General features: G+C 41.5%; 3 protein-coding genes across 5 annotated transcripts in view; 1 reads left to right on the forward strand and 2 right to left on the reverse strand.

Moving 5' to 3' along the window:
* Positions 1-30,499: 30,499 nt before the first annotated feature.
* On the forward strand, positions 30,500-32,345 carry foxe1 (forkhead box E1). Its single transcript, XM_039758212.1, has one exon. The coding sequence runs from the start codon at positions 30,603-30,605 to the stop codon at positions 31,878-31,880; it is 1,278 nt and encodes a 425-aa protein (XP_039614146.1). The 5' UTR covers positions 30,500-30,602; the 3' UTR covers positions 31,881-32,345.
* A 21,005-nt stretch (positions 32,346-53,350) lies between these two features.
* Positions 53,351-106,849, reverse strand: trmt10b (tRNA methyltransferase 10B). Of its 2 annotated transcripts, none has more exons than XM_039758214.1 (10): positions 106,817-106,849; positions 92,952-93,125; positions 90,827-90,935; positions 90,442-90,566; positions 88,876-89,028; positions 88,652-88,730; positions 86,480-86,547; positions 82,209-82,332; positions 74,077-74,437; positions 53,351-54,104 (listed from the first exon to the last, which is right to left on the reverse strand). In XM_039758214.1, exons 2-9 carry the CDS (start codon positions 93,117-93,119, stop codon positions 74,319-74,321), a joined length of 945 nt encoding a protein of 314 aa, XP_039614148.1. In that variant the 5' UTR covers positions 93,120-93,125; positions 106,817-106,849; the 3' UTR covers positions 53,351-54,104; positions 74,077-74,318. The 2 variants fall into 2 exon arrangements, with proteins under 2 accessions (XP_039614148.1, XP_039614147.1); XM_039758213.1 differs by lacking the exon at positions 106,817-106,849 and adding an exon at positions 102,030-102,097.
* A 33,545-nt stretch (positions 106,850-140,394) lies between these two features.
* Positions 140,395-144,179, reverse strand: part of LOC120532316 (glycoprotein-N-acetylgalactosamine 3-beta-galactosyltransferase 1-B-like) — a 4,774-nt gene continuing 989 nt past the window's right edge. For both annotated transcript variants that reach the window (XM_039758216.1, XM_039758215.1), the window contains exons 2-3: positions 144,170-144,179; positions 140,395-142,443 (exon numbers count right to left, since the gene is read on the reverse strand). The exon at positions 144,170-144,179 is cut by the window's right edge. In XM_039758216.1, the coding sequence (XP_039614150.1) occupies positions 142,282-142,443; positions 144,170-144,179 (172 nt within the window). In that variant the 3' untranslated portion in view covers positions 140,395-142,281. The remainder of the gene's footprint in view (positions 142,444-144,169) is intronic.

Here is a 144,179-nt window from a genome sequence, read left to right on the forward strand (position 1 = left end):
AGTCCTGACCTGAATCCAATTGAGATGCTATGGCATGACCGTAAAAAGGCGGTTCATGCTAGAAAACCCTGAAATAAAGCTGAATTACAACAATTCTGCAAAGATGAGTGGGCCAAAATTCCTCCAGAGCACAGTAAAAGACTCCTTGCAAGTTATCGCAAACGCTTGATTGCAGTTATTGCTGCTAAGGGTGGCCCAACCAGTTATTAGGTTCAGGGGGCAATTACTTTTTCACACAGGGCCATGTAGGTTTGGATTTTTTTCTCCTAAATAATAAAACCATCATTTAAAAACTGCATTTTGTGTTTACTTGTGTTATATTTGACTAATGGTTAAATGTGTTTGATGATCAGAAACATTTTGTGTGACAAACATGCAAAAGAATAAGAAATCAGGAAGGGGGCAAATAGTTTTTCACACCACTGTAAATACCCACGAGGACAGACAAATATTCAATAATATATATGTGCACACAAACCACCACTATCCCAATGACACCCCTGAATAATTATTAATTATACGAAAACACAAATACACAATATTTACAAGAAACCTTCCCTTGCCCCCAAATAATAAACGAATAAACAGGAAACACAAGTGAATGATAAACAGCAATTGAAATGAAAGTGATAAACGAGTCCAATAGCTAAAGAAGTCCTGTAATAGTTGAATATTGGCTGATGTGGTGTTTTGCCTCCTCCCGACAATACAAAAAATTACCTCACTGTAAGTGTCCTCAGCAATGGTTCATAAGTATCCAAACCCCAGGGTTTCTCAGTGCTGGCAGTCGTGATAATGATCCGGATCCGTCAGTAGCAAGTAATGGACTTGAACAGAAAGGAGGTGGAATATGAATGTGTAAATGATTCTTATTCTTCTCTCTGTCTCTTTCCTCTCCTTCCCCTTCCTCGCTTTTGCCTTTCACTCCTCTTGTTTAAATACAAATGTAACTGGTGGATTCAACAGGTGATTTCCCTCTTGGGGTTGCAGTCTCCCTTCATCATCCTTCCCCTTTTCACTTACGGGGACAACATATACTGATACACGCATATAGCACAGCAAACGGAACAATGAAAACAAAACGCACTCAGCACAGACAACAAAAAACAAATACTTATTATTACGAAGCCCCGCTACAATGTTGTGGCTCGGTGGTCAGCGTCAACCCGTGACTTGTTTATTTTGAGTCAAAGTATCTTTGGCAGACATGACGGTGCTGTACGTGATGGCTGACTTGTTGGCGAGGTAGCTGTCTGAACCCTCAGTGTTTTCATATGGGCTGTGCCATTCATTATAACAGCAATCATGTCATTCCATGTGCTAGTGGCTATCTGCTTACACCGTTTCTGGACCCCCAGAACAAAGAGCAAAGGCGCTATAATGCCATACATGATTTTGTGCTCTTCATTGCGGTGCAGATGATTGGGGCCAAAGAATTTCTGCAGCATCACGACTGCATATTGGTGACCCCATATAACTGGAAGCAATGCACCCTGATGCAATATTTAATAATCTGTGGAGACGCAAGTACAGAATAGAACTGAGAACAAGATGGCCGGTTACCATTTATGTAGCCACTCAGCAGGAAGGAGTAAGTCCAGGAGGAAGTGAGGTCAGAGGTTGAGTAGCTGTCAGTCTTGCATTCTGCGGAGGGAGGAAAAAAGAGGGCATTACACCAAAGTGCCAACCCCTGGTTTTGGCAGGTAATTACAATACAATACAATTTATTTTTGTTCAGCCCAAAGTCACACAGGAAGTGCCGCAATGGGCTTTAACAGGCCCTGCCTCTTGACAGCCCCCCCAGCCTTGACTCTCTAGGAAGACAAGAAAAAACTCCAAAAAAAATCCTTGTAGGGAAAAAATGGAAGAAACTTTGGGAAAGGCAGTTCAAAGAGAGACCCCTTTCCAGGTAGGTTGGGCGTGCAGTGGGTGTCAAAAAGAAGGGAGTCAATACAATACAATACACAGAACAGATCACAAGTACTCCTCAATACAGTATTAGAATAAAAATATTACAAGTACGAAGCAGAAGTTAACAGTAGATGATATCCCATAATATGATTTGGATTTGGTTAAAGACCTAGAGCTGTACACTGCTAAGTCAGCACTGGGCTAGCCAATCCGATGAAAGGACCCCTCTACCCCACGATTCCTGCGATCCTCCATCAGAGATGACTTTACCTCAGGCAGACAAAACAACTTGGCAGGTGGGCCGTGGCACCAAGTGCCACCTTTGAGAACCGAGAAGAGAAACAGAATAGGTGAGGGTTAGTAATACATTCTAACTATCATGTTACTGATGTTTTAGTGCTAATGACTAACAACAGAGATGCAGTCTGTACAGTTAATCAGCAGCTCTAGTCAGGGTGTGCTAAACTGAAGTAGTGAGTCTTCAGCCGGGATTTGAAAGCTGAGACTGAAGGGGCATCTCTTATAGTAGCAGGCAGACCACTCCACAGTTTAGGGGCCCTGTAACTAAAAGTTTGACCTCCTACTGTTATTTTATTAATCCTTGGAATCATAAGCAGACCGGCATCTTGAGATCTTAATGTGCACTCTTGTAAGTCATGATAAGTTCAAACAAGTAAGCCAGGCCTTGGCCATTTAAGGCATTATATGTTAAAAGGAGGATACTGAAATCTGCCCTAAACTTAACCGGAAGCCAGTGTAAGGACATGAGGACAGGGGTTATGTGTTTGTATCTTCTTGTTCTTGTAATAATTCTTGCAGCAGCATTTTGGATTAATTGGAGGCTGTATAAAGATCAATTTGAACATCCAGTGAACACCGCATTGCAGTAGTCAATCCTGCTAGAAATAAAGGCAGGAATTAATTACCACCACCAGAACCCTTAAGTTGTCACCCACGTTGATTAGCATGTTTCATAATTGGATGTTTCAGGATGGCGTTCAAGGCACATTCACGCATGCATATTTACAAACGCAAAGTTTTATAAATGAGACTGCTGCTCTGCTGTGGAGCTCCTCATAAAAGATGTGCTCTCACATCTGTTATCCTCATTGGACCCGGGTGCAAATGTGCAGTGGGCCCAAGCAGTCTATGTAAGCTGAGACAGGAGCTTCCACAACATTCTAAAGGAAGGGTTCAGCTTTTATCAAAGAGAAAGAAAGAGGCCATCAGCCCACCCTTAATAAAGCTGTAATAAAGCTCCTTATTTTCTAGTGGTTCACTGCACGCCAGCTCCCAGCAGATGGCACTGTTCTGCAGAAATTCAATCAGTAGGAACCTCAGCTCAGAGACTTCACATATTCTTAAACTGCTTATAGTATAGTCATGACCAAAAGTTTTGAGAATGACCCAAGTGTTGGCTTTCACAAAGTATGCTGCTTTGGTGTTTTTAGATCTTTTTGTCAGATGTTTCTCTGGTATACTGAAGTAGAATTACAAGCATTTCAGAAGTTACAAAGGCTTTTATTGACAATGACATAAGGTTTATGCAAAGAGTCAATATTTGCAGTGTTGGCCCTTCTTCCTTTTTCAAGACCTCTGCAATTCGTCCTGGCATGCTGTCTGGCAACTTCTGGGCCAAATCAGAATTGGTGGGTTTTTGATTGTCCATCCACCTCTTGAGGATTGACCACAAGTTCTCAATGATGAGTTTACGCGCCATGGACCCCAAATTTCAATGTTTTGTTCCCTGAGCCACTTGGTTCTCACTTTTGCCTTATAGCCCGGTGCTCCGTCATGCATTGTTGGTCACCAAACTGTTTTGGAGGGTTGGCAGAAGTTGCTCTCAGCAGATGTTTTGGTCCCATTCTTTATTCATGGCTGTGTTCTTAGGGCAAATGGTGAGTGAGCCCTGCACTCCCTTGGTTGAGAAGCAACCCCACATGACATGAATGGTCTCAGGATGCTTTACTGTTGGCCTGACCCAGGACTGATGGTAGTGCCGCTCACCTTTTCTTTTATCTGGATGCCCCAAGCAATTGGAAAGAGGATTCATCAGAGAAAATAACTTGACCCCAGAAGTCCTCAAGAGTCCAATCCCAGAATATCAGTCTGTTCCTGATGTTTTGCTTGGCTTCTTTGCTGCCCTTCTTGATGCCCACCAGGCCACCTTCCAAAAGTGTTTGCCTCCCTCACACCTGCCTACTGCCATTCCTGAGCAATCTCTGCACTGGTGGTGCCCCCCCGATCCCGAGCCATGAATCAACTTTAGGAGATGGTACTGGCGCTTGCTGGACTTTCTTGGGCGCCCTGAAACCTTCTTCACCTCTCTATTGGATCTGCCCGGTCACCCTTTTTATACAACAGGATCTTATTCGCCATTTTCCAGTCCTTCAGAATCTCTCCAGTGCGCAGTGACTTCCTAAAAATATGTGTCAAGGGTTTATATGTGTACTCACTAGTCTCCTTAAGAATACGAGGATAAATATTATCTGGTCCTGATGATTTGTTTGAATTTGTCATATTTAATCTGAGCAGCTCTTCTCCCTCTACAATTTCCAAATCCCTCAGTACCTCCTTAGTAGTCCCTGTTACCACTCGGCGGTTATCCACTTGCTCACATGTGAACACCTCAGAAAAATGTAAGTTTAGGGCATCCGCTATTTCATTGTCTGTATCTTTTAATTCCCCTTTACTATTCCTGATGCACTTCACCTCCTCCTTGACTGATCTTTAACTATTAAAATACTGAAAGAATCTCTTAGGGTCGTCTCTCTCCTTTTCTGCTCTGTTCCTCTCCAACTGTCTTTAAGCCTCCCTGATATCCTCCTTAATGGTTGCCCTCATGTTCTCATATGCTCTGCGATTCACTTTGCAGTCATTAGTCTTATATGCCTTATAAAGCAGTTTTTTCCTTTGCAACTTCTTTTTTAAATCTTTATTAATCCACTGTGGAGTTTTTTTTAGTTCCCTATTAATTCCAAATTTAGGTCTGTATCTGTCCGGCATTACATGTAACACATTTTTAAACCTGTTCCACTGCTCCTCGACTGTCTCCACATTTAAAAGCTTATCCCAGTCTATCCTACTTAGACTTTGATCAGAGAGAGAGATTGGGAGCACTTGCTAATTACAGTATGTCGCCACACCCACCACACAATGAACCACCTGGATTGGGACCCGGGTGCAGTGGGTGACACCTCAGCGCCACACTGGAACAGTGTGAGTTTTTTTTTGTTTTTTTTTTTTTACAGTGCCAATTCTGCCACCAAACCCCCATGTTTTCCTTGTAAGCTGGAGGACCTGCTTGCAGGGCTGGATGCAGATTAACATCAACCCCAGGAGGAAGCAATTACAAATTAAGAGTCTTGCTCAAGGGCATTTCTGGCGTTTACAGGATTCGAACTGGCAACCTTCTGATTGATTGCCAGTGCAGATCCCTATTCTCAGAGCCACCACACCACTCCGCTCTTACGGTGGATGAGATTGGAGAAAATGTGCAGGCTACAACAGCTGGCTGGGGGCTTTGCTAGTCACAGCTTTCTTGAGAAGTGTGCTTGGAAAATGTGACCTTGGTCTGATGACACCAAAATTGGGATTTTTTTGGCCATCAGATTAAACACTACGTTTGAACACTGCACAGAATCAGAAACACATCATCCTCTCCATGAAGCAGGGTGGAGACAGTAACAGGCTGTGGGGCAGCTTCTCTGCAGCAGGCCCTGAAAGGCATGTGAGGGGTAAAGAAACACAGCAAAACATGGCCAAATCCTGGAGGAGAACCTGGTTGGGTCTGCAAGACACCTAAACCTTGGGAGAAGACCACCAAGGTTACAATCCCAAGCAAAAAGCCAAAGCTACGCAGGACAAGATTCAAAACAGCAGGGCCATCTTAAAGTATGGGCACAGTGGGCACTGGCCAAGGGCCCACGATGTTTCTGACACCTATGTATGTTTCCAGCACACTACTTACCCCGGTGGCCTATGATGCTGTTAAGATGGCCCTGTATGAAGGTCCTGGAGTGGCCGACTCAGAGTCCAGATCTTGGCCATCCGACCAAATGCCAGGTGAGAAGCGTTTTAGAAAGAAGAAGAAGATGGGTGTGGGGGGACATGGCAGTGCTGAGAGAGAGAGAGAGGGCTAAGCAAACAGACACAAGGCTGTCATGACTGCCATCTTCTAAATACTGGGAATACTGTGAATACTTTTGCACTTAAGTATTTATAATTCATTAAGACAATTATGCAAAGATCTGCTTTCATTTTGACATTAAAGAGTCGTTTTCTGTTGATCAGTGTGTCAAAAAAGCCAAACTGAATCCACTGGTATTCAATGTTGTAGGAACAGGAAAGTCTAAAGCAGAGGTAGCCAACACGGTGCCCGCGGGCACCTGATTGCCCACAGGGACCATGTGAGTTGCCCACAGGGCATGTTCTAAAAATGGCACTAGACGCTATGGAGTTCTGTCTAAAAATTGTATTTAATTATGATGCTGTTCTTTTTGAATCAATGACACTTGCATTGATGGAGATTGGGGGGTAATCTGCAGTCAGAGTTCAATATCATGTGCAAGACAACCAAACGGATGCAGCTACGATGGGGAGCTAGATGCAGTTTTTACCCCCTAAAAATAAAGAAAAACATGGCAGAGAAGCTAAGGAAAATTTCCAATATATTAATAATATCATTAAAGGTGAACCGTGCAACTTTTTGTTATTCAGGAAGTTTGTATCAAACAAGTAGCCCTTAGCACTGCTCAGTAACCTTGAAGAAGCTCTCAGTTACAAAAAGGTTGCTGATCCCTGGTCTAAAGTGTAAGCCATCCTAATTATAAGAAATATTATAATTTACTTCATGATGTTGAAGTGCATAATAAACAAGAATAGTTGCGTTACATATTTAAAATATTAAAATGTGTGCTTCGACTTAAATGTTTAAACTTGTCACACATGTGTGAGTAGGAGGCAGCTAAAGGACTTGAGTAATTGTAATTCTACATCAGACCAGGGGGTGGCAGGGGTGTGCTAACTGTCTCTCTCAGTTCCTAGCAGACCATGCTTAGGAAATCCCAACGGGTTCCGGCACCTCCGATGATGTCACTTCCTGTTCCGACACCTCTGAAGATGTCACTTCTGGTCCCGGCACTTATGATTATATCACTCCCGAAAGAAACTCACTTCCGGTTCTGGCATCAATGATGTCACTTCCTCCACCGACCTTTAAAGCCACCATCTTACTTCCTCATATTCAGTTCTGTCTTGGACTCAGTATTGCGAACAACTCTTGAAACTTTAACCTTTTGCAGTCAGCGCATATGATACAGGTGGCTGCCCCAAAGTCTAAATATTCTCGATTGTAATTGAAGTTTGCCATGTGTCATCCTCTTAATGGAGGTTCACAGAGGGTTAGTAAAGGGTCAAAAATCAAAAATAACCTCAGAATCGTAATCCCTGACCTTGGAATAGTCTAAAATGATACCCCATATGCTTATGTTTGAAAATGTCATTTTACATTTCTGGGTGTGGGTCTTAGGGGGCTAGGACCACCGGTAAAGAATCAGAGATCAGAAATATGAAATATTCATGATCTGCAACTTCAAAATGACATAAAATGACACTCCACATGTCACTTTTATCGATCCCGGTTTTTCACAATTTTGTGACAAGGAATAACTTTTGATCCTTCGTAACCCATTGGGGGGAGAACCTCTGGGGTCGGCTGATGTGGTCTGCACAACTTCAACTCCTTGTGATCATTTTTGCTGAACACATCTACTGGTTTACTCTTTAACATAAAGAGTTAATTTCCTGCACAAAATATGGTCCAAAAATGTCCTAGAATTGAGGGTATTTTGGGGGCTATAGGGTCAAAAATAGAAGGGGGTTCCAAAAAGCTCAATGTCATGAATAACTAGACATCAAGACAACTCGAATGGTGCATCATAAGTGGGGGTTTTATTGTACCGGCAAGTCAGAAACTGCCAAACAAACAAACTGAAGCTATTTAAAAGCATTTCTAAGTAACACAATAAAAGATGAAAACTTCCATGGGGGGAATACGTTTTTAGTCACTGGGCACACAGAGAGAGCACAACTGCGAGGCCATCCCCATTCAGACTTCCAAATTGTGCTGTCCTGGTGGGCTAAGTAAGCCTCACGTCCAGCTCAGGCTCCCCTCTTTAGTCCCCCAGGACTCCCACGTCTGCCTCATGGCTGCACACGCTCTACTTATTATATAATTATTGTTTTTAACCCAGGGTGTTTATTTACTGTTCACATCCTCTGTTATCAGGTTGACTAATTCTCAGTCCAGCAGCAGTGATTTCACTGACTCCAGGGCATGCCTGCTAATCCCCTGAATTGTGTGTCTCCTGGAATCCCAACTAACTAGTTTGTCACCTGTAAATCTAAATCTTTAGATAAATTAAGAAAAGACACGCTCCAGCTAAATTAGCAAACACAGTATCACACAACTCTTCTCATTTTTGCCCGAGGACTGGTTACACCTTTTTCATTTTGGATTCAGTAGGACAGAATTTTATGTTCTTTATATGCCCGGGCAGCCGCCTGGAATGCCTTTCCATGGATCTTTGTAGGCATCCATTTATCTCAGCTTTGAATCCATAGTGAAGTGTGGAGTCTGTGTGAGGATCTGAGCTCTGAGTTCTACTTTGATAGGTCCTGGGAAGGTTCTCTCTGTGTGTGTTTCTTCCTAAATGTCTACTGGATCTATCTATCATTCATACATATAGCATCTTTCATATCTATCTATTTATCTATCTATTATACAGTGCCTTTCATATCTATCTATCTATTATATAGTGCCTTTCATATCTATCTATCTATCTATCTATGTATTATATAGTGCCTTTCATATCTATCTATCTATTATATAGTGCCTTTCATATCTATCTATCTATCTATGTATTATATAGTGCCTTTCATATCTATATATCTTTTATATGGCACCTTTCATATCTATTTATCTATCTATGTATTATATAGTGCCTATCTATCTATCTATCTATCTATCTATCTATCTATTATAAAGTGCCTTTCATATCTAAATATTGATTATATAGTGCCATTCACTCTATCTGTCCATCTATCTATCTATTGTAGAAGTTCAGCCCCCAAACACAGACAGACAGACACCAGATGTCCAAAAACACATATACGTTTATTACTCTTCTGTAATGTACACCACACAAATACCCTTCTCTCTCTCTCTCTCTCTCCTCCACCCACCTACATACACACAAACACACACACACAAGCTCTGTCCTCTTCCACCTGACTCCGGCTTGACTAATGGAGTCAGGCAGCCTCTTTTATACTGCACCAGATGTGCTCCAGGTGCTCCATAATGCTCTTCCAGCAGCACTTCCTGTTCCCCAGCTGTCCACCACACTATCTATCATATAGTGCCTTTCACATCTAAATATTAATTATATAGTGCATTTCTATCTATCTATCTACTCAAGTTTGAAAGACTGACTGATTTTAAATGTTTCTTGGATTTTAAATAAACCTGAACTCTTAATGAATAGAAAATCTTTCATGTTTGATTTGTCATTGTTAGACATACTGTAAAGGAATGATGTTATTATTATTATTATTATTATTATTATTATTATTATAAAGAAAAATGTGTTAGTGCTACAGACATCTTTTAATTAATAAAGTGGCACATTTGTTTTACTGCTAAAAGTACTTAGTGTTCTTTCATTGATATAATAGACATATGAAAGGCACTATAGATAGATAGATAGATAGATAGATAGATAGATAGATAGATAGATAGATAGATAGATAGATAGATAGATACTTCACAACCAGTTGCAAAAAAAATCAACTTCAATGGCGTCAGAGGCTTTCCAGTGAATTATGTGCTCATATCGACTTTCCATTTAAACTTTTATTGGTTATACTTTTTTATGGTGGATATATAAATGTGCAACTAAGTATTTTTCTCGTTAATTTGCTTTATCTTCACACTGCTTCTACGGGAAATTCAAATTTTTTAAATAAAATTGTAATTTAAATGCGTGAGTATAAATTTAGATAATCTAAAGTTTTGCAAGCAACACCTTTACCGTTGCGTTTTAATGTACAGTATAATAAAACATAACATTTTGTATTATTTTACTGTCTGCTTTAAACAGATAGTCGTCCTAAATTAAGTAAATAAATTAAGGGGATATAAGCAGACATAACGTATGTAATTTTTTTCCCTCAGAATTGTTTGTTACGCCTGCCGTGTCCCCGGCAGTACCGCTAGATTAACTCACTGTTTCTTACACGTCTTCGGCTTTTTTTAAAAGTTTGTTTTGATTTTCGGTTTTGTAATTAAAATATATAAAATATGTTATATTAAATTAAAATTAATAACGGCCACAAAACCTAATGTTAAATATCCGGCCGATCGGTGTCTCATTCGGCTGACTCGTTTACAGATTTAATAACCGACGCGGCTTACAGCAAAGATCGCGTTTCCTGAAGCCTGAATTGCATTCCTACCTTGTTGGTTATTAATTTAAGCGTTCAATCCGGAATTAAAATAATGGTTTTGTTAATTCACCCTAACTCCACTCCATCATTTTCCACTTTTGAAATTGCCCTCAGGGTTCGGCTCGGCTCGGCGCTTGTCGTTCCTCCCACAGTCCTAAACTACAGACACGTTAGAAGGAGTGACGATTTTAGGACTTCGTCCCGCATTTCACCCACGGCTTCCGGAACAGACTTCACCCCTGTGACCTGGAATGGAATTATGCGGGATTGTTATTTATTTATTTATATTTTTGATGTAGTGAGAAGTTAAGCAAAATGAAACATTTTATTGGCTAACTAGAAAGATTGCAATATGCAAGCTTTGGAGGCAACTCAGGCCCCTTCTTCAGGCGAGACTACATCCATAATGGCTAACACGGTACAATACCCTTGTACTTTATATTCTTCAGAAAACGGAAAGTTGAAGCTTCCATCAGTTTGATTTTTGCGTTGAGGTCGGTTATGTCACTTTTGAGATGAGATGCGACAAGTCTGTCTGTTATGAAATGTCGGCTGTGGAACTGCGAAGTTACCGAGGCAGAAACTGTCTAATAAAGCGAGTGTTTTAATTCTTTTAAGGAGAGACGTTTATGGGCCGTTGCTGTTCACATTTTCTAATGAAAAGTGTAACAGTTCGCGCTTATCGTGTATATACAGTAAGTGTCTGCGGTTCAGACACGAGTTGTTATAGCTCTTTAAACAGGCCTTTATGGTCCTTATAGATATTTTAGTAGATCTTCTTTTGTTTATTCTTTAGCAGATTTGACGGGCATGAACTGATCTGTTTATGTAGGAATGGCGAACCCCGACAAGAGTGCAATCGCGGGCAACAAATGTATAAATGAGGCAGAGGCTGTCCGCGACTGTTTTTCTTTCTTTTTTTTATTTATTACAGTTAACATGTTACTGTATATGTAACTGTAGTTTATTACTCCCTGTGGTTAATTCGTTGTGATTTTTTTTATGTTTGTTTATAAACGATCTCTCTTTACAGGCGGCAACTGCTGATCCAGTTGTTAATGAGGCGCTCCGTAAAAACAACCCGAAGCTCCAGTTTGTTCTTCACTGAAATTAAATCACATTGTCGGCAAATCTTTTGAATGTCGCTGTGGACGTCGATTTTTTTTCTAGCATCTTCTAGCCCTTTGTCCAGACGTGACGAGTTGTTGATGGGGTTCTGCGAGCTTATAATCACTGAAAGACAAAATTCTTATTAAATTAATAATAAAATACTTAAGAACTACAAACAGAATTATGTTTCCTACTCCATACGATTCTTTTAAAAAGAGGGGTTTAAATGCAGAAACAAGTGGATCAATCCAAATATTGTCAACTTTTTATAGATCATTTTGTGAGAATTAAATATGATTGTAATAATTATAATGCGAAGAAGAAAAAAAGGACATTCTTGCCTGTCCTTGAATATTAGACATGTGTGCCAAAACACCGCGGCCGACTTCATTTGATTTGGAAAAACGCAACCCGACGAAAAGCTGATGATAGACTTGGATTGTTAAAACATGAAATAAATAAACGAATACGATTTCCCAAACGTGGGATGTCACAAAAATATCAGCACAGATATAGTAAGGTAACGAATATATACCGTTAATATGTTTAAAAAATATGAATTCGAATCCCGAGCCTGATAGCCATTGTGTGGAGATCGCACATTCCACATTTTCCCCCTGCCGGGCTCTTTGACAAGTACGGGAGTGTTCGGTTGTTTGCCGATTTACAGGCCATTTGATCGCGGAGACTTCAGGCGTCCAGTCCGGAGTTGCTTCCCGACCTGCTCTCGATCGAATTAAGCAGGTTTGAGAATATCAGGCTATACGATGTTAATAATACAACAACAACGACTCTACTACTACTACTACTACCAATGATAATAATAACAACAATACTACTACTACTGGGGCTGTGACGCCCTGGTAGCGCTGCTGCCTCGCAGTTAGTGGATCTGGGTTCGCTTTCCGGGTCCTCCCTGCCTGGCGTTTGCATGTTCTCCCTGTGTCTGCGTGGGTTTAATAATACTAATAATAACAATACTACAATGATAATAATAATAACAATACTACTACTAATAATAATAACAATACTACTACTAATGATAATAATAATAATAAAATACTACTACTACTACTAATAATAATAATAATGATAATGATGATGATAATAATAATAACAATACTAATACTACTACTAATGATAATAATAATAACAATAATAATAACAATAACAATACTACTAATAATAATACTAATAATAACAATAACAATACTACTACTACTAATAATAATAATAATAATAACAACAATACTACTACTACTACTACTAATGATAATACTACTACTACTAATAATAATAATAATAATAATAATAATAATAATAACAATACTACTACTAATAATAATAATAACAATACTACTAATGATAATAATAATTATTATTATTATATTTGCCTGATGCCTTTATCCAAGATGATTTAAAACACCTGAGACACAATCAGTTACATTTCTTTTGTTGTTCCAATTGGAGCCCAGGCATGTGAAGTGACCTGCTCAGGGTCCCACAGTGTCAGTGGTGAGATTTGAACCCACAACCTCAGGGTTTGAAGTCCAAAGACTTAACTACTACAGGCCTTTATCACTACTGATGTTGTCGTTGTTGTTAACTATCCTGTCATAAATTGTTATTAATGTACTCCACTCAGAACTAATATGTTTATATGTTGTGGAAGATGCAGAGGTAGGCAGGAGTGCAATCAATCAATATTAGTTTATTAAGAGATTAATAAAAAAGTGAGTAGCATGGAGCTTTCTGCTTGCAAGTCAGAAAAACTCTAACTTCCTCATCTTCAGCCTGCTTATATTGTTTATTACCGCTCTGTGCCCTTCTTCACAATACTCTTACACTTGTTTCAGCATTTCCTCTTTTACAACCTTTTTGTATGTCATCACATTTTCATTCTTATTCATAGAACATTCTTTTGCTAATGGTTGTTTTTATGTGATTAAAAAACATTCTTTGATTAACAGTTGCTGTCACCCTGCTTTAAATATTCTTGCTTACGCACACACTTAATTAGTCAATTGCTTATATCAGCATATCAATACCGGTATATTAGTAATACATATATTTTAGCATCCACAATGTTACCCTGTGTGATTTGTAATAATGATTAATCTCACGTTTTTATGGAGAGCGAAGATGAAAAAAGGTTTATAACAGAATACAGGCCACTGGTAACCAATGCTGTAGAAAAGCAAACGCTGGGAAAAATGCCCATGGAAAAAAAAATATCTCAACTTACTCTTGACACACAATCCACATGTCAGTTATTCGGTCATTAGCTCACAATATGATAAACATCACTTTTTTGCCTAAATAATGTTAACTACGTGTCTCAGGAAATATTATTGTACGTTAAAAATAGGAAACGCAAGTCAAACAGAAATAAGATTTGACTTTAAGTTCCGCCTCACCTCCCCCATTCATTGGTTAAGTATCCTGTCATCAATTCAAAAAGTCAGTATCATGTGACTTGCATTTCCTATTTATGATGTGTGCTGAATTCTGGGAAGTATTTATTTAATAAATTGTTATCAAAATTAATTTTGAAAGTTGTCAGCAAATGACCGGAAAACTCGCACGTGGCGAGTAACGGGAGATTTTTTTTTTTTAATGGATGCTTTTCATGTCCTTTGTCATTCTTTCAGCATTGGTCTCCATCGTCACTTGTTCTATCATAAAACTTCATCTCCGTTTTACATGAAAAAATCAGCTCTATAATTCTTCTCAGTCATCAGTAAAAACACAGGGGGTAAGTAACATAAACTTATCATTTTGGGTTTGCAGGACATTGTGATCCTCTACAGTTCTTAATAACACTTTTTTAGCCTTTACTTTCTTTTTGTCACTTTTTTTTACCGATTACTAGCACTTTGAGCTACTTTCATTTGAACATGTGCTACAATAATTCAACCTTGCTGTTGTTAATTATAATAATAATGAAAGGTGGCACGGTGGCACAGTGGGTAGCGCTGATGCCTCGCAGTGAGGAGACCTGGGTTCGCTTCCCGGTTCCTCCCTGCGTGAAGTTTGCATGTTCTCCCCGTGTCTGCGTGGGTTTCCTCCCACAGTCCAAAGACATGCAGGTGAGGTGCATTGGTGATCCTAAATTGTCCCCAGTGTGTGCTGGTGTGTGGGTGTCCTATGGTGGGCTGGTGCCCTGCCCAGGATTTGTTTCCTGCATTTCACGCTGTGTTGGCTGGGATTGGCTCCAGCAGACCCCCATGACCCTGTGTTTGGATTCAGCGGGTTGGAAAATGGATGGATGGCTAATAATAATAACAATAATGAAGGTATAAATTGAGAAAACAGGAAGTCGTTGTGATTTGATGAGGAGCCAGAGTGTGGAATACACATTTCACAAAATGACCACACATGTGAATTCTTTTAGGAAGGAATGGTGTGTTAATGAGGCAATTTGCAAACTTGAGGATAATGAATTGATTTTATCTTATTTGAAATTTGATTAGGTATTGATTTTTCTATGGGGTGGTTGTGCTTTCTTTGTTTCTTTACTTATAATGTGCACTACTAGTCAACGTTTTAGAACACCCCCATTTTCTAGTTTATACTGATATTCGAGCTGTTCAAGTGTAGTGATTAATCTGTAATGATACAAAGGGACATAGTAAACTGCCAGAGGTCGGATACCAAAAACTGAAAAAAGAACTTCATTTTTCAGAGTTAAAAAAATAAAACAGTTTTATGTTTCCAGGGGTTTCACACAAACTGCTGACTTTCAGAAGTGTGTCCTCTAATTCTGGTGTGGCTTCTGTGTCTTCCACCCTGCTTCTTTCAGATTTTCCTTCACTTCCTTTTGATGGTGTATAGGAAACGATACTCACAGACATCCTGGCTTTATTTGCAATTTCTCCAAAGGAAAGACCTTCACCTTTGGGGGTTATGATGGTCCACCTGTCTTCCTTTGTTAATTTTCCTTTTTTCTCACCACTTTGATGCCAGTTTAGAGTGCAGTGTTGTTCAAATAACGCTTCAGAGAGTGCGTAACAACACAACAGACAGAGGGTTTTAAGTAATCGACCAAAGTTAGAACACCTGCAGGAATTGTTAGCATTAACTTTCAAGGCTAATTTATGTCCATTGCTGCATAAAGACCATTTTGTGTAACTCTAAAATGTTTTGGTAAATTTGACTTACGTTTCCTTTTTGGTAAATTAAACTACTTTTTTACTTATTTTTGTAGCATTGAAGGTTATTCTCTAGACTAGAACTGCTTAACTTTTAATAAATGCTGGAAAAATTTGAGTTTTCTAAAACATCTGACCAAACTCAAACTCTTTTTTTCTTTCTTTCTTTCTTTTTCTTTCTTTCTTTCTTTCTTTCTCTAACACTTTGGGCATCCTTGGATTTAATTCCTAAAGTGAAGCCATCTTTCTTCACTTCCTGATATATAGCTCTAATGGCAATGCTAAAATGCTTATACATACAGTGTAGTGCAAACCTAGAAGGGTCTTTCTTTCTTTCTTTCTTTCTTTCTTTCTTTCTTTCTTATTCAATTGACCTGTGTTTGGTAAATTTATGGAAAAGCTGTCCATAAATTTGCATAGTTTGTCAATTTTTCTTTCTTTCTTTCTTTCTTTCTTTAACATTTATCCGCTCTATTAATGGCTTTATCTAATAAGAAGTTAAACCATTTATTTACTAACTTAACCAACTAAACCATCCAATGCCCTGCCATTATTGTCCCAAAATGTTCTTTGAATTGAAAAGTTGTTTGAGATGTTTTTTAATCCCATTTGAGGTATTTTGTGTTTATATATAAATTATAAACTTTATATTAAGTATGCTGTTGAGCCATCTACAGCAATTACATAATACCTTAATACAACAGACCGATTTTTATTTCGATATTGAAGCTAAAAGTGACTTACGACATTGGAGAGTCGATTGATTACATTTCCTTTGTTTTACTAATTGGAAACCATGGGTCACGTGACTAGCTCAGGGTCACACCACGGTGTCAGTAGCGCGATCTGAACCTACCACCTCTGGGTTTGAAGTCCGAAGCCTTAACCACTAAACCGCAGCTCATCATTTCCTGGTTATTTATTAGTACTATTAAACCATCCATCCATTCATCCATTATCCAACCCGCTATATCCTAACTACAGGGTCACGGTGGTCTGCAGGAGCCAATCCCAGCCAACACAGGGCGCAAGGCAGGAAACAAACCCCGGGCTGGGCGCCAGCCCACCGCAGATTGTTAAACCTCTTAATAAATAAAGACTCTTCCTGGAACCCTCATGTGGATGGTGCCTTTGGCCATAAAAAAAATGGATCGTATGTATTTATAGAAGTGTACAGTACTGCACCTTTTTTGGGTTTTTGCCGTTCCCTTTAGATGCATGCCCATTAATTAATTTTGCACGAATGCTTTATACTTGTAGGGAACTTGTAGAGAAACCTTACTTAAACGTAAATAAATCAATTAATACATATTTGAAACAAATTGAATTAAATAAATAAATAGATGCATTGTTAATAGAAATAAATAAATATTTGCAATAAATAAATAAATAAATATATGGAAGATAATGATCCGCTATGACAAACCCCTAATGGGAGTAGCCGAAAGAAGAAGACGATTTCTAATCATTCGTTATATTTGCTATCTGCTTTTATTCACGCCAAGGATGTATTGATTTATTGATTTATTTCCAGAAAGACGTCTATCCTTTTGCTCTCATAACTGAAATGTGCTCTTAATTTTTAAATATATATATATATATATATATATATATATATATATATATATATATATATATATATATATATATATATATATATATATTTTTTTTTAAGAAAATTACATTGCATACAACCAAGTCGAATTTCTACAACAAATGACTAAACTTAAAAAGGAAAGAAAAAAAGATCAGAAAGTTTAACAAAAAAACAAGAACAAAAAAAAAAAGACGAAAACTAACCGAACAGAATTCAACCCCCAAGTGTTCCTATATAACCCTTCATCTTTCTTTCTTTGTTTCTTTCGATCTGCAGATATGCCAGGCGTGGTTATCGCCGATCTTGCAAACTGCGCTGTCACCTCCTTTGTATTCTGGGGATCAACATGTCAGTAACTGTAAACGGATTAAAACCATGTCAGTAAGAATATTCAGCTCATAACACATTTAATATTTGTGTTTGTATTGCGCAAGCAGCTGCAATGTAAACACATCTGCGCACAACTGAGTGCGGACGAGGCGTTCATGTCTTGCGCTTCTCGAGGACTGCGCGAGTCTAATGGCGTTATTGTCAGTCGTGAAGCTTCGTCTTAGGCTTTGTATAGCGTCCGTCACATTGAATTGATTCACAGTGTGTGTGTGGCGCAGCGGTTAAGGCTTCAAACCCTGAGATTCTGGGCTCAAATCTCGCCACTCACATGGTGTGACCCTGAGCAGGTCACTTCACCCACCTGTGCTCCAATTGGAAAAATAATGGAAATTTAACCAATTGTATCATAAATGCTGTAAGTCGCTTTAGATAACGGCGTCGGCCAAATAAAGAAACTATAATGTAAATGTCTCGGTCGTATAGAATCAAAGAGGAGCATTTCATTATGTATGGCCACAACCGAAATCTTTAATGTAGGCGGCCTAGCAGGACCTAATAGATCAAGAAAACGGGAATTTTGCCTGAGTTACTGTTCAAATGCAGCGAGAGTCGTTTCAGAACCGGGAACACATTGACATTTCACTAATCTGTTATCATCTATTCATTGTTATTTATGGGACCAATGGATCTAAAGAAAAGGTTCTTTCATGTGGACCGTTCATTTGGGAATCAAAAACAGTTCCCTATAAGGCATCGCTGAAATACCAGCTTGGCATTTATTTAAAAAGGTTGATAGATAGATAGATAGATAGATAGATAGATAGATAGATAGATAGATAATAATAATAATAATAATAATAATAATAATAATAATAATAATAATAATAATAATAATAATAATACATTTTATTTATATACCGCCATTCCCATGCTCAAGGCACTTACAGGATATAAGAAAGAACGGCAGAGTATACAGTGCATTGTACAAACCAGATAAATAAATGAAGATTACGAGAGTGATAGATAGATAGATAGATAGATAGATAGATAGATAGATAGATAGATAGATAGATAGATAAAATGAAAGGCACTATATAGATAGCCAGATAGAACTTTATTTGTTCCCATGAGGACATTTGGTATCTTACATTGCATGTTCTCCCCATGTCTTTGTGGGTTTCCTCCTGTTACCTCCCATAGTCTAAACATACGCAAGTTTGGTGCGTTGGCACAGCTTGTTTGGCCCATGTGTAGCTGACGTGTGTGCTTGTATTCGCCCAGCGATCGACCGACGTCCTGTCCAGGGTTTGTTCTTGCCTTGCGCCCTATGCTTGCTGGGATAGGCTACGGCACCAATTACCCATGACCACTCCCTCTGCCATCCTCCGCCTACCCAAACCATACCCTCTCTCCCCAAACCGAGACCATGTTCATTAGGCTAGAAAATGTACTGACTAATATCTGTAGGGTGCCGCACCGTGTTAACCATTATGAATGTATAAGAAGTCAAGCAAAATGGCACCTTTTATTGGCTAACTAAAAAGATTACCATATGCAAGCTTTCGAGGCAATTCGTGCCCTTGGCTGCCTGATGATTCCATCTTGCCTGAAGAAGGGGCCTGAGTTGCCTCGAAAGCTTGCATATTGTAATCTTTCTAGTTAGCCAATGAAAGGGGTCGTTTTGCTTAACGTCTGATTAATATCTAATAGACAATTTTGAAAATTGTGATTTCTCTACAATAAAAAAATACAGCATATATATGTACAACGAATCACTTCATGAATTTTCCAGATCGATTGTTCCTGTGACGATCGCAAACAATTTAATACACTTAATAAATGTATATAGGCCTATCTCGAATATGTAGAAACGTTCGTTTTAATAATCGAAACTTTTTCCCTGATGCCCTGAATGTTAGGAATATACGAGTATCGTTTCTGTCACTGTAACACTTTCATGAATTACTCAATTGAACAGGCAGCGGTGTGGTGGTTACGTTTTTGGACCTCAGTCCCTGAGATCCTGGGTTCGAGTCCCGCTACTGACTCAGTGTGATTCCTGATCAAGTGACTTCACCTTCCTGTGTTTCAGCTGGAAAAACAAAACAAGTGTTTCTCAAATGATGTAATTCGTTTTGGATAAATGCGTCAGAGAAATAATTAATCAAAATAAATGGATTCAATTCATTGACATGCCGGGGGCTGCCCTGTGTGAATGCAGGTGGGTCGCGAAGTGGGTACTGGCACTCTGTCCATGCAGGACCGTTTCTGCTTTTCGCCAAATAATAACAAGGAGGGTTCGACCCACCCGAAGAGGATTAAGAAGTTTTGAAATATGTTATGACATATGACTAACGTATTCTCTCTTATCTCTGCAAAGTGTGTTCATACTACACTTATTGTATGCCATTTAGTAGTCTGCAAGAAGGTATCGATCACAAAAAAAGTAAGAATACCGACATTAACTTCAGTCCTATAGTGTCGTTTTACTTGTGCCTCTGTAGTCCGCACACCACACTCTCTGTCACCCGACATCTAAGGCAGTTGTGTGGTTCTCACGAACTCGCATGCATGTCGTAAGGCTAAGGGCTTTAAAATCTTAATCTGTATATGAAGAAAGCATTAAAATTAATTAGCAAACAGACTTGAGGCATTTCTTTAGAAATTCGGACAAACCGCCTCCACCGGTTTGTCTCAGTGCGCTGATACCGAAGATAACTGAGGACGAGGCTTCCCAAAGGATTTACGGAGCAGTCTCGGCGTTCTTTCTGAGGGCTTACATTAGAAAAAGTATTCGAAGACACACGGGACACATACAGGATTATAACTGAAATCGCGAGGCCCGATAATTAAACAAACTACGCGAAGACAACGATCGCTTCCCGAATTCTTACTGTGGAGTGACTGCTGCTTGAAAAAAAGAAATAACGTAAAGAAAACGAAAGAGCCGAGGCCGCGAAAACACTAAAAACAACAGCGAACTGACTCCCGGGCGTCCATTCAAGGGGCACGAAGCCGGCTGGTGATGATAGGCGTATTCCATGCGATCGTTAGAAAAGATAAAAATAACACACGAGGAGGCAGCAAAACAAACTTCGGTAATCCAAATTGTTTTTAAGACCCATTCCTACACGCCGAGCTCTTGATGTTCTCATCTTTAATGTTTTGCGTGCCTTAACTCTGGGAATCCTACCCTTTCACGTTTTTTTAACTATTTCCTTTTTTGAAGCGTTTGTATATAACTAGGATGCTTTTAGCTTTGCACTCCTGCATAAAGTTTCATAAAATAATGAAGAATGGATTGAACTCTCACAAAAGAATATAATGAATATTCTGAGAATATGCTGATCTGAGATGACAGACGTAAAGGTCCGCTAAAGGCGATTTCGAGTTGAATCTTAAAGCATAAAAACCTTCTTCTTCTTCTAATTTGTATTAGTAGTAGTAATATAGTAGTTCTAATTATTATTATTATTATTATTATTATTATTATTATTATTATTATTATTATTATTATTATTATTATTATTATTATTATACTAATAATTCTAAAGAGTTTGCATGTTCTCTACGTGTGTGCGTGGGTTTCCTTCCACAGTCCAAAGACATGCAAGTTAGGTGAACTGGCGACGCTAAATTGGCCCGAGTGTGTCTGTGAGTTGGCCCTGTGATGGACTGAAGCCCAGGGTTTGTTCCTGCATTTACACCCAATGCTAGCTGGGATAGTCTCCAGCAGACCCCTGTGACCCTGGTCCAGATTAAGCTGATTAGAAAATGACATGATGTTATTCATAATAATAATAATAACTAGCAGTAGTAGTAGTCGCATCGGGACAATGTCTTCTTGATTTGAAGAATTAACCTAGCTTCTGGTGACATTACACTGAACACTTTTAATAAAATAATTGGATAAATGGCTGCTATTACTACTACTACTACTACTACTACTACTGCTAATAATAATAATAATACAAATAATTAGTAATAGAAGAGTAGTACTAAATGCTGGCATCACGACATTGTCTTCTTGATCTGAAAAACACAGCCCAGCTTCTTGTGCACTGAATTAGCACTTTTAATAAAATTATAGGATAAATGCCAGGAGTGCCTGTTTAGGGATCCATCTCTTCTGGTCTAAGAACATCTAGGAGATGGTCACAAGCTTCTTCTTCTTACTTATATTATTATTATTATTATTATTATTATTATCCTATCATTTTATTAAAAGTGCTAATGCAGTGCACAAGAAGCTTGGCTCTGTTCTTCAAGTCAAGAAGACATTGTCCAGATGTCAGCATTTAGTACTACTCTTCTACTACTAATTATTATTATTATTATTAGTGTTGTTGTTGATGTTGTTATTATTATTTATTGTTATTATTATCATTACCCATCACTCTAATTGTTTTATTAAAAGTGTTCAGTGCAATGTCACCAATAGCTGGGCTCTATTCTTCAAGTCAAGAAGACATTATTGGAATGCCAGTATATACAACTACTACTGCTGTTATTACTACTACTAATAATAATAATAAGAAGAAGAAGAAGAAGAAGAAGAAGAAGAAGCTTGTGACCATCTCCTAGATGTCCTTGTACCAGAAGAGATGGATCCCTAAACAGGCACTCCTGGCCTGATATGAAAGACACTATATAATACACAGATAGATAGATAGATAGATAGATAGATAGATAGATAGATAGATAGATAGATAGATAGATAGATAGATAGATAGATAGATAGATAGGAAAGACACTATATGATAGATAGATAGATAGATAGATAGATAGATAGAGATAGATAGATAGGAAAGACACTATATGATAGATAGATAGATAGATAGATAGATAGATAGATAGATAGATAGATAGATAGATAGATACATAGATACATAGATAGATAGATATAAAAGGCACTATATAGTACATAGATAGATAGATAAATAGGAAAGGCACTATATGATAGATAGATAGATAGATAGATAGATAGATAGATAGATAGGAAAGACACTATATGATAGATACAGTGGTGTGAAAAACTATTTGCCCCCTTCCTGATTTCTTATTCTTTTGCATGTTTGTCACACAAAATGTTTCTGATCATCAAACACATTTAACCATTAGTCAAATATAACACAAGTAAACACAAAATGCAGTTTTTCAATGATGGTTTTTATTATTTAGGGAGAAAAAAATCCAAACCTACATGGCCCTGTGTGAAAAAGTAATTGCCCCCTTGTTAAAAAATCACCTAACTGTGGTGTATCACACCTGAGTTCAATTTCCGTAGCCACCCCCAGGCCTGATTACTGCCACACCTGTTTCAATCAAGAATTCACTTCAATAGGAGCTGCCTGACACAGAGAAGTAGACCAAAAGCACCTCAAAAGCTAGACATCATGCCAAGATCCAAAGAAATTCAGGAACAAATGAGAACAGAAGTAATTGAGATCTATCAGTCTGGTAAAGGTTATAAAGCCATTTCTAAAGCTTTGGGACTCCAGAGAACCACAGTGAGAGCCATTATCCACAAATGGCAAAACATGGAACAGTGGTGAACCTTCCCAGGAGTGGCCGGCCGACCAAAATTACCCCAAGAGCGCAGAGATGACTCATCCGAGAGGTCACAAAAGACCCCAGGACAACATCTAAAGAACTGCAGGCCTCACTTGCCTCAATTAAGGTCAGTGTTCACGACTCCACCATAAGAAAGAGACTGGGCAAAAACGGCCTGCATGGCAGATTTCCAAGATGCAAACCACTGTTAAGCAAAAAGAACATTAGGGCTCATCTCAATTTTGTTAAGAAACATCTCAATGATTGCCAAGACTTTTGGGAAAATACCTTGTGGACTGATGAGACAAAAGTTGAACTTTTTGGAAGGCAAATGTCCCGTTACATCTGGCGTAAAAGGAACACAGCATTTCAGTAAAAGAACATCATACCAACAGTAAAATATGGTGGTGGTAGTGTGATAGTCTGGGGTTGTTTTGCTGCTTCAGGACCTGGAAGGCTTGCTGTGATAGATGGAACCATGAATTCTATTGTCTACCAAAAAATCCTGAAGGAGAATGTTCGGCCATCTGTTCGTCAACTCAAGCTGAAGCGATCTTGGGTGCTGCACCAGGACAATGACCCAAAACACACCAGCAAATCCACCTCTGAATGGCTGAAGAAAAATAAAATGAAGACTTTGGAGTGGCCTAATCAAAGTCCTGACCTGAATCCAATTGAGATGCTATGGCATGACCTTAAAAAGGCGGTTCATGCTAGAAAACCCTCAAATAAAGCTAAATTACAACAATTCTGCAAAGATGAGTGGGCCAAAATTCCTCCAGAGCGCTGTAAAAGACTCATTGCAAGTTATCGCAAACGCTTGATTGCAGTTATTGCTGCTAAGGGTGGCCCAACCAGTTATTAGGTTCAGGGGGCAGTTACTTTTTCACACAGGGCCATGTAGGTTTGGATTTTTTCTCCTAAATAATAAAACCATCATTTAAAACTGCATTTTGTGTTTACTTGTGTTATATTTGACTAATGGTTAAATGTGTTTGATGATCAGAAACATTTTGTGTGACAAACATGCAAAAGAATAAGAAATCAGGAAGGGGGCAAATAGTTTTCACACCACTGTAGATAGATAGATAGATAGATAGATAGATAGATAGATATGAAAGGCACTATATGATAGATAGATAGATAGATAGATAGATAGATAGATAGATAGATAGATAGATAGATAGATAGGAAAGGCACTATATGATAGATAGATAGATAGATAGATAGATAGATAGATAGATAGATAGATAGATAGATAGATATGAAAGGCACTATATAATACTGTAGGAATTCTAGTAGGACCAAATGATCTTCTACAGCGTTGTGTTCTTCAGCACAGTGAATGAAGATGACTGCTGTGTTTACTTCTCTGATCCACCAGAATGTTGTGGAGAGGGTGACTGTTATTGTCAAGGTTGGCCTGTACCTTCTTCCCCGCACAACTTCCACCACAATTCCCACAGTCCTGCCCAGCACTGAGGCAGCCTTCTTCACCAGCTTATCCAGCCCCATCGTGTTCTTATCTGTCACACTGCCTCCCAAACAAATGGAAGCAAAGAAGAGGACCCTGACAACGACAGTCTGACAGGACACAGAGAGAATTTTCCTATATATGTGGAATTGTCAGAGTCTTCTGAGTTTAAACAGGCTGTCCTGTCCTGTAGAGGACATCTGTGTTCACTGACCAGTCCAGTCTGTCATCAAGGTGGACACCTAGATATTCAGAAGTCAGTCTGCACCACCTCAATGTCCTCCCCTCGGATGTTAACAGGCTGGGGGTTGAGGAGCTTGGACATGCAAAAATCCACAATCATCTCCTTGCTCTTTGTTGTGTTCAGTTCTTGCTGCTCCAGTCAATGAAAGCCCCCATCAGATCCTTGTATTCTCCTTCCTATCCATTCCTCATACACTACAATAGCTGCATCATCTCTGAATGCAGCAAAAGTCTGCCTTCAATTTAAACTCTGCTGTGTATCAAGTGAATGGGGTCAGGACAGTCCCTTGTGGGGGTGGATTGTCACTGTTGTTCACTATGGTCCCAAAGACTCAGCTCCCCCATTTGACAAACTGCACTGTCCAGTCAGGTAGTTATGACCCCAGGATGTGAAGGTGGAATCCACACCCATCCTCTCCAGTTTATCTTTAAGAATGGAGGGTTGGATGGTGTTGAATGCACTTGAAAACGATTTTTATTATTATTTATTTATGCTTTGATTGGATTTGTCATGTTTCAGCCAACATTTCTCCCCTGGCTGGGGTTCAAGTTTGTGTGTTTTGTCTGATTTTGTATAATTTATTTGTATTAATGCTTCTTTTCTTTATTATGTACAGTATTGTTTGTGTTTATTTCATTGTGTCCCATGTGTTTTGTGGGTGGTTCCCCGAGGGGCGGGGCCACCTGCCAATCATCGGCCAGAATCGCCCTCTACCCTATATATGGGAGGGCCTTCCACACGTCCTGGTGGTTCATTTTGAGTGCGCTAGAGAGTGGAGTGTTGCTTGTGATTACCTCCGCCTTTCTGCTTTTGTTCTTGTTTTTTACAATTTCTGGAGTTTTGAACCTTAGTGCTTGTTTTTTGCCTCAACAGGCAAATCCTTTTTGTGCTTGTGGGAGCTTTTTTCGACTTTAGAGATTCTTTTTTTTTTTTGGTTTAAATAAACCTTTTCTTATTAAGACCCCTTTTTGTAGCTAGTCGGGGTTTAGAAAGTATATCTCCCCCTAGAGGGCAACTTTTGAAAGTGCTTTTGGGACTCCTGAGTCAGGACAGGTTTACTTTTTTCCCCCCATGTCTTGAACGTGGGAAAGCCGCTATATAAAGAAAATATATTATTATTGTTAGTATTAGTATTTATAAATAAATTCAGGAAAACATGTTTATTCGCAGTGTTATCTGTCTTATGGGAGACGTAATAAATATTATACAAATGAAATGAAATTTTGCTGTTGTTGGTGAATTAGTTGCAAAGAATGTTCTTTGATCGCTATTGTTCCATTATGGTTCAACGTTCATCAATAACGTTATAAGAACTCCGAGAAAACTTTATGCCGCAACTTTCTATTGAAATTAAAGGTTACCGTTATTGTAATAGAAACAAAGCCCTCACAGAACGTTATTACAACGTTCACTTGTTAACTGGGACCCTGTGATGGACCCGCGTCCTGTCCAGGGATTGTTCCTGTCTTGTGCACGAAGCTTACTGGCATAGGCTCCGGCTTCCTCCGCGACTCTGCTCTGGATAAACGAAATAATAAAAAAATAATAATAATTATTATTATTATCATTACCTTCCACTCTTGATGTATCATTTGCTCTTCTCTTGCTTTGTATTTTTCCTTTGCCATTTACTTCCTTACTCTCCCTTAGGAATTTTGGCTGCAAAAATCCATTAAAATAATTCCTGGAAAAGTCAACAGGCAGTCTCGTTGAAGCTCTCAGCTGCCCAAATGATCAGATCGGCATCCAGGACTAATGCTAGCAAATGCAAATGATTCTGGCCCGGGTCTCGGGTGGCATTCTCTGCTGATCGAAGACTGAGGACGATCCGGCTTTGCTGTCTCTTCTGTTCTCAACCAGCATTGACGCGTTCGTACGGAAGGCTATATGAGGACATGAGTGGGCGCCTAGCTGTTACTGCATCTGTCTGTTTATGGGGGTCGTATCCTTTACTTAAGTATTTGATCGCAAAATAGATTGTGACGACCTGTCGAATAAGACTCCGGGGGAGTCTTCAAAATGCCAGCTGGCTTTTTAATTTGATGTGCCCCGATATAAACGGTACCCTAGTACCGCTGTTCTCTGAGTCACGGGGACACCTCCAAAATAATAATAATAATTAAAAACCACAAAGTGCATTCCCCCAAGACTCCACCCTCGACCCTGTTTCCGTTGCCCACAGCCCAGGCAGTAGCGAGACGCGTAATCATGTTTTATTTTCAATGGTAAAAACAGCAACCACAAAATGAGGAGAAAAATACCACGCGAGCATGAAATGGATTGAGTTGGCTTGTTGAGAAAGATAAGAAGATCTGTTACGCCATGCTCCTTAATTGGAGACAGTGTATTAGATAACGTTATGTGTTATTGTTATTATAATAATTTGTTTATCGTGGAAATGTTGATGTGGGCGGACTCCGTGTCGTGTGCCGACCAGACCTAAAGTGCCCTTTGCTGACGAGGCGAGCGGTTCTCGGCAGTGCCGCCTCATCTTCTGCTCTTGTTGGGCTGTGAGGTGTCCTAGCAGTTCCTGCATTCTTGTCGAATCCTTTCTTGATATTATTATTATTATTATTATTATTATTGACATGAATTTCGTTTATCAAAATGCACAACGTAATTTAATTAATTTAATAATTTAAAATAATTACCAATTTACAGATAGATAGATAGATAGATAGATAGATAGATAGATAGATAGATAGATAGATAGATAGATAGATAGATTTATTTGTTTCAATGGGGAGAAATATCAGAAGCTTTTTGGATAAATACATCCATCCATCCATTATCCAACCCGCTATATCCTAACTACAGGGTCACGGGGGTCTGCTGTAGCTAATATAAATGCATAAATAAGTAAATAAATAACATTCATAACAGAATGACAATAAAGCAAGAAACTTAAAAAAGAAAGAAAATTGCTGACTTGGTAGTCTCCGTTCTAGTGAGGCGCTATACTGGTGTATTGCTTTTGGTGTAAAGGAGTCACGGCACTCAGTTTTGTTTTCATTCTCTTCTTCACTGGGACTGTGACTGCCAAGTCAGAAGTTTTTTTTTTCCCCCTTTTTAGACATTCTGATGTATGTTTAGATCACAGTGCATATGTATATATACTGTATATGTATGTATATACATAAATAGCCAAATTTCCCACTGGGGACAAATAAAATTATATCTATTATATAGCACCTTTCACTCTGTCTATCTATCTATCATATAGCGCCTTTCATATCTATCTGTCTATCTATAGTGCCTTTCACTCTTTATCTATCTATCTCTTCAATATAAAGTACAATTGTTGAAACAGCTAAATTCAAACATTTACTCAATGCTCTTGTTTTATTGATTCAAAACTGGCATATTTTTGTGAACATAAGCGTAATTTAAATAACATCGGCCTATTAGTTTATTATATCAATACTGAATCTTGTTGTATCATATATATTAGCATTACTTATTAGGATGGTAAAATAGTTTATTTATAGCCAACATCAATATTTTTCTTTCTTTCTTTGGTAAAGGTACGTTTTATTTACACATTGCAAAATACAATTCCATCACCCCATACAACAAAAACAGTCTTGTTAAGGAACTGTCATCTTCCTTTTTAATTTCTTAGCCAAAGACCGAAATATTGGACCAAACATCCATACTCGTCACATATGTTTTAGATTTAAAATCAATTCCCATTAAAGTGCTCTGTGTCCACGAGCCATTCCATCTCTCCATAGCTACTGTGAACCCCCACTTCTCAATATTCCTCTTAATTTTCTGTTCTAGCTGTTTTTTGCACTGCACATCTCTGGTCACAAACATCTTTATAAAGGATACACCTGGCATCCTATATGTATTTCTTAGCCAGGCTAATAAGAAGTCATATTAAAAAGGCTTCCCTTGAACGTCTGCCATTTCCAGCTAAGCCCTCACCTTTAACAATTAAACCATATGACAAAAGTACTAAATCTTCTACCATTATCAATAATCCTTCCATATTCCTCCACACTTCTTGTGTTCAACTGCACTCCCGAAACGTCTCCACCTGCACACAGTGTGATCATCACGTCCTTGTCGGTGTCAAACTTCACCCTCACTCTTAAATCTTCCCCACACCGCCATCCAGTTCGGGTCCTTTAAAATATTTTCCTGCCCTTCTGGATGACCCACTGTCCATACCCTCGTTATTTATTTATTTTGACTTTCCTTACTGAATGATTCTAACATGTACGATTCAGTTGTATAGGGAGCAAAGTAAGATGTGTTTTTAATGTGGGGTGGACAACAAATTTGTATAGAAATGTGTCAGTAGTGACACAAAACCCACGGCATTTGGGAAAAAAGCAATTTACTAAAAGTCTTTTAAGTTTCTTTCCATCTGTACAAAGGCGTGGAGAAGCCTTGGCCCACAATGCAACACAAGGGGGCGGACCTTTATACAAATACAAGACAGTCACGTACATAATACTTGTTTATTTAAAATTAAATCAATTTAATTCAACAGCGTATATTAAAATGGGCATGCCATGCTTTGGGTATTAAAGAAGACTTCATGTTAAGTAAGATTAGCATAAAACAGGTGATTAAAAGACAACAATCCTCGAGGGAGTTTACGCTTCTGTTAAAAGAAAATGATTTATTGTTTTCATTGTGTCAATATATCCAAGTGAATTTTGTCAAAATTACCAGAAAAAGCTATAGAACATAAACAAACATGATTATTTTAAGTTATATTAACTTAATTTAGATCAATAAAGTAAAGAACCGCGTTGGTTTACTTTTTAGAGTGCTGCTGCCTCGTACTGAGTCCGGGTTTGCGTGCTGGATGCTCCCTGCATGGCGTTTGCGCTTCAGTTCGCTGCGGTTTCTTTCCACCGACACAAGACGTGCGGGTAAGTGGGTTAGGTGAAGTGGCGATAAATCGTCTAAGTTGTGTGTATGTTTGCGATCATCCTGCGATTGGCGTCCAGCGGCTGCTCCTGCCTTGCGCCCGATGCTTGCTGGGATTGGTTCCAGCTGCCGCGCGACCAGTTGCCGGTCGAAGTCTATATGGAGCCCAATTGGCGCACTCCTTGACTTACCAAAACAGCGCCCCTCGTTGTCCATAGCACCAACTGGAGGACGAAGGAGTCTTAAAGATCCAGAGCACGTACCCCTTTAATTACCAAAGCTGCCCCACCCCCTTGTCCATAGCAAGGCGTGGGGGTTCCAAGAGCAGGCACCGCTTTACTTTCATAAATTCGGTTGACGACGCCCTTATCTGGATTGACTGGCAGTGCCCGCGATCCCGCTCGACATTTTATATTTAATATAACGATTTACATTGACTCGTACGTTCCAAACGATTACTTTAACAAGCTTAAGGCGAGACTTAACGCAGGCGAGTCCTACGCGTGTCTCTTTCTTCTTCTTCTTCTTCTTCTTCTTCTTCTTCTTCTTCTTCTTCTTCTTCAACAGCGAACTTTTTCCCGGCATTCTTGGTGTCTTTGTCTTCTATAGGCCGAGGATCGCCTCCTCAGGAATTCCAGTCGCACACCTTTGTCTGTCACTTTAATTCGTGTGGGTGTGACTTATCGCCCATCAGGTAAGCAGCACCTCAGGTTACTCCAGTCAGTCCCTTTCAGTCTCAATAGACCGCAAAAAGGTAGGGAAGGAGCTGTCATGCACAAGCCGAGCGCGCCGTGATCGTCTCAGGTGTTTCTTTCAGCGTTTTGCGTCTCGCTACGTATGCTTTGGGATTTTAGGTTGAATTTCCCCCTCTTCAGTGGACTGTTTTGCTCTTTTGACCCTCTTTATAACCATTTTGGTGAAAGGACTAGGGGCAGCCAGCTGTGCCTGCATGTGCCTGACTCGCCGGACGCCCTCCTGGACCTCTGTGACCTGCCAGTGCCGCCGGCTCCCATGACAGCAGAAAGGCAGCAGCCTCCGTCCCAGACATCAGTGCACTCCGCAATCAACATGCCAGTCGTCAAAGTGGAGAAGGAGTGCCCGTCGGACAGCCACGGAGACGGAGAAGAACCCCCGAAGGGCAGGCGGAGGAAGCGACCCCTCCAGAGAGGCAAGCCCCCCTATAGTTACATCGCCCTCATCTCCATGGCTATCGCCAATTCGGCGGAGAGGAGGCTTACGCTCGGGGGTATCTACAAGTTTATTATGGAACGGTTCCCATTTTACCGGGACAACTCGAAAAAGTGGCAGAACTCCATTCGACATAACCTGACTCTCAACGACTGTTTCATCAAGATTCCACGAGAGCCCGGGCGCCCCGGAAAGGGCAACTACTGGGCACTGGACCCCAATGCAGAGGACATGTTCGAGAGTGGGAGCTTTCTCAGGCGAAGGAAAAGGTTCAAGCGGTGCGATCTGACAACGTACCCGAACTACAGCCACGATTCTCCCGTCTTCGCGCCTATGCAAGTCGCCAGGTCGCCATATGCCAACTCCATGTACACGAACATGACTGGGGGCGCTCCTTATGGTCAACAGGTGGCTCCGCACTCATCTGTCTACTACCCATCGACTTCCCCAAATTTTACCTCCAGTCAGTCCCGAATGTTCAGTATTAACAACCTCATAGGGCACCACGGTGGACTGGCTGCCGGGACGGATCTCATGCAGCAGCCCACCCGCAATCACAGCCCGGACATGTGCGCGACGACCACCTCCTGTACCCTGGCGGCCGCATCCTTTCAGGCCCAGTCCTGTGGGGGCAGCATGCTGTCCAGAGCCACCAATCAGATGTCCTACCCGTACACGGTGACAAACGGAGCCCTGACTGTGAGCCAGCCGTCCTATTCACAGGGCAGCAACGCCATGTACGGGGCGCCGGGGCGCCTGGCAATGCCAGCCGCCCCCACTGTGGGTACAGACGGCGTGGATCTCTATGGACGAGTATCGCCAGGTCAGTACACGGCGTTGGCGCAGTACAGCAATAATGGAGCGAATGCTTACCTGAGACACACGCCCTATTCGGGCAACATGGACAGGTTTGTACCGGCCATTTAGAGGGAGACCCCTCAGCAGGGCAGAACTGGGACCCTTAATGCTACCAAGGCGTTGGACAGCCGACCTCAAAGACAAAGTGTCACGTTTACAGCAGCAGGACCCGCTTTGTTCTTGCCTGTCTCCTTTTTTAAGTTGGTATTTATTTATTCGATGCGCATTTAGCAGCACTTGTCACCAAGTCCACGGAGTCCAACGGTGAGCAGAGGGGACATCGCCATTAAAAAACAAAAAATAAAGCTGCGTTTGTGCAGGACAAGCAGTCGGCGAAATGGACAGGAAAGCTGGACTTTGTGCCTAATCAGTGGCCTTCGCTTTATAGTGACACTCGCCGATTTAATTCCGTAAGCAATGCTCTTTCTTGACATCTTGATATAGTGCCTTTATTGGTGGTCCCAGAATGATTCTATAATGCAAAGCTATAGAGCTTTCTTTCTTTCTTATATATTAAAAATTGATTTTATTGAAAATCTGCAATGAATTTGCATTCTTCTTTCTTTCTTTCTTTCTTTCTTTCTTTCTTTCTTTCTTTCTTGTTCCTGTTGTTGGTAAATTTATTGAAATCTAGCCACGGATTTACTTGGCTTGTCCATTTTTTCCTTTTGCTTTTTGTTTTCTTTCTTTCTTTCTTTCGTTCTTTCTTTCTTATTCAGGTGGCCTGTTGTTAAATTTATTGAAAATCTAGCATTGGATTTGCTTGGCTTTTCCATTTTTTATTTTTTCTTTCTTTCTTTCTTTCTTTCTTTCTTTCTTATTCTGGTGGCATGTTGTTAAATTTATCGAAAATCTAGCAATGGATTTGGATTGTTTGTCAATTTGTTTCTTTTGCTTTTCTTTCTTTCTTTCTTTCTTTCTTTCTTTCTTTCTTTCTTTCTTTCTTTCTTTCTTTCTTTCTTGTTCTGGTGGCATGTTGTTAAATTTATCAAAAATCTAGCAATAGATTTGCATTGTTTGTCAATTTTTTCTTTTGCTTTTCTTTCTTTCTTTCTTTCTTTCTTTCTTTCTTTCTATTCATCTGGCCTGATGTTGGTTAATTAATTGAAAATCTGCACGATTTGTCAATTTCTTTCTTTCCTGTGCATCCCTTCACTTTGTTTTCAAACCCTTAAGAAGTAAAACATTTTATTTCAAGCAATTTGCAGCCTGACTAACTTAAGCAGCTAAATCTACGACTGCCTGCCACTCATCGCCTTATCACTCTTAAAACTAACGGTTCCTTGATGGCTTTTACTGGGTTGTGTCTCTCTTTGTAGAACCACTGCTTTTAACCTTTTAAATCTGGGGAGAGTGCTGTGCACTTGAATTTGGTTATTTGGGCTTTAAGAAAGACTCCTAAGTTGTCAGCGAAATAGAAATCTTAAAAGTCCCGAAGACGACCAGACAGAATCTAACAGATCAAGAAATCCTGAACCTATCCTCTGATATTGTATACAGCAAGAGGCCATGTAGACTCAGGAGTCCATTGGTGTTTCTCAAATCTGGCATCATTTATTCAATAATACAATATGTGTTATAATTCTAAATAAAAAACGTTTTTTTTTTTTTTTTTTTTTTGGAACCTTCATCCAGACATTGGGAGCCGTAAACACAGCATTGGTCTGAAGTATCACTTTGGCACCTTTATTTTTAAGAGTGAAGATAACTAAATGGTTTCTTTGACAAGCTGTAGTTCATTTCCTAACACACAGCTAATACTTTAGGATCCTTACACAGTGTGGCAATGACTTGACGATGTTTTTGTCATTTTTTATTTGGTTTGATTTTCATGATATTACATAAAACTTTCCCTTTCTTTCTTTCTTTTTAATTTTCTAATATCTGGCTTTTGAAGCCTTCCAGTTTGACTGGGATCATTTTTTTTTTTTTTTTTGCATTTTATTTTCTTTGCCAAACCAAAAATTATATAAATTTGTACTGTGTACTTCTTCAATAAACAAAAATGTCAAATACATACACTCATGTACAGTATTAGTGGAATTATGGTCATGTACTGCTATGTAAAAAAAAATAATAATTTGAATGAAATTATCATTTTGCATTACATTCTTGATAAATATTAAATGAACTTCAACCATATATATATGTATATGTATATATGTAGATATATGTGCGGTTATTTCAGGTTATTTTTTCGCCATGACCTTGGATTGCATTAATGGCTTTGACAAAATATGACTTCTATCTAACCGTTATATAGTGCCATTCATATCTATGTATCTATCTATCTATTATATAGTGCCTATCTATCTATCTATCTATCTATCTATCTATCTATCTATCTATCTATCTATCTCTTATATAGTGCCTTCCAAATCTACCTATCTATCCATCTATTATATAGCGTCTTTCATATCTATCTACAGTGCTTTTAAAAACTGTCCACACTCTTGGATGTTTTCACATGTTACTTTTATACAACATAACTATAGAAAAAGCAGAGAAATAATAATTAAACTACACATCATTTACATACATATACATATTAAAAAGCACTAACACTGTAAAATGAGCACATTGCACTTTGATTAACGTGAACAAATTATGACATTACAAGTCCATTGACGTGCTTTTTGGAAAATTGTTGGTTTTTACCATACAATGTATTGAAGAGACGGTTCCTAAAAAAATATTCACCTGCTTGAAATTTTTCGTGTTTTTTCTATTATACAAATTTGAATCACAGCGGATTAAATTTGGCTTTTTTGACACTGATTGATAAATTGAAAAAAGTCTCTTTAATGTCGAAGTGAAAAGGCATTTCTGCAGAGATATCTAGCAATGTATTGTTTAGTACTTTTTACACTTATCTGTCTATCTATAACGGCCGTTGCTGCTTGTTAACTTCGCAGTGTGCAGCTCAGGACGGGCTCAGCGAGGGGACATCTAATAACATTCAAGCCCCGTGTTATCGTCAAACGTACACAAGAATAAACAGCACAGTAGTGTCCCAGTTAATGTACAGCCCAAAGCCTGTCATTTCTCTGATTTACACCTAAATAAATCAATCAGTCAATTCAATTTAATTAAATAATTTAAAGTAAATTTGTAACACATTGAGTTGTTTTAGTCTTTAGCCACACACGAGTTTTGATTGACAGGAGCAGGCAATGGACACTCGCGCGGTGACGTCACCGTTAGAACAGCTGATAAAGTTTGAACAGCAAACTTCGTACCAATCGGTCATCAAAGGTCAAAGCTTCCTCTTTCTTTTCACTCATTCAGGTGTATGTAGATTGATTTATTGAGCTTCTATAAAAGGTAAAATTTACCCCTGGAGACAATTAATGTTCTACCTATCTAGTGCCTGTCACTCTGTATCTCTATGTATCTATTATGTAGCGCCTTTCATATCTATCTATCTATCTATCTATCTATCTATCTATTATATAGTGCCTTCCTATCTATCTATCTATCTATCTATCTATCTATCTATCTATCTATCTATCTACCTATCATATAGTGCCTTCCTATCTATCTATCTATCTATCTATCTATCTATCTATCTATCTATCTATCTATCTATCTATCTATCTATCTATCTATTATATAGTGCCTTTCATATCTAATCTATCTATCTATTATATAGTGCCTTTCATATCGATCTATTTATCAATCTATTTAACGCAATTCGATTTTAAGTAATGTATTTTTATTTAGTGTTGTTCCCGGAGTTCTGCATCAAGGCACTGCAGCAATTTCGTAAAAAGCAACTGCAAACTTTACAAATGCTTTAGTCACGATATTAATATACACAATGAGTAAGATTTGTTTAAAGGCAGTAAAACAAAGTAGTTTCGAAACACATTCACATAAGTGAAACCTAGCAATGTTTGTCAATTACGTTTTATGAGTTATTAATTATTTATTGTTGAACTATCAATCTCATATCGTACCTATCGATCTATCTCGCTATCTCTCTGTAGGGCCAGCTCTACCATACTGGAGAAGCCTTCTGTCGCGTTTGTTAAGCATCACAGAGCCGACTTTACAAACACTCGGACTGAATACAACACAAAGGCAAACCCAAAGCCGTCTTATACTAAAGGCGAGTAGGAGACGTGGAGAAGTGACCCGGCCGTGAAGAGCCGCAGTCCCGTCAAGTGACATTAATTCAAACACCGACAAGAGAATCACGTGAAGCAACAGGATGCCATTTGACTGTCAAATCAGCCTGCTGCTCTCCTCGTGTTTGCCTTTGTGTGTCACTGTCTGTGTATTTGTGCGCCTCAGGCTTTGTTCCATGGGCTGTGCGTGTGGATTTACGGGATTGGGTTTGTGTTTCGGGTGTTGCGCCCTATGTAGAGCAGACAAAAGCGGGGTCTTCAATGGAAATGCACGAGTTGTTTTGGCACAGGTCCTTACTTTGATTTATGGTCGGTCAATCTATTGCATATATATATACATGGGGGTGGTCGACCCTGACCTCTTATATGGTCGCAGGTATATTCCAACATGGTCAAAACTCTGGTTCTGAGATTTATTTAGTTATAGCAACCGCTAAACTATTGGAAGTTGTCGTCTGTGTAAGATGAATGATAATCTACTTGCCGAAGTGTCGCCCGTGTCTAACTTAATGCGCGGAAGGAAGACGACTTTTCCTGCATGATCACCGGCGCTGATTTTGCTGGCAACTGATTGTTTATACAGTTTTACAATTTGTAAGCGTGTGCCATCATTTTGAGTTTATTTGTCGATGGCTGACACACAACTGAACTACTGCTGTTGTTAGCGGAGCCGATGTATAAGGTATTGTGTTTGACGTCTGCGCGTTCAACTGGTTGTATTGTCATGCGAGTATTCTAATGAAGACAAAAAAATGATTTCTAGAAGTACACTGTGTGACGTACGGCTTTGAAGAAAAATGAGTGTTATATGAAAACTCTGCACCTTTTCGCTAATCTTTTTAAATAACAGCCTGGACACATCCATCTTGTTTTTCATAGAAAAATTTTTAATGTATTATTCAATATTTGACCTTTTTGACTATTTTCGGCAGCCATTCTTGTAGTGTCAGCTCTCTTAGTTTATTCTTAATTGGTCTCATATTAATGTGAAATGGTTATTAGAGAAACCTTTATCACAGATATACAGTATATATAAGTCCTAAGCCTAAAAGTGCAACGATTTTATGTCACGTTTTAAATCTGGCTTATTTTAAAACCTACATATATATGTTTGATATCATTCCGTTCAGAATTTATCGAACTTTAATGTGATGATGCTAGATTTTCAGATTGTTATTCCGTTTTTAAATTATAAACTAAAATATGAATGCATATATCGAGCATTGTGGATCTCAGTTTAACGGGAATTCTCCAATTAGTAAGAGAGTAAATATTTTATTCTCATTTTCTCTCTCGAAAATCTCATTTCGAGATTTTTATCCGTTAAAAAATAATGAATTTTTCTGTTATATATTTATTGAATTTTGTGAATTTGACACCAATAAATTGTCATTTTTCTTGTGTACATTTACAGATTTTACTATTATTCTGGCTCTAACTGGGGGTTACCAGGAGGGCTTGCCCCCTAATATATATATATATATATCCATCCATCCATTTTCTAACCCGCTGAATCCGAATACAGGGTCACGGTCACGGGGGTCTGCTGTAGCCAATCCCAGCCAACACATGGCACCCTGCCCAGGACCAATCCTGGGCAGGGTGCCAACCCACCGCAGGACACACACAAACACACCAAGCACAATTTAGAATCGCCAAACCACCTAACCTGCATGTCTTTGGATTGTGGGAGGAAACCGGAGCGCCGGAGGAAACCCACGCAGACACGGGGAGAACATGCAAACTCCACGCAGGGAGGACCCGGGAAGTGAACCCGGGTCTTCTAACTGCGAGGCAGCAGCGCTACCACTGCGCCACCGTGCCGCCCTATATATATATATATATATATATATATATGATGGTCCAGATTTAATTATGCAATTTTCATTACGCTATAGTTTCCTGGATCATCGAGAAGTGTGAGAACTGACGATATGAAGAATTGTCTTTGCGCCGAACTTGAATCGTCCCCGCATAAATCAAAGTCATTCAGACGATCTGGATCTGCATAATTAGATCTGGTCTATATATACACGCACCAATTATGCAACATTAAATACAGTCTATATAATATAATATAATATATTATAAATTATATACATACATATCGATGTGTATAACAAATTAATATATTTTTGTATACTTTATACATATAATACAAATATATGTTGTCCTACGTGTACGTTCAGTATTCTATGTACGCCCTTCCTCGATATGCTTGTGTGTCTGAAACTCTCTTGTCCGTCGCTCCATCTCTCAAGCACATTCACATAATGTCTGCCTCTCGGATTCGGTCATTTTGAGGTGCCCTGCTCACCTCCTGTTTGGTTTTTGATTACCACCAATAGTAGACATTCGTAATACTCCCCATCATTGAAGGCAACTCAGCATGCCACTTTCATCTTCCTGTTGGTATGTTTTGATGCTTTTTCATAGCATTTCAGCTTATTGGTAAAACACAATATCCCTCATCTGACCCCATGTTGACTGTTCACTGTGCAACATACATGGGTATACTGACCCACCTGCCAGGCTGGAAGCTCCTACCTTGGCAGAAGGGCACCATGCTGAAAGAATCTGGATGGCACAACACATATTGTATTGTATTGGCCCCCTTCTTTTTGACACCCACTGCACGCCCAACCTACCTGGAAAGGGGTCTCTCTTTGAACTGCCTTTCCTGAGGTTTCTTCCATTTTTCCCTGCAAGGGGTTTTTTTTTGGGGGGAGTTTTTTCTTGTCTTCTTGTCAAGGCTGGGGGGCTGTCAAGAGGCAGGGCCTGTTAAAGCCCATTGCGGCACTTCTTGTGTGATTTTGGGCTATACAAAAAATAAATGGTATTGTATTGTATATAATCGAGGCTTCTGCATGTTTATATTAACAAAGTGACATCTAGTGGGCATTAAAAGAATAACATCACTATATAAGATAGATAGATAGATAGATAGATAGATAGATAGATAGATGGGTGGCGCAGTGGTAGCGCTGCTGCCTCGCAGTTAGGAGACCCAGGTTCGCTTCCTGGGTCCTCCCTGCGTGGAGTTTGCATGTTGTCTGCGTGGGTTTCCTCCGGGCGCTCCGGTTTCCTCCCACAATCCAAAGACATGCAGGTTAGGAGGATTGGTGATTCTAAATTGGCCTTGGTGTGTGTGTCCTGCGGTGGGTTGGCACCCTGCCCAGGATTGGTTCCTGCCTTGTGCCCTTTGTTGGCTGGGATTGGCTCCAGCAGACCCCCGTGACCCAGTGTTTGGATTCAGCGGGTTAGAAAATGGATGGATGGATAGATAGATAGGAAAGGCACTATATAATAGATAGATAGATCATTAGTCTTTTTTTTTTTACAGAAGGTCATTAAATAAATATTGTAACAAACAAATATGCACCAGAATTACTAAAAAGAAAGAAGACTTCTGTCTTGGTCAAAATATAGATATAAAAGCATTGTAAATAAAGTAAGAAATAATTAAATACATAAAGAATTTGATAACAAAAACACGTTTACTGAAACATTTAATTATTGTCATATTTCACAATATATTTATTATGCTGTGTATTTATTTATTTTATTTTGCCCGCAGCATTTCTCTTTATAGTAATAACACGTAAACTCACCCAATAACAATTCCTCCCTAAATCAACTATAAACCGTTTTTTTTTCTTTTTCATGACTGTTGCCTTTGCTGCGCTGATCAGACCAATGAAACTTAACACAGAGAAATAGACAAAACTGTAAACACAATACTCAACATTACTACTAAGAACGCGATGTCCAAGTAATCTGAAAGCTGGAATTATTTCGTCCTTTTTTTACACCTGGAGGGGAGACGATAAATCAGGCGCGCACTCCTCGCAGTTCCTGCAGCGTGCAATATCAACTGTTTTCAACGGGAGGTGGCCAACGCACGCTTAAAAAATCTCCAGCAGTCGCTAGATGGCGCCATTGTCTCATTTGTATATTCCATTTTCATCGTATCATATACTGAGTATTGTTTATTTTATATTAAGAAACTAAAAAAGGTTTTACTGAAATTTCAAAAAAGAATAATGCATACAAACATAATGACATTAAATTAACTAAAACAGACAAAACTGAATTGTGCTGTACAAAGCAAAAGAAGGAAAACAAAATTTTAAAATTATAATAATGAAAATCTCAAATGACACATTCTACAAAAGAGAAGCAGAACATAGGCACTGTTAACACACTCGCTAAGCTTACTTGCAGTCATAGAAGATGAAGAGTGAAACTCACAATTTAGATTTATAGACCACTAATTAAAAACATTCTCAGATAAAACGTGTGCACACATTTGTTTATCTTCAGTGAACGTTACAAAGTTTCAGAGTATTTTAGTCCTGAAGAGCTGATCATGTTGGTGCTGTGAATTGCTTTGTATGCTTTTGAGTTTTCAGTGTGTTTTCGAGTGGACTTGTGCTGCTTTATGTCACCTGAAGAAGTCCATCTTGCAGTAAGGACAGTCTGCCTTGGACTCTTTACTGATGCGGGGCTTGAAAATCAACGTCTGACTCCCATCTGTTAGCAAATTTGACTTTGCATGGGACATCTTCAGCTAACGGCAAACAAGAGCAGGCCTGCATTTAGACTCCATTGGAGGGGATCTGGGGGTCTGCAGATGGACTCTTTATGAGGATTACTGGAGGTCTACTAATAAAATCCATTGGAAGAACTCTGGAGGTCTGCAGTTAGAGTCCATTAGTGAGGCTCTGGAGGTCTGCAGTTAGAGTCCATTAGTGGGGCTACGGAGGTCTACTGCTAAAGGCTTTATCAGGATCACTGGAGGTCTACTAATAAAATCCATTGGAAGAACTCTGGGGGTCTGCAGCTAGAGTCCATTAGTGGGGCTCTCAGGGTCTGCAGTTAGAGTCCATTAGTGGGGCTCTCAGGGTCTGCAGTTAGAGTCCATTAGTGGGGCTCTGGAGATCAGCAGCTTGAGTCTATTAAGTTTTCTACTGCACTCTGTCAAACTGCATAGCAGGCCGTTGTTACATGACCTGTTGTGAGCAACTTCAGAAAAGAAAAGACACTTATTGTCAACTGAAAACGCCACTTGATTTGTCACTGGGCCCTTTTTAAAAATAAAGCCAGCCAAAGGGTCTCCAAACTCGTTCGATACAATGACAAAGCCTCCTGTACTGCATGCATCTCATAGCGAGAGGGTCCTCCCGTGCTGCCCAAGACAGAATAGAAGGCCATACAAGCCAATGGCCGTCCTGCTGATATAAGTTTGTGTTTCTCAGCCTTTTTGATGGCCCCATGTTTGTGTCTGTGCGATCCACCAGGGGTCGATTGGGATGAAGTGACACGGAGTGACCCACCACACACCTCACTACCATTAAAACAGCAACTTGTGCCATGTTGGCGGCAGCCTGCATCCCATTGGCTAAGAAACACTGTGTTAAAGAATATGTTTGTATAAATACAGCAATATTTTTTTTGCAAATTAAATTTTTTTTTTCAAATCCCCCTTTTCCCCCAAATATGAAATTATCCTCACATTTGATGAATGAACCGCTTACAGAGCTAAATGCATGACAGTTCTATTACAGGGCCTGGCACATTGGCACCATGTCCAGGGTTGCCAGGAACAGTGGGCAGAAGAAAACAGAAGTCTGGAAAGCTGTGGTACCCGAACGCTCGATGCCGAGTTGATGTTGGAGACGTCCAAGGCTGGCACTGCCCGTTGATGTCCCATTACCTGAGGAGAGTTCTGACGTCACCTTAGGACCCACCGATTGTCACATAGGGGCTGGTGGCTCTCTTCCAGGAGTGGCTCTTTTCATGGAACCGTGGAGTTTTCCTATCTTCCCCACTATCTGATCCTCGCATGCTGGGCCGCCTCTGGGGGGCGCTCTTGATGAGTGGGATCACAGCCACGCTGCACCGTCTCCTCTGGAGGATATTTCTCATCCCACTTTCCCTCAAGGAGTCACTGATGTAATCCAAGGACATCTTGCGATCTCTGGTTCTCCTCTGTCCCAGGAAGCCATGGAGGTCCACGTCCAGGTGGGAGCTCCTCACATCCCGTGGTGGTGCGGGTGCCAAAGGCTTGGCCAGCGAACAGTAAGAGGGACTCATCTGGTTCTGGAGGATCTCGGTCAGGTGGAGAACTTCCATCTTCCAGTCATGGCGGGGAGCGGAATTCTCACTGGAGTTGTGGGATGGATTGGGGTTTGGATTTATAGCGCCTTTCACAAGCCGTAGGTTCTGTGGGACTTTAGGATGGCATTTGTAATCTCGGTAAAGTCGTTCTCTCTTAGCCCAGATGTTTTCCGGAAGGGTCTCATAGGGCAGCTTCACCTCCGGCACAGCGTTCTCTTTCCGGAGTCCCGGCTCCTGCTGTTTGACTGTCCTCCCACACATTTTATCAGTGAGCTTCCCGGTGGTCCGCAGCTGCACTGAGCAATGCTCGTGACCGAGGCGACATGCGTGAAGGAGCGGGGTGAAGCCGAATTTGTCGGGCTTGTTCACATCCATGCCGTATCGCTTTAATGACCTAAGTAGGGCCCTGACGATTGGGGCATTGCCCCTCTGGGTGGCATGTGACAGGGCCGTGCGTCCATCCTTGTCAGCGTGATTGAGGTCGTAGTCCAGGGCACCGAGGTAGAGATCCACCAGATCTTTCCGCTCATACATCGCCGCGTACAAAAGAGCATTGCGTCCACGCCAGTCACACAGTCCCACCTGTGCCCCCTTCTCCAAGAGCTGCCGGGCAATGCCTAGAGAGCGTGCTTCACCATTGTGTAGAGCACATATCATGAGGGGGGTCCTCTGCTCTTCATCAGTGGCATTTACCTCTGCCCCAGACTCAATCAGCTGGCGCGTCTGGAGAAAGTCCCCATGGAGGAGTGCCCGATGGAGTTCCATTGAAAAACAGCCACGGTAGCCTGGTTCTGCCACCCGGACTCGGCCACACTAAGTGCCCCGTCAAACGAGCTGTTGATGCTGCCTGGCAAACAAAGATAGCTGCTCATTTGTGACCCGAGACGAAGTCAACACGTTGCTAGTGAACACAGGTGTGGCACGAGCAGCAAATAAAGAGGAGGCAGGCCGGGCATGACGGGCGGCGAGTTGGTTAATCATTCATGGCTGCGGGATGAAGTTCAACCAAGATAGGAGAGGTGAGCTCACCACACATGGGTGGGTGATCACATCGTGGCAACGTGTGGCCTGAAGGGACAAATCACATCGGGAATCTTGGAGCTACACAGTGGCCAAGTCTACACATTGTATCCAGCAGGGGGCGCTCTTTCTCCCCTGGGTTGTATTTCTTGATACAGAATTGACTTGAATCAATGCCAGCGCTTCTGTAGCCATGGGGGAAAATAATTACGAGAAAGAGAGAGACAGAGAGAGAGAGAGAGATGATGCAGGAAGAGATATTAGTGTGCAACTTACTTTAAAAGGTAACAGGCACTCCCAGAATATGAGGCATCATCCTGTATACATACATGTGAGAAGCAAAGGGACATCCCAGCCAAGTGGGAGAACGCTGACAACACAGATGTCTCATCCAGCAGCGAGGAATATCAAGGGCACAGTGAGAGGCTTCTGACATCGTGTTGAGTCCTCGTCATGATAAACATTCACATGATTACATCCATTATCCAACCCGCTTTATATCTGAACTACAGGGTCACGGGGGTCTGCTGGAGCCAATCCCAGCCAACACAGGGCACAAGGCAGGATAAAAACCCCGGGCAGAGCACACACACCAAGCACAAGGGACAATTTAGGATCGCCAATCCACCTAACCTGCATGTCTTTGGACTGTGAGAGGAAACCCACGCAGACACGGGGAGAACATGCAAACTCCACGCAGGGAGGACCCGGGAAGTGAACCCAAGTCTCCTTACTGCCAGGCAGCAGCACTACCCACTGCGCCACCGTGCCGCCCTCACATGATTACAGGCATAGCCAAAAGTTTTGAAAAATGACACAAATATTAATTTTCATGAGGTCTATGAGGTATGAGGTATTTTTAAAAGCCTTAAATTTTACACCGTTTGGCTTGCTCTCTCTCTCAAGGGTGGGGATCGATCTGTTCTTAGCATAATTCTTTTTTTTTTGTAAAAACTTGATTGCTATGTATTGATTGTAATAAAATTAATAAATAAATAAATAATAATTAAAAAAAAAAAAAAAAAAGAAAATGTAACGATGGGATTGTTTATCATGACGAGGACCCAACACGACATCAGGCGCGTCTCACTGTGCCATCGATATCTCACTGCTGGATGGGGCATCTGTGTGTCAGCGTTCTCCCACTTGCTTCTCTCCAGCCTGAATAAGTACAGTCGTGGCCAAACGTTCTGAGAAGGACCCAAGTGTTGGTTTTCACAAAGTCTGCTGCTTCAGTTTTCAGATCTTTGTGTCAGATGTTTCTGTGGTGTACTGAAGTAGAATTACAAGCAGATCAGAAGTTTCAAAGGCTTTTAGTGACAATGACATGACGTTTATTCAAAGAGTCCATGTTTGCAGTGTTGGCCCTTCTTTCTTTTTCAAGACCTCTGCCATTCACCCTGGCATGCTGCCTGTCCATCAACTTCTGGGCCAAATCCTGACTGATGGCAGCCCCCGTCTTGTATAATCAATGCTTGGAGTTTGTCAGAATTGGTGGGTTTTTGTTTGTCCATCAGCCTCTTGAGGAGTAGACACACTGGTGAGAGTCAAACCTATGATGTCAGAGGTTTAAGGCATTATTTCTAAATGCCATACTAACTTGTTGGCGCTCCAAAGAACCAAATCCAGAAACCTCTTGGCACTTTGGTAACTGTCATGTCTGCAATGTCAAAGGTACAGGATGTCAAATCTATACATTATGCCAACATGTTGGCACATCTGGGTGAGAGGCAAACCCATGACATTAGTGGTGTAAGGTGCTAATTCCATACATCATGCCAACATGTTGGCACATTGGTGAGAGTCAAACCTATGATGTCAGAGGTTTACGGCACTAATTTCTAAATGCCATACTAACTTGTTGGCACTCCAAAGAACCAAATCCAGAAACCTCAAAGGTACATGGTGCCATGTCTATCCGTAACTACGAGGTCCTGGCAATTTCATAAAAGTAAAAAGTACGTAGGACATCACTGTTACATGATGCCAAGTCAATGAATCATGCCAGCATGCTGGCACTTTGGTAACTGTCATGTCTGCAATGTCAAAGGTACAGGATGCCAAATCTATACATCATGCCAACATGTTGACACACCTTGGTGAGAGGCAAACCCATGACATTAGAGGTATCAGGTGCTGATTCTATACATCATGCCAACATGTTGGCACACTGGTGAGAGTTGCTGAAAGATGCCTGTAAGAACCCCAGAAGTTTATCATGAGAACAATGAGCTGTGGCCATCGTTGATGTCAAAGTGCCCGAGTCTACCATCAGACTGAGGCAGCGCAGATGGGATCTGCATGGCCGCTGTGCCAGGGACGAACATCAGAGCGAGACTAAAGAAGACCACCAAACAAGGCCAGGACTTGAAAAACAACGTGCTTCGGACAGATGGGACAAAAATGGAGTCAAGTAGAAGACACGCTTGGCAAAAGCCAAAAACAGCATTTAACCAGAAAAACCTGATGCCAACTAGGAAGCAGGGTGGTGGAAATGTTCTGGCAGCTTTGCGACATCAAGGCCTGGGCAGCTCACCACCAAAGAATCCACTGGGAATTCTTTATCCCACCAGAGGATACTTGAGGATGACGTGAGACCTTCAGTCAGAAGATTGAAGCTCAAACCATAAAGTGGACCATGCGACATGACAATGACCCTAAACATACCAGTACAGCCACCAAGGAATGGCTGCAAATACAAGAATGGAAGGTTCTGGAATGGCCAAGTCAAAGTGCAGATTTGAGATGCTGTTGGGGGTGTGAGAGGATTTGAAATTGGGTGTCCGCTTCAAGCATCACTCAAATGAAAGGAGTGGGAAGAACTTTCTCCCAGTCGAGGTCAGAAACTGCAGTGACTTGAGGGGGCAGCACCAGCTATTAATAATAATAATCATAATAATATTATTATTCTCTACATTTCTGTAGCACTGCTACACTAAGCACTACTCAAAGCATTTTTAGGGAGTGGGGAGCCACCTCAACCACCACTGATGTGCACCACCCACCTTGGTGATGTAATGGCAGACATTTTTGTCCCAGTATGCTAACCACACAGGAGCTGTTAAGTGATTAAGCGGTGAGTTTAGACAGAGATAGCCAATCAGAGACAGGAAATGATTAGGGGTCCTGAATGACCAGGCCGTGGTGGGCAATTTAGCCTGGAAAACCCAACTCTTTACCAAGGATGCCCAGGGATCCTTAAAGACCACAGACAGTCCGGACCTCAGGTTTACGTCTCATCTGAAGGCCACTTTCACATCACGGTGTCCCCGTCACTGCACTGGTGTCCTGAGATCCACATTCAGACCCGAGGGTAAGCACCTCTTGCTGGCTTCACCAACACCTCTTCCAGCAGAAACCCAAGCTCTTCCCTACTTGGACTTCCATCAAGTACTGCATTATTTTTTCGTTCCAATTACATTGCCTTTATCTACAGACACTGTTTAAATGAAGAGCAAATGCTTTTATGTCCCTCTTAAAAACAGGGGGTGCACTTACTTTTTCACACGACCTTAGGGAGGCCCTTTCCTAATGCTTTGTAAATGTTAAGAAGTAAACACCAAGTGTACCTATCAGGTGCACCTAACTGTACTCCAATGTCACGCTTATTTTAAGGAGTCTACGGTTTATTTTCTTTTCACTTTTATTTTGGGCATGCAGGTTTATGGGATGTCACGACTGCTGGAGGCCACGAAGGACAATCTGACGTGTGCTGTAATCACGTTATTAATGACCAGGCTCTACCTTATCAGCATGTCATTCACTCGATGGCCCTCTGACAAAGCAGGAAAGAATTGACACACCGTGTTAACAACGCGAGTACACATGTCGGAGTAGAGCAGGGCCGCCCAGCTGGCAAACAGACACACCTCAGCGGGACGCGGCCGTCACCTGGATAGGCCAAACACAAGACACGGACGGGTGTGTGATGTCACATCGAGCCTTAAAAGAGTCACATTTTAACCAGGCTGCAGTTTGTACTCTTGAATTGTGCAATGCAAACAGCAACAAAAGGGAACAAGTGACATTCAGTCCCAGTTTGAGTTGGCACCCTGGCAAGAGTCAAATGTGAAATTGGACAGCTACAGAATGCCAAGTATCTACATCATGCCAACATGTTGACACACAGGTAAGAGTCAGACCTGTGAAGTGCCAATTCTATGTGCCATGCCACCTTGCTGGCACTCTTTTAAGAACCAAATCCAGAAATCTCATAGATACAAGGTGCCAACTCTATGCATCATGCCCAGTTTCTGGCAATGTCTCATGAAAAGTGAAATTCAGAACATGTTCAGGTATTTATTTCTTTATTTACTTATCTACCTATTTGTGTATTCATTTAAAGAGCTTCTATAAAATGCCAACTTTCCCCTTGCGGACAAATAACGTTCTTTCTATCTATTAGTGCCTTTCACATCTATGGTATCTCTCTATTTGTCTATAACATAGTGCCTTTCATATCTACCTATCTATCATTATATAGTGCCTTTCACATCTATATACTATTTTTCTATCATATAGTGCCTTTCATTTCTATCTCTATTTATCTTATATCGTGCCTTTCATATCTATCTATCTATCTATTATATAATGCCTTTCATATCTATCTATTATATAGTGCCTTCCATATCTATTATATAGTGCCTTTTGTATCTATCTATCTATCTATCTATTATATAGTGCCTTTCAGTCTGTCTGTCAGTCAGTTGGTCTTTCTGTCTATCATCTTTCTATCTAAAAGACAGAAGAAAAACAGCTCAAACAAAAAGTAATATTTTAAGATGTTAGCACTCGGGTTGGCATTCAGAAGCTCTGCCTTTCACTAGCTTCAGTTCAGTATCTGACGCCTTCTTCCAGGAGCATGCAGGCTTTTAGGGCTGAGATTTGAAGTGGGAGAGGAAGGAGGAGAAGACAATGGCACCTTCAGCACCACCTGTTGTTCCTAGGTGGAACTGCTTACCTCACCAGGGGCAGGAAGGTGATCCACATGCATGACTCCTATCTATCTATCTATCTATAGTGCCTTTCATATCTATCTATCTTCTATGATGCCAGATCTATGCCTAATGCCCAGTTTCTAGCAATGACTCATAAATGTACAATTCAGAAAAATCAGAGCTACATTATGCTACGTGTATGCATCATGCCAACACATTGGCACATTGGTAACCATGAAATTTATAATGTCATAGCCACAGGGTGCCAAGCCTATGTATCAGGCCAACATGCATGTACTCTGATAAAAGTCAAACCCAGAATGTCAGAGCTATAGGTTGTTGTTTTTATGTATCATGCCAATATGTTGGCACCACAGTAAGAGTCAAACATATAATAATCTTAAAACTACAGAATGCCAAGACTGGACATCATACCAACATGTTGAAACACTGGTAAGAGTTAAACCTATGACAGAGGTGCAAGGTGCTAATTCTATATGCTATGCTAACTTGCTGGCACTACAGTACCAACCAGCTCATACCCAGGTATAAGTCAACCTAATAACAGAAACATTATAATGTCCTAATGCTACACATCATGCTAACTTGCTGACACTCTTGTAAGAGCCAAATCCAGAAACTTTATAGCTACATGGTGCCAAGTCTACGTATCATGCCCAGTTTCTGGCAATGACTCATAAAAATGTATTTCAGAACATCAAAATTCCACGATGGCATGTGTCATGCCAACACACTGGCTCTTTGGTAATTGTCAAATCTATAATCTTACAACAACAACAACATTTATTTATATAGCACATTTTCATACAAACAGTAGCTCAAAGTGCTTTACATAATAAAGAATAGAAAAATAAAAGACACAATAAGAAAATAAAATAAATCAACATTAATTAACATCGAATAAGAGTAAGGTCCAATGGCCGGGGGGGACAGAAAAACAAAAAAACTCCAGACGGCTGGAGAAAAATAAAATCTGTAGGGATTCCAGACCATGAGACCACCCAGTCACCTCTGGGCATTCTACCTAACATAAATGAAACAGTCCTCTTTGGATTTAGGGTTCTCACGGAAGGACTTGATGATGATGATGGTCACGTAGACTTCTTCCTTTTAATCCATCCATCATTGTTGGAGCATCATGAAGCTTTGAGTAGGTGTCGGTGGCGCAGGCCACCACCACAAAGAAACCGGAAAAAGAAACAGAAAAGAGAGTAGGGGCCAGTACCGATTTTAGAGCCACCATGAATAGTTATTATGATGAATTGAACATATAGAGTATCAGGATTAAGTTAAATTAAGATTAAAATGAAGTTATAAAAAGGCCATGTTAAAGTGATGTGTTTTCAGCAGTGTTTTAAAGTGCTCTACTGTATCAGCCTGGCGAATTCCTATTGGCAGGCTATTCCAGATTTTAGGTGCATAACAGCAGAAGGCCGCCCGCCTCACCACTTCTTTTAAGTTTTGTTCTTGGAATTCTAAGGAGACACTCATTTGAGGATCTAAGGTTACGATTTGGAATATAAGATGTCAGACATTCTGATATATAAGATGGAGCAGATTATTTAAGGCTTTATAAACCATAAGCAGTATTTTAAAGTCAATTCTGAATGACACAGGTAACCAGTGTAGTGACATCAAAACTGGAGAAATGTGCTCGGATTTTCTTTTCCTAGTTAGGATTCTAGCAGCTGCATTCTGCACTCATTGCAGTCGATTTATGTCTTTTTTTGGGTGGTCCTGAGGGGAGTGCGTTACAGTAATCTAGTCGACTGAAAACAAACGCGTGAACGAATTTCTCAGCATCTTTCAACAACAACAACAACATTTATTTATATAGCACATTTTCATACAAACAGTAGCTCAAAGTGCTTTACATAATGAAGAATAGAAAAATAAGAGACACAGTAAGAAAAGAAAATAAGTCAACATTAATTAACATAGAATAAGAGTAAGGTCCGATGGCCAGGGGGGACAGAAAAAAAAAAAACTCCAGACGGCTGGAGAAAAAAAATAAAATCTGCAGGGATTCCAGGCCGTGAGACCACCCAGTCCCCTCTGGGCAATCTACCTAACATAAATTTTAGTGATGTAAGAGGTCTAACTTTAGCTATGTTTCTTAGGTGAAAAAATGCTGTCCTAGTGATCTGATTAATATGTGATTTAAAATTCAGATTACAGTCAACAATCACCCCTAAGCTTTTTACCTCCATCTTGACTTTTAATCCTAATGTATCCAGTTTATTTCTAATAGCCTCATTGTATCCATTATTGCTAATCACTAAGATTTCAGTTTTCTCTTTATTTAACTTGAGAAAGTTACTATTCATCCATTCTGAGATGCAAGTCAGACATTGGGTTAGTGACAGCACAGCTACCTGATGCCAAAACTTTACTTGATGTTAACATGCAAGCACTCTGGTAAGAGTCAAATCCAGAATATCACAGCTAAAGAGTGATGAGTTATGCATCATGCCAACATGCTGGCCTTACAGTATCAACCAGTTATTACTGTGGTGTAAATTAATCTAATGACATCAAAAGTATAATATGCTAATCCGATATAGCATGCCATCCTGTTGCACTCATGAAAGAAGCAAATCCAGATACCTCTTAGGTACATGGTGCCCGGTCCATGCATCATGCCAACACACTGGCACATTGGTAATTGTCAAATCTGCAATGTCACAGAACAACACCAAGTCTACACATTGTGTCAACATGCAAGCACTCGGGTAAGAGTCAAATCCAGAAATTCAGAGCTATAGGGTGTTGAGTTTATACATCATGCCAACTTCCTGGCAGTCTGGTAAGAACCAAATGCAGAAAATGTATATGGTGCCAGGTCTGTGGATCAAGCCAAGTTGTAGGAATCAAACCTAAAACATAAGACGCATGAGGTGCTAATTTTTAAATCATGCCCTCTTGTTGGCATTTGAATGTGTAATTAAGTTGGTTGTGGAGAAGGCTGTTAGCAGTCCAACCCTTGGAGAACAATAGAAAGATCTGCCCTATGCTTCTGACAAAGAAATGGACGGCAATGGCATAGAAGAGTATGACAAGCAATTACCTGGGAGAAGACAAAACTACTCAGATTAGCGTAGACCAAGCAACCCTCCAGACACCAATGGGAAGTACAGAATTGGGACCACTCTACACACCTTGGCATCGCACTCACCAGGGGCCTCATGCATAAATGTTGCGTACGCACAGAGACGTTGTGTAAGAACTTTTCCACGTTCAAATCGCGATGTATAAAACCTACACTTGGCGTAAAGCCACGCACTTTTCCACGGTACCTCATGCCTTGTCGTACGCAAGTTCTCCGCTCGGTTTTGCAGACTGGCGGCACCCAGCGTCAAAGCAATGCTACTGTTCCTGTGTGGTTACTCTTTTATTTTCCTGACGCGGCTTTATAAATACACTGAAACTAACCGCATATTGTTTATTAGTGTAACGCATCTGATTGTAATTAACTCGTAACAATATAATGGTCCAGGGAACAGCCATAGTATTCCAAATACCAGAACTGCTTTAGCGTTGTTACTCTCACTTCTCCTTCTTCTTCTTCTTCTTTCAGCTCCTCCCGTTAGGAGTTGCCACAGCGGATCATCTTTTTCAATATTTCTCTCACTGCACGACTCTGAGTATTTATATCACTGTATCTGAGTGTGAATCACAGCAGCAGCTGATCGGTAAGAGAATTATCGCTATACAGCTTTAAGGACACGCTGTCTCAGCCACTGCAAAACGTTTCAAAGCCTTACCTGTACGGACCTCGCGGTTCAGAAACAGTTTCATCCCAAGAACTTTAAATGCTGTTAGGACTTATAAGTACAATCACCTCACTGTAAACTTGCACTACAGTTATAATATCTCACAACCTGAGCCACTTTATAAAGCGCGTATTTACATATGATGACGATATCATTTTTAAGATGAAATGCAGCAAAATATGTTTGTTAAATTATACAGATAAAACTTTAACTTCATTTAAATAATCTATATTCTTCAGTGGGAGTGTCGTGAAGGATAGAATAATTAAACATGTACTGCGAAGATATTTCAATGTTCCTTAACGTCTATTACAGAGCTGATTGTGTGGCGATCGGTTACTTGGGGAAAGAAAAGCAAGGACTGCAGTGACGGCTACGCCAATATATATTGAATATAAAACAGAAAGAGAAAATAACAACACAGCTAAAAACGCAGCAAATGCTTGTGTCATGAGCACGAGGCGGCTATGCAGTGTCTGCAACGGACGTGGCCATCCACCGTGCATAAGCTACCTTACTGACATTGGCCGACGAAGGAGCCACCGATTCTTCCTCTGCCCAGTGCCACCACAAGCTTAGAGCCGCCCCTGAGTACTGCTGCAATAAATTATTTCATCAAAGTGAAAAACATGTTTAATAACGTGCTTTAACTCCTATCATCATGAAAATGAAATCACGTATACATCTCAGTATTTTAGTTATTCAGAGAGCTGTAATATCACGAATGTAATGGACTCTGTGTCCAGTCGGAGGAAGAGAGCCGGTTTAAGAAGCAAGTAGTGATTCACACACACAGAGCACATAGAAGATCAAATACAAAACAAAGCATTTAACGTGCTACTTTAATTACGATGTGATTTGAGAAACTGGTTAATTAAACGATTTTAAGATGAAGTTTATGATGTTCTACTTTAATGACAAAATAAACTACGTGATTAAAGTGGAAATGTCGAGATTGAAGTTGACATTTCGTGCTTTTTCCCCACTGTGTGCCTATTTTTTTTTCTCTGTACCCTAATAAGCTTTCATATGACACTCAGACAATGGGCTACAACTCGCCTTTTCACGGTGACTTTGATATGTGACTTCTTTTTTATTTCCGGCACTGTGCGATTTTGTGAACGTGAGCTTTCAAGTTTCTCCAACACACTATGTCACTCGATCAACTTCCTTTTGTTGATTATCCCACGATTTTTTTGAACAAATAGTATGTTTTTCCTTTGCCTCCACTTGGTATTCGCTGAAATTCTTATGTTTCCCCCCGTGCTTTTCCCATTGTCTTTTCACAGAAGGCTGCGCTTAAGGGCGATTTATATTCATTTGCATATTCAAAGAGGAGTAATTCTGGAAGGAGTTGGGGCGTTACATAAAGCGCGTGCACGAGCGTTACTTTTCACGCTGATCTGGATTTATGTAGTAGAAGAACGTGGAAGTTGGAGTACGCACAGATTCCTGTATCTGGATTTTTCTGTGCATAAGACATTTCAGCTTTTGTGCTTACACCATGTTATAGTGCGAGTTCTACGCACGGCGTTATACATGAGGCCCCTGGAGATGGAGATCGAAAATGAAAGTGAGGTACTGGCGTCAGCTGACCGTAGTGATGAACATGTTCACGTAGCTTATGTGCCGATGGCAATGTTTGCTTAGGAGAATACCGGCACTTACGATGACAAGAGATATGAATCAGATCGCATCGCACTGCGACCGCCGCCACCACCACACCAAGATAGCCAGGAAGCCAGACCGCTGCGTAATTCCTTCTAGCCGTCGAGATGCCAGAGATGATAGTGGCCACAGCACGCAGCAACAGACATTTCAAGCTGATTTAAGTGTAAAACCATTGCTTTGTTAGCAGTTGTTTTTTGTTTTTTTTTTAAAAAAGCCTTCAAAAGGTTAAAGTGAAATTTCAAACCAGCTTAACCGTAGAAAGAACATGAGCCGTCGTATAAAAGTATGTTCAGTAACGGCTATCACTGGAGACATTTTCAAATTGTAAGAGCTGTTTTTTTGGAATCATTTAGGGAATCTATGCATTTTAAATGAAATTAAATTCATTTTTTATGGGCACCCCATGATTTTATTGGTCATATGTGATTATAAAAGAAGAATGAATTTAATTCTCCATCTTGGCCTACCACTGGTCCAACATATTTAAACTCCTTACCTCTTTTCAGTTGCTCTCCCTGCAGGCAAACTTCTGAATTCTGATCATCATTAAAACCTCAGACACTCTGTCATCATCTTCTTCCTATGTATCTTCAAACCTCCATTCCTCCAACTTCCTCTCTTCTAATGGCACACAACACAATGTCATCATCACAAAGCCTGCAATTTCATAATATTTCTTTGCATTTATATAGCGCTTTTCTCACTACTCAATTGCAGGTTAAGGGTCTTCTTGCTCAAGGGCCCAACAGAGCAGAGTCCCTTTTGGCATTTACGGGATTCAAACCGACAACCTTCCGATTGCCAGAGCAGATCCCTAACCTCAGGTCTTTTATCCCTACGGGTCGACACATCTGTGATGGTAGTAGAACCATCACCGGGTCTTCTTGTCGGAGCGGGAAGCCAGAAGAATCAGCAGCAGCAGCCGCTATTTAGCCAAATAAAGTACAGTAAAGAGTTGACAGGTGCAGTGCTGATAGATTCGTAAAGTGAAATGATTCACCCTAGAAAACTTAATGTGAGCACATCATTCCGGTAAACGTCAGAGTTTTAGATTTTTAGATTACAGTGGAACCTCGGTTTACGAGTAACTTGGTTTACGAGTGTTTTGCAAGACGAGCAAAATTTTTTAATAAATTTTGACTTGATAAACGAGCGATGTCTTGCAATACGAGTAGTATGGATACACTTTGTTTGCTGAGCGTCATGTAATCACAACTGAGATGATGGTGGTTCTCTCTCTCTCTCTCCTTATCTCGCTCGCTCGCTCGCCCAGTGCGTCTTTTTCTCTCTCTCTCCTTATCTTGCTCGCCCAGCGCTTCTCTCTATTTACAGCGCTTCTCTCTCTCTTCTTATCTCACTCGCCCAGCGCCTCTCTCTGTTTACTACAGCATTGTGACTGTGTGTGTGTGTGTGCGCTGTGAAGTGCGAGTCCTCATCTTGCTCCCCAAAACACGAAGCTGAGTCTCGGTACTTTAACACCAGCTGAATAAACACCAGTTTATTCAGTTTGAAACAGCAACAGCGCTGTTATTTATTGCAGCGGGATCTTTATAATGTTCCTTGATCTTTTTGGATGCGCTTATACGGCGAACTGATACAGCGCTGGGAGACTGCAATTGCTTTGGGACGCTCTTCCGCGTGTCGTCCCGTTGGGTGGAATTCCACATGAGTTTAGAAACTCACACCAGCCATGATTCTTTTTAAAGGTAAATTGCGGGTTAATTTGTATTATGTATTTTACTTTATATTTTGTATTAATCCTTTTTATATGAATAGTTTTTGGTTGTGGAACGAATCATCTGAATTTCCATTATTTCTTATGGGGAAATTCGCTTTGATATACGAGTGTTTTGGATTGCGAGCACGCTTTCCGGAACGCAATTATGCTCGCAAACCGAGGTTCCACTGTACTTTTATTATTTATTTATTAAATAAATAAAATATTAAATATAAATTAAATATTTATTAATTTTATTATTTATTTGTTTTATTATTTTGAGATTACTTCACTTACCGACTTGGCGGAGTCCTCTTCTTAAGTCGACTAGCCGAGTTAGCGGTTTTCATTCTGCGTGTGTGTGGCTGCGTACTCCCTTTATCAGCAAGCTGCTGATTTCGCAACAGTCAGGAGGAACGAAATGGGAAAGTGGGGAGAGCAATCGCAGTACGGGATGGTAATAGTGTTACTCCACTCGTTCGGTGTATTTTACACCTTGTTGTTGTTTAAGAGTTTAAATGTAATCCCCGGGGATGTGTGAGAGATGTATGTAGGATGGTGTATGTGTAGGAATAAAGTGAGGAGAAGGCGGTGCTATTCCTCCTCTATCTAAATGGTAGGGGCCCATTGCCTTTAAGTGACTGGGTAGGAAATACTTAACAGGCCTCAGAGCTGTTAGTAAGGGGGGTGAGTGATGAAGATGGCTGTCACTATTCTGCGTATTGCAAAGATTCATTTTTTCCCCCCCATGCTGTAGGTTGTCTTAAAGGAATTTTTTCCCCCTTCATCTTACTTTAGCTGGAAGAATTAACATTGTTAAGATGAATATTCAAAACATTCCAATATACATCAATAAATCGTTTTTTAAGAAATTAGATTCAATCATAACCTCATTTATTTGGAATTCAAAACATTCACACATCCACAGGGTGGCCCTACAAAGACCTAAGGCAGAAGGTGGCATGGCGCTACCTAACTTTCAGTTTTATTACTGGGTAGCAATTATACATGCTATACAAACCTGGACATGGACACAAATAGATGAACAGACACAAGCCTGGTCCACAATAGAAATAAAATCCTGCAGCACTTCTTTATATTCTTTGCTTTGTACCTCCAATAAGTACAAGTCATCGCCAATATACTAACAACCCAATGGTGCTTCACTCACTCAGAATATGGAGCCAATGTAGGAAGCATTTTAAGACAGAGAAGCTTTAATCCGTGGCACCTCTGCATGATGACCACCTTTTTCCACCCTCTCAATTAGTGTCTGGAAAACATTTTGGATTAAATCACTTAGAGATCTGTACGTAGACGACATCTTCGCATCCTACGAACAATTACACTCCAAATTGAACTTTCCAGCAACACATTTCTTTCACTACCTTCAAATTAGAAACTTTGTTAAACAGAACCTGCCCAATTTTCCTCACCTCCCACTTGCCTCTATGTTGTAAATAATATTGATCAGTCTCAAGGACTGCATTTCTGTATATATATAAAACTATTTTACAGTCCCTCCTCTTTCAAAGATTCAAGAGGACAGTGAGAAAAGGATCTCTCAGTCAACATCTCAGAACAGGAGTGGAAGGCAGCAATGCAGAGCATTCACTCGAGCTCCATATGCGCAAAGCATACAATTATTCAACTTAACATTATATATCGAGCACATCTCTCTCGTTTAAAATTGTCCAAAATGTTTCCAGGACGAGATCCAACCTGCAAACGTTGCAGTCGAGCTCCAGCCTCACTGGGTCACATGTTTTGGGCCTTCATCACATTAACATCATTCTGGACCAAAATCTTTAAGTGCCTTTCAGACAGCCTTGATGTCCCAACCACTCATAACCCACTAACAGCTGTGTCTGGTGGGCTCACTGAGGGACTTAAAGTGGAGAAGGACAAACAAACGGTGATCACCTTTACTACACTATTAGCACGTGGACTTATCTTGATCAACTGGTAGAATCCTAACTCACCTTCTTTAAGTCAGTGGACAGTTCCTCACCTGTGCACTCGGTGAGAAATGCCCACGGCCCGCTATGGCCCAACGTCCCCTCGCTAAGCCGCGAGCGCGGCGATCATTTATTTAAATAGAATGGCCTTTGCTCAATGAGCTGTGGACCCGCTATACCACAGTGGGTACCTGATGTTATATATTATTTGAAATTAGAAAAAATCTAATTTGCACTTAGAGGATCTGAGCAGAACTTTATCAAAACCTGGCAGGATCTGATCAATGACATTTTAGAATAAGCTTTTAAAGCACTGAGGAAGCAGATTCTTTCCCTTTTTTTTCTTCTCCATTTATCATTACTCATTTATTAATTTATCAATTTACTTATTTTTTACCAGAGTTAAGTTTTACTCTGCTGGCCATGCTCTCTTTTTCAAGGTTGGGTGTTGATTTGATTTCGATCTTATCTCTCTAAAAAGAAAAAAAAAATCCTAGGAGGGAAACTAGGGAGACGAGACGTGATCTTCTCAGAAGACAATTTGACATCCGCGCGAGACACACTTTAACGTCACGCGAAGACAATTTGACGCCCCGCGAGAGAGACTTTAACGTCATGTGAGACAGGGCAGTGAGACCACATTTTAAAACAAGTCCACGGACATCTAACCAAGCAGTTCTTGGAATGCCTTTTGACAGACAAACATCATGTGCTCCCAGCTCTTAAAACAACGTGAAGCGACAAGCAGAACACGCAGCTCACCAGCAGCATCAGCAGGAAGCCAGCAGATGATCCAACTGCTTCTCCTGAGGGTCCGTTCAACTCCCCCCGACAACTTTCACAACGCGAGAGGCGGAGACACAAAGTGGTAAAAGGACAGCTGCTGTACAGGCTTTCAATTGATCAACGCAAAGTGCGAAAAGCAAGACATGTAGCTCCCCAGCAGAAACAAGCCAGCAGATGATCCTACTGCAACTGCGTTCAAAACCCCGGCAGAGACACGAAGTGGCAAAAGGACAGCTGCTGTACAGGCTTTAAAATGATCGACGTGCGGCACGACAAAAAGAACACGCAGCTCGCCAGCAGCAGGAAGCCAGCAGATGATCCAACTGCTTCTCCTGAGGGTCCGTTCAACTCCCCCCGACAACTTTCACAACGCGAGAGGCGGAGACACAAAGTGGTAAAAGGACAACTGCTGTACAGGCTTTAAAATGATCGACGTGCGGCACGACAAAAAGAACACGCAGCTCGCCAGCAGCAGAAAGACAGCAGATGATCCGACGGCATCTCCTTAGCGTGCATTCAGCCGCCCTCTTCCCCCCTTCACAATACGAGCAGCGTTATACGTCCTGCGAGAAAGATTTAACCACGCCCAGGGCTGGAAATAAAGGACAAGTATTGTTTTTACAAAAGTTTTAAAGTAAAAGTGAAAATAATGCATATGTTACAATTCCCATGAAACTAACAATCTCTTTAAATTATACAGGGTGCGGCAGAAACAACTCCCACATTTCAAAGGGGGATTGAAAAAAAAAGGCTACGAGGTATCACCAAAAACTTTTTATTTCCCAAATGTAGATATAAAAAAGTTTTTTTACTTTTAAGTTTTAAAAATAATATATCGTCCAAATGGTGGCCTTGACGGCTGATACACATTTGGAGCCGTTCTTGGAAGTTTTCCATCACTCTCACTAGCATGTTGGGGCGAAATTCCTTCAATTTCTTCTTGAATAGCCTCCTTTAGTTGGTCCAAGGACCGAGGACGATGTTTGAAAACCTCCTGTTACCCTTACTCTTTGAACCCACAGCAAAATCGTTTTCTGGTCTGGAACACTTTCATTAGGACGTAAACCGAACCGCATGCGAAACACCCTCTGCGTCGCAGCTACCGATTCACAATTTTTGTATACCGTACCTAACGGAACGGACCGCACCCCTGTACCTGCTTTGGGGACCCCACAGTGATTTTTCGAAATGTGGGAGTTATTTCTGCTGCACCCTGTATATCCGGTAAACCAAAGCTGGGGGTGGGCGAGCGAAGCGAGCAGAGGGCGGAGCCCCCTAGTTTTTGTTAAAATGTATTTTTTTTGCATGGAATGTTGTGTAATTTCAATAGAATTAATAAAATAATGGTATTTTTTCCAAGCTTTTTAATCCAGTGATTTCGAGGAGAGCTTCAGCACTTGTGGAGAGAGAGGTTTTGGAGGCTACAGAGCCATTGGATCAGTTATTCCCCCTTTTTCTTTCTACCATTTCATTTTTTTGACAGCTTTGCACTGTGTGTATTTTATGAGCCCTTGCCTATAATTACTACGCATGAATGTTTTCAGTAATTTATTGAATTTGTCCTGTTTGTTGGATGCGACTATTTTGTTCTGCTGGATTGTTACATTATATTTTTATGGATTTTGTCCTTTATCCCACCCACAAATACTAGTTTATTATTTTTGTATTTTTGCAATAAACATTGGTGACTTTTGATTTCAAGAGACTTTATGGGGTACCTTGAGCACCGTTAGGCTATGAACTATTAGCGGACACTGACCAGAAGACAGTGTTTCGTGACAACATCCATAAGCCGATCAAAGAGTTCAGGACTTCAAGAAGACCCCTGGTGCAGTCCTCCTCTAACTGGGGTTTCGTCTGTCACCCCCAACCGCGGGTCCTCACTCGCCCTTACATATCCTGGACACACAATTCTCTGGTCCTCCTTTCTCTCGCCTGCACCTCCAGACCTCTCGGCCTGTCGCTCTATCGTAAGCCTTCTCCAAAATCGATAAATGCCACGTGCTATCCCTTCTGTACAACCGTGGCCAGAAGTTTACAGAATGACCCAAGTGTTGGTTTTCACAAAGTTTGGTGTTTCAGTGTTTTTAGATCTTTTTGTCAGATGTTTCTCTGGTGTACTGAAGTAGAATTACAAGAATTTCAGAAGTTTCAAAGGCATTTATTGACTACACTACATCCATCCATCCATCCGTTATCCAACCCGCTATATCCTAGCTACAGGGTTACGGGGGTCTACTGGAGCCAATCCCGGCCAACACAGGACGCAAGGCAGGAAACAAACCCTGGGCAGGGTGCCAGCCCACCACAGAACAATTAAACTACAAGAAATCTTTATTTACTACTAGACATTAAGCCCGTTACAATAACGGGCGCTAGAACAGTAGTGCAGAAACATTAGTAGGAACAGTCTATAATACAAACCGGATTCCAAAAAAGTTGGGACACTAAACAAATTGTGAATAAAAACTGAATGCAATGATGTGGAGATGGCAAATGTCAATATTTTATTTGTAATAGAACGTAGATGACAGATCAAACGTTTAATCCGAGTAAATGTATCATTTTAAAGGAAAAATATGTTGATTCAAAATTTCACGGTGTCAACAAATCCCAAAAAAGTTGGGACAAGTAGCAATAAGAGGCTGGAAAAAGTAAATTTGAGCATAACGAAGAGCTGGAAGACCAATTAACACTAATTAGGTCAATTGGCAACATGATTGGGTATAAAAAGAGCTTCTCAGAGTGGCAGTGTCTCTCAGAAGCCAAGATGGGTAGAGGATCACCAATTCCCACAATGTTGCGCAGAAAGATAGTGGAGCAATATCAGAAAGGTGTTACCCAGCAAAAATTGCAAAGACTTTGCATCTATCATCATCAACTGTGCATAACATCATCCGAAGATTCAGAGAATCTGGAACAATCTCTGTGCGTAAGGGTCAAGGCCGTAAAACCATACTGGATGCCCGTGATCTCCGGGCCCTTAAACGACACTGCACCACAAACAGGAATGCTACTGTAAAGGAAATCACAGAATGGGCTCAGGAATACTTCCAGAAACCATTGTCAGTGAACACAATCCACCATGCCATCCGCCGTTGCCAGCTGAAACTCTACAGTGCAAAGAAGAAGCCATTTCTAAGCAAGATCCACAAGCTCAGGCGTTGTCACTGGGCCAGGGATCATTTAAAATGGAGTGTGGCAAAATGGAAGACTGTTCTGTGGTCAGGACGAGTCACGATTCAAGTTCTTTTTGGAAATCTGGGACGCCATGTCATCCGGACCAAAGAGGACAAGGACAACCCAAGTTGTTATCAACGCTCAGTTCAGAAGCCTGCATCTCTGATGGTATGGGGTTGCATGAGTGCGTGTGGCATGGGCAGCTTGCATGTCTGGAAAGGCACCATCAATGCAGAAAAATATATTCAGGTTCTAGAACAACATATGCTCCCATCCAGGCGTCATCTCTTTCAGGGAAGACCCTGCATTTTTCAACAAGATAATGCCAGACCACATTCTGCATCAATCACAACATCATGGCTGCGTAGGAGAAGGATCCGGGTACTGAAATGGCCAGTCTGCAGTCCAGATCTTTCACCTATAGAGAACATTTGGCGCATCATAAAGAGGAAGGTGTGACAAAGAAGGCCCAAGACGATTGAACAGTTAGAGGCCTGTATTAGACAAGAATGGGAGAGCATTCCTATTTCTAAACTTGAGAAACTGGTCTCCTCGGTCCCCAGACGTCTGTTGAGTGTTGTAAGAAGAAGGGGAGATGCCACACAGTGGTGAAAATGGCCTTGTCCCAACTTTTTGGGATTTGTTGACACCATGAAATTCTGAATCAACATATTTTTCCCTTAAAATGATACATTTTCTCAGTTTAAACTTTTGTTCCGTGATTTATGTTCTATTCTGAATAAAATATTAGAAGTTGGCACCTCCACATCATTGCATTCAGTTTTTATTCACGATTTGTATAGTGTCCCAACTTTTTTGGAATCCGGTTTGTATTAAATGGCAAGGGACCTTGACCTCATTCTGTTTCTTGTCATAATTTTTTTTTTTGTCAAAAATATTTTTGCAAGAAGACTAAAGTAAAATAATAATAAAATAGAAACGTATGACAATACAGTAAGTATAATTAATATTGCCTTAGTGTAAACCTTTGTAACAATCTAATACACAATATCTAAAGAAGATATTTAGGAAAAACGTTCTATTTTTTTACCTCATGAGATTTTTCTATACAATTTCATTATAGACAACATTTCTTGTAAATATTCTGTCCGAGTTTAGTAACAGTTTGCCTTGTTCAGGACCATCTACAACCTTGACAACAACATCTGGAAAACTTCTAACTCTTGATAATGCAACATATAACTGACCGTGGCTGAATGCTGGTTCTGGCAAGTAAACGCCAACTTTTTCTAAGGTTTGCTCTTCTGAGTCTTTCTCTTTTAGCGTTTTTCTGACGCTCATTTTCTTTTTCTTCAATCGATCTATTTGTTCGTATTTTTTTTTTTTTGTCTTTCAGCCTTTCTTTTGCTGACCGTTCTTCCAGGAGATGTTGCTTATATAGGATTTGATTGTCTGTGCCTTTTGTCCTACTTGACGTGTCCTTTTTTTTTTTTTGGGTGGCATGTTGTTAGTAGATATGTCCGTAATATTTTCTCTTACAGTAATACTGGCTTGTATGTGGGTGTAATATGCGTCAGTGTATTGTGTGCCTTTAAATTTCTCTCGCAGTAATACTGGTTTGTATTTCCATAAAATGCCTGTCATTTTCTCTTGACAGTAATACTGGCTTTGATGTCCGTAATATGACTTGAATTTTCTGTCACAACAGTGGGCAATCAGCAGAGTGTCCCCAGCAACTGATATAATGTGTGGCGTGCAGTTGATAATCGTGACTGTGTCGTCTCCCCAGCAAGTATTTTAATCTGTGCTGGCGTGTAGCTGGTTATTGTATGTGTGGCGTCTCCCCAGCAACGGACTTTATGTGCGCGGCCGCGACTACCCAATCAGCACTCTCCCCAGCAATGATGTCTTTTATTTGCTTATCATGCACTGCCGCGGCAAGGCCATTCACTGTGTGCCCAGCTTCCAGTGTGTGTGCGAACGGGCGGGGCACGGTGCGATGTGCGTCGCGGCCTCACGCATGCACACTTCACCAGAAGATACAGACACACACGGACACCTGGACACACACAGGGCTTTTATTAAAGAGGATGACATGAAATTTATGCAAAGAGTCCATCTTTGCAGTGTTGGCACTTCTTTCTATTTCAAGACCTCTGCTATTCGCCCTGACAGGCTGTCCATCAACTTCTGGGCCCAATCGTGACTGATGGCAGCCCATTCTTGCACCCTCAATGCTTGGAGTTTGTCAGAATTGGTGGGTTTTTGTTTGTCCACCTACCTCTCAAGTTCTCAATGGGATTAAGGTCTGGGGAGTTTCCTGGCCATGGACCCAAAATTTTGATGTTTTCTTCCCCGAGCCACTTAGTTCTCACTTTTGCCTTTTGGCCATTTGCTGCATCATTGCTGGAGAAGGCACTGTTGGTCACCAGACTGTTCTTGGATGGTTGGGAGAAGTTGCTCTTGGCAGATGTTTTGATCCCATTCTGGTGCTTGTTCTTGACCATAGTGAGGATTCTTCTGTCATTAGCAGTGGAGGTCTTCCTTAGCCCTTTTGTGATTACTGAGCTCACCACTGTGTTCTTTCTTCTTCATTACATTGCAAACAGCCGATTTGAGTCATCATAAGGTTTTCCTGATGTCTCTAAAGGATTTATTCTTGTTTTTCACCCTCATAATGACTTCTTTGACTTTCACTGGCACAGCTCTTGTCCTCTTGTTGAACAATGGCAACTACAGACTCCAAAGAGCAGAAACAACCTGAGGCCTCTTATGAATCAATGAAACCCACCTGAAGAATCACAAACCACCTGTGATACCAATTGTCCCAAACATTATGTTGTCCTGAAATGGAGGGACCGTGTAGAAAAAGTGTTGTCATTTGGATATGATGCGACTGCAATTACCCTTAAATGAAAGTCAGCAATGAGCACTTCAATCACGATGTCTGAATTGTTTGATTTGTAATTTTAAACTGTGGACCAGAGGGGGAAATCAAGGAAAAAAAAGGGGTCTTTGTTCCAAACATTAAGGAGGGCACTGTATACTGTATATAAATAAATAGCATTTAATGAGCAGATTATGTACTGTGAGTGACTGCAAAGCTCACTGAATATACAGACCACTGAGACACAATGAACATTAATACAGTACAGCCTACAATTAACACCAATTCTAACAAAGCACTGTGAGTTTTCACCATTGTTGTTTTAAATGTTCAGAGTGATAGAAAGATAGATAGATAGATAGATAGATATGAAAGGCACTATATGATAGATAGATAGATAGATAGATAGATAGATAGATAGGAAAGGTGCTATATTAAAGATATAGATAGATAGATAAGAAAGGCGCTATATAATAGATAGACAGATAGATAGATATGAAAGGTGCTATATTAAAGATATAGACAGATATGAAAGGCACTATATAATAGATAGATATGAAAGTTGCTATATAATAGATAGATATGAAAGGCACTATATAACAGATAGATAGATAGATAGATAGATAGATAGATAGATAGATAGATAGATAGATAGATGGATAGATAGATAAATGGATAGATGGATAGATAGATAGATAGATTTTATCGAGTGAAATTTAATCCTGAGCAAGTCACTTCACCTACTGGTGTTACAAAAATACAAATATCTTGCTGCACTAAACATTTTGCTGCATTGCATGTTAGGTTAATTGGCCATTTTAAATGGACCTTTTTGTCATTCACATCTTTATTTGCCCGCCCAGGGAGGATTATTACTATGTATTATTATCTTTTTATATATTCTAGTAATTTTTTACATTATGACAGTCTTTAATTTTCATACTTAAATGAACAGTGCATGGCATGAGGAAGAAATGCAATCACCAAGTTTAAAGAAATACATTTTTAATCACAAGGATTTCAGTTAAAATACAAAATTTTCTTTACAGTATTTTAGTATAAACATCTTTGTAAATTCAACCAGTGAAATCAGGTCTGATAAGTCTAAAGGTACCTTAACGTTCTCAGACTTGCTCAACCCAAGTGAAGGTCGTGACAGAATGGCGCTTATCCCAGCAGCATCCATCACAGAACAAAAACAAGTCTGCTATAATCTTCAATTTAGCAGCTTCCAATGAAGCCATGCTTGTACGAAAACTCCCCTGATCCTAAAATAAATTTGTCATTTTCAAGTTTAAAGCCGAAAAGCTGCAAAGGACTTTCGATTTTGAACTCCTTCTGCTTGTGTTAAGTGTCTTGTACTCTTTAAGATTGATTACTCAACATGTACAAGCATCTCAGTTCACTCTGCTGATTATTAGAAGTAGACTGACAAGGTTCAATTAATAAATAACATACATCTTTGCAACAATTTTCCTATATTATTCTGCATAAACTCAACACCATTTTTACTCAAAAAATGATCTGTGGTAGTAAATATCACTCATTTTACATAGCATTTAAAATTTTCAATGTACGCATATTCAGTTTTTCTATAATGTGGCTCAAGTAATTTTAGCTAAAATGTATAGCATTTTTATGAATGCCAAAACATTAAGATACCTTCTGAGACCAGCATTCAGGTAGAAAACTAAATTACGAAACTAAACAGACCAAACCAAGGAACCGTTATATAAGAAATCTTTTTGTATAGTATTATAGATGAAAAAATGTATAAATAAAGATTCTTGGCTTAACATGTAGGCCATGCAGTATGCGCCCATTTAACCTTCTGTCTATTATTTCAATTTGAAAGTTCCTCTGCTCAACTTATGGCGTGACCAAAAATGCATTTCTTAGAACTATGCTCATTCTTTCTCAAACTGAATATACAAGTAATGCTGCTATGAAGTATTCTGTATTCTAGTATGCATTTAACAAAAAGAAATAAATAAACAAAAATAACAAAGACGTCAAATCAAGTTTCATTTTCCTAATGCCATCTAAATTGCACACAATGTATGTGTCTATTCTTTTACAGGAGTTGGTAATGCAAAGCTGCTACTGATTAACTCCAGTATCCTGGGTTCAAACGCACTGCTTAATCACCATCTGTGTAGAGTCTGCATGTTCTCCTCGTGTCTTTGTGTTTTTTTTTTTCTCCCACATTCCAATGATGTGAAAATTAGGGTATCTGGCAATTATAAATTAACCCTGTGTGTGTGTCAATGGCACCTAATCCAGGGTTGGATCCCACCTTGCACCCAGTGCTGCGGGCCTCTGGTGAATGTGAATCGGATTACTCAGGCCTGAGTGTGTGATGTTGTTCATTTGCAAGTCAATCTTTACTGAAGCTCAAGTTTTATAGCACACTAGTGAGGCGTCACATGAAGTACTGTGTGCAGATTGGTCTCCCAGCTACAAAAAAAAAAAGACATAACAGCAATATAGAAAGTCAAGACGAAGCGACTGAGCTGATTCAGGGCCTACAGGGGGTGAGTTATGAGGAAAGATTAAAAGAGCTGAGCCTATAAAGGAGATTAAGAGGAGACCTGACTGAAGTGTTTAAAATGATGAAGGGAATTAGTGCAGTGTATCAGGACTGTGACTTTAAACTGAGTTCATTAAGAACACGGGGACACAGTTGGAAACTTGTGGAGGGGAAATTTCACACCAACATCAGGAAGTTTACAGAAACCACATAGTGTGGTGAACTGTAGGAACTTAAGAGACCCTCAAAGCTCAACTTGATGTTTTTTTTTGGAGGAGTTAAGTGGACAGGACTGGTGAGTTTTGTTCGGCTGAATGGCCTGTTCTCGCCTAACTTGTTCTACTGTTTACATTGATGAGTATTATATTTTTCTAATGCTTTTAATCTTATTTCTCATAGCCTAAATATACATGAATGTAATGTATCCATTTATTTTCCAAATTGTGATTATCCATTGCAGGGCCTGGTAAAGATGATGCTTATCCCAAACCATCAAACAATTTAATTTCATATTGAATAAAGATTATTAATTGAATAAAGATTATTTTAAAAAAAATGATCATTTTCATGTTTTACGCCAACCACTATAAGGCCTAATAATGTATTGATAAGACCAGAAACGGTGTGTTCACTACACTGTGTTTATAAGCTGTATTTTTACTTCACTTTTCTGGCAAAGAGGTAGATGTTGATATGGATAACTTAAACAGACAAAATAAGTAAATTTAAAAAAGGAAATATTCCCTGTATATTTTGACTTATCAAGTATTTTTTGCTGCTTATTAGAAATTCCCTGAAAAGTTGGTGTAATTTTACAAAAAGTCAATTTGTGAAACAACATGCAAAAGTGAGCATCAGATAAGAGTCTGATAATGTTTACAAGTGTGTGGTCACTTGCTTTTAATATTTCTGATATGGTTTTGTATAATTTCTAATGAAGAAACATACATCTCTCTCTCTCTCTCTCTCTCTCTCTCTCTCTATATATATATATATATATATATAAAATCCAACATTTGTCTGTCTGTCTGCTTTTCACAAGAGAACTACTTAACAGATCTAGATCGGGTTTTTTGTTTATAATTTGCGTGAACATTCCGGTTGATTTTGCAACTTCTCTCATCATGCTAAGAATCATAGTTAGCTTGCAGGAGCGATATATTCCCGCTAATCTAAGACAAAGGCTGCAGGCTGAGGGGGAAGCGGGACATCAGGAGTGAGGAGCCGGGCGGGACCCTCCTCACTGTCCTGTTTCACTACGGGGGACAGCAAGTATTTCACAGCTTTAAAATAAATTAAGAAATTAGCAAGTTATTTATATTCCTGGGTGGCACGGTGGTGCAGTGGTAGCGCTGCTGCCTCGCAGTTAGGAGACCTGGGTTCGCTTCCTGGGTCCACCCTGCGTGGAGTTTGCATGTTCTCCCCGTGTCTGCGTGGGTTTCCTCCCACAGTCCGAAGACATGCAGGTGAGCTGCATTGGCAATCCTAAATTGTCCTTAGTGTGTGCTTGGTGGGCTGGTACCCGGCCTGGGGTTTGTTCCTGCCTTGCACCTTGTGTCGGCTGGGATTGACTCCAGCTTCAGGTTAAATACCTTGGACTTGTACTCCACACATCAGGGTGCTATATAACCTCACATTCTTTATTGCCTCTGAACGCTGTCTGGCAGTTGTTAGTACTGAGACCCCTAAATTCTCCTCATAAGGTGTACTTTAGACTTTCAGACCTCCCATTTTGTTTTCAATCCTGACATTTTTACTTGTGTGCATGGATGTCGTAGTGGGGAGGAAAAAGAGTAATGATTACCCAGGGCCCACTGGGCGGGGGACCCTTGAAACCTGGAAGAAAAGTACATGTGACCGACATGGATCAAGAGGAAGGGGCCCACAGAGACTGTTTATGTATAGGGCCCAGAGTTCTGTGCTATACCAGTGCCTATGTGTAATACTTCACGTTTACTTGCATTCAGTTTCATTTGCCCACTTTTACCATTACAGCCTGCCCTCCCACTATCCGAAATCAAAGATCTGTGGGACACCAATCCGTTAGTATTTTTACTAACTATGTGTTGGCTGGGATTGGCTCCAGCAGACCCCCGTGACCCTATTCGGATTCAGCGGGTTAGAAAGTGGATGGATGGATGGATGTTAATTAATGTTGACTTATGTTTATTTTTTATTGTGTCTTCTATTTTTCTATTCATTTTGTAAAGCACTTTGAGCTACATTTTTTGTATGAATATGTGCTATATAAATAAATGTTGATTGATTGATTGAACATACCCCTGTGACCCTGTGTTAGGATATAGCGGGTTGGATTATGGATGGATGGATTTATATTCCTATTACTTCTACCAGAAAAAAAAATTATATTTAATTTAAAAAGGAGGAAGTAAACTTAAGTCGTTCTTAGAAAAGCCCCAAACACACAAGGAAATAACTGACAAATTACACACAGACAGTGATGGCCAGGGATGGGATTTGAACACAGGACAGTGGACCCATGAGGCAGCAACATTAACCTCTGCAGTGCCACACATAGTATAGTATATACTTATCAGCATAATCAGGGTAATAAATAGCCTTCTTTTACCTAAGTTCCTGTACAGTGTTCATGATCTTTTAATAATTATACAGATTAATTATATTTATGTAACCTACTTCTACATACAGGCCCAGTGCATTGTATACATGTATATACAGTATACATCATATAGATAAAATATACCACATAGTAATTTTACTTGCACCTAAAATGTGATTTGTCCTTCATTTAATTCTTACATGGTTTGATCACCCCAAACAATTTTTCTTTTTCGCATCTTCATTGATTCAACATTCACGGCCTTTTAATCCACTTGATCTCTTGGTTGCTGAAGTGCAGACAACAAAAGGAGGCTGTTGCACTGATTTCTGATTCAGTATAAAGATACAGTGTATTCTACATCTTTCAATAACAGTAAGAAATTTCAATAAATTAAAAATGCACAGAAAGAAAAGAGAATGTTTATTGCAATATTTTGCCCTTTCATGATATATGAAAAAAAAAAAGCTGTCACAACCTAAAATAAAATTCTTGTAGAGGACTACTATCTTGATGATTAGGGCCTGCATTGGGTCAATGAACTAGCAGCAGTTTAATTCTGCCTTAGGTTTTACTATAAAATGCTTAAACTTGAAAAATGTATATATTACACTGATTTTGTTATATTGTTTTTAACCTTAGGCCTAATTGCAGAATAGCAGGAATAGAAAGTTATACAGTAGTTCTGTATGTTAGCTTGACATTATTTGTAGTATTTTAGGCAGTTTTGTTTCCTTTTTTTCTTTCGTTTCATGTAGCTGCTTTCAATAGTAAGCACCGTTTTATTATAGCATGCCGAGCAGTAAGGACACCAGGGTTCAAGTCTCAGGTTCTCCCCGTGACTACATGGGTTTCCTCTGGATGCTCCAACTTCCTCCCACCGTCCAAAGACAGTACAGGTTAGGTGGATTGGTGATTCTGAATTGGCCCTAGTGTGTCTGCCCTGCAACGTGGACTGGCGCCCTGTCCAGGGTTTGTTTCCTGCTTTGTGCTCTGCACTAGCAGGGATAGGCTACAGTAGAACCCCATGACCCTGTTTGGGACAAAGCAGGTAAGAAAACGACTAAGTTTGAACACAGGCAGGTGAAGTGATCTACTCAAGCTCACCTAATTAACTGTGGTGAGGACTGATCTGACACACTTGGGAGTTTGTTTTCAGGCTCCATAGTCACTAGGCCAAACTGCAACTCTAGAATTGTAAAGACAATGGTAATAGCATCTCAAAAAACCTTCAGTGTTGTTCAACTTTTCATTCCATTTCCATATATTAAACCAGTACCACATCTGTAAACAGCGTACACAGTGGGTACAAAACACCTTTTTTCAATTTATAAATTCTATCCTCAGTAGAAGCCTTAATGAACCTTGGATGTCATGCCAGTAAAATGCAAGGCAGGCAAAAAGAAAAGAATGTCATTCAGTCAGTCCGTCATTTTCTAGTCCTGAAGAGGGTCACAGGTGCTGGAGCCTATCCCAGCCAGCACAGGGCGCAAGGCAGGAACAAACCCTGGACAGGGCACCAGTCCACTGCAGGAATGTATAGTCATTATTTAAACATATACTGTATTATGATAGGAGCTGCTGAGACATAATGGGCACTACGATGGAACAGGACCAGAGAAAGGCTGATGGGGCAATAAATTTGAATTTGATACAGATATCAACTATATACTAGTGTGGGTGTAACTAACTGCCAAAATAAATGTGAGCCTGTAAATGAAAAGTGAGGCCTAGAAAGCTTTTCTAAAAATATAAAAGTATTGAAGATGATACGCGGAAATTATCAGGATTCCCAGGGAACCATTCGGTAGTAGAACATAGCCTTGGCAGTATGACAGTCAGATATATACTGTCAGGGAGGCTAGGAACTATTCTGGGTACTTGACCATCTAAACATCTTTATATATATATAAAATCCAGCATCTGTCTGTATGTATGTCTGTCCTCTTTTCACGAGAGAAGTATTTAATAGATTTAGATCGCGTTTTTTTTCTACAATTTACTTTAACGTTTCCGGTTGATTTTGCGACTTCTCTCATTACGCTAAGTATCAGAGTTCACTCGCGGTTCCGATTTGGTTGCGCGAAATCCGATAGGGTGGCTGTGGGCCGAGGGACAGGGCCCTCCTCACTCATGCTCCAGCCTCAGGGTGCATCTTACATTCGCTTAGTAGGCGAAAGAGAGAACTCCTTCATGGATTTAGATTGGGTTTTTCTTTTCTAGAATTTGCTTGAACAACCCAGTTGATTTTGCGACTTCTCTCATTACGCTAAGTATCAGAGTTCACTTGCAGTTCCGATTTGTTTGAACGAAATCTGAGAGGGCGGCTGTGGGCCGAGGGGTGGGGCCCTCCTCACTCCCGCTCCATCCTCGAGGTGTACCTTACCTCCACTTAGTAAGCGAACGAGAGAACTACTTAATGGATTTAGATTGGTTTTTTTTTTTCTAGAATTTGATTCAACATTCCGGTTGATTTTGCGACTTCCCTCATCACAACTAAGAATCATAATTCACTTGGAGAAGCAATATATTCGCGCTAAACTGAGACAGAGGCTGTGGGCCAAGGGGAGGGGGAAATGTAATATCAGGAGTAGAGAGCTGGGCAGAGCCCTCCTCACTGTCCTGTTTCACTAATACGCGGGTGGAGCTGTGGGGCACGGCTAGCACTGCATATGCAGAGTTACATGGGACAAGAGTAGCCAATAGAGAGTGTGATGTGGCCTAGTGGTCTCAGTACATTATTTGGCAACACTTTTCTGTAGAAAGCTCTGCCAGGCCACAATACATCTCATATTAGGAATTGAGAAGAAAGCTTCTTTGAAAACAGATCATCTGCAAAAAGGGAACAAGAGAAGAAAGAACGAGATCATGATTTTGTAAATGCGCAAAAGCTGATGATTAACAAAACATGTGTATCGTGTACACAAATTCAGCAGAGAACAGTCTTATGTTTGCCATTATTTAATAAGTTCTCTCTGTAGTCATCACCCTTATATTTAGTTCAGCGTGTGCATTATTTTAATCTACTACTTTTTTTTTCATATGTGACAGAGCAGAATATGTTTCAATACATGATTTTTGCAACCATAAACATATTTGAGTATTTCTGTTATGGACATTAACACTTGGATGTATCAATCAATCAATCATAATAACATTGAGGACTCTTAATCTTGAAACACTTTTCTTTTGTTTTTTTAAATATTTACCACAGAAAAAGTTTTTTTGCCATCTATCACACTGTCTGCACAATGTAAAGAAAATAACTTTTTATGAAAGCAGTTGTGAATATTAATAACTTTTTAAGCAATTTAAGAAAACAAGATCACCGTCAAGACGACTTGACTTTTCCACTTGGTTATATCCAATTCATCTATAGGCTCCTGGACATTTGTTGGATAGTAATTTCACCTCTGTCAAAATGCTTTTTTTTTTTTCATAAACTTAAGTCATGGAGCACAGATGTCCTACCAGCAAACGTCATTAGACTATGGAGAAAGTTTTCTTGCCCTGGGGCCACTATTTGGGCGCTTCTTAAGACATTTGTACTCTGCACTATAAATACACGTCAGAAAAGATCATCCACCTGAAGCTAAGCATGTTTGGTCCCTGGTCCACTACTTGGATGGGAGACCATCTAGGACAGGGGTTGACAAGTCCAGTCCTGGAGGACCACTGTGGCTGCAGGTTTTTAATTCTAACCCTTTATTAAATGAGTGCCCTGTTTGTGCTGCTAATTAACTTCTTGTAAATCCATTTAAATTGAATTTTTTTTTTTTTTAAGATTTGCTCCCCTGAACTTCATCATTCCTCTTTATTGCTTCATTTCTTTCCTTAAATGGCACCCAAACAGAAATGAAATGTGACGTGAGTGAGCCAAGAGAAGACCAACTAAGTGAGGGCCTCAAACTCTAACCAATTTCGCTCCAACCAGCCGCTTAATAAGGTGGCAATTCTTATTGTTAATTAAACCCGTTCTTTAATTTCGTGGTTTTGTTGCTGCTCTCGTGGTGCATTAGCAGACATTTCTGAAATTATTGATTTTCTCTTTTCTAAGAGCACCATTAAAATGTTTTAGGGTCCTGAGCAGATCGACATTCCTGAGACCTTCATCGCTCTTTATTTTCAGATATTGTATGATGGACTTCAGTTGTTGTGGTTCAATTTTTGTCTCATTAATGTCTGGCTGCTAATTAAGGAAAAAGAAACAAAGGGTCTTAGTCTTCAAAAATCAAGTCAATTAAAATTAGTTCAAAAGAAGTTAACTAGCAGCAAAAACATGTCACTCATTAAGAAAAGGGTTAGAATGAAAACCTGCAGCAACGGTGGTCCTCCAGGGCCGGAATTGGCAACCCCTGAGCTAGGAGAAGCTTAGGTTGCTGCCGGAAGAGGTGTTGGTGAGGCGCTTACCCTGTGGTTTGTGTGTGGATCCCAATGCCCCCAGTGCAGTGATGGGGATACTGTGCTGTAAAAATGGCGCCATCCGTCGGACGAGACGTAAAACGGAGGTCCTATCTCACAGTGGTCATTAAAGTTCCCTGATAGTCCCGTTGTAAAGACCAGGGTGTATCCCGATGTCCAAGTTAAAATCCCCTCCACAGCCTAGTTGTTATTCTGGCCCCCTAATCATCTCCTTTTTCTAATTGGCTATCTCTCTGTCACCACTTTACCACCTAATAGCTAATGTGTGTTGAGTGTACTGGCACAAGAATAGCTGCTGTCACATTAGTCTTGGTTGAAGTGGCTCCTCACTCACTATGTAAACTGCTTTCAGTAGTGAAAAAAAGCACTATATAAATGTAGAAAAAATATTATTATTATTATTAATGAAGCTAGGCTGGCACTCAGAAAGGTCACCTATTATAAATATATGAATTTGGTTGTGAAGCTACAAAATTCCATATATCACAAAAGTTTTATTCAAGAGGAATTGATCATCATGAAATTCAGTATATAAACAACAGTTCTTATTTTTCTTATGTAATTTACTTACAGTATTTCAGTTACTTCTGCAGTGCTGCCCACAGTATGAGGGTTTTGGTCCATTGATGTTGTCTGGCTATAGTCACTTTGGCTCAGGTTGTGTTAAAGACGCTAGAAAATTACCCTGTTCATGGATTCTCTTTACTTTCTATTTTCCATGATTTTTGTAGAGTACAGACTGGTGGTAACAGTAGTTTTACTTGATGATGGATACCTGCACATCTCAGTTGTTTTTTTTTTTACATTTTGGTGTCATTCCTTACATTGGACTAATTCAGTACGAACATTGTAGCCTTTTCCTGCAGGGAAGCCAACTTTAAAGGCCTCTATCCAGCTGTGACTTTCACAAAAAGCCACTAAAATATCAAATACTGCAAAATACAAGAGTAAAAAAAACATAAGTCAAATTATTTGAGCAACTTTTTTCAGTTTTCAAACTGTAAAAATAAATAAGGAAAATGTCATTTTAAAGCCTACGCTAACTCTTTTGCATCCTCCTTCCAATTCACTTCAACCATATATACAGTATATATATATATATATATATATATTTACATATATTATACGTATATATTATACATATATATTATACTTATATATATTATACATATACAGTGAACCCTCGTTTATCACGGTTAATCCGTTCCAGACTCTACCGTGATAAATGAATTTTCGCGAAGTAGGATTCTTTATTTATAAATCAATATTTTCGCAGTTAGAGTATAGAAAACCTGTTTACGACCTTCTAAATACGTTTTTTAACATTATTAGAGCCCTCTAGACATGAAATAACACCCTTTAGTCACCATTACACTTGTATTACCCAAGATATTAGACAAAATAAGAGAAAATAAGACATATTAGACGTTACAAATATCATATTACTAGCGCACTCGCCTTTTAAGGCGACTGACTTTTATCCTCAATTTTTGTGCGCTCCATGTGTACATCAGGCATGTAAGTGTAGGGAATGAGAACATCAAAGTGCCAATTCATAACATCTCCCAAAAACCTAAGTTTTTTTTTTTATCCCCTCAAGTGCCTGTCCAAAGTCGTACAATGTCAGCCCAAATCTGTACCGCTAAAGATGGAGTTTCATGCACTAAAAAAGCTATAGATGAGAATAAGCAAGCACCATCTCCCTGATATTTACTACGCGGTGAGGCATTTGAACTCCATCAACATTAATTATTTCCAGAGACATAATTTTGTCTATTTTTCCAGCGCATCCCACACAAAAGCAAGGGAACGATGAGAGCACCAGAGCTCTGCTCACATTGCGTCGCTTCGTACCTCAAGCCGCAAGTAGTAAGTCTGTAATAAGCGGAATACCGCTACGCTTTGCACTCACGGGACGGAAGGACAATCCCAAACGCTTTTCTATAGTAGATTATTGTACTGTACATTTAATTGCACACAAACACACACAGTTCTTACACACAACCACTAACCTATGAAGGCACGACCTCAGTAGGAGAGTCTTCAGAGGTGGTGCAGTATCTTCAGCAGGTGCGTTGTTGTCTTCTTCCGCTGAAGGAGTACTAGGAGTAGGCAGTGGGTGTCTGGGTGCGCGGCTGAAGAACATCTTGATAGGCAGTTGCTGGCGCTGTCTTTTCATATGCGTGAGGAGGCTTTTGTAGGGTATTGCCATTTTTAATCATATGCAAGAGTTTCACCTTCTCCTGGATAGTAAGCATCTTCCTCCGGTTTTATTGTCAGAAGGCTTAGAAAAAGCAGCACATTTAGGAGCCATCGTAGGGCTTAGATAAAAGTTGTCAGAAAGCGCATACGTAGTGACGTAAGTGTGTATGAGAAAAAAATCGCGATAGAGTGAAGCCACGAAAGTCGAAGCATGATATAGCGAGGGATCACTTGTATATTATACATATATATATATATATATATATATATATATATATATATATACACACATATATATATATATATACATATCATACACACACATAAAAGCCAAATACCACTGACTCACTCAGAACCATGATTTTCTGCAGCAATTAAAGTAAATGAAGCCTTGCAAGTTGAAGCAAACAATTTGCTCCGGTGTCCCAACTTCTGTTGATTACTTAAAAACCCTCTGTCTGTCTTAAAGCTGAGTTGGAACATACTGTGTTACTACACCCTCTGAAGAATAGTACTTGGGAAAATACTCCAGTGATAACAGCAAGAAAATGGCAATTAACAAATTAAATGAGACAGAGCATTATTACCCACAGAAGTGTAGGCCTTAAAGAAATTGCAAAAAACATCAAAGAGTCAGTGAGTCCAGTGGTGTCCTACACAATCCAAAGGCAACTGGAAACTGGAAGAAACTGATAGTAGGAGATCTGGCAGAGCCAACGTCACAAGCCAATCAGAAGACAAGTTTCTGAGTGTCACCAGCTGGCGTGATTGGTGCATCACAGCACAACAGCTTCAAGCACAGCTTAACAGTGCAGGTTGAAAAAAGCAAGTGTTAGTTTCTACTGTGAAGAGAAGACTTTGTATTGCAGGTCTGACAGGGCGACTGGTAAGAAGAAAGCCACTCCTTGAAGGCCAAAAAAGGGTCTTGAAATACCAGCTGTGGACTACTGCAGACTGGAAGAAAACCTTATAGACAGATGAATCCAAATTTGAAATCTTCAGTTCATCACTCAGGGTGTTTGTACACCGTTAAGTTGGTGAAAGGATAGTTCCTCAGTGTGTGACACCAACTTTCAAACATGGAAGACAAAGTGTAATGATCTGTGGTTCTTTTGCTGGAGGCAAAGTTGGTGACTTGCACAGAGTGACTGGCATTCTGAATCACAAGGGTTACCACAGTTTGGCTGTCATATCAGCAAAAGCTGGCTACTTTGATTAATCAAAAATTTGAATAAAATTTTGTACACTAAATGATTCCTTGGTTTATTGTTTTATTTGCCATTATGTATTTGTTCTATGCCAGTATAATATTGTCCAATCAGTGCTTCAGAGGGTGTAGTAACACAGTCTGTTCTAACTCTGCTTTAAGACACACAGAGGGTTTTTAAGTAATCAACAGAAGTTGGAACACCTGAGCAAATTGTTTGCTTCAACTTGCAAGGCTTCATTTACTATAACTGCTGCTGAACATCTGTTTGTTGTAACCTATTAGTTCCTCGAAGGAGGCCCATTTGTAATATTTTGAAATCTCCTTTTTTCCAGTTTTTGATAACATGCTGTAAATTTTAAATTTAAACTTCTGACAGTTTACTGCAAAACTTTTCACCATTTTAGCACATTCACTGCATATCAACTGATTCAATCTGAAGAAAAATTGAACAAAAATGAGGTGTTCTAAAACTATTGACAGGTACTGTATATATACACACTAGCAGAATACCCGCGCTTCGCAGCGGAGAAGTAGTGTGTTAAAGAAGTTATGAAAAAGAAAAGCAAACATTTTAAAAATAATGTAAGATGATTGTTAATGTAATTGTTTTGTCATTGATATGAGTGTTGTTGTCATATCTATCTATTTATATATATATATATATATATATATATATATATATATATATATATATATATATATATCAAAATAGCTGCGATTGGCAGAGAAGTAAAAAGAAAAGGAAACATTTTAATAATAACGTAACATGATTGACAATGTAATTGTTTTGTAATTGTCATGAGTGTTGCTGGCATATATATATATATATATATATATATATATATATATATATATATATACACACACACACAGACACATATATAAACATATATATATATATACACATACTGTATATATACACACACACATATATACATACTGTATATACAACATATACATATCTACATATATACTGTATATACACATATATATACAAATCTACATATATATATCTACATATATATATATATTAGGTGTGGGACGCGATTAAAAAAATTAATCCAATTAATTAGAGGCTGTGTAAGAATTAATCTTGATTAATCGTATGTAATCGCACGTAAATTTGCCCCAAATCGCAAATGTTTTTTTTTATTTAAAACGGTTTTAGTGGGCCGACAGAATCAAATAATAGACATGGACATGAATATTGTAAACTGAAGCTGTTTTAATTTCTGAAAAAAAAGCTTTTAAACTGCATTTGAATTCAAAACAGAAACAAAAATATCATCCCTGGTTAAAATTGGGCAGACTTAAAAATAAAGTGGTAGTTTAAGTACTTTAAGTACATTTTCAGAATAGTATTGTCTTTAAATAATAATAACCAAAATTTCACCATAAAGTGCAGTTTTTCTTCTTAAAAAATAAGTCAGAAACATAAAAGGTAATTTGACCAGCTTACTCTTTAAACTCTGAGTAACATTAGCCAAAATTATTTTGTACATTAGGCTAAAACAGTGTGATCATTGAACATTTTGTAATTAGATGTATTTAGAATTACTAACGGTCACGGAAGTCCAATGATCCCCAGTAAGAGCCACAAAGTCCGCTTTCTGTAATGCATCTAATTTTGCTTGCTTTTCAGTGTGCACAAAACCATGCTTTTATCAAGGCTTCGCTCGGGTAGTCGAAATGATCAGTCGTAGGAACGCGCTTTATTCCGACTCTAACATTTTTGTAGCTGTGATGTGTGCATCAGTGTAATGGATGTACCAGGAAATCATGCATTGACAAAAGTTCCCGTTTGCTTGGAATTGAAAGTGTGATTAAATGCGTTATTTTTACGCGTTATGGAGTACATGCATCGAAGCTTCTCAACTGTGCTTGTGCTAAGAAAGGGAAAATTTTAAAAATAACGTAACATGATTCTGCGTAACCTAATATTTTTCATACGTCCCAAACCAAGGAGATGGGAAGGTAAAATGAATCGGTAGCGCATACATAGTCAGTACATCCCTCTCGAATCGAACCTCAATGTCGGCGTTAGAGGCTTAAGACTCTACAATTGCGCCACCGCTTGTCTATGCTAAAGTATGTATTGTAGATCGGGCTATAGATATACATTTATATATATATACCCGTATCGCAGTGGAGAAGTAGAAGTTATGAAAAGAAAAGGGAACATTTTAAAAATAACGTAACATGATTGTCAATATACAGTAATTGTTTTGTGAGTGTTATTGAATGTTGCTGTCATCAAGGATTTGATTATCATTATTTCTTTCAATCAGGCTCGTATTTGTACGATGTGTTCAAGTTACATTCCGTGTTTGTCAATCGTTGTAAAGATAAGAGGTTTCATTCATCGATTAGTTCCTTACTGCATCAATAAACAGCTCGTCTTCCTTTTTATCTGTGATGTGACAAACTGCATGCACGGGTTTTTTTTTACGCTGTCTTCCTTTAGCGGGACATTGACTTTTTCCACCGTGTGCTTTGTTTCCACAGTAGCTGCATTTATGAATATGCTTATCAGACGCTTCATATTTTTTGCTGCCTTTTCAATTGTGTAATTCGGTTTTGTTCAGCTCTTTGGAACTGTTGCTTTTATCTGTGCACTGCATCAGTTCACGTGAGCCACTCGGTGTACTTGCATCGAAGGTTCCCAGCTGTGCTGGTGCCATCTCGTGCTATGTCCATAGCTTTATTTAATGTTACCTTAGTCCTGGCACTTAAAACTTTCTCTGGCAGTTTCGCTGAGTTTGTGTCAAACACCACCCTGACCATCTCATCTTCCTCTCCATAAGCACAGTCCTTCACCCGTGAATATTTACCCGTGGCAGTTTGCTATTGGATTGCCGCTGACGGATGGCCTTATATGGGCAGGCACTAAATTACAAACGCCAGCGGCAGCCTGTCTATGAACTTAATTTAAAGTGTAGGTTTACATCATGCTTTGTTTCCGAAGTAGCAGAACTCGCTTCTTATTGTTTCGCTGCCTTCTCAATTATATAATGCATGTTTTCTTGAGCGCTTTTTTGAGGTCTTCCTGGTTTTCTATGTACTGCGTGATTACGTGGGAGGCGTGATGATGTCACGAAACTCCCCCACGGCGTTGAAGCTCATCTCCATTACAGTAAATGGAGAAAAACTGCTTCCAGTTATGACCTGTCCTGTCCAACTTTTGTAAGGAAGCTGTAAGGAATCAACCTGCCAAATTTCAGCCTTCCACCCACACGGGAAGTTGGAGAATTAGTGATGAGACAGTGAGTGAGTGAGTGAGTGAGTGAGTCAGTGAGTGAGTGAGTGAGTGAGTCAGTGAGTGAGTGAGTGAGTGAGTGAGTGAGTGAGGGCTTTGCCTTTTATTAGTATAGATTACTAAAATGACAATCCTACTAATAGCTCATTATGTATTAACAAACCCTAACATTTCAGACTGATTCACTCATTAATTTGCACAAATGATTTAAAATTTGTGTATGTCATTAACTCTTTTAGGGCGGATGTCGACTTTTGTCAACACGAAGGGTTGAGGATGGATATCAGGGGCAGAGGGCGAAAGAAAGCTGTAAATGTTGATAGAACTCACCGTTACATTATAAGTAGACCCTCTTTGCTCTAAGGACTGTTAGACTTGTTGACTTGACGTTGAAACCCTGCACGTGCGTGAGTAGTGTAGAGTAAGCAACATCTAGAATGGCATCGACATCGGGCAAGAGAGCAAAGCAAATGCACAAAGCAAAATACTGTGCACATTGTTTTTTTCTTTTATATTTTTTCTGCATTATTGCTGAATCGGACTGACTTATCAAACTCCGATTATGATACAACTGATCTGGAGATTGAAAAGGAAAGTCAGGTGCCTGCATCAGCTGATCGTAGTGCTGGACACGCTCGTGCAGCTGACGCGCCAACAAAAACGTTTGGCCTGGGAGGACTACACAGACATCGATCTACGGGACTGAACTTCACCAAACGACGCACCCTGCTGGTGGACACAATGGATTAGCAGCCACTCGACTACTTCCAAGTCGTTGTTTTACCAGAAAGTTCCTTTCAACTTATGAGTGATAGGACAAACACGAATGTAATAAATAAATACCCCCTACGCATACTGTAGGGGCTCCTGGAACATAAAATGGAGTGACAACATAAGTGTTTTATGTTGATTTATGTGTGAAACCATTGCTTTGAGTTTTTTGGAAAGATATTCAGCCCTGGGACAAAGGGAAGAAAAAATAATTAGCCCTAACAGAAATAACAAGAAAACATATCTACAGTGATACCTCGCTGTATTGCGCTTCGAATTTCGCGACTTCACTCCCTCGCACATTTTAAATGTAAGCATATCTAAATATATATCACAGATTTTTCGCTGGTTCGCGAATTTCTGCAGACAATGGGTCTTTTAATTTATGGTACATGCTTCCTCAGTTGGTTTGCCCAGTTGATTTCATACATGGGACGCTATTGGCAGATGGCTGAGAAGCTACCCAATCAGAACACGTATTACGTATTAAATAAAACTCCTCAATGATATACGATATGCTTCCCGCGTGGTGCTTCTCATACTTGAAAGCCCGAACAGCACGTATTGATTTTTGATTGTTTGCTTTACTCTGTCTCTCTGACATTCTCTGCTCCTGACGGAGGGGGTGTGAGCAGAGGGGCTGTTCGCACACTGGCCTAGAGGATACGGATGCTCCTCTAAAAAAATGCTGGAATACTACCTTCACATTCTTCCCTTCCTTGCAGCAGCTTTGTCCGGTGGTGCTTCACATACTTAAAAGCCCGAACAGCCCTATTGATTTTTGATTGTTTGCTAAACTCTCTCTGTCTCTGACATTCTCTGCTCCTCATGCACACTCCTTTGAAGAGGAAGATATGTTTGCATTTTTTTAATTGTGAGACGGAACTGTCATCTCTGTCTTGTCGTGGAGCACAGTTTAAACTTTTGACTAAAGGGTGTTGTTTTCATGTCTAGAGGGCTCTAATAATGTTAAAAACGTATTTAGAAGGTCGTAAACAGGTTTTCTATGCTCTAACTGCAAAAATATTCAATTTATAAATAAAGAATCCTACTTCGCCGAAATTCATTTATCTGAGTAGAGTCTGGAACGGATTAACCGCGATAAATGAGGGTTTACTGTATAGAATTCTTATGTGCTCATTAGTGCATCAACTTAAATTTATTTTAAGACATTATTCTAATATGACTATATAATTTTAAAAACACAACTGACATTCCTAACACCTATGCATATCCCTCAGTGCACTTTGTTTAACTGTGTTACCTTGGTTAATTGCTAGGATCTGGGAGTGGAAGTTCTTGGCATTCTCCTTTTTGACCATGTATTCCTCAACTGGCAATCTTGCTGTGCATAACTGGTATTCTTGAGCCTTCTGGTATGTTAAGCTCTGAACAAACAGAATATAACGACAAATGAAATAAAGAGTACATTTATTAATCATAGGTTGGTTTTTTCTTTGCTTCATGAAAACTAGATCTTCATGGCAATATATTGTACACATTTTAAAATACAGGGTATGTGATATTTTGCTTTTGTGAGAAATGTTTAAAATGTTAACATTACACAATAAATACTACACAACTAACAGCCCTAGTCTACCTGCCAGCTGTTCTCCTAGTGCCCATTCTGTTCAGATTTAAAATCTTATGATAGAATTATTGTTGAATAAAATATAAAGATGACCAATACACCACACATACATTTTATTTTAAGAAACCATGATGAATCCAATGACTCCCAAATCATCTTAATATTCAAAATATAGCGAAGGTTGAATTATACACTATATATATATAAATTGAACACAACAACTGAGGACTGGTCTACCGCTGCTCAGTCCTTTAAATCCATATGTGGAATATTATGATGTGAAATACTTCCTGCTCAGTGTGATATTCTGTTTATTAAACTAGGGATTTGGGAAGAGACTCAGATAGATAGATAGATAGATAGATAGATAGATAGATAGATAGATAGATAGATAGATAGATAGATAGATAGATAGATAGATAGATAGATAGATAGATAGATAGATAGATAGATAGATAGATAGATAGATAGATATGAAAGGCACTATATAATAGATAGATAGATAGATAGATAGATAGATAGATAGATAGATAGATAGATAGATAGATAGATAGATAGATAGATAGATAGATAGATAGATAGATATGAAAGGCACTATATGATAGATAGAGGCGTAATAAGAAATAAAGGACACCATTGCTGGGGAGAGTGCTGATTGGGTAGTCGCGGCCGCGCACATAAAATCCGTTGCTGGGGAGATGCCACACATACAATATTCAGCTGCACACCGGCACAGATTAAAATACTTGCTGGAGAACTAAACAGTACTTGCTTGGGAGACGCCACGGGCATGATTATCAGCTAAATGACACACATTACATCAGTTGCTGGGGACACTCTGTTGATTGCCCACTGTTGTGACTGAAAATTAAAGTCATATTACGGACATCAAAGCCAGTATTACTGTCAGAGAAAATTACAGGGATTTTACGGAAATACAAACCAGTATTACTGCGAGAGAAAATTAATGACACACAATACAGTGATGCATATTACAGCCACATACAGTAATACTGGCTTGTACAGGGTAAGAGAAAATATTACGGACGTATCTACTAACAACATGCCACCCAAAAAAAAAGGACACGTCAAGTAGGACAAAAGACACAGACAACCAAATCCTATATAAGCAACATCTCCTGGAAGAACGGTCAGCTCAACAAGTGAATATCAACAAAAGAAAGGCTGAAAGACAAAGAAAAATACGAGCAAATAGATCGATTGATGAAAAAGAAAATGACCGTCAGAAAAACACTAAATGAGAAAGACTCAGAAGAGTAAACCTTAGAAAAAGTTGGCATTTACTTGCCAGAACCAGTATTCAGCCACGGTCAGTTATATGTTGCATTATCAAGAGTTAGAAGTTTTCCAGATGTTGTTGTCAAGGTTGTAGATGGTCCTGAACAAGGCAAACTGTTGCCAAACTCAGACAGAATATTTACAAGAAATCTCTATAATGAAATTGTATAGAAAAATTTCATGAGGTAAAAAAATAGAAAATTTTACCTAAATATCAGATATTGCGTCTTACAGATTGTTACAAAGTTTTACACTAAGGCAATATTAATTATACTTACTGTATTGTCATATACGTTTCTATTTTATTTTTATTATAATTTTACTTTAGGCTTCTTGCAAAAATATTTTTGACAAAAAAAAAAATTAAGACAAGAAACTGAATGAGGTCAAGGTCCCATGTCATTTAATATAGACTGTTCCTACTAATGTTTCTGCACTACTGTTCTAGCGCCCGTTATTGTAACGGGCTTAATGTCTAGTAGTAAATAAAGATTTCTTGTAGTTTAATAGTTCTGCGGTGGGCTGGCACCCAGCCCAGGGCTTGTTTCCTGCCTTGCGTCCTGTGTTGGCTGGGATTGGCTCCAGTAGACCCCCGTAACCCTGTAGCTAGGATATAGCGGGTTGGATAATGGATGGATGGATGGATGGATGTAGTTTAGTTTGATATTTACACTCTCTCTTTATATACATAATTTTCTATATTTGCTCTTTGTGTGACTTGTGCCTTTGTCTATTTGTACAGTTGTAACGTTAGTAATTTCCTTTGGGATTAATAAAGTCTCCTGATTCTCATTCAGTGCCTTCAGACTCAGGATGGGGGTTGTTGGGGTCATTGTCAGGGTATAAAAATGTTATGTACAATTCTTTTATTTAGTAAAATGGAAATATTAAATACATTATTGATCACAAAAACAAGTTTACATTGAATAGACATTATACCAGTTTCAAACAGAAATAAAACAATGTACAATGACATTATCTAATTAACAATGACAGCACAATTTTTCACAGACCCACATTTTTTAAATAATTTTAACAGACTTCACATGGCACTAGTGAACTGTTAAGTTTCAAGGGCAAAGGTCATAAGGCATGGATACAGTGAATGTTGATACACACTGGAATAAAAACTACAATGAAAAAGACATGCCTTTCCTGTTCAAGTTTAAATACATAGTCAAGTGTACATGTAGTGCCCTCCGCAAAGTTTGGGGCAAAGGCACATTTCTCTTTGATTTCCCCCTCTGCTCCACAGTTTAAAATTACAAATCAAATAATTCAGACTTGTGATTAAGGTGAAGAATGAAGACTTGCATATAAGGAGATTTGCATACATTTAAGTTATACTGTGTAGCAATAACACTTTTTATACATTGCCCCCCCCTTTCAATGCACCATAACTGCCATCAGTTTGAGACACAGCAATGGCAGACATATTAAAGCCGTCATATTTAATAATTTCTCACATATCCCTTGCATGCCATGGCTGCTTGAAGTCTGAGATTCATTGACATCACCAGGGGCTGAGGGTCTTCTCTGGTGATGCTCTCCTAAGTCCCTAATGCAGCCATCTTCAGCTCCTGATTACTTTGGGGGCTTATCCTCTTACATCTCCACACTTGGCTCTTGTCATCACTCTGATGCAGGTTCATTGTTCATTGTCACGAGAATTCTGCAGGCTCTTTTAAGTCATTTTTGGGTTTAATGTAATCTGGCCACCCTGTTATTGTGGCTAAATACATCTCTCTATTATAAAAAAAAAATCTTGGAAGGAGGAGACGAGACGTGATTGTCTCAGAGTCACTTTCACATCCCACAAGACGAGTCTTCGTGCCAAGCAATGTAACCAAACTAAAACAAGAGCTTATGCAAAGAGATTTGGGAAAGTCCTGCGTGGTTATGTCAGACACATTTCTTGTAGAGAGAAAGAAACGATATTCGCTCACGGGTAGTTAAACGTTGCGTTGTCACGATATAATTCCAAACACGAATTCAAAATTCAATGCGATATTGACGAAAAGGTAAACGCGAAAAGAGATTGAATATATGGCCATAGGTGATATGACAAAAGTGCACCGTGCGAGATGCAGATCACACGGCATGGCGGCAGCAGCAGAAAGCCAGCAGCTGATCGAGCAAAGAGGAGGTAAAAAAAAATAAAATAAAAACTGTATGTGTTTCCTATTGTATCACCATTTAAGAGGGGGTGTCGGAGGAGCGCTCAGCTCCGCTCTTCACAACATTAGCGACAGAGATGCAAAGTGGTTGGTGCATAGCATAGGCGGGACTGGTGGGTGAGCGAATTCCCCTAGTCATCATACAGAAAACGTAATCTCAGATGATATGATCATTCAAGAACCCTTCATACAGTCAAAATATGAACAGCAGGTAGTACAAAAACTATGACAGGCTTCCTAAAATTACTAACAATGATTGTAATAAACTTAGCTTATATAGCAACTTTCTTCTGCTTAACATTAAATTAAATTTCTATACAAATGCAATATAAAAAGAACAAAACTTACTGAGAGTTACAACTTTTACCACATAGTTTGAAAAGAGAAGCCTACATTTTATAAGTTATTAATATACAATAACATGGCTTTAAAACCTAAAAACACACAAAAAAAAACCAAGGAGCTTACCTTCTGAACACTTTCGTCCACTAAGCCACCAAGGATATATACCTTTTCAGGGTCAACATATTCCAGTGCTACAAAAGAATTTCACTCATTCAGAACATACAGTAACAGTTTAAACACTGGTGCCCTTTTTTAATTTAATTTGTCCACATGTATAATGTCTATACTGTTTTCTGGACTTCTGGGCTTTAAACGTCTACTCCAAAATAAAGGGACACAGTCACTGTAATTTATGAAGTTCTGAAATTGTGTGTGGGACAATTAAAAAAAATCTTATAACAGCATTTTGTCTATAGCACATTTTCATACAAACGATACGGCGCAAAGTGTTTTACAAGATGTCAAAGTAGTAGTTATATGCAAGGAAAAACAAATTAAAATTACATACGAATAACAATGCATACAGTAAATATTAAACAAAAAAGTAATAAAGCACACTTACATAAGATAAATATTTAATTAAGAGAAATACGAGTCCTTAAATGCAGAATTGATTTTTTTAAGTTTCTAAATGACTGTTTGATGATAAGGTCAGTTGACCAGGGTGGACGGAACAAAAAAACAAAATAAATAATAAATAAATAAATTTAAAAAGTCCAGTTAACCTGAAGAAAAAACAAAAACAAAGAGTGCAAGAAAGACTGCACAAAATGTTTTGTAATAAGGCAGTAAGAAGCGTGTGTTTGAATGGGTGAAAGTGCAAACATTCTAAAGCCACTGCCATTCCATATTAATATGACAACCCTTGATACTTATGCAAAAAGCAAATTTCCCGGTTCTCTTTTTCTGTAATGTAAATTAAAGAAATTTGTTACAGGTAATGCAAGTGTGTTCTGAGCAAAATTTTTGAATATATTGTTTTAAGTCTGTAAAATCTTTTAAAATGGAGAAGGACAAACAAACTGTGATTGCATTCACTACACTTTTGGCACTCAGACTTATTTTGCTAAACTGGAAGAATCCTAACTCTCCTCTTTTAAGTCAGTGGGAAACCGATGTTTTATACTATTTGAAAATGGAAAAAATCAAATATTCAGTTAGAGGACCTGTACAGAATTTTTTGAAAACCTGGTAGGATCTAATTAATAATATTTTAGAATAAGCTCTTAAAGTACAGAGGAAGCAATTATCTCCGCAATTCTTTTTCTTCTCCATTACTCTCTATTGCCCTATTAAACTTCAATCAATTTAGGTATGTTTATAAGCCTTAAGTTTTACCCCGTTGGCCATGCTCTCTCTCTCTCAGGGGTGGAGGGTCGACTTGTTTTCAATCCTATTTTTTGTAAAAATTGATCGATTTGTATAGAATTAATACAATAAAATTAAAAATAAATAAATCTGTAAAATCTGAAAACATTAAAGACTCTCAGTAACTCTGCAGGCTATGTGGCATAACAACTTAAGGAACTGGAGCCTAAATAACAAAAATGGTCTTTATGCAAGTAACTTAACCTACCTATACTTAAACTTAAATAAAATTAAAAAACAAAAAGAAAAAAAAATACATATAAATACAAATCTATTATAATAAAAAAATCTTGAGTCGATACGTCATCTTCTCGGAAGGCACACTGACATCCTGAGAGACAAATAACAGATAAACAGCAGCTGATCAGACCACATCTCCTTAGTGTGCATTCAGCCAAACCCATCCCCACCTTCACAATGTGAGCTGCAGAGGTGCGAAGTGGCTAGAGCGTACCGCACCCCTTGTCGGTGAGCAAAGCTAGTATATACTGTACAGTACAGGCCAAAAGTTTGGACACACCTTTTCATTCAATGTGTTTTCTTTATTTTCATGACCATTTACATTGGTAGATTCTCACTGAAGGCATCAAAACTATGAACACATGTGGAGTTATGTACTTAACAAAAAAAGGTGAAATAACTGAAAACATGTTTTATATTCTAGTTTCTTCAAAATAGCCACTTATTGCGCTGATTACTTTTTTACTCTCTCTTGGCATTCTCTCGATGAGCTTCAACAGGTAGTCACCTGAAATGGTTTTCACTTCACAGGTGTTCGAGAGATCCAACATTTTGTCTTTTCAAACTATCTAAATGCAAACTGTGAAGACTTCAACTGGGTTTACTATAGATATCAAAATATAACACTTTGGCAGGTAAAATAATGTTTAAAAAGGTATTTTATTTGGTGTGTTGGAATATACCTACCATTCTCCGAATCAGGGGTGAGGTAAATAACGCACTCCGGTGGAAATATTTTGAGGCAGTTTTCTTCAGTTCTCTCCATCTAAAAGTAAAACACACTGTCATTGAGTCATACGGTAAAACAGTCGGCAAAGCAACACAGAGATGGCGCCTTTGCAAAATGTAATTTAGCGTGAACATGCAGTTCAACATTGTACATTTTGCACCAGCTTATAATATGCACTTACCACGTAGTTCAAAAACCCATCATTCATCCTCACACACTCTTTGTAGAGAAGACTATCTTCGCAAAAGTCCGTGAGATACAAATGAAACGGATTTGTAGCCTTCTTATTGGAGCCATATAACCTCCGAATCTGAGCAGCAAGACGGCTAGTTTCCTGTAATCGTAAATTTTAAACTTGATATTAATTTTCTCGATCAAAGATAAAACACAGCTTGAATGAAAGTGGAACACAAGACTTTGTTAGGTTAAGACCAAAGGCACTAGTTTAGGATGGGGCTCACTGACACACACACACACACACCAACACTCACAGGGCAATCACCAAACTGGCCTAGCATGTACTGTTTTTACAACGTTGGAGAAAAACTAGAATTCCTGCTTTTAAAAAAAAAAAAAACACAGACATTGGGGAAAAGTATATACAGTGGAACCTCGGGTCACGAATGTCTCGGACCACATACAAAATCAAGTTACGACCAAAAAGTTCGCCAAACTTTTGCATCTGTTCACGACCACACACTCGGGTGACGAATAAGCCAGTTTCCCTTCCGGTTCGTACGCGTGATGATTTCCGCACGTGTTCAGTCTCTCATTTTGCATTTCCTGTGCAGCGAGCGAGCGAGAGAGCGCGAGAAAAGGCAGTTAAAGAATGCACCGGGCTTGTTTTTAAAGAGACTGCAAGGTTAGTTTTCTCTGTACAAGGTTTTCTCAGTGTTATTCAATGTTTTTACATTTAGTTTAATATTACACTGTGCATTCTATGGTATAATTAACTATTTTTGTGCTCAAAAAATCTTAAAAAAAATATATTTACATACAGCTCATACGATCCGGAACGGATTAATTGTATTTACATACAATCCTATAGGGGAAATTACTTCGGATCATGACCAAATCAGGTTGCGACCAGAGTTTTGGAACGAATTACGGTCGTGACCCAAGGTTCCACTGTACTTTTGAAGCCCATTATAAACGGGCAAATTTTGATATTACATACAACAACATTGGTAGAATTATGTGGAATAACATGGGTTCGGCACGACACTGCTGAAAGGTGTGGTGAGTGAACGGGTGCAAAATGTCTGCCGTCGCATCCTCCCGGTGGATGCTGCAAATTAGAGGTGGTTGAAGTGGCTCCACACTCACTGTGTAAAGCGCTTTGAGTAGTGAGAAAAGTGCTATATAAATGTAAAGAATTATTATAACTCCACGTAAGTCCAGTAATACTATTAGCTGCCACCTCTCTAATTTATTTTTTTATTTTCCTTCAGCTACACTCTGCTTATCAGTCATGGCCTTGGGGTGGAACAACCTATACCACCATTTAAAGCTTTAAATCATTAATTACATTAAGCATGATTAATGACTTGATTAAATGAAAAATGTTCAGAAACTGAAAGCACAGAAATACACATTGAGGAAAATCTTTCCATTTAGAAATGTATTCCACTATTCAATTCAAAAAATACAATAAAATTGAGGATTCAGTTATTTACTTGAAACAGTCACTTGTTTAGCCCACATGTTACATTCACCTCCCTAGATGAATTTAGTCTACACACTGTACCTTTTTAGACATGTACTGCATCATACTTAAGTCAATGCAGAGCTTCACCCCACCGGACCGTGCCTCATTGAGACGCTCCTTTGTTATTGCCTTTAAGACACGCTTGCTGTGCAGATTACTATTAACTGAAAAACACAATTTGATTGTTATTATCCAATAAAATGTTCAAAAACAAACACCTAAGAGGTGTGTTCTGCTTCAAAAAAAGCATAAGTTACCAGTATACCAAACAAATAATTCCGACTGATATTATCAAGACAGTAAAATTAAATTAGATTGGATGGCATTTTCCACTAAAATGTGAAGATTGATTTTCATCTAATTTTTTTTCTTCAAATTATTTTGAACCTAAAACAGTATTCAGAAACAAAAGGAATCAAAATACCTGATCTTTCAGTATGGTTTAATTTTCTTCTCTGTTTTTCTTCCTTTCTTTTACTTTTCTTTGAAGCAAGTATCTTTTCCCAATTTTTCTGCTTTCTTGAAACATTTTTCTAAAAGAGGTGTATCATATGTAAATGGCAAGCGAACAATAACATAACATTTTCCAACCTACATATTAAACTGTTAGAAGTCATATTTATTCATATACTGCTATATGAGTCATCTTGTGGTAGACCACCTGGATCCACTGCAGTTTACCTATCGGACAAAAAGACGAGTGTGGGAAGCAATGATCTGTCATCTCCACAAGGCTGTGCAAAGCTAAAAGCACTGTGAGGATGATGTTTTTTGATTTCTCCAGTGCATTCAATACCATCCAGCCATCCTTGTTAAGGAGTAAACCTAAGAGATATGCGGTGGATGAGCCTGTGGTGTCCTGGGTATCGGACTGTCTGTTAGGCAGACCATTGTTTGTGAAACTCGAGAGCTGTGTGAACAACACTGGAGCACCACAAGGACCAGGCCTGTCTGCTTTTCTCTTCACTCTGAACACCTCCAACAATAAATATAACAGCAGGTATTGATGCTTACAGAAATTCTCAGGTGATTCTGCACTTATGGGGGTCTACTGATAAGGGGGATGAGACACAGGAGGGGAGTCAGAGGTAGAAATTTGTTTCTTGGTGCAAAGAGAATTGTCTGCAACTTAACATAAACAAAACCAAGGAACTGTGTGGTGTTATGGGTCCACAGCTCGTTGAGAAAAGGCCATTCATTTTAAATAAATAATCATCGCACCCGAGGCGGCTTCGTGAGGAGGGGCGATGTTGTAGCGAGCCGCGGGGCAGTCGTCAATGTGGGCGTTTCTCACCGTGTGCACAGGTGAGGAACTGCCCACATTCGTGATTGCTCCCGTGGCTAATGCTACAGCTGTGATGGCCCCTCACGTTATAAAAAAGAAGCGCAAGTGGTTAAAGGGGGTGAAAGGGAATTGATCGGAGAAAAAAAAGGAAAAAAGATGGAAAGATAAGAAAAGGAAAGAAAGGAAGAAGATGGAGGTTACAGGGAGCGAGGAAGCAGGCGGTGCGTGCGTGTGGTGAGCGCGCGATCGAGCGCTCGAGGGCAGCTGCGAGGAAGCTGGGTGTTAGGCCGACACCCAGGTGTTTGAGTTGAGGTTACTCCCGCTGAGCGACCATGTAGCGGGAGTGACCAGGTGAAAGCGACGAGCCGCAGAAGGCCGCGGAAAGGCAGCGGAAGTCGGGAGGCTTGGTGGTGGAGTCCCCAATGTGTGCGTCCTGGTCATTGGTGGACATCAAGTCTCGGGGACTGGGATGAGTGCCATACCGGAGCTATGGATCGGGAGGTCTCCAGTCTTGCGAAAGTGTAGAGGAGGGCGGCTGCAGAGAGCGTCTTGCCTGCTGCTTGGCCCAAACGGGATAAGCAGGTGAGATGCTAATAAACGATGCACCGGATTTGTTGTTGTTTTTAAGACTGCTTCCATGAGAAGATTTTAACCTCTGGTTTTAAAGGATTGTGGTTTTTTTTCTAGTGTTTTAACCTCCACGTTCTTTTTATGGATTATTTATTTAATGAACTTTGAAACTGCCCTATTTATGGAACACTGTTTTGATTGTTTCTTTTAATAAAAGCACTGTTTCACTTTTAACCATCCCCTTGCTCAGATGCTCAATTTGCCTCCATTGACTGGCTCACTCGGTTTCATTATCGACGCTGTTGGGTTCAAGGGTTCCCAAACAGCCATGGGAGCGTGGAGCCAGAACCCACATCGTCACAAACTGCTTATTGTCTTTTTCCACACCAAACAGGCTCTATGTCTGGTCACTATTCAGGGAGTGGATGTAGAGGTGGGTCCACTCCTATAAGTACTTCGCGGGGTCCACATTAATGACAGGTTGGACTGGTCTCAGAACACAGAGGACCTATGGAAGAAAGGGTAGAGCAGGCTCTTTGTCCTTAGGAAGCTGCGTTCCTTTAAGGAGCGAAGTGACCTCCGCCTCAGCTTCCATAACTCTGCGATGGCCAGTATGGTTTTCTACATTGTGGTATGCTGGGCTGGTAACAACAGTTCAAGACTTCAAGCAAATTTTAAAACAAAGCATACTTACAGAAAAGTAAAGCCCCTCATTTTCAGTGCAGGATTCTTTAAAGGCAACAGGCTCTACTTCAATCTGAAGAAGTTCAAGCGCTTCCGTCAGGTCAAATTCTTCTTGAATGCAAGTTACAGAAAGTTTCCCAAGTTTGATAACCTGTCCGTCTTCATCGGCTTCATCCATTCTTTGCTGGATTTACACATAAAAAAATAAATAAGAAAAAGACTTTAAACTCAATCAGGATAAAATGAAGTACTTTCTTCATGAATGGATGGTTGTGTTCATTTCTACCACTTGCTTGTATTGTCTTTATTATTATTAATTTGATAAAAAAAATGTCAATCTTCCTACCGGCCAAACAAAAACTACTGTGAAACATAAAGGCATGTTAAATCCTCAACACAATCTAGATAGATAGATTTGAAAAGCACTATATGATAGATAGATAGATAGATAGATAGACTTTATCGAGTGAAATTTAATCCTGAGCAAGTCACTTCACCTACTGGTGTTACAAAAATATAAATATCTTGCTGCTCCAAACATTTTGCTGCATTGCATGTTAGGTTAATTGGCCATTTTAAATGGACCTTCTTGTCATTCACATCAGGCCAACTCAAAAATCTTCATGGGTGTAAAACACACATTTTTTGGGCAATAAGAAAGAACTGGAGTGCCAATACATAACCCACAATGAAATAGGAATGGATTTACACCACATCAACAGTCGGTTCCTACCTTGCCTTTGATACTACTGGGATATATTTCAATGCCCCTGTGCCCCTGGATTGAATTAAGAGGGATGGAGAACTGTATGCAGATATATTGATTTTAACTTATTTGACAAAGTGCGCTCTTGTGCTTGAAGCTCCAGACTGCTGACTAAATTCAGGTACCTTAGTCCATCATCTAACCTCATTTTACATTATGTTGTGTTGAATCTCATTATTGTGTGCTCTGCAATGTGCAGTGTAATGGTATGCTCAGTAAAAGCCCCTATGTGAAATAAGAACATGAGAAATTTGACAAGCAACAGGAGACCATTCAGTCCATCAAACCTATGAGTTTAATGAGGATTAATTGATAAGGCCTTCAAACGCATTACCCATAAATGCCTTATCTATGTGAACCTGAGTCAGTTACTCTAATCTCCAGTGTTTTAGCCATATGAATAAGAACACAAATTTACTACACATTTGAAGGCACTACATAAAATAACAAATGCACCCATCCCATCCTATTCCCATGGCCACAGCACACTGCCCAGCAAACTACAGAGAACCAGCTCTAAACAAAGATATATGAAAAAAGCATGTCTTCTTTGTTTTCACTTTCTCGTATACATAGTACAGAGGAAGTATAGGAAATGTGAAAAAATTCGACCAAGATTTTGATGAATCTTGACTTTTTAGACCTTCCTGACTCTGAAAATACCATATTTGGAATTATATCTGTCTGTGTGTAAACACGATAACTCAAAAACACTTTAACCTTGACCAATGAGATTTTATACACCTGCTTTATATCAAAAATAACGAATCCTGTCAAATGTTGGGCCACTTTAACTGAATATTTTCACTAATTTTCCAGTAAATTATGGTTATAATTACAGATAGATGATTCAAATTCTGTATTTATAATGATATTTATAATGATAAAAAGCAAACAGGTATGAAATTTGAGATAAATTATTCAACCGGAAGTATTTTATTTAAACAACCATCCGAATTTTTTGTATTACAGAAATATAAATGTGTACACGATATTAAAAACTGTCTTTCTTATATAATACGCTACCGTGGCTGTCCATTTGTCTGTCCAGGATTTTAAATCACCTGTAGCTCGCAAACCGTTTGAACTATTGACCTGAAATTTGGCACACAAATACTACATGACGTCTACTATTCGCTTTTGGGGTGATGATTGACCTCCAAGGTTATTCCTCTTTTTATTTTTATTTTATTTTATTATAGAATCAACTCTTGGCAGCATCCAGCAGGACAATGCATGCATAAGGGCACTGTTCTCATCCCTACCACCTACGCTGTCACTTCCTCTACCTCTTCATATCTTAAATCATTCTTGAGGCAGATTGAAGACTTAAGTGCCATCTTAAGTGAAAAACCAATGAAAATGTTATTCTTCAACAATCTCTAGTTGATAATGTGTGCTGAACAAACAGATAACGCTAGCTAAGCAGAGGCAAATTACACTTCAACACGTGCCGCGAGGTAGAGTGACTCGAATGGAGGCTGGCATGCGAGTGAGGATGGCCCCACCCAGCTCCCTACTCCTGAGGTCCCGCCTCCCCATTCCCCTCGGCCCACAGCGAATATGTGCGAATAAATTGGTGCCGCAACAAAACTATAATACTTAGCGCGATGACAGAAGTCGCAAAATCAACCGGAATGTTTAAACAAATTATAGGAAAAAAGCCTGATCTAAATCCGTTAAGTAGTTCTCTTGTGAAAAGCGGACAGACAGAGAGAGAGAGATAATTCAAAACCTTGACATTGAAATTGAACAACTATTATAATTTTATATATGTGTATATATATATATATATATATATATATATATATATATATATATATATATATATATATATATATATATATATATGTATATATATATATATATATATATATATATATATATACACACTGTAATCCCTCGCTATATCGCGCTTCGACTTTCACGGCTTCACTCTATCGCGAATTTTAAATGTAAGCATATCTAAATATAAATCACGGATTTTTCGCTGGTTCGCGGATTTCTGAGGACAGTGGGTCTTTTAATTTATGGTACACGCTTCCTCAGTTTGTTTTCCCAGTTGATTTCATACAAGGGACGCTATTGGCGGATGGCTTAGAAGCTACCCAATCAGAGCATGTATTACATATTAACTAAAACTCCTCAATGATATAAGATATGCTTCCCGTGCGGTGCTTGATTGTTTGCTTTTATCTGCCTCTCTCACCCTCTCTCTGCCTGATGGAGGGCGTGTGAGCAGAGGGGCTGTTTGCACAGAGGCTGTTTGCCTAGAGGATACGGACGCTCCTCTACAAAATGCCGCTTTATCGCGGTGCTTCGGCATACTTAAAAGCACGTATTGATTTTTTGATATCTCTGACGTTCTCTGCTCCTGACACGCATTCCTTTGAAGAGAAGATATGTTTGCATTCTTTTAATTGTGAGAAAGAACTGTCATCTCTGTCTTGTCATGGAGCACAGTTTAAACTTTTGACTAAATGGTGTTATTTCATGTCTAGAGGGCTCTAATAATGTTAACAGTGTGGGAGAGTTTATAAGGGCTTATAATATATAAAAGTAACTATACAAACATATGGTTTCTACTTCTACTGTGTGTGTGTGTGTGTGTGTGTGTGCGCGTGTGTGCTGTGACATGCGAGTCCCCGTCTTGCACAACCAGCTTTATTCAGCTTGAAACAGCAACAGCGCGGTTATTTATCATAGCAGGATCTGCCACTCTCCTATACACAGACACAGCAATCAGGCAGGGTCGTAGCCAAGTAGTACTGTGCCCTGCACATTTATAATGTTCCTTGTTCCACCCACTGACAGCAGGCGCTTATAGCATGTCGCGATCTTTCTGGATTCGCTTTTTACACTGAACTCCCAAAGCGCTGAGAGACTGCGATTGCTTTGGGACGTTTTTCCGCATGTTGTCCCGTTGGGTGGAATCCCACAAGAATTTAGAAACTAACTCACACCAGCCATGATTCTTTTCAAAGGTAAAGTGCAGGTTAATTTGTTTTATGTATTTTTACTTTATATTTTGTATTAATCATTTTTATATGAATAGTTTTGAGTTGTGGAACGAATCATCTGAGTTTCCATTATTTCTTATGGAGAAATTCACTTTGAAATACGAGTGCTTTTGACTGCGAGCACGTTTCCGGAACAAATTATGCTCGCAAACTGAGGTTCCACTGTATGTGTGTGTATATATATATATATATATATATATATATATATATATATACACACACCGTATATGCTCCAATAAACGGCGAGTCTCTTATTGTCGCCAGTCTCTAATAAGCGCCAGGCTTCAGAGGGGACGCGGCCAAATAGTAGCCGGTCTCTAACAGTTGCCAGGTCTTTGATATTTGCCTACTAGCGTACATTGTAAGCGTCTGTATCTTTATTGACGTGTGTAATACATGGGCATGTCAGCACGTTACATATATAAGAAATACGGATATACCGTTTTCTAAAACTGCTTCATTTTCGTGCCGGGTTGACCAAAATATGGTTGTTATACTGTAATTCCGTACGGTAGTGATAAACAGCAAGTGGTACAAATGTGTTTTGCTATGAAAAGTCTCCGCGAAGATTCAACACATTTAACCAGCTGCACATTCCTTATCAGTTTCGCTGTCAACGAGATTTGCCTAGGTTGTGTGACCCGGGACGCATTTACTTATTTTGGACCTGCGAGGTCCTTGATTACGAAATCTACCCTTTGGGCAGAGAGGGGAGTAACAAAGAAAGACCTGCCGTCTTCATATCTGCTAAAATTGAATTTTCTTGTCATTGCTGAATCGGACGACGAATAGCTGCGAAAGGTACAGTCTTATGCAGCATGTCAAGTTCAAATAAAGAATTGTTTGTAATATTAGCCGATATTATTGTGTACCTACCTGTACCGATACGTGCAAAAAAATATTGTGTTCTGAGGGTTTTTGTTAATAATGGCCGGTCTCTAATAGCAGCCGGGAGCTGGGTGGAGACCTCCTCGCTGTCCTGTTTCACTACTATGTGGGCGGAGCCATGGGGGATGGCTAGTATTCAATACATTTCAGTAAGTGTGTTCAATACTTTTTCCCTGTGTCATTCTGTTCTATTAAACATAATTTATGGACTTACTTGCATTGATTTCTTTGTATTGTGTGTATTACTTGGGTTGTTACCGACATCTGGTGTAAATGTCATGTAATTGACCCCATTAGAAATATATTTATTGAGAAAAACATTAACGCTTTCAATACTTATTTTTGCCACTGTATGCTATATGAACTTGACTCGATCTTCTTACAGAAACATAAAATAAAAAAAACATCATTTTTACCTTACAATTTTTGTAGGCACTGCACCAGGACAACCATAAATCCCCCACTTTTCCTCTCATTCCCCTGCACCTATGTCAGAATGTATAAATAAAGAAAATGAACATTGGTGCTATCTATTGACATGTGTCGTATCATAGTGAACTGCGTAAAATGAAATGTTAGAGGTAGTATATAAATACGGTACTGGATGTGTATGTGATACTTTAAGTATACACTGATATTATTTATTTTATTGTTTCGTAATGTTAAAAAAAAAAAAAAAACCAACAACAACATGAAAATGCCATCCTGATCAAAGCATTGCCTGAGGCATTTGACTCGCTGCCAGCCCTGCATGCAACAATATTTAATAACGCATTAAACAGGCCACATCAATCACAAAAATTAACGCATTAACTTTCCAAGTCCTACTTTATATAATTAAAATCATGTTATTTCTCTATGGCAAATTTATATAAGCTGTACTTTAGCACATTCAGTATATACAGTGGTGTAAAAAACTATTTGCCCCCTTCCTGATTTCTTATTCTTTTGCATGTTTGTCACACAAAATGTTTCTGATCATCAAACACATTTAACCATTAGTCAAATATAACACAAGTAAACACAAAATGCAGTTTTTAAATGATGGTTTTCATTATTTAGGGAGAGAAAAAATCCAAACCTACATGGCCCTGTGTGAAAAAGTAATTGCCCCCTGAACCTAATAACTGGTTTAGCCACCCTTAGCAGCAATAACTGCAATCAAGCGTTTGCAATAACTTGCAATGAGTCTTTTACGGCGCTCTGGAGGAATTTTGGCCCACTCATCTTTGCAGAATTGTTGTAATTCGGCTTTATTTGAGGGTTTTCTAGCATGAACCGCCTTTTTAAGGTCATGCCATAGCATCTCAATTGGATTCAGGTCAGGACTTTGACTAGGCCACTCCAAAGTCTTCATTTTGTTTTTCTTCAGCCATTCAGAGGTGGATTTGCTGGTGTGTTTTGGGTCATTGTCCTGTTGCAGCACCCAAGATCACTTCAGCTTGAGTTGACGAACAGATGGCGGACATTCTCCTTCAGGATTTTTTGGTAGACAGTAGAATTCATGGTTCCATCTATCACAGCAAGCCTTCCAGGTCCTGAAGCAGCAAAACAACCCCAGACCATCACACTACCACCACCATATTTTACTGTTGGTATGATGTTCTTTTCTGAAATGCTGTGTTCCTTTTATGCCAGATGTAACGGGACATTTGCCTTCCAAAAAGTTCAACTTTTGTCTCATCAGTCCACACGGTATTTTCCCAAAAGTCTTGGCAATCATTGAGATGTTTCTTAGCAAAATTGAGACGAGCCCTAATGTTCTTTTGCTTAACAGTGGTTTGCGTCTTGGAAATCTGCCATGCAGGCCATTTTTGCCCAGTCTCTTTCTTATGGTGGAGTCGTGAACACTGACCTTAATTGAGGCAAGTGAGGCCTGCAGTTCTTTAGACGTTGTCCTGGGGTCTTTTGTGACCTCTCGGATGAGTTGTCTCTGCGCTCTTGGGGTAATTTTGGTCGGCCGCCACTCCTGGGAAGGTTCACCACTGTGTCCATGTTTTTGCCATTTGTGGATAATGGCTCTCACTGTGGTTCGCTGGAGTCCCAAAGCTTTAGAAATGGCTTTATAACCTTTACCAGACTGATAGATCTCAATTACTTCTGTTCTCATTTGTTCCTGAGTTTCTTTGGATCTTGGCATGATGTCTAGCTTTTGAGGTGCTTTTGGTCTACTTCTCTGTGTCAGGCAGCTCCTATTTAAGTGATTTCTTGATTGAAACAGGTGTGGCAGTAATCAGGCCTGGAGGTGGCTACGGAAATTGAACTCAGGTGTGATACACCACAGTTAGGTTAGTTTTTAACAAGGGGGCAATTACTTTTTCACACAGGGCCAATGTAGGTTTGGATTTTTTTTCTCCCTAAATAATAAAAACCATCATTTAAAAACTGCATTTTGTGTTTACTTGTGTTATATTTGACTAATGGTTAAATGTGTTTGATGAACAGAAACATTTTGTGTGACAAACATGCAAAAGAATAAGAAATCAGGAAGGGGGCAAATAGTTTTTCACACCACTGTACAGTACACACGGTTTGAAACTGTTTTCCCTCCATGCCATACAAACTGCAAGGCAGATAATAAACTGAAACGTGTCTGTAGTCAGAGAGACAAGAAATAATCAGAATATTCAATTTATAACTTAGCTTGTGGGGGTTATAATAGGACCACCGAATGACTATGCACTAATATAGGCATACATTTAAAACATAACTAACAAAATACTTCTACCAATTTCACCCAGTCTAACAAACAAAATAGCTCTTATAACTTTGAAAGGCACAATCATATGTGAGATAAATAAATACTACATATGAAAATAATTCAGTGGTTATGCTACAGCAATGTCCTAACATGTCAAAAAGAAATACAGCAGAAGTCAAGCGAGTTTGAGGAAGTACAGAATAACTTTAGAGCAAGAGTATGGGCATGCTATTATTCAAATTTTAAAAATTTGGTTGACCTAATTGAAAGTGTACTCAGGTTATCGTGTTTACAAACACACACAGAGGTAGACACACAGACATAATTCCAAAAATGGTATTTTCGGACTGAGGGAGATTTCCTCAAAATCTCGAAATGGAATTTTTGGATGATTACAATATGTTCCCTATACTTCTAATACGAGAAAGTAAAAAAAGGCAAAATACACACACAGGCTTTCCTTATTGCACTTTTGATCTCATTATGTAGTTCATTCAGGAACAGATCTGTGCATGCTTTGAAAGTGCAGTGACTTGACCGATAACATAAAATCTAACTGTTTAACTTGCAGTGTGGTACGTTTTTGATAAGACATGAAATGATGGTGCGATTAAACCCGGCTGAGGACTCTCAGCCAGTGAAGTTATTCAGCAGCAGGGTGTCAAGAAACGCGACGGGGGCTCCTTAATACCCACAGCAATACGCCTGTGTAACTCCTCACGGGGATTGGATCTGCCAAGTCAGTGCTTTTTTTCCTTTTAATTTTCTTGGTTTATAGTCATTCTGGTGTGTGTACAGATCAAAGTGTGTGTGTTTATTTACCTGTCTACCTACCTATTTATGTATTTACTTATTTAAAGGGCTTCTTTACAAAAACAAATACCCCCTGGGGCCAAAAAAGTTCCATCTGAGTGCCAGAATGATGTTTTTAAACGTCGTGTCCTCCCTCTCTCCTGCTGTCTCTTGCTCTCTCATATCGTCAACGCCTCAGACTCTCTTTGGGTTTAATATTTGACAAGGCACATTGTGCTCTGATTGCCATCAAGTGTAAATCTAAACTCCGGCATTGCATATTCTGCCCCGCTCTTTCGCTCTATCATTCATATTATCAGATGCTGCCCGTTTCTTTGGCTCTTGCTGCTCTCCGCACAACTCTTCCACACTCGCATCCTACTTGCTGTTTTTTGCCTATTCATGTTTAAGCGATTCCTTAACTTTGATACTTTATTCTACTTTTTCCCCATGATTCCCTCAGAACGCCCGTGGGTGCCCAAACCACGACACAAGCACACCACCTCCCCGGCTTCCCTTCTTCCCTTCCCTTCATCTGCCTGAGCTCCATTTGTACATATATGTAAGCAGCTGTGGTATACTTAAGTTTTTTGAAGTCTCTATGAGTGAAAAAGTCAGCTAAAGAAATAAATATGAAGCAGATATGCCGGTAAACCTGTTTTTTCAAACGCTTGGTAACGTTTTAGCAAATGTAGTCAGCTATAAGCACGCCCATAATTATACGCTCACATATGTTCAGTATGAAAGTAGTTTATCCACATTTGATTTCATAAACATATTTAGAGTCACCGTTTTTCGCTTACTAGTAAGTCTTTTTTCACAATATTAGTAAATAAAAGTGGCAGCTGCTTTGATTTGTTTCCATATCGCACCACTCCTTACGAAAAAAGGATAAATTTAGCGCATAATAAAGCACGTTACCCAAAGCCGCTGTGAGATCCGCAACTTCCGCCTTACGTCGCACGACGATGCGCTGACGCACACGTACGTGCTCGCACCCATAGACATAGAATTACTAGACGCCGCATGACCAGCAGCATCGTACGTCAACGTCGCCGCCATGTTGTGAGTGGCACTGCTGTTGAGTGAAGTGCTGGATAAAGATGCCTCACGCATGTGCTGCTTGGGATTGTACAAACCGCTGTACGCTCCAAACCAGATCCCGGGGGATTACATTTCATAGGTAAGGCTGAACAATTGTTTGGTTATATTTGGCCATTACAAAATCACGGTTTATAATCTTAACTTTAGCTGCGTCAGGGTAAGATAGCAAAGCTATGCATTTATGTGCTCAAGTGAGCCTCCAAACAACGTTTTAGCTAAAAGTATTTAGTCACTAACTATGTAGATTGTTGTTAGCTGTTAACATTTCCCAAACTTTGAAAGTTTCCCAAAGAAATCCACCTCGGGAAGCAGTGGGAGATGGGATTTTGAGAAAGCTGTCCTGTGATGTGTGCCGTGCTAGTTTAGTAACAGATGCTGTACCGGCATCATATGATCAAAGCTACCACTAGCTCACATTAAAAAACAAAGGAGGTTTGATGATTCCTTCTGAGGGTCCAGTCAAGGTGGTCAAAGTAGCTGAGCGTGTTATCCGACAGTCGACATTAGGGCAAGCCGTCAGAGTATCGTTGATGAATCAGTTTGTTCGGGCTGAGATTGGTTCAGATGATGTGTTTTTTCTCAAGGAGCACATTGAGGAAACATAGTTTGAAATTGACAACCATCATTTTATGCTCATGTCTTTAGTTATGTCTGTCTTCTACAAACTAAGGCTGCACCATATTGCCAGACTGAATACTCTCAAATTACAGGATCTGAGTGAGCGAGAGGGAGTGTAAGTCTGTAGGAGATCAGTGAGGTAGAGGGGTGAGCAAGACTGTGGAGAGCTTTAAATGTTAAGAGCGGTATTTAGTATTGTATTCAGTAGTGAACAGGGAGCCAGTGAAGTTGAGAGAGAATCTGTGTAATATGTTCAGTGGATTTAGAACAACAGGTTATTATCCTGGCAGCAAAATTTTGAAGTAAGCGATGGATACGTTTTTGTGGGATGCCAGATAGAATATCATTGCAGTAATCTATACGTGAGGTGACTCGGGCATTAACCAATACTTCAATACTGTGTTGCGTAAGAACAGGACGAAGTCTAGAAATGTTTCGGAGATGGAAGAAGGCAGTTCGAGAAATGTTACTTATTTGGAAGGAATTATTTAATAATAATTAGTATTATTTAATAATTGCCATTATCAGTGTATAAATGAATATAAATAATTGCATTTAAACGATTAGCTAAAATCTGTTGTATGTAAACAATACTGTTTTAAACGTTATTGTTTTTTCATCAGAAAACCCGGTTTCCACGTCTACTTGTATTAGTTTAAATGGCATTTTTTCCCCGCACCCGCGATGATGTCATTGTGTCTTCGCTCTCAGTTTTGGAGCGTGTCAAGCTTGGGCTTCTAAAAATTTTAATTATTGTGGATTTAAAGCGAAAATGTCGATTTCTGTCTAATACTGGAAAATATGAGCATAAATGACAAAAATGGTAACAATCAGTATCTTTGGAAAATTTATCAGAAATGTACAACCCTTTCAGAAAAAAAACCTTCTCCGGCTGAAGATATTAATTGAAATGAACTTTATAATATCTCAAGAAGGTACTGCATTACCAATAAAATTCGAGAGGTTTCTTTTCAAATTATTTATTTACCCTGTTAAGTAGATCTTAGTTGGGCTTAAAAAAAAAATGATTTAACTTGTGTATTTTATAACTTTCAGGAAGAAAGTATCGTTCATTTGTTATTTGGTTTTTTAGTGTGATCTTGAATCTTTCTTTAAGACGACTACTGGTGTTAATATCTCCATTGTGAATTTCCCCTTGGGATTAATAAAGTATCTATCTATCTATCTATCTATCTATCTATCTATCTATCTATCTATCTATCTATCTATCTACTGTATATCCTAAACGTGTTTATTAATTATGGCAAATTGCACATTAAAATGCTCCAAATAGATACCAAACTTTACACAATGTAAAACTGAATTTGCTCATTATATTAAAACATTGGAAGGAATTAATAATTACAGGGTTAAAAAGAACAACTAAATTACTGTAAAGCACTGAATCCCAGTTTAATTTATTTTAACCTTTTAGTGATATTTGTCTATAAACACAGCCACATGGGGATGCACAAACCAGTGTGTTTCTTCATGCCAGTCCCAAGCCCAGATGAATTAGAACATCAGAACACTGTAGACGAGAACAGGCCATTCAGCCCAATAAAGCTCGCCAGTCCTATCCACTTGTTTCCTCCAAGAAAACATCAAGTCGAGTTTTGAAAGTCCCTAACGTCTTACTGTCTACCACACTACTTGGTAGCTTATTCCAAGTGTCTATCGTTCTTTGTGTAAAGAAAAACTGCCTAATGTTTGTGCGAAATTTACTCTTAACAAGTTTCCAACTGTTTCTCTGTGTTCTTGATGAACTCATTTTAAAATACAAGTCTCGATCCACTGGACTAATTTAGTTTACTAATGGGGAGGGTTACGTCAGGAAGGGCATCCGGTGTAAAATTTTGCCAAATCAATATGCGGACAACAATTTTGAAAGATCCGCTGTGGGAAACCCTAACGGTAGCAGCCAAAAGAAGAAGGAGGATATTTGTCTATAACATTTATAAAGTACCCCAATGTATATGTGTAAAGTTTGTATATTTTGTATTTCATATTTAATTGTACTTTTTCAGACAAATTATGCAGAATATTGTATCAATAAATATTCATAATAAGGATGGCGACCCGGGCCAGAACACCCTGATTATGGAAGGGCAGAGGGAGAGAGTACTTCCAGGACAGTTTCTCCCCCAGACTGACAGGACAGCCCCCTTGGTTTCCAGCGGGGCCACGGATCATGAGAATGGACATTTGTGGGGGCCTATTTGGCAGCATTTCCACCACACCGCCGGAAGTGCTGTCAGAAGAAGCTTGCTGGGCACCTGGAGTCCTTCTGGGTCAGATTTCCAACCTGACAAACTTAGACATGGTCTGTCCAGTTCGAGTTTGTCCGACTCCAGATCATGACTCCTATCCACAATGGTGACATGTGGACTTCAGTGAAAGCTGTAGTAACTTACAGTTTATTATTCTATCTGTGTCACATTAAATCAACCATACACACAGTTCTACCAGTTGCTACAGTGTTTGGATATGCAAAATGCCACAAAATATATTGTTATCAGCTACTATTTATTCTAACAGAGAAAGCACAATTAATGTTTTCCTGGATGCATCCATATTGGCTTTCCAAATGTTTCTCTGGAACGCGGTCAACTCGAGAGTGACATCATTCCCAGCTCTGACATCCGAGGTAAATGGAACGCAGCACAAGAGCAGATCCCTGGGGTACAACGCATGCAAGAGAAACAACAAAGGATAAGTTCTCCCCAACCCAAAAGAAAAATGCCTACCCTTTAAATAAAAGAAAAAATAGACCAAGGCAGACACGGAAATGCCTACAGCACAACTAAGTCCATCAATAAAAATATTGTGGTCCACGGTGTCGAAAGCATCATTCACGTCAAGAAGCACCATAACTGAATGTTCCCCAGCATCTGTAGCCATCAGTGTTTGTGAGTCACGACTCTGCATGTCCCAAATTCAGACAACATGCTGTAGCGCTGCCACATAAATATAATATGTTTTCTGCTGTCGATTGGTTGTTGCAGGGAAGATGCTTACATCCGGAATTTGACAGTGGTGCCCCAGAGGTGGAACTTCCGGTTTTACTGTTTTCTTTCGGGAGTCATTTGCATAAAACACGCCATTTTAAAGAGGAAGGAAGAAGAGGAGAAAAAGAAAAAAGGAGAATTGGAGAGAAAAAAGCAGATCAGTTACTGCACTGGCCATACAAGAAGTCTAGGAGCTCCTACAGTCCTGTCAGAAGGTGGAAGATATTCTTTTGATCAGGGAATCAAATATTCCGCTAATTTCTATCGACTCGGGTGAGCTACTTCAAAAGACTTATTAGATTGTATCATGGCGCAAGACTGACTGCATGTCTTTTATGATGAAGAGGTGATTGTGCTAGTAGTCCGCAATTTTCAGGACACCTCATTTGGCCTGCCGGCAGTTGCGGAACAGAACAGTGGACGTCTGTGGATCTATTTATCATCTCTGGAAGGGGAACTGGGGGAATTAATATTGTTATTGTGTAAATATATGTATATATTTGTGGCAGTACAGAATAATGGTTATTTATGGTGGCAGGGGGTGGTGCATGTGTAAGGGATTATATTCTTTTCTCATTGTATGTAATTTACTCGTTATTTGATGATAGATCTTGACTTTCAGTTTTTTGGGGTCGTTAAAGTATTGGCATTAAGGGACTGAACCGGGTAGAATAAAGGGTGTACGGGAAATTGTTTGGGGTGTGATATTGGCCTATCCTTTTATTATCTGCCGTTACCTAGGACAGATTAGCGGTAGCAATCGGCTCGTGTTAGTGCGCGGGACGAATTGTTACAACGCGACCGAAAATAGGTAGCGACTCATACTTTAAGAACCAATACACTATACAAAACTAAACTGAATTGAAATTAATACAATGCATGTTTGCATAGTGTGACCAAATGCATTGAATTTTATAAATTACACCTTACACTAACAAATATTCAATTATAGAAATATAAAATAAAAATAAAACCAACCTTCTGCTTCCAAATAGGTATCGCAAAACACTTCCTGCTCCAATTTCACTCCAAAACCCTGGTCCAACGTTTCATTGATAATATGGTCAAGTGAAGGCATTACAAAACCCATACCCACTGTTGTAGTCTCCACAACTTGCCATTTAAGGAGGTGGGATTACATCATGGATCAGCTCTGAGCCCTTTCTTATTTGCAATGGTGATGAACAGGTTGACAGATGAGATTAGACAGGAGTCCCCGTGGACTGTGATGTTTGCTGATGACATTGTGATCTGTAGTGAGTGTAGGGAGCAGGTTAAGGAGACCCTGGATAGGTGGAGATATGCTCTAGAGCAGGGGTTCCCAAACTCTTGGACGTCAAGTACCACCTAAGGTTAAGTGAGTTGCATTGCGTACCACCCGAATTTTTAACAAAAAAATTAAAAAGCAAGTACTGCAATGAATGATTAATTCTTAATTAGGTAATATACAGCAAATTCACGACACTGACTACGATATTGAATGAATTTATGTTAGTACAACTGTGTAGACTGCAGTATAATCATATTATTTTAATTAACTTAAACAGTGTAACTATAATAGCCTGTCTATTTCTAATAACGACAGTCTCAGTGCCATATTTGCGATATCTTGCGTCAGTGAGTAGGATGTGACTGCATACTGTTTACAAGTTTGTCAATTCTGAGCTGAATCGTCGAAAGAGAAAGTCTGAGGTTGTTATGAGCATCCAGTCTATTTCTGTATTTTGTTTTGATACCAGTCATTGCAGAACAGCCAGTTTCACATAAATATGTACTTGAGAATGGCAGCAATGCGGAAATTGCCCTGCTTGTGAGCTCAGGATATTCAGCATGAGCGTACATCCATCCATCCATCCATTTTCTAACCCGCTGAATCCGAATAGGGTCACGGGGGTCTGCAGGAGCCAATCCCAGCCAACACAGGGCACAAGGCAGGAACCAATCCTGGGCAGGGTGCCAACCCACCGCAGGACATGAGCGTACATCCAAAAACTTAAACTGTTTTCAGTAAATCGAGCTTTAAGCGTGCTGTCACATGACAGTTCGATTAAATTTGCTTCTTCTTGAGCAGTCAAAGTCAAGCCGGTAATATCTGTTGTAAACGGACTTCGTATCCAACCACTTTCTTTTGTCGCATTATCCTTGGGAAAATAATGAACAAAGTTTTCTTCAAGCAATCTTAGATGATTCACAATAATTTTAGAAATATCTTCCTGTATGCTAGAATCAGGGTTTTGAGCAACAAACTCGCTGAAGTACTGAAACATATCTAGACGTTTCCGGTTCTATATGTAGTTTCCAATGGCTAAGTTTCTTCACAAAAACTGAAACTTTATCCATCTGTTTAAATAAGTCACTATCTTTGCCTTGTAGACTGAGATTTAAATCATTGAGAGCATTAAAAATGTCTACGAGATAAGCCAGTTTTGCAAGCCATGTTGCGTCACATAGATAAACATTCATTACCGAGTTCTTTTGTAACAGAAACAGACTCACTTCATTTCTCAACTCAAAAATTCTCTGCAAAACGTGTCCTCTTGACAGCCAGCGCACCTCTATGTAAAACAATAAATGCTGATGTTCTGAACCCATTTCTGAAGTATTTCAAATAAACGTGCGTTCAGTGAACTTGTTTTTATGTAGTTGACAATTTTTATTGTGGTTAACAAGACATCACACAGTTCTTCACTTATGTGTCTTGCAGCAAGTGCTTCACGATGTATGATGCGTTGCTAACTCACATTTTCATTCATTATTTCCACTTGATAATAGACGGGGTTAGTCTTCAAGGTGCCCCAATCTCCCATTAATCTCTTTTGTCTCTTATTACAGTGGCATAGTCGGCAGGAAAATGTCTGAAATACAAGATGTTGCCTCAGTCCTCTAGACCAGGGGTGCCCACACTTTTTCAGCTTGCGAGCTACTTTTAAAATGACCAGGTCAAATTGATCTACCTACATTAAAAATTATAATTATACTGTGTATATATATATATATATATATATATATATATATATATATATATATATACTGCGTATACTTTATACATAAAATGTATGTTGTCATATCTTGCATAACTGAGTAACCTTTATGGCACAATAACAATTCAATACATTTATGGCCACTACAGTATTTGGATTTAATAATCGTCATGTGGGCAAAGGCTGACTCACATAAATAAGTAGAGCCGAAAGTGAATTCAGCCGAGTGAAAAATGACGGCTGTCCGATTAACTGCGATTTTAGTTCCCTCTCCTTTCTCTTTCTCAGATCACTTTTTGGAAGGACGTCAGTTTCGTAGTTTTTATGAACAGTTTGAAAGTGCCTTTCCACATTTTCCTTCTTTGGAATAGCAATGATAGATTGACAGATCAGACAAAGCGCGCCGATTGTGGCATTGTGAGAAAAAAATCCTCTTCCAATTCCACGTCCAGCCCATACCCTCTCCAAACAATTTTTTTTTAAATCCCTTTTTTAGTCGATATAAATTGGAAGTATAACTAGTGTCACGCACGAGCGATTAGGAGGCCGCGGACTGATTCGAGAACACCTGGGAAAACATTCGCCGCCAGGGAATGGCGGGTATTAACTTTCTCCCTCTGCTTCCTTATAGAAAAAGAGACCTTCCAGCACCATAGGCCTGGTTTGACCGCAGTGCGGTACTTCCGCCCTTCCTCCGCCATCTTGCCCTGACGTCATCCTTCCCATCCTCCCTTGCGGTCCTTCCCAGCTGTCCTTCACTTCCGGCTCCACCCCTATAAAATGGCCGCGACGCCAGGAGACGGCGGCGCGTGTATGAACTGTTTAGTTTATGCTTATGACCTTTTTCTTTGTTTTGAAAATTATCTGTACAATATACGGGGCCGGAAAACCCCAACCCTTATTGCTGTCTCCTCGGTCCTTTTACAACTGGCGTAGTCGGCAGGATACAGAGATCCCGAGATGACGGAGGGACAGGACCTCAACACTGTGCTACAAGCAATGAACGCCCAGCTCCAGGCTGCAGCAGGCGCAAGCCGCCACCACCCGGGAGCTGGAGGCCACGAGGCCAGGTTAGTAGAAGCCCAACGGGCGAGACCAGACCGCCCAGGCAGCCGCCTCCTCCTTTAGTCCCGATGGGCCCTTCGGAGGACGTCGACGCTACCTGGGCATGTTTGAGAGGACGGCCACCCGGAACGAGTGGCAGCGGTCCGAGTGGGCGTCCATCCTGGCGCCATATCTGAAGGGACCCGCGCTGCGGGCCTATTATGACCTCCCTGAGGAGGAGGCCGCTAATTACGACCTCCTCAAGCCCGAAATACTGGCCCGCTACGGCATTAGCCCGGGCCAGCAGGCGGCCGAATGGCGGAACTGGGTCTTTGACCCCGAAAAGCCTGCTCGCGCCCAGGCGTTCGAGTTCTGGGGCAAGATGGGGCGCTGGCTACGGCCAGAGGGACCCCAGGGCGGAAAGTGGTCGAGCAGGTGGCCTGTGAAGGCCTGGTCAATGCCATGCCCAGTTCCCTCGCCCAGCAGGTCCGGGGACACGCCTACCAAAACATGTCGGGCCTCCTCGACGTCCTGGAGCGTCAGTTGGCGGTCCTCCGACTTGGGGGGTCAGAAAAGCCTGCTCGCGGGAACCGGCAGGGACGGGCGGCCACCCCCGAGCCCTCTCGACGCGCTGCAGAAGCGCCACCCAGAGCCAGAGAGAAGCCGGGACCGCCGCTGTTTCAAGTGTGGCGAGACCGCCACCTTCTACCAACCTGCCCCACAACATCGCTCCGAGCCTATGGACTGTACCTGGATGTCGCCGGAGAGGTATTGTATCCCGCCGCATCCCTTGGCGAGTCCAACACGGGAGTGGTGTTGCTAAATGGGCACGCCGTGGTAGCTTTGTTTGATTCCGGCAGCAACATTACCATTGTCGCTCGCCGCTTTGTCTTACCGCAACAGTGGTTAAACCAGCGTTTGTTGGTCACTTGTGTGCATGGGGGACTAGGTCATATCGCTCCGCTCACTGTTATGTCACCTGGAAGGGGGAACCAACCCAAATGACGGTCGCTGTGTTACCGTAACCCCCCTTCCCAGTGATTTTGGGACAAGACTGGTCTAAAAGAATCAGCGGTAAGCCATTCGCCGCCCCGGGCCTGTTGGATCTTGTGATGAGGGGAAAAGGCACCCTCCCGCGGTCTCCACGCCGTGCACAAGGGCAGGCCCTAGCGGCGCTGGTGTTTCGGGGGACTTTTCCCTGGCCACGGACCTTGACCCGGAAGACTCCGCCGGGGAAGGGACTAGCCAGGAACTCTTCCCAGGCCCAGGCCCAAGACCCCTCGGCGGCCTGGACCATCAGTTTCGTCCACGCCGGCCTCCTTTAAGAGGGAACAGTGGAATGATGATTCCCGCGCTTTGCCCGAATGCGGTTGTTCTGCCTAACAGCTCACAGCGGACGGATCCACACCGCGAACCCTTCTTTGTCCTTGAAATGATCTGTTGTACCGAGTGGCTACCCATGAGGCGAGGTGCGGAAGTTGTTGCTAATTCCGCGTACCTTCCGGCGGGAGATATGCGAGTTGGCGCATGCTCACCTCCTAGGCGCCCACCTCGGGGCCGAAAAAACACTGGAGAGAATTAAGCTCCGTTTTTACTGGCCTGGGATCAATGAGGAGGTCCGGCGTTCTGTCAATCCTGTCCGAGTGCCAGACCCGCCAGATTCCTAGGAGGGACCGTGCTCCTCTAGTCCCTATTCCCCTAGTTGATGTACCCTTTGAAAGGATAGGGGTCGATTTGGTGGGACCCCTGGAGCCCTCAACCCGTGGCCACAGATATATCCTAGTCATGGTGGACTATGCCACCCGGTACCCAGAGGCGGTTCCCCTGCGCCCGCTAATACTAAAAGCATCGCACGGGAACTGGTTAATTTGTTCACGCGTGGGCATACCCAAGGAGGTCCTCACGGACCAGGGTACGCCTTTACATCGGATACGCTCAGGAGGTAGCCAAATTACTGCAGATAAAGCACCTGAAAGCGTCTGTCTATCACCCGCAAACTGACGGGCTGGTGGAACGCTTTAACCAGACGCTTAAGCAGATGCTCGCAAGGTAGTCAGCGCGGACGGCAGGAACTGGGACCAGCTCCTCCCGCCGTGCTTTTGCTTACCGGAGGTACCCCAGGCCTCTACTGGCTTCTCCCCATTTGAATTGTTATATGGCGACAACCCCGGGGGATCCTCGACATCCTAAAAGAGGGCTGGGAGGCCGAGGCCCTTCCCTCCTCTAATATTTTGGAGTACGTAGCGCAACTGCGCGACCGACTCACAAAGATCAGACCCCTCCTAAAAGAGCACGTGACTCGTGCGCAAGCAGCGCAGGCCCGGTGTTACAACCGCAACTCCGCCCTCAGGGAGTTCCGCCTGGGACCGAGTTATGGTGCTCGTCCCGACCTCCCACTCGAAGCTGCGCTCACTGGCAAGGGCCTTACGAGGTTAAGGAGAGAAGGGCTGCGTCGACTATTTGGTGAAACAGCCCAATCGTCGACCGGGTGAGAGGATCTATCATGTCAACCTGTTAAAGCCCTGGAGAGATAGAGAGGAGCTTCCCAGCTCCCATAGGTCACTCTCCTCTTCACGAGCACAACTGCCCTTAACCTCGGAGAAGAGCTGACCCCCAAGCAGCGGCAGGAGTTAGCCCAAACCCTCCGAGCCATCCCCGAGGTGGTGAGCGAGTCACCCGGCCGGACCCGCTGATTGCCCACGATATAGTCACGGATCCCGGTGTAATCGTCCGGGAGAGGCCCTACAGACTCCCGGAGGCAAAACGCACAGAGGTCGAACTGGAGGTGAAACGTATGTTGGACATGGACATAATTGAAGAGAGCCATAGTCCCTGGTCCAGCCCTATTGTCCTCGTCTCCAAGCCAGACGGCTCCTGGAGGTTCTGTAACGACTTTAGACGCCTGAATCAGATCTCCAAGTTCGATGCCTACCCCATGCCCCGCATTGGCGACCTCCTTGAGCGGCTGGGTACGGCTCGATATTTGACTACCCTTGACATGACGAAAGGGTATTGGCAAATTCCCTTTAACGGCATCCGCAAAGGAAAAAACGGCCTTTAGCACCCCTAGCGGGCACTGGCAGTACAAGGTCCTCCCATTTGGGCTGCACGGGGCCCCGGCGACCTTCCAACGTCTGGTAGACAGAGTGCTGAAGCCCCACCAGTCCTATAGTGCCGCCTACCTGGATGACGTTGTCATCTATTCCGCACCTGGGAGGAGCATCTACTGCAGGTCGCTGTCCTCCGAACACTGGCTAAAGCCGGCCTCCGCATAAACCCCAAAAGTGTTTTTGGATTAAAGGAGGCCAAATATTTAGGCTACCTCGTGGGACAAGGACAGGTGCGGCCACAGGGCTCCAAAGTTAAAGACATCTTAGAATGGCCCGTCCGAATACCAAGAAACAGGTGCAGGCTTTCTTGGGGCTTGCGGTTACTACCGCCGGTTTGTTCCCGCTTCTCGAAGAGCAGCACCCTTGACTAACCTGACAAAAAAGGGCGCCCCCTCGGCGTGGTGTGGACCGACAAGGCAGAACACGCGTTCAGTGACCTAAAGAAGGCCCTAACGTCGGCACCTGTGTTACGGACGCCCGATTTTGGGCTCCGTTTATTCTCCAGACCGGCGCCGGACACAGGCCTGGGCGCGTGCTGAGCCAAAGCGTCGATGGTGTCGAGCACCCTGTGATGTACCTTAGCGGAAACTGATGGACCGGGAGACCGGTATGCGGCGGTGGAGAGGGAGGCCTTGGCCATTAAGTGGGCAGTGACCCACCTCCGTTACTACCTGCTGGGTCGCGAATTCGCTCTGGTGACTGACCACGCTGCACTTCAGTGGATGTCCCTGCACAAAGAGTCGAATCCGCGAGTCACTAGGTGGTTTCTGGACTTGCAGCCGTATAAGTTCACTGTCACTTATCGGCGGGCACCCTTCAGGCCAATGCCGATGCTCTCTCGTATTCACGACCTCTCGGTTAGGTCCGCCCGACCTGACGGTCCTGGGCTAAGGGGGGGATCGTGTCACGCACGAGCGATTAGGAGGCCGCGGACTGATTCGAGAACACCTGGGAAAACATTCGCCGCCAGGGAATGGCGGGGTATTAACTTTCTCCCTCTGCTTCCTTATAGAAAAAGAGACCTTCCAGCACCATAGGCCTGGTTTGACCGCAGTGCGGTACTTCCGCCCTTCCTCCGCCATCTTGCCCTGACGTCATCCTTCCCATCCTCCCTTGCGGTCCTTCCCAGCTGTCCTTCACTTCCGGCTCCACCCCTATAAAATGGCGCGACGCCAGGAGGCGCGTCGTATGAACTGTTTAGTTTATGCTTATGACCTTTTTCTTTGTTTTGAAAATTATCTGTACAATATACGGGGCAGGAAAACCCCAACCCTTATTGCTGTCTCCTCGGTCCTTTTACACTAGATAACTTAGCCTGAGTTTTGCAGTAGCTCGCATGTTTGATCGTGCGTGCAGGATGACCAGTGTGTTAGAAGAAAAGAGATCTCAAACTGGCCCCCCTGTATGTCAATCAAGTGGCAAATGCCATAGGGAGGATATATGATAGACTAACGTTTAAAAAAAAAAATTTGGAATGCAACGCGATCTACCTGTACTACCTTTGCGATCTACCGGTTGATCGCAATCGACGCATTGGACACCCCTGCTCTAGACCTTGGCGGAGGAAATGTGAACTCTGAAAGTCCAGGTTGGAGAACAGAGGACCCAACTAGCTGAGGAGGAGGGACTTTAACAGGACCTCCAAATGGGACCTTACCAGGTTTTGTCTCTCCATCTCAATGATGACAATGAAACGTATTTGCTGGTCTTTGAGAAAACTGCCACTCATCATCACTGGGACCGCATGGAGTGGGCTCACATAATGGCACCGTTCTTCATGGGACCAGCTCAGCAGGCTTACTATGACCTCAATGAGAAGGTGGTTGGTGATGTAAAACACGCAACAGGAGACAGCACAAAGTTTTGGGGTCCGCCAGCCCCGTATATTGTACAGAAAATAATAATAGATTGTCTTGTTATACAGTCAAAATACACATTCATATGCTTCGGCGTCGCGGCCATTTTATTGGGGAGGAGCCGGAAGTGGAGGGATGCTGGGAAGGACCGTGAGGGTGGCTGGGAAGGGTGATGTCAGGCAAGATGGCGGAGGAAGGGCGGAAGTGCCGCACTGCGGTCAAAACCCGGCTATGAGGGAGGGAGGTCTTTTTTCCTATGAGGAAGCAGAGGGAGAAAGTTAGTACCCCACCATTCCCTACCGGCGAACACATTCCCAGGTGCGGTCGAATCAGTCCGCGGTCTCCTACTCGCGCGTGCGTGACACGATCCCCCCCTTAGCCCAAGACCGTCAGGTCGGGCGGACCTAACCGAGAGGTCGTGAACACGAGAGAGGGCATCGGCATTGGCCTGAAGGGTGCCCCGGCGATAAGCGACAGTGAACTTATATTGTTGCAATTCCAGAAACCACCTGGTGACCCGCGGATTCGTCTCTTTATGTAGGGACATCCACTGAAGTGCAGCGTGATCGGTCACCAGAGTGAATTCGCGGCCCAACAGGTAGTAGCGGAGATGGGTCACCGCCCACTTAATGGCCAAGGCCTCTCCTCTCCACTGCAGCGCCGAGTCTCGCGGTCCATCAGTTTCCGGCTTAAGTACATCACGGGGTGCTCGACACCGTCGACGCTTTGGCTTAACACGGCGCCCAGGCCTGTATCCGAAGCGTCGGTCTGGAGAATAAACAGGAGCCCAAAATCGGGCGACCGTAACACAGGTGCCGACGTCAGGGCCTTCTTTAGGTCAAAGAATGCTCGTTCCGCCTTGTCGGTCCACACCACATATAGGGGAGCGCCCTTTTTTGTCAGATTAGTCAAGGGTGCTGCCCTTTCGGAGAAGCGGGGAACAAACCGGCGGTAGTACCCCGCTAGCCCCAAGAAAGCCTGCACCTGCCTCTTGGTACTCGGACGGGGCCATTCTAGGATGTCTTTAACTTTTGAGCACTGCGGTCGCACCTGTCCCCGTCCTACTAGGTAGCCTAAATACTTGGCCTCCTTTAAGCCAAAATAACACTTCCGGGGGTTAATACGGAGGCCGGCTTTAGCTAGTGTTCGGAGGACCACTGCGACCTGCAGTAGATGTTCCTCCCAGGTGCCGGAATAGATGACCACGTCATCCAGGTAGGCGGCACTATAGGACTGGTACGGCTTTAGCACTCTATCTACCAGACGCTGGAAAGTCGCTGGGGCCCCGTGCAGCCCAAATGGGAGAACCTTGTACTGCCAGTGCCCGCTAGTGGTGCTAAAGGCTGTTTTCTCTTTAGCGGATGCCGTTAAGGGAATTTGCCAATACCCTTTTGTCATATCAAGAGTAGTCAAGTAAGCCGCACGTACCCAGGCGCCAAGGAGGTCGCCAATACGGGCATCGGGTAGGCATCGAACTTGGAGACCTGATTCAGACGCCGGAAGTCGTTACAGAACCTCCAGGAGCCGTCCGGCTTGGACACGAGGACGATAGGGCTGGACCAGGGACTATGGCTTTCTTCGATTATGTCCATGTCCAGCATTCGTTGCACCTCCAGTTTCACCTCTGCGCGTTTTGCCTCCGGAAGTCTATAAGGTCTGTCCCGGACGATCACCCCGGGGTCCGTGACGATGTCATGGGCAATCAGCGAGGTCCGGCCAGGTGACTCTCTCACTACTTCGGGAATGGCACGGAGGGCTTGGGTCAGTTCCTGCCGCTGCCTGGGGTTTAGCTCTTCGCCGAGGTTAAGGGCAGTTGTGCTCGTGAAAAGGGAGAGTGACCTATGGGAGGTAGGAAGCTCCTCCCGGTCTTTCCAAGGTTTTAACAAATGAATGTGATAGATCCTCTAGCTCGGTCGACGATTGGGTTGTTTTACCAAATAGTCGACGAGCCCTTTTCTCTCCTTAACCTCGTAAGGCCCTTGCCAGTGAGCGAGCAACTTGGAGTGGGAGGTAGGAACGAGCACCATAACTCGGTCCCCAGGGCGAACTCCCTGAGGACGGAGTTGCGGTTGTAGCACCGGGCCTGCGCTGCCTGCGCACGAGTCATGTGTTCCTTTAGGAGGGGTCCAATTTTAGTGAGTCGATCGCGCAGTTGCGCTACGTACTCTAATATGTTGGAGGAGGGAAGGGCCTCAGCCTCCCAGCCCTCTTTTACTATGTCGAGAATTCCTCGGGGTTGTCGCCCATACAATAATTCAAAGGGGGAGAAGCCTGTAGAGGCCTGAGGTACCTCCCGGTAAGCAAAAAGCACAAGTGGGAGGAGTTGATCCCAGTTCCTACCGTCCGCGCTGACTACCTTGCGGAGCATCTGCTTAAGCGTCTGGTTAAATCGCTCGACCAGCCCGCCAGTCTACGGGTGATAGACAGACGCTTTCAGGTGCTTTATTTTCAGTAATTTGGCTACTTCCTGAACGTATCCGAAGTAAAGGGCGTACCCTGGTCCGTGAGGACTTCTTTGGGAATACCGACCCTGGAAAATAAGTTGACCAATTCCCGTGCGATGCGCTTAGTATTAGCGGAGCGCAGGGGAACCGCCTCTGGGTACCGAGTGGCATAATCCACCATGACAAGTATGTATTTATAGCCACGGGATGAGGGCTCCAGGGGCCCCACTAGGTCGACCCCTATTCTTTCAAAAGGGACATCAATCAGGGGATGGGAACTAAAGGAGCACGGTCCCTCCTAGGAATCTGGTGTATCTGACACTCCGGACAGGATTGGCAGAAACGCCGACCTCCTCATTAATTCCCGCCAATAAAAGCGGAGCTTAATTCTTCCAGCGTTTTTCGCCCCGAGATGGGCCAAGGAGGTGAGCGTGTGCTAACTCGCATACCTCCCGCCGGCAGGTACGCGGGATTAGCAGCAACTTCCGCACCTCGCCCCCATGGGTTGCCACCCGGTACAACAGATCATTTTCAAGGACGAAAAAGGGCTCCCGTGGCGTGGTTCCGTCGGCTAATGAGCTATTCGGCAAAACGACAGCATTCCGGGCAAAGCGCAGGGAGTCATCATTCCACTGCTCTTCTTAAATGAGGCTGGCGTGGACCGGTATTGGTGGTCCAGGCTGCCGAGAGGGTCTTGTGACCTGGCCCCCGGAAGAGTCCCTTGGTCCTCCGGGTCCGAGTCTGTAGCCGCCGGAACGTCCCCCGAAGCACCAGCGCCACTAGGGCCTGCCCTTATGCACGGCGTGGAGACCGCGGGAGGGTTGCCTGCCCACTCCATCACTAGATCCAACAAGGCCCCGGGAGCAGTGGGGGTCTTACCGCTCATTCTTTTTGACCAGTCTTGTCCCAAAATCACTGGATAGGGGGGTTCGGGTAGCACAGCGACCGTCATTTGGGTTACTTCCCCCTTCCAAGTGACATAGCATTGCGCGGAACGATACGACTTGGTCCCCCCATGTACACAAGTGACTAACAAATGTTCTTTCCGCCATTGTCGCGGTAAGACCAAACGGCGAGCTACAATGGTAATGTTGCTGCCGGAATCAAACAAAGCCACCACTGAGTGCCCATTCAACAACACTACCCCCGTGTTCGGAGTCGCCAAGGGATGCGGCGGGGTACAGACCCTCTCCAGGGTCGTCCAGGTGCAATCCATGGGCTCCGCCGTGGTGTTGAGAGGACAGGTTGGTAGCAGGTGGCCGGTCTCGCCACACTTGTAACAGCGGCGGGACCGGTTTCTCTCTGGGCCTCGGCGGCGCTTCCGCAGCGCGTCGAGAGGGCTCGGGGTGGGCCGCCCGACCCTGTCGGTTCCCACGAGCAGATCCTCCCGGCCCCCCGGCTCGGAGGACCGCGAGCTGTCGCTCCAGAACGTCTAAGAGGCCTGGCATGTCCTTATAAGCGTGCCCCCGGACCTGCTGGGCAAGGGCGCTGGGCATTGCGTTAACCAGGCCTTCACAAGACACCTGCTCAACCACTCTCCGAGCCTGGGGTCCCTCTGGCCGTAGCCAGCGCCCCATTTTGCCCCAGAACTCGAATGCCTGGGCGCGTGCAGGCTTTTCAGGGTCAAATGCCCAGTTTCGCCACTCTGATGCCTGCTGGCCCAGAGTGACGCCGTAGCGCGCCAGGATTTCAGGCTTCAGGAGGTCATAGCTCGCTGCCTCCTCCTCGGGGAGGTCATAGTAGGCCCGCTGCGCGGGTCCCTTCAGGAATGGCGCCAGTATGGACGCCCACTGACCGCTGCCACTGCTTCGGGTGGCCGTCCGTTCAAAAACGCCCAAATAAGCCTCGACGTCGTCGCCGTCGGTCATTGGCACCAACGGCGGAGGCGTCAGTTTAGTTGGGTCTGGCTGGGCTCTCTGGGCCTCTACTAACCTGGCCTTGGTAGCCTCCAGCTCCCTGGTGGTTGCGGCTTGCGCTTGCTGCAGGGCCTGGAGCTGGGCATTCATACCCTGCAGCACGGTGTTAAGGTCCTGTCCCTCTGTCATTCTTGGGGATCCTCTATCCTGCCGACTACGCCACTGTAAAACACGCAACAGGAGACAGCACAAAGTTTTGGGGTCCGCCAGCCCCGTATATTGTACAGAAAATAATAATAGATTGTCTTGTTATACAGTCAAAATAAACATTCATAACCATGCTTCGGCGTCGCGGCCATTTTATTGGGGAGGAGCCGGAAGTGGAGGGATGCTGGGAAGGACCGTGAGGGTGGCTGGGAAGGGTGACGTCAGGCAAGATGGCGGAGGAAGGGCGGAAGTGCCGCACTGCGGTCAAAACCCGGCTATGAGGGAGGGAGGTCTTTTTTCCTATGAGGAAGCAGAGGGAGAAAGTTAGTACCCACCATTCCCTGCCGGCGAACACATTCCCAGGTGCGGTCGAATCAGTCCGCGGTCTCCTACTCGCGCGTGCGTGACAGTGACTATGACAAACTAAAGGTTGAGGTACTGTCACGATATGGGAATACTCCGGTCCAACAGGTGAGGGCATCTCATGAATGAGCATTCGTCCCCAAGTGGTCGTCCCTTTCACAAACTTGTAAGCGATGGGGAAGAGTGGGGTGTTGGTTAAAACCCGAGGTCAACTCGGCAAAAAAGATCACGGAGATAGTCACTAGTGACCTCCTAGGGCATGCCCTCCACAAACATCTTGTCCAACCAGTCAAGAGGTAGGAATACAAATTACTTGATTCCCTGGTGGTAGCCCTCGAGTGTCACAATGTGCTTCTCAAGTTGAAAGTTCATAATAGCTCACCGATAGCCACAAGCCTCATCAGGGACATGTTGCCTGCCCTTCGCAATACTGAACCTATTGTGCAACCGAAGGCGAAGTACACAGCTCCTCCCTGCTACTATCAATGCAAGCCCATGGACTGCAGTTGGGCACCAGGAGAGAATACCATTTGTTCACTAATCCTCTGTCTCTTGCACACAATGAGGTGGTGGAGGTGAATGGGTTCCTGCACTGTTTGACTCCAGTAGTAACATTTCTATTGTTGCTCACCATTTTGTTCTTTTGAGACAGTGGGAATCAGGAATAACCAGTCTAACCTGTATCCACAGGGAAACCCGCTGCTACGTCCGCCTGACGTATCATTACTTACAAAGGCATTACCTTCAGGGTGGCTGTTATGTGCAGTCCACCCTAACCGATTATACAGTGATCCCTCGCTATATCGCGCTTCGACTTTCGTGGCTTCACTCCATCACGGATTTTAAATGTAAGCATATCTAAATATATATCAAAATATATATATTTCTAAATATATATGGTTCGTGGATTTCTGCAGACAATGGGTCTTTTAATTTATGGTACATGCTTCCTCAGTTTGTTTGCCCAGTTGATTTCATACAAGAGACGCTATTGGCAGATGGCTGAGAAGCTACCCAATCCGAGCACGTATTATGAATTAAATAAAACTCCTCAATGATATAAGATATGCTTCCCGCGTGGTGCTTTGCACACTTCAAAGCTCTAACAGCCCGTATTGACTTTTTATTGTTTGCTTTTCTCTGTCTCTCACACTCTCTCTGACATTCTCTGCTCCTGACGGAGGGGGTGTGAGCAGAGGGACTGTTTGCACAGAGGCTGTTTGCTTAGAACATACGGACGCGCCTGTAAAAACTGCTGAAAGACTACCTTCACATTGATCCCTTCATTGCGGCAGCTTTATCGCAGTGCTTCCCATACTTAAAAGCCCAACAGCCCTATTAATTTTTGATTGTTTGCTTTTCTCTCTCTCTCTCTCTCTCTCTGACATTCTCTGCTCCTGACGCGCACTCCTTTGAAGAGGAAGATATGTTTGCATTCTTTTAATTGTGAGAAAGAACTGTCATCTCGGTCTTGTCATGGATCACAGCTTAAACTTTTGACTAAAGGGTGTTATTTCATGTCTAGAGGGCTCTAATAATGTTAAAAAAACGTATTTAGAAGGTCGTAAACAGGTTTTCTATGCTCTAACTGCGAAAATATTAGATTTATAAATAACGAATCCTACTTTGTGGAAATTCATTTATCTGTCTGGAACGGATTAACCGCGATAAACAAGGGTTTACTGTATAACTGTGCGGAGAATATTTATAAACAGTGTGGGAGAGTTTCTAAGGGCTTAAAATATATTAAAATAACCATACAAACATATGGTTTCTACTTCGCAGATTTTCACCTATCGTGGGGGGTTCTGGAATGCAACCCACGCGATTGAGGAAGGATTACTGTACTTGGGCGGCACTGGTCAAATATTTAAAAGCAGGTAAACACATTCCATCTCTGGTAAAACACGGGGTCTAATAAATGATAGGGAAAAAATTAATCGCAGGTTGTAGTCACGCCATCAGAGTCCTGAAGTTGAATTTCCAGAAAGGAGAGCGGCAGGCCTAGTGTCGAGTCTATCCTTCACCTTCACCGCTCTTACGTGAGCATCTGGGCCAAGGAAGGCTCTAACAGTTTGGCCAATTAACCAAAGTGCTTGAAGAAGCTTTTTGAGCATATTGAAGTTTTGACGAAAGGAAAAAAATAAATAAACACCCCACCCTGGAGCTATTTAAGAAAGCAGATGATGACGATGATACACATGGTCACTGCTCTGCACTGCGCAAACTGCTCTACACGCCGCATACAGCAATTCACATCTGCGTCAAACAAACTGTTTTACACACTGCATTCAGCGATTCACAGCCGCGACATGATTTTTCTTAGATGGTCCTGTCGCGTCCACCCTCGCACTCGAAGCATACACACTGCCTGGTCATGTGCCAGGTCGCAAGAGCAACTGACAGAGACCCGGCCACCGAGTCTAAGAGCATGGGAAACCCCTCGGAAACTGTTTTACACGCTGCATACAATGATTCACATCCATGACAAACAAACTGTTTTACACGCCGGATACAGCGATTTACATCCGTGACAAACATGCCTCTTCTTAGATACTCCTGCCGCGCCATGTGGTGCCTCTGTGTGAACCGGTCAGGCACAGAGAAGTTCAGCTGCTGAGAGAGCGTCTCGACTGTTGCAGGGCCTGCATTGGTGAAGCAGGTGAGACGGTAATGAAACAGAGGCACAGGTAGCGAGGTGGGTGTGTACAAAGTGCAGGAGCATCTAAGAAGACGCATGCTTGTCGCGGAAGCGAATTGCTGTATGTAGCGTGTTAAACAGTTTGCGATGCTGCACGATTCGTGCGTCGTAACCGAAAACTCGGTTTTAAAGACTGCTTACTTCATTGTGTTTTAACCTCAGTTGTAAAGGAATGTTTTAAGGATCCCATGGGATACCCCTCGCAAACCGTTTTACACGCTGCATATGGCGATTCACCTCCACGAGAAACATGCCTCTATGAACAGTCAGCGTGGGTTGGAGCTGCATGTTGCCTCTACGACAGACAAATATAAATGACGCCATTTTTTCTGTGTTATCGCATCTGAGTTGGTGGGCGTGGCTCTGCGAGTTGTCGTCGTATACGATGGTCTTGGAGTTGGTGGGCGTGGCTCCTTCCTGCGTGCGCCATAGGTGTCTCACTTGTCGGCAGCTTTCCATGGTCGTCTTGCCTTAGTGAATTATATATATATAGATAGCCTCATTGTATCCATTATTGCCAATCACTAAGATTTCAGTTTTCTCTTTTTTTAACTTGAGAAAGTTACTATTCATTCATTCTGAGATGCAAGTCGGACATTGTGTTAGTGAATCAAGAGAATCGGGGTCATCAGGTGCTATTGATAAGTACAGCTGTGTGTTATCAGCATAGCTGTGGTAGCTCACGTTGTGCCCTTGTGGAAGACGAATGTTCTCTTCGTTCCCTTGTACTACTTCATGTCTGAGAAGTAGGCTTTACTAAACCATGTAATAGCAAGCTTTGTTTTAGCAAACAGAAAAATATTTGCGCAAAGGACTCAAGGTCTGAGCATTCCACACATGAGTCTGCCTTATCACGTTTTCCCTTAGCTTACATCTGAACGCCATAACAAAAGGAGCCAAGAAATCAAGTTTTACAAGGGACGTTAAAGGCGCTCAAGGTTTGTGTATAATAAATGTGTTGACTGTTACATTTTATAACATATTAAATCACGCATTCTAGGGGTATAAAACTGGACTCCACCCAACAGACGGGTTCAGAAGAGCCCTGACGCTGTCATGTATATTTGATTGTCTGCTTTTCTGAAACTCTTCTCACCGTGACTCTGAAAAATAAAGCTGCTTTAGAACCACACCTGCTGTCTGGTCTGAGTTGTCGTCCACAGTTTTGACGCCCAAACGTGGGGCAGGAGACGGCAGACGGCTCCTCGTGCAGGATCGTCCAGAGGACCGTGGTTGGAGCCGATTCCGGCCGGGTCGGGTCCAGCTTCGTAAACGTAGGATTGGCCTGCCTTGGGCATTTCCTGCGCGGGGAGTCCCTGACCTCCTCCTAGCCGATATGAGGCACGACTGGACGGGCATTTCCAGGCAGGTGGATGGAGTCACGGTGAGTAGATCGGGGGATTCCTGTTAGTTGAGTTTGACTGGTGTGCTAGAAGTAATACGAATATAGAAAGAAAAAGAATAAAAGCATATGCAAAATAAAGAATAAGAGAGCATACTGTATCAGACCCATAGGAGGGTTCTAGGGACTCACGGAAGGTGACTTTGGGACCCTACGGAAACGGCACTGTGTGAATGTTAGCTAGTCACCTCTGTGAAGTGGATTAGAAAGGGGCGAGTGGCACACTCCTATAATAATTAGAGGAACGGGGTGAAAGGGTGTATTTAGAGAATGTGTGTCTAAATAAACGGGAGGTCGAGTTTTTCATCCGCTGTCTGGTCATACTCTTGTCTCAACGGGTTGCTAAGGTGACGGAGACAATACCCTGGCAGATTGACGCATACAAACCGTCTGATGAAGGGATCGGGTTAAAACCTCCATATCCCGGACTCCACGGGGCGTATTGATGTAGGATTCTGCTGATGCAAATAAACGGACACGAAGTCACCTGAAGCTGTAATCCGGGGATAGGAGCGGACGGCGGGTGGAACGGGGTTTATCGAGGGCTGAGTCATTTTCTGCTGAGATCCTGCCGCTTACTGTGGGAAAAAACAATTAGAAAGCCAGTCAAACAGTCCCCCAAGAGTCCTAAAAACCTAACGTTAGAAGGATTGTTTTCGGGGGATCGCCAGGCTTCTAGTGCGCTGTCGGGATCGAAAGGCGGGTCCCCTAGAAAGCTCATTGAAAAGAAGACAGGATTAGATTTTTTAAAAAAAAGGCATGTAGAAAGTAGAATAAGGACAGTGCAGGTAGATGGCGTTGTGGAAGGATCCGGAGATATGAATGAGATACAGGACATTAGAAAAATACTGTGCAGAAATACACAGGGTTGTTGTAATGGAGGTCCTTATCGGATGGATATGTATGACAGATGGGAATTGGTTATTAAAGACCGTACGTTGGAAGCGGCACAGAAACGGAATGAGCTTTAAGTTGCTGAACTTAAGAATAGAAAGGAAAAGGAAGAGCTGCTTATAGCTTTACAGAAAGTGTAGGCTGATACGGGACCCCAGTCTGAAGGAAGGAGGAAAAGGAGTGATAAAAAAGACCCTTTATATCCCATGCTCTCTTCCCCAACACTTTACCCACAACCCCTTCCACCTCCTCTTTGACCCCTTACCCCAATGGCTCCTGTGGTTACTGATGCCCAAGTTACTGATGATTTCTTTGATGAACAATATCAGTGCGACCCCTCCTCACTTACAGATCCTGATGATGAGACTGATGGCCACTTGTTAGGGGCTATGGGAGGCTCTTCTAACTCACACAAAAAGCCCTCCATTTCACAACGTACTAGAAGCAAGACCCTCAGAGATAAGTCCCCTGAAAACCTTACCCCGTTTAAGTCCCCAAAACCTTTAGCACCCACATTTTCATGCCCTTTAATTGAGGTTCCTAACCCCCAACACGATCCCACACTGCCCCCAGGAAATGCTAACCCCACTACTGTAATGATACATCGTAAATGAGATATTCAAGAGCTGAGAGACGTAGTGTCCGAAGTGCCTGATCTTAAGGTAATCGGTGGGGTGAAGTTTGTGGAACTGGTGCAGCTACTAGACATACTTATAATAAACCCAGTGCGGCCGAGTGGACCCAAGTGCTACGCAGAAAGATGGGCACTACTTGGGCTACTGTCAATCATGGGCAGCATAATGGAGAACAGTGGCAGTGGAATGAGGCATTGCCTCGTGGACAAAATAATGAGGGTCCTTTCCTTGCCCAATGGGAACCCGTGAAAACTGCAATAGCTGCAAAATATAAAAAGGGCACCGACTGGTACCTTATTTCAGCTGCCAAACAAAAGAAAGATGAGACGATAGATGAATGGGCACACCGCATTCAGGACTTGTTGACAAACCATTCTGGCTTAGACAGCCCAGACGACCGTGCCAAGGCAGCAGTTCCTCCTTTTGTGTCAGGACTCAGAAGTGATATTCAAAATAAAGTACGCAAGTCCTGTATTTGGATGGGAAAATGCCACTTTTGATGAAGTTTAAAGACACGCGGAGCATGCTGAACGACAGACTAAACTAAAAGAGTCAGACACTCAGACCAAGTTAATCGCAGCACAAATGAATTATTATGCAGGTGGAGCTGCCTCAGGCAGGGGTCGAGGACGTGAAGGACGTGGATTTTTCCGAGGACAGGGGCGAGGCTGGGGGAAAAGTCGTGGATTTTTACTCCCTAATCCGAATTCTTCGTCTGCTCAGCTGCCTCCACCCTCAGATCAGGCACCTACATCTTGCCTGTTACGATGGGACACTTCTGCCGTAATTGCCCACATCAGCTTCCTCCCCCGCCTTCCTTACCTGAACCTGAGGATATTCCTTTCACAGGGACCCCCAGCCACTCTCTTCAGTTGCCTTTGCTCACTTGCCATGCGGACACAGATCCTTTATTGACTTTGCTGGTGAATGGCACTGAAACTGCTTTTCTAGTCTGCCTTGAACGATACAGTGACTGTGCTTACTGCTTCTGGACAACCTCATGTCTTGCTGGTGTCTAAACCTCTTCGGGTTCAGCTTCATTCCAGTGGTTCCACTTTGATGCACCGGTTTTTGTTAAATCAGCTCTGCCCTGTTAATCTGTTCAGGAAGGGATCTGATGACTAAGCTCTCCCTCTCTATTTCTCTATCCAAACGAGGGTTTCACTGTTCTATTCCTAAATTCCTGTGCCAAACCCCCCCCACACTAAGCCCTCTTTTGCAGCCTGGACCCTGAACATCTCCTCACACACCATTCTCCTTAAAGCCCTACACTCTTTTCCTTCATGTCTTTTCCCCACTTGCAAGTCCCCAACACCCTCCACTGCACTGCCCAGTACTTCCCTGCTGAAGTGGACACACCTTGGTTAGAATCTTTTCTCTCTTCAGGTACTAGCCCAGAGACCCTCCATATCCCTTGCATTTTTTTCTCATCCAACACAGCTGCTGCTGTCAGTGCACTTCATATATTCACAAAGCGTTTTCTATTTAGGAGGTTCGGTTCCCCATGTTTCTTAGCCAAATCTAGCACCGTTCACTGAGTTGAAATTGGGGAATGGGTGGAAAAATGTTTCGATAGGACAGACTGGCTACATGTTGCTCCGGGTATTTTTGATACCTCAGATCATTTGATAACTTAAGTTGTGCTTCAAAATGATTCTCTAGTACATCCTGCATTGTGCCGTCTTTCCCTTTCTGCTTTTTCATTGCAAACCACCTCTCCCTCTTGGCTTTCCTCACTTCCCGATGCACTGTGGTCCCAGGGGAAAAATGATTATGGAAGGATAGCACACTGTGAGCCACTGGTGATTTACCCAGAATCATCCTTCCATCCACATCGCGCCCAGTGTCCTCTGTCTCCAGCCCCAGGCTGGCATCTCCTCCGTACATTCCGATCTCGTGAAACGTGGAGCAATCATTCCAATTAAATACTCTCCAGTCAACTCCCCCGTTTTACCTGTTTAAAAGGCTGACGGTTCATGACATTTCGTTCAAGATCTTTGACAAGTTAATTCTGCAGTTTTTCCTAGGGCACCTATTGTTCCTAATCCTTCCACTATTCTTTCTACAGTACCCCCGTCCGCCTATTATTTCTCTGTTATTGACCTTGCTAACGCTTATTTTTGTATTCCTTTGCACCCCGACTCTCAATTCTGGTTTGCCTTTACTTTCCAAAACCACCATTGGACATGGACCGTTATGCCTCAGGGATATAATGCAGCCCCTTGTGTATTGGATAAGCTCTTGCTTAAATGGCCAGATAAAGACAGTGTATTGATACAGTATGTAAATGATATAATGTGTAGTACTACAGAAGAAGATTGTGCACGTGATACTCAGAAATTATTAGTTTTAGCAGCAAATGACCATAAAGTTTCTAAAACAAAACTGCAGTCAATTCAAACAACTGTGAAATATTCAGGTCATGACATTTCTTGTGAAACAAGAGCTCTCTCTCTCTCTCTCTCTCTCTCTCTCTCTCTCTCTCTCTAGCGATCGTATAAACACCATTCAAAATCTTCCTAGACCTGTTACAAAGCAACAGGTTATGTCTGTATTAGGCATTCTAGGACACTGCTGGCAATGGCTTTTAAACTTCACAGAAAGAGCACAGCTTTTGCAAACTTTAGCGGTCACCCCTGATCTCCCCCTTTCTGGTCAGGTGGCATGCAATGATAAGGCTGAGAAGGCTCTATGTGACTTAAAAAAAAACTGCCCTACTGTTTGCGCATGCGTTGGGACTGTTGACTATCTCGTCCATTCACTCTGTTCGTGGACGAAAAGGGGGGATATATGAATGCAGTTCTTACACAATTCCATGGAGAAAAAACAAAGGCTTAGCCTATTTTTCGAGAAAAAATTGGATCCAGTGGCTGCGGGACTTCCAACCTGTGTCAGAGCTGTAGTAGCCACAATAGAGTTCATGCTAGCCAGTACAGATATAGTGCTCATGAGCCCCCTAGTGGTAAAAGTGCCTCATGCCGTACACTCCATTTTAGTACAGGCTAAAACCTCACATCTCACTACTGCTAGGGCAATACACTATCAAAATGTACTCTGTACGTTGTCAAACGTTACCATCGAAAGGTGCGCCACCTTAAATCCAGCTACTCTTCTACCAACTGTCATGATGAAATAACTAAGGTTATAAAACCTAGACCAGACCTACAGGAAACAACAAGTTTAAGCGCGCAGGCAGCTGAGTTGATAGCTCTCACCCGAGCTTGTCAGTTGTCAGAGGGAAAAATTGTACCTATCTATACTGATTCTAGATATGCTTTTGGAGTCTGCCATGATCATGGGGCATTATGGAAACTCAGGAGATTCAAGACCAGGGGCCTCATGTATAAACAGTGCGTACGCACAGAAATGTTGCGTAAGAACTTTTCCACGTTCAAATCGCGATGTATAAAACCTACACTTGGTGTAAAGCCACGCACTTTTCCACGGTACCTCATGTCTTGTCGTACGCAAGTTCTCCGCTCGGTTTTGCAGACTGGCGGCACCCAGCGTCAAAGTAATGGTGCTGTTCTTGTGTGATTACTCATTATTTTCATGACGCGGCTTTATAAATACACAGAAACTAACCGCATATTGTTTATTAGTGTAATGCATCTGATTGTAATTAACTCGTAACAATATAATGGTCCAGGGAACAGCCATAGTATTCCAAATACCATAACTGCTTTAGCGTTGTTACTCTCACTTCTTCTTCTTCTTCTTCTTCTTCGTCTTCTTTCAGCTCCTCCCGTTAGGAGTTGCCACAGCGGATCATCTTTTTCCATATTACTCTCACTGCACGACTCGGAGTATTTATATCACTGTATCTGAGTGTGAATCACAGCAGCAGCTGATCAGAAAGAGAATTATCGGTATACAGCTTCAAGGACACGCTGTCTCAGCCACTGCAAAACGTTTTAAAGCCTTTCCTGTACGGACCTCGCGGTTCAGAAACAGTTTAATCCCAAGAACTTTAAATGCACTCAATCAATTGCTCCTTGTAGAACGGTTTGTACTTATAAGTACAATCACCCCACTGTAAACTTGCACTACAGTTATAATATCGCACAACCTGAGCCACTTTATAAAGTGCGTTTTTACATATGATGACGATATCATTTTTAAGGTGAAATGCAGCAAAATATGTTTGTTAAATTATACACATAAAACTTTAACTTCATTTAAATAATCTATATTCTTCACTGGGAGTGTCGTTAAGGATAGAATAATTAAACATGTACTACGAAGATATTTCAATGTTCTTTAAACATTTTGAAGAATCGGCGCTAAGCTTACAGATGGCTTAACGTCTATTACAGAGCTGATTGTGTGGCGATCGGTTACTTGGGGAAAGAAAAGCACTGATGGCTACGCCAATATATATTGAATATAAAACAGAAAGAGAAAATAACAACACAGCTAAATACGCAGCGACAGATTTCGCACGGCGTTATACATGAGGCCCCAGGACACTGATAATCAAATTGTAAATTGCAGCCACGGACACAAAGAAGAGAAAATGGTCCAAAGAAGGGTTCCTCTCTGATGGAGTCTGGACCCATAAGCAAACTAACATACCTTTCCTCCCAAAGGCTTCTTTCCCAGGTATGGAAAAAATTGCCCATGGCCTAGACTATGCTGGAAAAGACGCCATGGTTCAAAATGTTGAAAAACATTCGGAAGCTGTAGGTTTCTCTGCATATGCAGAGCAGTTCTGCAGGTGCTGTGCATTATGTCAAAAGTTTAATGTAAGAAAGGGCACCCAGGTAAGTCCCGCTGTTACACCTAACCTAATGGGTCCATTCGAACACCTTCAAATGGACTTCATTGAATTAACACCATCAAAGGGGTACCAATACTGTTTAGTAATTGTTGATGTGTTCTCCTGATGGGTGGAAGGTTTCCCTTCCAAACATGCAGATGCCAAACCTGTGGCAAAAGCTTTGATAAAGGAAATCATTCCTAGATGGGGAATCCCATAGAAATTACAAACTGATAATGGCACCCACTTTGTAAATTCCATTATAAATGAATTAACCACCTGGCTCCAGATAAATGTGCATCATTATTGCAAATACCACCCCCAGAGTGGATGTATTGTGGAACGATGCAATGGTACCTTGCAATCTAAATTGGCAAAAATCTGTGAGCAAACAAACTTAACTGGGCCTGATGCTCTGCCTCTGGCCTTGATTGGATTAAGGGGAAGAACACATCAGCAGTTAGGGCTGTCGCCATTCGAAATTCTAACCGGACGGCCCATGCCAGGCGGCATGGTCATAGGTAATGTTACACTGCATACTGTGGACAATGATCTTCTTTCCAGTCTTACAGGTCTCCGAGCTTCTCTGAAGGAAGTCCACAAGCAGGTGAATCAGGCCTGGAGAACTAGTCCTCCATCAAAGGACTCCCCGATTCCGTTAAGAACCTGGATTCTGGTTAGAGATACTCGAAGGAAACATTGGCATCACCCTCGGTGGAGAGGACCATTCCAAATTCTGCTGTCGACACCACACGCTGTTAAAGTTGACGGACTGCCTTCTTGGATTCACATCTCACATTGTAAAAGATGGCACCCTTGATTGTGGTATCCTTGTTTGCTGCCATATCCTGAAGATGTAATAACTGGGTTAACTGGATAATTTACTTTTGCCAGGTGTTTCTTATGGACATGTGAATGAGTGTGTCCTGTGATAGGATGGCATCCAGTTCAAGGGTTCCAGGGCCCACAACTTTGATAGGTGCCAGATGACCATGACCCTGAACTGAAGTGGGTTAGAAAATGGATGGACTGATAAATGTATGAAAGACGCTATATAAAGCACAGCTTGAAAGAAAGCTGGATTTTTGTTCTTCCTACAAATTATTTTCTAGAACATAATCTATACTAATAAAAGGCAAAGCCCTCACTGACTGACTCACTTACTCACTCACTGACTCATCACTAATTCTCCAACTTCCCGTGTAGGTAGAAGGCTGACATTTGGCAGGCTCATTCCTTACAGCTTACTTAAAAAAGTTGGGCAGGTTTCATTTTGAAATTCTACGCATAATGGTCATAACTAGAAGCTATTTTTCTCCATTTACTGTAATGGAGTTGAGCTCGAAAGCCGTGGGGGGCGGAGTTTCGTGTGACATCATCATGCCTCTCATGTAATCACGCATTACGTAGAAAACCAGGAACATGCATTATATAATTAAGAAGGCAGCTAAACAATTAGAAGCGAGCGAGTGACATATAAAACCATATTCAGTGGTTCACCTGAACTGACACAGTGCGCAGATAAAAAAGCAACAGTTCCAAAGAGTGCTGAACAAAAACCGAATTACACTGCTACGCTCAAATAGACAAACTGCACGCCGTGGCGCAATAGTAGAGGCTTCGCCTCTAGCGCTGACTTCCGAGGTTCGATTTCCGAGAGGGGATGCACTGAGTATGTACGCACGCATTTTTATTCATTTTAACTTCGCATCCCCTTGGTTTGAGACGTATGAAAAATATGCGGTTAACAGAAAGACAGATCACCAATTGAAGCTTTATGAATAATGGATACTTTATTCGCGATCAATGATTGTTTTGGTAAAGCCATACTCGGTGTATTCATTACATGAACGGTAAAAAAGTAAGAGCGAGGGTAGGGTAACTTATTGAGGCACACAGGCAAAACCACAATAGCACGCGGGCTCGATGTACTGTAGTGCGCGTCAACTCGATCTGAATTGTGCGATCACATTCAAAAAAATATTTCTTTTCAAGTTCTATTTAGTCCATATGTGTCAAACTCTAGGCCCACGGGCCACATCCGGCCCGACGTGTAATTATATCCGGCCCGCGAGATCATTTTATATACTGTATTATTGTTATTAATGGCCCGGTGATATGAAGCGCTGGTAACACGATAAACTACAGATCCCATAATGCAGCGCTTCAGCTGCCTTGCCGAACACTTACCGCGTTAATCAAGTCTACCTTATGATGCTGCAAGTTATTGTGAAGCTAGCCCACACGATCCCGAAGAGAAAAGGTGATTCTCAACATAGAGCCTTTAAAAACCGATGGGAGGCTGAGTATACGTTTACTGACATTGCCGGTAAACCCGTGTGTCTCATTTGTGGAGCTAATGTGGCTGTAATTACAGAATTTAATCTAAGACGGCACTATGAGACAAAACATCAGGATAACCTGAAAGACCTGAATGCAATGCACAAGATACAGAAAGCAGAAGAGTTAAAGAAGAATCTGACACTTCAGCGGACGTTTTTACCCGTACAAAATCACAAAGTGATTTCAAGTGAAGCTACTTTTATGGGAGACACAAATGCACCAGTGCAACTTGCCCCACTTTCCCTGTTGCCAAGTAATGTCGAACCAAGCCGGCACAACGGTGTTCCCAAATACGCACTTTGCTGATAAACTGAGCGCACTGTGCACTGAGTTCACACGGCGCTTTGGTGACTTTGAAGAACAAAAAAAGAATTTTGAGTTGTTTCGCAACCCATTTGCTGTCGATGTGGAAACTGCACCTGTGCAGATTCAGATGGAGGTGATTGAGCTGCAGTGTAATGGCACACTGAAGGCAAAGTACGATACTGCAGGGCCCGCACAGTTTATTCACTCCATTCCCGCACAAATGCTCCAGCTCTGTCTACATGCGGCTCGAACCTTGTGCATGTTTGGTAGCACATATCTGTGTGAGAAGCTCTTCTCAGTGATGAAGACGAACAAAACAGCACACAGGAGTCGCCTCACTGATGAACACCTGCAGTCCATCCTGAGAATCTCCACAACACAGAACCTCACACCAAACAGAAACGAACTTCATGCCAAAAAAAGATGCCAGGCGTCCAAATCTGATAAAATGACATAAGAGCAAAGGCAACTGAATGATTTGATTTGTTATTGCTGAAAAGAACACATTTTATTTATGTTTCCAGGTTTTGTTATGCAGCATGTTCATATTTGAATTTGTATAATTTTGACAGGATATATTTTTATGGAGAGCAAAGTCTTTTAGGATATTTAAAATTTAAGTTTATTTTTTATATAAAATTACATAAGAGTAAAGAAATTTGAATGTTTGTTCTTTTAACGCTTACTTTATTTCTAACTTGTATAATTTAGACAGGATATATTTTTATGGAGAGCAAAATATTATAAGTTATTTAAGGTTTGAGTTGATTTATTCCGGAATAATATTTCTGTCAACTAAATAAAAATTCCTTCTTAAATTTAAATAGAACTTGAACAGATACGATAGTTCATAATATCCACGCAGACTTGCACGTAAGAGCGAGAGTCATCTGTTTTAACAAGCAGCGTATTGCACTGATACGGAATAGCCTGCCCATTTAATTATTTAGGAATGGATAAATAAATTAAGATTTTGTACAAATAATGTTTTTCATTTTACTTCCTTCATGGATTCTGGCACCCCCAGCAACAGTTGCTCGCACCCCAAAGACTGTATATATGTGTGTGTGTGTGTATATATATGTATTTGTGTGTATATATGTGTCTGTATGTATATGTATGTGTGTATATGTAGATATGTATATATATATGTGGATGTATGTGTATATATGTGTGTGTGTGTGTGTGTATATATATATATATATATATATATATATATATGACAGCAACACTCATCACTCACAACAGTGACAAAACAATTACATTGACAATCATGTTATGTTATTTTCAAAATGTTTCCTTTTCTTTTTCATTACTTCTTTAACACACTACTTCTCTGCTGCGAAGCGCGGGTATTTTGCTAGTATATATATAATTCACTAAGGCAAGACAACCATGGAAAGCACGCCGAAAGGGGCGTGAATTCACTAAGCCGCCGACAAGTGAGACACCTATGGCGCACGCAGGAAGGAGCCACGCCCACCAACTCCAAGACCATTGGATATGATGACAACTCACAGAGCCACGCCCACCAACTCGGACGCGATGACACAGAAAAACTGGCGTCATTTATATTCGTCTGTCGTAGAGGTCACATGCATCTCCGACCCACGCTGACTGTTAATAGAGGCATGTTTCTCACGGAGGTGAATCGCCATATGCGGCGTGTAAAACGGTTTGCGAGGGTATCCCATGGGATCCTTAAAACGTTTCTTTACAACTGAGGTTAAAACACAATGAAGTGAGCAGTCTTTAAAAAACGAGTTTTCGGTTACGACGCACAACCGCGTGCACTATAGCAAACTGTTTTACACGCTACATACAGCAATTCGCATCCGCGACAAACATGCGTCCTCTTAGATACTCCTGCACTTTGTACACACCCCCCTCCCACCGTGGTCGGGTGTCTTGGTGGATTATATATAGAAAGGCAGCCAAAACCGCACAGAGCAATGAAAAGTCTACGTCAGTGACAGGTACATCTGGACTGTACAAAGACGACAACGACTCGAGTGACGAGTTGAAATTGGGCACATGAGCAGGCAGTGCATACTGAACGAGAAATCAGCAGACTAGCATGACGGAGGGAGTGGAGTGGATGTCCTTCTCCTCTCCTCCCGTTCCACCCTGAGCGCCGCACGGACGATTGTGTGTTGGTTCGTTCTGTGCATTGGTTAAAACCCAATGAAGGAAGCAGTCTTTAAAAACCAATAAGCCCTGTGCCTCTGTTTCATTACCGTCTCACCTGCTTCACCAATGCAGGCCCCGCAACAGGGCAGCCAACCGGGTAACCAAAGTCTTTGGGTTCAGGGGGGAGTATGGTTACAAAGCTGAAACTTCACCACCAGGTGTGAAGCCTTTCGCTTCATTTGACTCAACACAGGAAACCTCACCCGGCCCGGACACGGAGAGGATTGACAGATTGATAGCTCTTTCTCGATTCTGTGGGTGGTGGTGCATGGCAGTTCTTAGTTGGTGGAGCGATATGGCTGGTTATTTCCGAAAACGAACGAGACTCCCGCCTGCTAAATAGTTACACGACCCAACATCGGTCGCGTCCAAATTCTTAGAGGGACAAGTGGCTTTTAGCCACGTGAGATTGAGCATTAACAGGTCTGTGATGCACTTGTATGTCCGGTACTGCACGCGCTACACTGAATGGATCAACGTGTGTCTACCCGGCGCGGGGAGCCGCGCGTAAGCCGTTGAACCCCATTCGTGATGGAGACCGTGGCTTGCAATTGTTCCCCCTAAAGAAATTCCCAGTACGTGCGGGTCATACGCTCGCACTGATTACGTCCCTACCCTTTGTAAACCCCTCCTCCCAGGTTCGGGTGACTTGGTGGATTATATATAAAAAACGCATCCAGAACCGCAAAGAACAATGAAAAATCAACGTGGAAAGCGACTGAGGCGGTGTTTGGAAAATTAACAGTCAACGTGACTCACAGGTGCGTGTGGACTGTACACAGACGAAAGCGACTCAGGTAGGGAGTTGGGGGCGGGCACATAAGCGGGCAGTGCGTACTGAACGAGCGCCTTTCAACCCTGTCCTTCATTTTGGAAGGAGAAAGCGAGACGGCGCTCCTCCGGTTTTCAGTCACGGACAATTGTATGTTGGTTCGTATTGTTGCAATGTTACTTTTCTTGGTGGTTTATTAAATTACGGATTTTTCAAATGGTTTTTTTTCCTCTGTGCTTAAAAATCATTTAAACAGCGGCCTGATTATGCGGCGTATGCTACGCGGCGGGTTGGCTAGTAGTAAAAATTGTATGCACTTTCAGCTATAAGAACAGCAATATTTGGACATTTTAGGGTGATTTATTTCCAAGTCGCCTGGGACTTCTTGTGCTTTGGTCCTGTTTGCAGGTTTCTGGTGGCTCATTTAGCTGAGCTGTAGCCACTGTTGTGGGCCCTGAGTCAGAACACACCTCCACTCAACCTGGTTAAATGGCTTAAGTCAGTTTTCATCTCTCTTACGGTTGCTTGAATCGTTCTCCTGCTTGTAGCTTGCTGTATTGTTCCCTTGATAAGATACATTGTATCCAAGTATTTTACTGCCTCTATGGCAAAGGCTTACTTTTTACGCAAAGAAAAAATGCTTCAGATCAGCACAGCCACCCCACACTCCTCCGCCCACTCCACTCCATCCCCGTCTCCTACCCTTTCCCACTCAACTCTTACCCTGATCAAATATTTTTTGTTTGCTAAAAAAGGGGGGAATGTGGAAGACGAATGTTCTCTTCGTTCCCTTGTACTAATTCATGTCTGAGAAGTAGGCTTTACTAAACCATGTAATAGCAAGCTTTGTTTTAGCAAACAGAAAAATATTTGCGCAAAGGACTTAAGGTCTGAGCATTCCACACATGAGTCTGCCTTATCACGTTTTCCCTTAGCTTACATCTGAACGCCATATCAAAAGGAGCCAAGAAATCAAGTTTTACAAGGGACATTAAAGGCGCTCAAGGTTTGTGTATCATAAATGTGTTGACTGTTACATTTTATAATGATATTAAATCACGCATTTTAGGGGTATAAAACTGGACCCCACCCAACAGACGGGGTTCAGAAGAGCCCTGACGCTATCATGTATATTTGATTGTCTGCTTTTCTGAAAAACTTCTCACCGTGACTCTGAAAAATAAAGCTGCTTTATAACCGCACCTGCTGTCTGGTCTGAGTTTTCGTCCACACCCTGAGATAATCTGACCTAACGGAAGCATGTAGATTGAGAAGAGCAGCGGACCCAGGATAGAGCCTTGTGGAACACCACATCGGATATCATGTGTCTTTGAGTTGTAATTACCACAACTAACAAAGAATTTTCTACCTGCCAGGTAGGATTCAAACCAATTTAAGACCCTGCCAGAGAGGCCCACCCATTGACTAAGGCGATTTCTAAGAATATTGTGATCAATGGTGTCAAATGCAGCACTCAGATCTAAGAGGATGAGAACAGATAAATGGCCTCTGTCTGCGTTCACTCATAAAATCATTTACTACTTTAACGAGTGCAGTTTCTGTGCTGTGATTTGTTCTAAAACCCGACTGAAATTTATCAAGAATAGCAGGTTTATTGAGGGGGTCATTTAACTGCATAATGGCTGCCTTCTCCAGGACTTTACTTAAGAAAGGGCAGGTTAGAGATGGGTCTAAGATTTTCAAGAGCTGAGGGGTCGAGATTAGGGGTTTAACTACAGCAGTCTTAAGACAGTCTGGGAAGACCCCTGTATCTAATGACGAATTTACTATGTCCAGAATATTATCAATTAGCACGCCTGATGCTTCTTTGAAATAATTTGTTGGTATTGGATCAAGGACGGAGGTAAAGGGTTTTAATTGAGAGATTATTTTTTGTAAATCAGGTAAATCTATCCTAGTGAAAGAATTTAATTTGTTTATAACAGGATGCTGGGGTTTAGGAGCATCCTTAGTGTTGGAGGGATATACTATGTTATTTCTAATATCATTAATTTTTTTATTGAAAAATACAGCGATAGCCTCACAGGTTTTACTGGAAGTACTTAGGAGGCATTCCTTTGAGTTACCTGGTTTAGTAGGCGATCAATTGTAGAAAATAAGGCTCTGGGATTACTAGCATTGTTATTTATAATCTTGGAGAAATAGCAGCGCCTCTCAAGACAGACAGCGTTATTGTATTCGGTTATTTTAACTTTTAATATTTCATAGTAGATAGTTAGTTTTGGGGTGGCGCAGTGGTAGCGCTGCTGCCTCGCAGTTAGGAGACCCGGGTTCGCTTCCCGGGTCCTCCCTACGTGGAGTTTGCATGTTCTCCCCGTGTCTGCGTGGGTTTCCTCCCACAGTCCAAAGACATGAAGGTTAGGTGGATTGGCGGTTCTAAATTGGCCCTGGTGGGTGCTTGGTGTGTTTGTGTGTGTCCTGCGGTGGGTTGGCACCCTGCCCTGGATTGGTTTCTGCCTTGTGCCCTGTGTTGGCTGGGATTGGCTCCAGCAGACCCCCGTGACCCTGTATTCGGATTCAGCGGGTTAGAAAATGGATGGATGGATAGTTAGTTTAGTCTTCCTCCATTGACGCTCAGCTCTGCGGCATGTTCTCTTTAAATCCGACACTCTTTGGGTCTTCCATGGTATAACAAAGCTAGAAGATTTTTTCACTGTCTTTTCAGGTGCAACTCTGTCAACATGATGTGGTCATAATGCACAACTTCATACAGTTATGAAATCGCAAAATAAAAAAAAAAAGAAAAGAAAGAAAATAAAGATACTAAATATTATGCAAGTGCAATACAAGGAAAAATGCTCAAAACACAATAATCACACTAAAAAGTAATAAGCTGTCATAACAAAAGCACACAGGACTAGTGCACCAGCAAAAGAGCACAGTCACAAATGCGCACAACTAAAATCAAAACAGGGTTAGTTTTATTTACTTAACTGATTTGGTTTTTATTTAAATTTATATAAATGAAGCGTATATGTAGCATAACAAAACATTTAATGCAAGATAAACACTAGAACCTGGAAACCATGTAAATATCAGGATATCTGTACTGGGCAATCCTCTCCAGAAATGTCTAAAATTGCCACCCTTATGTTAGTATTAACTGTTAATTTGGACATAGGAGTATGACCAAAAACCTGTATTAGGTTATAATTAAAAATTCAGGTGGTTTCAGTAGATACCAAAGTTATGTTTTGGTATATACTTTTCAGAATGAAATCATTTTTTTAACAAATAACACATGTACTAATGATTAATTACTCACATAGGTGTACAGTACTTCTTAATCTGTCAAACTGGTTGTTAATACTCTGATTCACAAACTGATATGATGGCAGGAATTTTCCCTGATCATTTTTCCTTCAAAACATACATACACTGAAATGCACTGAATTCAAAACCGAGTGGGACTGCCAAACAGGTTGTACTACACAGCACTCCATGCAGTATCATTAAAGGGACAGGCTCGCATATTTTGCACATTTCACAAAGGTATTACTTTTAAGGCTTTAAAATACCAACATAAAATAACATTTCCTATTTCACAAGCTTTTCAAAAGCAGTGGGAATGGCGTGATAAGGCACAAAACCCATCCAACCATTTTCTAACTCGCTGAATCCGAATAGGGTCACGGGGGTCTGCCAGAGCCAATCCCAGCCAACACAGGGCGCAAGGCAGGAACCAATCCTGGGCAGGGTGCCAACCCACCGCAGGACACACACAAACACACCAAGCACACACTAGGGCCAATTTAGAATCGCCAATCCACCTAACCTGCATGTCTTTGGATTGTGGGAGGAAACCCACGCAGACACGGGGAGAACATGCAAACTCCACGCAGGGAGGACCCGGGAAGCAAACCCGGGTCTCCTCACTGCGAGGCAGCAGCGCTACCACTGCGCCACCGTGCCGCCCCGGCACAAAACCTGAAGCTAATAACATTTTAACAAGCAAAACAATTGTCATTCTAGTGACCACTAAATAAATGTAATGCGCGTTTCCCCACGGCAGCTACCCATTAGCTGCAAGCTTTTAGTTTTTCAAATATCTTTTGTTGGCTCTCAGTTGTCTGTTCACTTTTGTCCTGCTCACGTTTGCTGGTACACCAAATCAGCTAGTTTACCAAATAAGGCACACAAGACGGAAGGATAGATTCTGTGATTGGAATGAAATCCTTTGACTACAAAAGAAGCAACTTATCTTTAAGTCACGTCATCATCATTGTGAACATGGAGAAAGAGTTAGTAAGATATTAGCACAAATACATAAATAAGAAGTTCGGAACACAAAAATAAAGATTAATAATTTAACAGAAAATAAAATTAGGGATCACAAGGAAATAAATACATTTAAGGAATGCTGTAAATTATTTTATTCCTCAAAGTGTGAAGAAGGTCAGGCTCTTATCTGAAATTGGAAAAAAATCTAATTCTCACTTAGAGGATCTGTAAAAAACTTTTTCAAAACCTGGCAGGATAATCAATAACATTTTAGAATAAGTATTTAAATTGAGGAAGCAGATTCTCTCCCCTCTTTTAATTCTATTTATTTTTATTCATTTATTAATTTCTATTATCTATTTACTTATTTTACTAACTTAAAGTTTTACTCTGTTTCTCATGGGTGGGGGTTGATTTATTTCAAACCTACATTTGTTAAACTTGACTAGCTTGTATGGAATGTTATTTGATTTTAATAAAATCAATAAAATGTTAAAGAAAAAAAAAATATGATGAATGAATTTGCTCGAACTCATCTATTTGAGCACGTCCGTTTTTTCCAAGCAATAACCTTCCTAATGTTTTAAACAATCTCCTGTCTCAAGTTATAATTTCCAGTTCCATGGCATCTCCTTCTGTTCACAGGTTGTAAATCGCATACAGTTTGAACCACAGCATGTCTTCCTTTCCCAAGCTATACACTAATTTAGTCCTGGTGCCTTTCCCTTCACAGGTGATAAAATCATCAATACAGTATGAGGGTCTCCTGAATTCCTGTGCAGATCAAATAAAAATGGTACTATGATTCAGGAAAACAGATTGCTTTTGATGTTAACTGTCCATTAAATTATTTAAGTTCCTCTGTTGTTTTGTCTTGAACAAAAAATAATGAGAATATGCAGCAAAATGTACAGATTTTGTACACCACAACAAGAACCACTTGGGTGATTGTTCAAGTCAGCTCATTTTCTAGGAGTTTAGCTAAGGTGTGCTCCACGTAAGACAGCACTTAGCTCTAGTCTTGGTATGGTTTGCCAAAGCTTTGGTGCAGCTGTAGACCTGGCCAAAATGAAGGTACGTAAGATAGATAGATAGATAGATAGATAGATAGATAGATAGAGATGAATATTGTCATCGTTGTCTTCCGTTCTTGGGTAGGAAACGGACCCATAAGTTTGTTCAGAGGCATCACAGGATATGTGAATCTGTCTGGTAATGGAAAACAAGTCCATATCAGCGGGCACATCACATCTTGGGATACTAAAGATAGTCAGAGGGTGAAGTTCTCCCTCCCAATCATTCCAGGCTCTTAATCGATCTTCAGGCAACATGGGGTCATCCCAGTCTCTTTGTTTATGCCCCAGTTTCTGAACCAGGACTTGGCCATGTATGGTGAATGCAAGAATATACCCCAAAGGATCATATTGACTGGCGCATACTTTGTATTGACAGTAGTCTTCTGCACTGGATGAGACTTGCACCTGAAATTGTCTGAGGAATGGTGTCACTTCAAGACTAAAGTGGATTCTTTGGAATCTGATCTATCCTGGGACAGTCAGACTTCTGGGCTTATTGAATGAGCTTCTTGCGGCTGATGTTCTAGTATCTTGGGGAAATTACTAGCCCATTGACAAAGGTCAAATCCAACCATTTGAAAGAAGATCTCTTAGTTTGTCTATTAGTTGCTTTGCCTCCGGGGTTGATGGTAAACTATGAAAATGGTTGTCCATATACATTAAAAACTCTTTTCTACTAAGGATCGGATCTCATCCCCTGGTTCAGTGTTGTTCATTACATGTCACCGGTGAGCAAACATTGCCCAACAAGGGCTGCAAGTGGTACCAAAGGGAGATACCTGCCATTCATAAGATAATTGGGATTTGGTGAAACATTCCTTTAGCGTCACTACCTGCTGCTACAGGATATTCCCAAAAACACAGGTGCACTCCTAATAGGGATGGACCCAGGGCTGGCTCAGGGAGCAGGTATTCACGCAGGCTAAGTCTGTGACATTAAAAGTAGCAATTGAATACAAGCCAGTTCTTCCCGTCACGCTGGCACTCTCTTTGGTTTAGGTGGACATGCCAGGCTGGGGACCCCTGGTTTCTTCGGTACCGTAGCTCAAGTTCAAAAGAGTGGATTTTGATTGGCATTGCTTTACAGACCCCCCACCACCCCCCAATCATTATTTTTAACTTCAGAGAGTTCTCCTTCCCTCAATACTCAACACGTCCGGCTGTCAAGACAAATAAACAGCCAAACAGGTTCTGGCCAGCAGAGCTGCCTCTTCTCCGGCTGGGTATCCACTGAGCTGTTCCTGCCAGACTCCTGCTCTGTCCTAGTGGGCTAGAAGCCTAGTGTAGTTGTCTGGAAGTCTGGGGTTGTAGCGATACTGGTAGCCGTATGCCCGCAGGTGGTGGGTGTAGTACTCCAGGATGTACATGAGCTCAGCACTCACGTAATGAAAGGAGACAGCGAGGTCAGAGCAGCACTGGGGACCCTGACAGGAGAAGAAGATGAAGACGAGAGTGAGCAATGGGCATCACAAATCCTCAAACATGCATTTTAACATGGTACCCTGCAGTGGGATAATCAGTCATCTGGCCAAAAATGGCACAAAGTTACCAAGAAAGGAGCCCAGCGTCTAACGTCAGGTGTATGTAAGTACTGGGACCAATAAAGAAAAGAGCCCAATGATCATGCCTGGGATGTGCTAGCAGACTTCTGTCAACTGATCAACTACCCTTACTCACCTGTAGTGTCCTCGGACATCACAGCCTCTGCCTTGCCAGGCACAGCACAGCTCTACTGCTAATTGAATGGAGCAGTTGAAGTGTACAGCGCTCACCTGCAGGTGGCAATCTCATCCTAACATAGTGCAGCACTTGTTCACTCAGCAGGCCCAAGCAGGGTAACCAGTGACACTTCACCTTCACCCTCTACTGACATGTACCATTTAAAACTGTGTGCCACCATGGAGTGTGCCATATAAGAGTAGCCGGCAGCAAACCAGAGGATTAAGTTATGATGTCCTGTCTCATTTAAACCTCATAATCAGTCCTTGACTGCAAAGTGTCCAAGTGCTTTTATTAAAACAAATCAAGTGTGTTCAAAAAGAAAGTGCAGTGCTTCAAAAATTTATAAATAAATGATCCATAAAAACAGGTGAACAACCAGGTGATTAAAAACAAGGCTAAAAACGAGGAGAACTCTTGCCTTGTCTCCCCAGCTCACCCATCGCTCACTCAGCTACCGGAGACTTCAGCAGCTGCGGTCCACTCCATCCCAACCCCCTGTCTTGGCTGCCTCTATCGACATCTGCCAGGCCGCTCGGGGGTGGTTTTCCTCTCGTCATTCTTCACGTTCACAAAGCCATCCCTTGGATCCCTGAAGAGGATGCCACCCACACTGCTGCACAATCAGTGGCGATGATCTGTCTCTATAGAGTGCCTATCCTTCCCTCTGTCGCGAGACCATTGACCATGCAGGCTTTTCTCTCTCTGCTCCAATGCTGTACACTCTTGCTCTACATGCCTTCGTTTCTCTCGTTTGTCTTCTCTCTGTGTTTTTTCTCCTCCCTGTGCCAGCCCGTTCTTAAACAGCTCTATGGGCGCAGCGTCTAAATCATGCACCGCAAGAAGCTGATGAAGCAATTGAGAAAGATCGCACCCTCACGTGTAGGTGTGTCTCGCCCCAATTACTTGACCAACTCCACGCAGCTGCACGAGTGTACCCACAGAGACTGACACGGCCAACAGAAAATTTAATAAAACAGCCATTCTTTCTGAGCCAGTGACCTCCTATACCTTAAGGACAGAATGGCAGTCAAGTCCACTGTATGATTCATTCAGTCAGCAGACAAGGCACTAAATCAAAGATCGACTGGAAAGGAGCTATAAGACAGAGACACAGAGAGCAGAGGCGCTATATAACAGGTCATCTCCTTCCTCACCCATCACAGCCAGCTGCTCATCACATAAACACACACACACACACACACACACACACACACACACACACACACACACATACACACACGCATACACGCACACACACACACTCCAACCCTCTCACTGCCACCTACGGGTGTCACAGACCTGACTAATTCACTCTATTCCACCTAATGAGATGGGCACTGCTGGATGCCATGGTTTTCAGTGCCACCTCTCTCCATCTACCGTAATAAGTTTGCAAGCTCATACAGTGTGCCCCACCATCCCACTCACCTCCACAGTG

This window comes from Polypterus senegalus, chromosome 7 (assembly GCF_016835505.1).
Source record: "Polypterus senegalus isolate Bchr_013 chromosome 7, ASM1683550v1, whole genome shotgun sequence".
Classification (NCBI taxonomy): domain Eukaryota; kingdom Metazoa; phylum Chordata; class Cladistia; order Polypteriformes; family Polypteridae; genus Polypterus; species Polypterus senegalus.

Coding starts and splice junctions, on each gene's coding strand:
- foxe1 (XM_039758212.1), top strand. CDS start 30,603: ATGCTTTGGGATTTTAGGTTGAATTTCCCCCTCTTCAGTGGACTGTTT.
- trmt10b (XM_039758214.1), bottom strand. CDS start 93,119: ATGGATGAAGCCGATGAAGACGGACAGGTTATCAAACTTGGGAAACTT. Junction 90,936..92,951: donor ATGAGGGGCTTTACTTTTCT/GTAAGTATGCTT, acceptor CACCTCTTTTAG/AAAAATGTTTCAAGAAAGCA. Junction 82,333..86,479: donor TGGACGAAAGTGTTCAGAAG/GTAAGCTCCTTG, acceptor CTGTTTGTTCAG/AGCTTAACATACCAGAAGGC.